Consider the following 129,851-nt stretch of genomic DNA (forward strand, 5'->3'; position numbering starts at 1 on the left):
AGTGGCTTTTCTCGTCGTCAGACTCGTTGAATCAGCTCGTGGGACAGACAGTGGCTTTTCTCATCGTCAGACTCGTTGAATCGGCTCGTGGGACAGACAGTGGCTTTTCTCGTCGTCAGACTCGTTGAATCGGCTCGTGGGACAGACAGTGGCTTTTCTCGTCGTCAGACTCGTTGAATCAGCTCGTGGGACAGACAGTGGCTTTTCTCGTCGTCAGACTCGTTGAATCAGCTCGTGGGACAGACAGTGGCTTTTCTCGTCGTCAGACTCGTTGAATCGGCTCGTAGGACAGACAGTGGCTTTTCTCGTCGTCAGACTCGTTGAGTCGGCTCGTGGGACAGACAGTGGCTTTTCTCGTCGTCAGACTCGTTCAATCAGCTCGTGGGACAGACAGTGGCTTTTCTCGTCGTCAGACTCGTTGAATCAGCTCGTGGGACAGACAGTGGCTTTAAAGGTGTGTTGAGCTTTTCTCCCCTGCACCCTGCACACGATCTCAGGGACCTGGACACAGCTGAGGGGACAGATGTCATGATTCTGCCCTCGTGTCCTTGATTTTCTAGTCTTGAGGCAGGATCATGACAGAATCATGTTTTGTGTGCAAGCACATGGTCTTGTGTTTTCAGCCATGTGCTTGTGTTGTCTCGTTACGTTACCCCGCCCCCTTGTTATCCTCGTCTCGTCATTATTGTCTAGTCAGTTTCACCTGTCCTTGTCTAGTCTGCTTCACCTGTCTTTGTCATTAGTGTTCCCCTATTTCATACCCTTGTGTTTGCTGTCCTGTGCCGGTTCATTGTGTCACACTTTGTGAGAGTCTACCTGTGAGTACCTTGTCTTTGAAGAATGTCTTGATCTTGTGTTTGCTGTTTAATAGTCTAGTGTTTGTCAAGTGTTATCTAGTTTAGTTATCCCTCGTTTGTATTGCCTCTGTTTTGCCCCCTCGTGGGCTTTATTTTCCCCTGTTTTTCTGTTATAATAAACGTTGTGTAATTGTCTACCGTCTGCGTTTGGGTTCTTCTGCTATCACCATAACAGAATGAACCGGCCAAAACAGAACCCAGCGGACTGTATGTCTTTTCCTGCTATTCGAGAGTCGACTGACCAGGAATTGTGGTGGCAGTCGGCCATCGCCGGCAGCAAGTTAGGCAAGCTTCCTTTCCCTCCCCAGGGAGAGAGGTCCCTGAGGAGATATGCCCAGGCTGGGAAGCAAGGAGGCTTTTCTTACCTGAGATCCTCACCAACCGTTACCTCATCGCGGGTCTCAATGTTCCCCCTCCTCTGGCTGAACGGGAGAGGCTGGTCCACCGCCCGTTTCGGGACATGGTGGACTGTTTGTGTCAGGAGGAGCAGCAGGGCTCCTCCACGGGCTCTCCACCTTCTGCCTGCCTGCCAGCTATTCCCGAGGGTCGAATGATAGGCGTCGCGACACTTGGGGACCAGGCTGGCTCCCTCACTACTCCTGGCACTTCTTCTACCCCCTTCGTTCTTCGAGGGAAACGAGGGAGGCGAACCTCGTGGGACTCTCCTTCAGAGTCCTCAGCGTCGGAGTCAATCCTGCCAGAGATAACCCCTCCTTCGCACGACACAGTCGCCGCCGTGCTTCCCCAACCCGTCTCAGCTCCGGCGATGGTCTCTGCTTCTCGACCTAGGAGAAAGAGGAGGAAGAGGGGAGCCTCCCGTTCTTCAAGCGCCATCCCAGATCCCACTCCAGCGAGTGCAGTCACAGAGCCCGCTGCAGTCACAGAGCCCGCTGCAGTCACAGAGCCCGCTGCAGTCACAGAGCCCGCTGCAGTCACAGAGCCCGCTGCAGTCACAGAGCCCGCTGCAGTCACAGAGCCCGCCGCTGTGAAGGCGGTCCCAGCACCCGCTGCTGAGAGAACAGTACCTGAGCTAACTTCTGAGAGAGCTGTTTCCGAGCTCGCTGCTCCAGCTCCTGAGAGTACTGCACAGGAGAGCGCTTCCGAGTTTAATATGAGCACTACATCTGAGTCTGAGTCGATTACTTCTCACCCTGTCTCCTGTCCTGTGCTGTCTCCTTCCCTGTCCCAGTCAAGTTCCCCCAGCGCTTCTCCACGTGTCACCCTGTCTCAGTCTGGTTCCCCTATGGCTTCTCCTCGAGTGCCCCCACCCAAGTCCGCCCGGAATCCTCCTCCCAAGCCCTCATCCCGTGGACCTAAGACCCCCAGCACACCCATCCACCCTGGACCACCCCCCATGAACTCTGTGTTTCCTCCGCCACCTCTTCCTTGTTTGTTATTTTTAATGTTTCATCCGAACCCTGCTGTTGTGTTTTCGTGTTTGCCTCTACTGTTATTTGTCATGTTTTGTTGGTTTGTGTCGATGTCTCAGTCTGTCTTGTCCCGTGTTTGATGTCCCCTTGAGGAGCGTCTGGTAGCCGCTCCTTAAGGTGGGGGTTCTGTCATGATTCTGCCCTCGTGTCCTTGATTTTCTAGTCTTGAGGCAGGATCATGACAGAATCATGTTTTGTGTGCAAGCACATGGTCTTGTGTTTTCAGCCATGTGCTTGTGTTGTCTCGTTACCCCGCCCCCTTGTTATCCTCGTCTCGTCATTATTGTCTAGTCAGTTTCACCTGTCCTTGTCTAGTCTGCTTCACCTGTCTTTGTCATTAGTGTTCCCCTATTTCATCCCCTTGTGTTTGCTGTCCTGTGCCGGTTCATTGTGTCACACTTTGTGAGAGTCTACCTGTGAGTACCTTGTCTTTGAAGAATGTCTTGATCTTGTGTTTGCTGTTTAATAGTCTAGTGTTTGTCAAGTGTTATCTAGTTTAGTTATCCCTCGTTTGTATTGCCTCTGTTTTGCCCCCTCGTGGGCTTTATTTTCCCCTGTTTTTCTGTTATAATAAACGTTGTGTAATTGTCTACCGTCTGCGTTTGGGTTCTTCTGCTATCATCATAACAACAGATCAATTCGAAAGAATCTTCAAAGTTATGGGTCAATTTCATCCGTCAGAAACTCAGAGAAGACAGTTGTTTGATCTCACCACACTCGTGCATAAATCACTCTTGTAAATCTCCACACGTGTTTAATTCACTCTTTTAGACACTGCAAACTCACTCTATCTTCACAGCGATTAATCAACTCATTTCTCTTTTCTTCATAGGATGTATGAACCACAGAATATTAGACTCAGAAGATAAACATGGATTCAGCGATCTTCCCAGCCGCTATTGTTACTGTCAACAGGATAACACACTCTGCCCACAAACACAGGTTAGTCGTACACTGGTGATGGCAATCTTCACATGTGTTTTTCTCCAAAAGGTGAATCATAAAGGGGTGCACTTAACTTTTCCTCGGTGAATCACGTGAATCCTGCAGCGGGTTTCCACTCTTTTTACTGCCAGTCACTCTCCTTTTTCCTCTGTGAAGTTTTCTCCCTTACTTCGTTGCGTTGCTGTTCGTGGTTTCTTTAAAAGACTCACTTAATGAGCATGTCTTCAGGGGACTCAACATGGAACACCGATCAGGTCTTAAACCTCTGCTTCCTGCACTCGCCGCTGCTCACTGCCACTGCTACAATCCACTTGAGCACTCCTATGGAGCTTTCCTACTGCCAGAGCATTTCTTCTTCCTCTACTGTGCTTCAAGCCCCTCTCTTTATACTGCTTTCTTCCCGGGCACATGCTTCAATGAAGCGCTACTCACTGGCTTCAGCTGGCGCTTGTTATGATCGGCGGCCATGACAGGTAAAAACAGAGCCGGCCCGGTGTTACACCGGCATTTCTTCCCCCTGGAAACGAGTCAACCATTTTTTTGGTTCCCAGTTTGTTCACCCGGTGACATTAGTTTGCAGTCAGTTGTGAAGAATATTTAGTCCCACCCTCTGCCGAGACATACTGTATGTTATGAAGAGAACAGATGCTGTTTGGAGGGGTAGGTTAACGTTTTTTTGATTAAAGATTACGAGTGCACATGATTAAACAAATAAATAAATAATGAACGTGTTATAATGAACATCCATTGTTAAAATATATATTGGAAAAAATGATGCGCACAAATAAATAATTTTAAATAAACACTGCAACCTTCTTTAAATAAATCAAAAAATGCTTCATTATATTTCCAGTTCTGTTAAGTGGTGCTGAAATTGCACACCTAGGGCAGGTTTACACAGGGCATTTTTTGCATGAGATGCAGGGCAGTGGAATTGAAAAAAGCTAAAAGTTCAAGACTAGTTTAACTTATTTCTGAATTGTCACATTTTTAGAGTGCCATGTCATGCTCAAGATGCGAGACAAGAGCGCAAGGGCCAAAGACGTGCATCTAGCACATGCTGACATGACAAACAATATAAAAGCATCAGTGCAATGTAAATATGCATTCTGTGTATGAATTCTCTCTTTAAAAAAAAAAAAAGTATTTAAACAAAATGCTATTGTTACGTAACGTGGAAGTGGAAGTAGCCTGAAGACGAAGGAGGATGATTATAATAATGGTCTTTAATGACAAAACTCTTAACACATTAAATTTAACACACCATACACAAACAATAACCGACCAGGAGTGAGGGAGAACACAGGGTTTAAAAACACATAGAACAGATTGGGGAAACAAGGCACAGCTGGGGCAAATGGACTGATAATGACAGGTAAACAGGTGAATTAACTAAACAGTAACGAGGAGCGGTAAAATGGAAACAGGACTGAACCAAATACACAAAGAACGGGGGAAACACAGGACACACATTTAACAGCTATCTTCAGTTAGTATTTAATCATAGTAGGATATGTGAGAAACCTCATGTTATATTTATCGCCATCGTTATTTCATTTAAAAAAAGTGGATGACTATAAACTTCTTTGCAATTGCTGAATCTATACTATAAGTGCAAATAAGTTCACTGTAAATATGTAAACATAAACCCCTAAGTTTATGCCGGGCTTGCTGTGCACATTCATTATTTCAAACTCAAACCTAAACCATCTATGCATGAATCTGACCATTACAAGACATAAAAAAAAAAAAAGTTGGTCTCACATTAAGACCAAGAAATAATTAGTGAAGTGAGAATATGCTAAACAAAAGGTTGAAAAAATTTACTCAGACACTGGATCTAATACAATCCAGTCTCAATAGGCAACAACAAAGTGATCAGGGTGAGCCACCTTTGTATCAGCTGATGAGGGAGTCAATGCATTTGGCTCATACACAAAAGCTTTAATTGGCCGTACACCTCCCACACACTCCAAATGCCTAACAGCCTGCAGACAATATAGCTATTTATACTGAGAGCTTGGCATTGTCCACAGGTGCATCTGGTAGGGTTCAAAACCTCTGGTGGGACTCACTTTTTGAAAGGGGCACCAGCAATCCAGTCATTATTCACCTGGTGCATGCTGAGGTCCAACTTTAGCTAGCTTTTTACAAACACACTGAACTTTAGGAGGGCAGAATGTCTATTGAGAGCAACCATAGAGGAGTCACTGACTGTGCTATTAACACAACTTGCAACCTTCCATAATTTATGGGTTTGTACGCTACTACAATAGTAATGGAAAAAATAGCCTTGAGATGTTTTTCTTGTGTTTTTCTGCTGCACCTAACACTTGGCTTGTTGGTTTGTTCCACATCCTCCTCGAGCCAGATTCATAAGTGCACTTTTTGCACATGCTAACTCATTTACCTGATTTATTATGCGCTGTCCTGATTATTTCAGACTCTTCTTTTCCCTAAACTATGAGACCAAGATTACAGCAGGTTCATCAGAAATGTAGAAAGGCAAGTGTTATGCTTTGTTTATGTGGACGATTCCTTCTGTCTGTCAGGTTCCCTGTTCTGATCTACTGACTCTGTCACATTCTCCCTTGAAGGTGCTGGATTAGAGTTTACTGTGACCTTATCTCCACTAACTCTATCTGTGGGGATGCCTTCGACTTTTTCTAGTGAAACAGTGCCAACTAATCTAAAGAGGTAAGTGCTGTGCTGAATTTCCACCGTGCTGGGTGTAATACTCCCCAGAACAAGAGATAAAGATAAAGATAAAATATACTTTAATGTCCCCCAGAGGGGAAATTTGTCTTGGGCTACAATCACTGCGACACACACTTACAACAAACTGCATAAAACATACACTAAGTATAGACAATACAAACATGCAACATGCCTCATTACACTGCACCGTGAAAACGGCACAACAAGAGTGTAAATGTCCTGTTCCTATAGGCCTCCAAGTAGATGCAGTTGGGAACCCACCCAGCAGGGTCGAGCTCCAGCTCGCACCAGGGCTCTTCTCGGCCCAACAAGATAAGGGGGAAGGGTCAGCCCCTCGTTGGAGTAATTCCAAATAATGGTAGACGGGGCTTACGGCTGGATGGGCCAGACGAGGTAGGTAGGTCAGTACGGTCACTCCTCGGGTCAACTTCGAGTAGCAAGGGACAGAGACAGGTGAGATCCCACGTTGGAATAATTCCAGGTAATAGGGAGCTGAGGCTTACGGCTGGATGGACGCCCTTCCGCTACGTCAGGTAAGTAGGTCGGTATAGTTCCCTTCCAGAATAACTCTCAAGTGACCAGAGACAAGAACTTGCAGCTGGGTGGGTACACTCAAGCCAGATGAGGCGAGTAGGCCGGTATGGTTCCTCTTTAGACGAACTTCAAGTGACAGGACAGGGGCGTACAGCTGGATGGACACACTCAAGCCAGACGAGGTGAGTAGGCCGGTATGGTTCCTCTTTAGACGAACTTCAAGTGACAGGACAGGGGCGTACAGCTGGATGGACACACTCAAGCCAGACGAGGTGAGTAGGCCGGTATGGTTCCTCTTCAGACGAAGCTTCAAGCGACAGGACAGGGGCGTACAGCTGGATGGACACAGTCAAGCCAGACGAGGTGAGTAGGGCGGTATGGTTCCTCTTCAGACGAACTTCAAGTGACAGGATAGGGGCGTATAGCTGGATGGACACACTCAAGCCAGACGAGGTGAGTAGGCCGGTATGGTTCCTCTTCAGGCGAACTTCAAGATAACACGGGACAAAGACTTACGATTGAATGGACCCGCTCCGGTCAATGAAAGGTGGGTTTTACATTGATCCTCAGCGGACACACCCTCAAGCTGGGCTGGTCTTCTCCATTCCCCTTTGACTGGACAGCACCGTGAGGGTCAGAATTGTGAGCAACAGCAAGGTTATGTTCCACACTCAATAATTCTTCACTTCAACAAAACTTCCGTGACACACATCAACTTCAACACTGCACTCCGCACACTGGGTGAAATAAGGCCATCGCTCACACTCTAACCTGACTCCTCTGCCACAATCCGGAACGGGGTCTGGGTGTCAGATGGGTGAACTGGAGACCCAGGAGACACACAATTACGGTTTACTTTTCAGCACTTTGTCCAAGCACACTGGGACAGCGGTCTGGGATAGAGGTGATGCACACACATAAATACTGGGAGAAGAGAGCTAAAGATCATGAGCCAGTTATCCTCAAGACGGGATTTTACGCAGTATTTCTTTCTCCATTAACACATCTTCCATTCCCCATATCCATATAACAGCAGTACTAAAGGCTTGGATAAAGTCAATGAGTACTTATCTTTCTCAAGTGCAACGATGTTTTCCAGTTCACCCAATTCCTCTCCCTCCAGTTGGAACAACACTCCTCAATGATCTTCCTGGGAGGCGATGAATAAAAAGTCCAATAGCAAGCCCGTGAACAACAACTCCGACAGTATCGTCCTGTCTCTCCAGCTGAATTGAACTCCCTCTTCAGTCTCCGCGATCCCTTTTTATCAGCCGGATTCCTCATACGTGTCCCAATCATTGATCGCGGGGCTCTCGTGCACACCTGTTGTGTATTTCCTCGTCAATGGCCGCTCTTCCGATGACTCGCAAGCGGCCGGAACCAGCCTGGTGTTACACCGGGGCCATTCCGATGGGGAAACATTTGCCGCGAAATTTTAGTCCCGCTTGTTTCGGGTCACCCCGTGACATCTACTATATATAAACTACTGAGAACCCTGTCTAAGGCTGCATCGAAAGATAACTTCGCGTCTGCTGCCATGTTGGATTCATAGATATAAACAAACTGCTTCGGTGTGTCGCATAGACGTCGTCATCGTCTTGCTGCTCCCTCCCTGTTCTTTGATTGGGCCCCTCGCTGAGGTGAAAATCTGGTTCATGGTATACAGGCTGCGTAGGATATGTGGGGTAAGATGCCCCTTCAGTATGGAGCAGAAGTTTTAGGTGCCAAGGTTTTTTTTAAAAAATGCTGGATTTTGACATCAAAATTTCGAAAGCTTTTGGCTTGAAAGGGCTTAAAGATAGAGATCTACTGTAAATTAGAAAAATGTTGGGGATGACTGAAAGTTTATGTGGGGTGTAAATATACTCATCTAATTTGCATATTATGACGCCATAAGGGGGTGGCCCTCTTGAATTTAATAATATTCAGGAAATAGTAGATATTGAACTGATGTTTGAACTTATTTGCATGTTTTATTTTTTTTATCCTCATTCCAAATGATGAGAAAAGAGAAAACCAACCATAACAGGAGAAAGTACTAAATTATTACTATACTAGCCTATATAGGCCTAGTAGTAAAATGCATGTGAACAGTAGCCTACTTTTTGATCAGTTCATCAGTAATATTCAGGAAATAGTAGATATTGAATTGACGTTGGAATTTATTTACATGCTTTTTTTATTTTATTTTTATCTTCATTCCAAATGATCGGAAAAGAGGAAACCAACAATAAAATAGGAGAAAGTTACGGTGACCGAGAGAGCTCAACGCGCTGCAACTGAAGAAAACGCATGCAAATAGAAGAAAACACATGCAAATAGAAAACAACGCGTGCAAATAGAAAAAAACACATGCAAATAAAATAAAACGCATGCAAATAGAAAAAAACGCATGCAAATAGAAAAAAACGCGTGCAAATTAAAAAAACACCTGCAAATTAAGAAAACATCTTCATCAGTTTCACAACACACGTGTGCTCCAAATACTCACAACACCACCAAATACATAAACGCGCTGCAAATAACACAGAGCACAACGGAAATGTTTCCAGGGGAACCAAATAAGTGACGAACCCGGCTGGGATGTGCTGGCATCGGCTGGCATAGATATCCATAAATCTATGCGTGCTGGTGCTTACAGCTTAAAATTATACTTTATTTATTTGTTTATTTATTTATTTGTTTGTGTAAAACATACAGAGATTACATTTTTTATGACATACAACTTGTATACAATGTACAAAATGTATTAACAATATGTTCAATGTCATCAGAATACAAATGAGAAAAGAACAATGAGCTGGAAACTAAAATAAATAAATAAAAAAGATAAAGAAGAAAAACATGAAGGAAAGATATTTATCTATACATCAGTTACACTGTACAAATTGTTTCATGTTATTACATTTTCATAAAGAAAAGTTTCGTAAGAAATGTTAGGTAATGTAGGGTCCAAAATTTTAAAGTTGAGACACAGATATATAACGCATATTTTAAAAGCTTTTTTTTGTAAACTAAAAATAAAAATGTATTTTCATCCGTTATGTTAACAGCATCATATTTCTGTCGTAAGACCAGCTGATGGACACCGTGCTGCGTTGTCATGGGAACATCCCACGTTGTCTTTAGTTGCTCCCTTCATCAAGTGCGTTCCACACGGCTGCCTAACAGCCCACTAGAGCCTTTGCTCACTTCAAAAGGGCTCTGCAATCTGCCCTTCGAAGGGAGTATGGCATAGGGAAGCTCACGAGCAATAAGCACGTCTCAGCCGGGTTCGTCACTTATTTGGTTCCCCTGGAAACATTTCCGTTGTGGTCTGTGTTATTTGCAGCGTGTTTTCTGTATTTGGTTGTGTTGTGAACTTTTGCAGCGCGTTTCCTTATTTGGAGCACACGTGTGTTGTGAAACTGATGAAGATGTTTTTTTTAATTTGCTGGTGTTTTTTTCTATTTGCACGCGTGTTTTTCTATTTGCATGTGTTTTTTTCTATTTGCATGCGTTTTTTTCTATTTGCACGCGTTTTTCTCTATTTGCATGTGTTTGCTTCAGTTGCAGCGCGTTGAGCCGTCTCGGCCACCGTAGAAAGTACTAAATTATTACTATATTAAAATACTTTAGTAGTAAAACACATGTGAACAGTAGCCTAATTTTTGATCAGTTCATCAGTAATATTCAGGAAAAGACCCCGTCCACCCCTGCCACCCCCATCCCCGTTGGGCAAATGGTCAAAATTATCTGTTTGTGCTTCGTGAACACTCTCGCCTTGCGCGGCGGCACCATTGCACGTCAAAGATGTACCGGGAGAAGCGCGCGCGGCAAAGTTGTAGCCTACCGGGAGAGGCGCGAGCGGCACCATTGCACGGCAAAGATGTACCGGGAGAAGCGCGATCATTAGACGGCCGATCGTCATTTACAAAGGCAGATATTCCACTTCAGAGTCAGAATTGGCGAATAACATTTGCAACACATCCTCACGGTACAACTTTTTAATAGCCATTTGACGATTTTCTCTCACAAATCTCACAATTTACTCAGACGCTCTGAACTGAACTGCTTCCGCATCAATGACACGATCGCTCACTTGCTCTGCTGTTTCCTTGGAATAGGAACATGACGTCATTTTGATCTTGAATCGAAGTATTACATGTCTGCCATCTAGTAGTAGGGAATACAAATTAAGATATTACACCATATTAGGATCTACAGCCTGTTTTATTAAGTATGACGTCTTGTCGCAATTTTGCGACTTTGGCGCTTAAAGGGTTAATACATTATATAATTCATGTAGTTATGATTAGATTCAAATTGACATTATTTACTAAACTTCAAATTTACATTGTTATTATGTATGGAAACATTTAAACATTTAACATTTAATTAACTTAAGATGCTAATTGTAAATGCTAACTAAATGCATCTCGTTATAATTATGTTACAAATCAGCACACTGTTCTTAAGGGGAGCATCTTCCCCATTATCAACTTCCACAAATATTCCCATAGCAAATTCAAAAGATATCTGCAGTTTCTGTTGCGTGGCACGGGCGTTTGCAAAGAAAGTTGAAACTAGATCTAAATGCAGCAGTTTTCAAAAATGTATTTGATCAAAACTCAGGGTCCTCAATTTGATGTTTCCCCATTCAAAAAGATTGGAGCTGCACTTGCATGCCAGAGAGACGTTTCAAAGATGGCCGCCAAGTGACATGACTAAAGGGACTTTGACTAAACATGTGAAAAATCACCCAAACACACAATGAACAGATAACACGTCCATGTGCACGAAGCTCAAACAAGCCTCCTTATTTCAAGATCAAGATGATCTATTTACATAGAGAACTTAATTTTCCATTTTGCCAGGATATTCTAATTGAAAATAAAACTTCTGAAATGGGCCAAACCCCACCTGCATGCTCTCATAGCAGCCGCATATTTTACAGTTGAGTAGAGAGGAGAGAAATTATTCTCTTTTTTCCTCCCTCAAAAGGAGAGTAAACTGCTGCGCTTCCATAATAATGAGATCAATTACACTTCTCCATCGTGTTTTGTGCCTCCATTCCCAATCGATTTTTTTTCAGAGTCCTCTTTGAAGTTTTTGCCGCTCTGTTTCCAAAGCCATTTTGCTATTTGTCCTTGACTTCATGGAGGTATGTACCTGATAAAAACATACCCAGGGGGATGGAACATGCATGGTTAAGAAAAAAAAAATCTGCAATCCTTTGAAGGCGCAGTGAGTAAAACGTTTTGGAGGCAACCCAAAATAAAAATTAAACTTCTCTTCTCCATCTTGCTATAATGTAGGAACTAGGAATGACAATGCCTTAAAAGATCAAAACCCCTGGGTTGCCCTTTGAATATCAGTCAGTTTCAATGTATTGCAGCAACTTCACTCTAATGCCCTAGTTCCAAAGTGAAAGATCACATTAAAACTTTCAATTTCTTCAAAGTGTAATCCCCTCCAACCTTTTTAGTGCAGGTATTTCTTTATTTCACTCATTTTAACTTTATTAAGGTGGCACTATAGCGAAACTATCAAACCAAGCAGCTTTTTGTTAGTAAATGCAGCGAACCAGTCAACTCGAACCCGTCACGAAATTTGCATAGGGAGATCTTGTGGATTTCTCTTGAAATGATTGAATTTCACCTGCAAAAAAAAAAAAAAAATCACAGAACAAAAAATGTGACCTCACCTTTATTGAAATTTTTTACATAGGTTTCCGGAATATTCAATTCTAGACTGGTAAATCACGCAATCCATTTCGCTGTAGCCATGAGTTGAGACCGTTCTTCTGCGCTACTTTTATGTCTCGTATCACACTGCGGACTCACCCCCAAACGTTTTACTCAAACACAACAGGTGCTATCTTGCATCTCAGTTACCAAATGACATTCAGTTTTAAAATGACTGCGTATTTTTACAGCGTTCGTATTGTTGAAGCCGATTGTTTTGAACATTGGACTGTTTTTTCTTAGGGGCAGCTTTATGATAATATACAGGTGAAATGATACATTAATTTTAAAACTAAAATCTATATTTTATGTCCACATATTTATTTATTTGGTGAGTAGAAAATTTACACATGCCTCCCTTTTGCAAGATTTGTGAGCATTGTCTCCACTGCTCTTCCTTATATGTCACCAAAATATCATCAACTTCCCCATGCATGCCCCCATGACATCTCCGGCAGACAGCAATATGTCAACTTCCTTCATCACTCTCGTGTCATCAATCATCCCGCTGAAGCAATCAAGCCAAGCCAGGGAAAACTGTTTTCGGAGGGATTGTGGTAACTCTGAAAAACCAACATGTCATGCACAGAACTAAGAACTGAATATATAAAAAAAAATCAGTATACTCTAAGCTAAATGCTGACTGCAATTGTGACTGCACAGTTGTTACAATGTTCTCAGACATTATATTTAAATCTTGCTTTTAATGTTGCTGTAGTATTTTGACAGGCAGTCAGTTTTAAAACACCCTGATAAACGAGTAAAACACATTTGAATTTTTGTAGGACTGATATAGTGCAATCCTATTGGACTGGGGTTGGACAGACCAGTCAAAGAGCTGTGTCACAGTGGGTTGACATTATTTTCTCATCCTCTTCGTCTCCTCCTCGCCTGTCAGCCTCCCCACTGTGGTAGACAAGCAGGAGAATAATCCCTCTGACTCAACCTACCCTGACATTCACAAAGCACCTGCGTCTGGATACAGACAAACAGCAGGATGCTTGTGCCTCCATATCAAAGCATTTAAGATGAGCTGAGTTTCACGCATAGCTTAAGCTCACTCTATATTGGCCCTCCTGTGGCGCCAACATGATTCATTACAACCGTGCATTAAAACAGTTTTTGGACAAACAAACTGCTTTCTCACTCCCTGCTGTGGAGTGAGCCTAATTTTAAGAAAATAATAAAGAGGGTAATAGACTGTGATTTGTCTTTTTTAACCAATTGTACAATTTAAGCTGTTTAAAATCTCTTGATTTGTTGTGATCAGTAAATGCCACTTTAGACCATGGTTGTAAAACATCTTGTGGTGTTTGTGGCTGGTCATGATAGAACTGATGAAATGCTTATTTAACAGCATAGCTATGGCAAATCAATAAACAAGGCATCACGGTTAAAATAGCAAAGGGAACTATTCATTAACTTTTTTAAGGGGGTCACTTGGAGAATTAAATTGAAATTCCTATTTAAATTGGGAGCTACAGATACATACAAATAGCACAATTAAATTATACAAAACAATGTGTCCACAAGATTCTAAGTGTTTCAAGCCTTAAAGCTACTTTGACTAAACTCTATTTTACAAAGAATTTTACCCTGACTCACCTGTCATATGGTCGCTTTATTGAGAGCTTGAAATGAAGCAAAAGCTTAATACATTCTGGAATTCATTACACCTCAATTAAGGATGGAACACCTCATTTGACTAAAGCTTTAATTTAATAACCTTCATCTAGATCTTATTAGGCATGCCTGTTTGACCTAAAAACTGCCTTTGGTCACTTATATACCTATGAATAGAGCTATAACCTACTTACAATAATGTAAAAAGGTTCTGATTTAAGCATATTGTGTCATTTGTAAAAAAAAAAAAAAGATGTGTTAAATGCAAGTGACTAATGTTGTGTGGCCTTAACTGTCTGAATAGCATGTGATCAATTTGTGAATAATCTTATTGAGGACATTGACATTATGTGTTGCAAGGAAATACTATACCATCTGGATACAGGCTATTTAAAGCCAAAGTCAGAGAGAGAAGCATACATAGTGTAAAAAAACAACAACAACAACAACAACAACAACACTCAAGATGGTAGTCCAGTATGTCTAGTGCAAGCTTAATGACAACAGACTGTAAAGTAAACTGTCTTTACCTCTTTAACTGTCTGCCTTATGCTGGGCAATCTTGTCAAACCTAGCAACAGTAACCAAGTGGGAGGGGCTTAACAAAGGGTCATTAATTACATCACTACAAACTGCTGAACATTAGTCAAAGGTTATATGCCATTAGTGCTGCACGATAAGCCGTGAAGCACTGATCAATACTGTAATGAATTATTGTGACAGCTAAATGTACTAATGTCTAATAATTCACTATAATAGACTTAACTTAATTCTGTATAGACTAAACATCTTTTCATTTCTACAGTTTACTTTCTTTATTCTGTCAGTGTCATTCCTCATTCAAGATTTAACGGTACCAACTGTCTGCGTACCAATTTTTTTTTTTTTTCATTCTTGATTATGTGGCATATCTTTGACTACAGAGGTTCTGGTTGACTTCAGAGATTCCAGTCACACAAGAGTGGCAGGTATGCTCCAGGAACAGAGCTACCAAAGATCTGTGCCAGTGGCAGGATCTGAACTGTGCCCAGGTGACATGCTACAGAACCTGAAGGGACGGGTAAGTGATAATAAATTACTATCTCTTATCATGTATACAATATGCCAGAAAGCCATGATAGGCATAGCTTAAAATGTTTAAATTTACAGGGTATTTGCCATATAAAAATGAGTGGCGGTTTCAGTGGCGTAAGTTTGTTTTAAAAAGTGGGTGGGACAGGTGTGTGTGTGTGGTGGGATAATCCAATTTTTTCTCCAAATTGATTGGTTCTACATACAGTATAACTCTTTATTACTGGGTAGAAGCACATTTGGATACCTCGATCATGAGGTTAGATATACATAAATTTAGACACCTGTCTAGTTTTGTTTCTCCCTTTTGTTATTTTCAGACACACACATTCATTTTGGTTCAATTGTTAGGGGCAGACATTAAGTATTCAAAAGCAAGAAATCTTAAAATGAAAAGTTAAAATTCCCTCCACATTTCGTTGATTGATTTGTTTGTGTTTTCAAGCCCTGTGTTTTTTCCAGTTCTTGGTTTGTTCTCACACGTGGATACCAGTTGTTCTGTTCCTCTTTATCTAGTCCAAGTATTCTGAGCATTTTGTTTCTTTGAGTTTTCTTTTAACGAAATCAACTGCTGCATTCAGATCCAGTTATTTTCCTTAATTTTTGCAACCGAGTGTGACAGTGTATGTCTATTTTATCATTTTTTGTATCAATTTAATGGTTCCTTACTGAAAAAGAACAATGATTTTCTTATTAAAAAATTACTGACCCCAAACTTTTGTACCGTAGCGTATATGACATTTCAAATAAAACAATCCAAAGGGGCAAACATGAAATAATAAAATGTGAATGCTAACAATGAAAGGGAAACCAGAATGTGATAACTCGATTGGACAGCAAAGGTTGATGACAATAGACTATATTACATGTCCTCACAGTATGTCATAGTAAACTCATTGGATTAGTGCCTCTACAGAGGAATGTCCTGGTGTGAGTAGTCTTCCAGTGTCAGAGCAAGCGTCAGATCTCTAAACCTGCTCTCAGCTATGCCCGAAGGCACCACTTTCCCATTCAGCCAACCCCACACCTAGCCTGACAAATGATTACTAGTGTGGACAGACTATACTAAATCCCTCTCATGTGGCAGGTCTCGCTGCCTTGAAAGAAATCAACAAGAGTATGGAGACCAGTGGTCATGGTTTCAGTCATGAAAATGTTTATAGCAAGGCTTGAGTGGATGGTCAGGATTTTACAGGATTTGGATTTTATTTTTAGCACGTCAAGAATCTGGACTGCTTCCATTAGCATGGCACAGTCGTGCAATTAACCTGCTTGTTAAAGCAACACCAAGTAACTTTTCCTCTGTGGTCGCCCTACAGGTTGGAAGCGGAATTGTCCATTACCGCTGTCGTAAATAATTTAGCCTACCGCAGCGCACGCACCTCAGAATGAGTGACCTCAGAATGACCAAAAAATATTACTTTATTATCTAAAAAACCGAAGCGGCTTAAAACGAAACTTTTTACAGCACAAACGGAGCACAAACGATTGAGCATATTTTGGATGAATTTACTGCATGTGGGGGGGCTGAGTGACGTCATCGACCTAACCTTCAATGATTAATATTTTAAAACCTGACGCAGCACAAAATAAACTTTTTACAGCACAAACCAGCACAAACGTAACACAAACGATTGCGTCTATTTTGGGTGAATTTGGAGCATGTGGGGGGCTGGTGACATCATCGTCTATAATTCAATGTCTGATATTTTAAAACCTAACGCAGCACAAACGGAAATTTTACCGGCACAAACCAGAACAAACGAAGCACAAACGAACGAGACTATTTTGGGTGAATTTGGATCATGTGACCTCAGAATGACCTAAAAATATTATTTTAATATCTAAAAAACCGAAACAGCATAAACCAGCACAAACGGAGCACAAACGATTGAGCATATTTTGACGACGTTTTGCGTTGAGTAACTCTCCCAGCATCTGACCATTCAGCTCTCAATAAACATATCTGTCATTTTGCAATTGAATCTTCTGATTATTTCCTAACAGACAAAGGTCAACCGCGGGAAATGTAACAAAAGAATACCGCAATATTCAGTGCGTGTATGGCCGAAATAGGTAAATATGTTCATTTGTTTTTTTGCCTTATATGTAATTTATATTAAAAACATTTTAAATGAAAATACAGACACTTTTAGGAACCAGCAGGATTTTATTTATTTTTTCAACAAAGTTATTGCAGATATAAAATTCAAAACGGTCAAAATGACCGTCGTGACCGTACTAGTGTTAATGAACAACTGAAACGATTTTGGAAACATTTTTTTAACGTAAAAAATCTTACTTGGTGTTGCTTTAAAGGGCATATTGCAGGTTAGAGGACCCAACGAGTCAATGTATAGAAAAATAATGTAGGAACTAGATTTTCTTTAAAATATACTTATAAATACGCTACAGAAGCTTCTGGAGTCGTTTTTGTGAGAATTTTACCTCTGTGTCTGAAAATGGGCGTGGCGGGTGTGACGTAACGGGCGGGAGAGCGGTCGATTCAAACAACAGGAAAACAATGGATCGTAATGACATTTCGGACGCTGAGGAAGTACTTACTCGTATGACAGACCACAGCCATACAATTATGAGCCTGCTATGCTGCCAAGAGAGCGGGGACAGGCCAGGACTAATGTCAGACAGAACGGTCAGAGACACCATGAGTTGTGGTGTGAGAACCAGTGGAGAACAGGACAGGTGTCTTGGTGAGAGACGTGCTTATAGATGTATACGTTCGCTAACGATATAGATAGATTTATACTATTAAATGTATAAAAACTATACTTGAGTATATTTCTATTGTACTAAAAACATACCCAAGTACATTTTTAATACATATTTTTCACCTGGGTTATAACATAAACAGAAAATTAAAGATTTGAATATTTAAACAACCTGGGTAATTTTGTTTTTCAATTACAAGTTGCCTCTATTTAGGGCATGACTACCTATATCACACTATTTCATGCCATTGGTACTAGACGATCAATATTTTTTGCTTCGGCATCCCATGTTGAACTCCATCATATCGCCGGGATGATAATCCTCCGATCTGAAGTGAACGCTACACACGACCGCGTTTCTCGAAGCAGATGCGGAAGAGAAATCCCGTCTCTTCACCTGCACAAACTGCACCAGGCACGAAAGATATACAGCACCGTCCCTTTTCTTGTTATAGAAACCTGTGGACTCGATGTCCTGACAGGCCGGAGTTTTTGCAACCTCCACAAACAGTAATTTACCATGACGATGATAAATTAAAATACCGCTCTCACTGAACACCAACCTACTCTGCACTGAGCCGAGGCTGAGGCTCCCTAGCGTGACGTAAAATGACGCGATTTTGAAAAAAAAAGCCGTTTTTACGAGCAGTCCAAGAAACGCTCACTTTATCTACTAAATTAGTGCCCTTATGTCGTTTTAAAACATTTTAAATCATTAATTAATATATTAATTTAGATTTTTTTTAACCTGCAATATGCTCTTTAAGTCTGGATCCAATTATCGCCTGAACAATCTGCCTAATCACACTTATGTCATATTCTGCAATTTTCACTCACAAGGTTTAAAAGGGGAAACAGAAAACACTATTTGGGCAAAAATGTTTCACAGCATGCAGTTTTTGATGTAAAGTGTTCTGCCCAAATGTTCCACGGATGGCGCTAATTGTTTTCATAATTTCCATAGTCTGGTAAGAGCGCCTAGAGTTGTAGCTGTTTGCTCTCTTGATCATCTAAAATCTGAATTAGTCTCATTCAGCCATCTGCCATTTGCAACATCACAAGTTTGTGTGTATGCCTCGGGGATGTCTAGACTTAAATGGTGCGTTTTGTCAGATATGAGCTGCATGATATGTGCGGGTCTTTTCCTGTTTTGTTACTGTAAATACTTACATACGTAAACACTATGTAAATGTAAAACAGTCTACTAATACTCTAATAAGAGTTTAGTCAACAGAATGTCTAAAGGGGACCATCAAAATCAAGTGTATCCCATAATTATTTCATTTAAAATCTGTGACTCCTATAAACAATTATTAAGAGGCATTTATTGTGTACTTTTTTAGGGAACATAATATCCTACTAAATAAAAAACCCCGGATTGACCTTGGCGAGAAGTTACCATGATGCATCTCTCCTAACTAGATTGGCCCCTAGTGCTCCTGTGACCAACTAGCCTATATAGACTTACTTGGAGATGCTCATGTTAGCAGTTCACTGTAGTTCAATTTCACTGAACAGTATCCACTTAATCATATTCTGATCCCATTCAGTCTGAGCTTAAGGGCCAAAGTTTTAGAAAACAGTTTTATCTGGCCCAACATAGTGTAACAGGCTCAGGCCTATTTTCTTTCATATTTTCTTTCACTGAGGGTAATGCTACTACACACCACTAGCCGTACTAGGATGCTCTAGTGATGGTATATGCCCAGGTGGCTGGTAGAGCAAGTCAGATTTGTTGGCCAGAGGAAGCATGGCCTACCTGCTGCGTTACCACAAAGCCTGATTGGGAAACTTTGGTTTTAAGCTCAATCAATGCAAGGAGTGTTTTATTTTCCTTCATTTATTCTATGCCTTTTCTGGTTGTGTTTTTATGTTGGTTTGTAATCATTGCACAAGCCTTTTCTGTATTGTATGAGATTGCTTGCTAACTGGCTTCACTGATAATGCTATGTCTACTATTTAAGAAGGACTCTTTATTTCCTCTAGCATTTATACCGCTTTCATTCATTGATTTAAGATAAAAAAAAGAGGACTTCCATTCATGAACAATTTCATTGCTTCACCTTGTGGATCTCTTGAAAACAGTAACAAAAGGATTATAAAGATGTAACTTTTTCTGTTGGATTACCTGAATGTTTGATTTGTTTAGATTGTAATTATTCTATGTTCAAGATCACCATCTCCATCTTCACCGGACTATCTTTCTTGTCATTGAACGATATCAGATAAGGCCTTCACATTAATTTTAACTCATGCACTGTTGTTTATATTGCTCCATATTAGACTTCTTTCGTATAATTAGGTTTCAAGGACTGTACATCTGAGTCTGTCTACATCTGTACTTTTTATTTCTTTCTCATATGCTCATTGTTGGTTTTGTTTTCACTATCCATTGCAGTTTTAACATTATTTTGTATAAAATTGCAAAAGCCAATTTTTTATGGTCTTTCTGTTTCATTTGATTCATACCTGGTTTAATTTGTCTATGCAAATATAAGTTGGCGTGTCCCTTCCTAAATACTAAAGTACTCTTTATATTCTGCATAGAAAATCTGATACACATTATTCCAGAAATCTTGATATCTCTCACAATGGGTTGACCAAGAGGAATCTTTGGTCAGTTCTGTAAGTAAATGTAAAAACCAGGAAAGCCTTATAAGTACATTTGTAGCTCCACAAAGTCTCTGCCCTTTTGTTGAAATGGTTTCTAGAGAGAGCTGATTGTTCTTAGCGGAAAAGCGGTAGATAAACAAGTCTCGCACTAGAGCACAATATATGTCTCGGAAAGGGCATCTAGGTCCCGGGAAGTAATTACCCTCAATCTGTGCACAAAAAGTCTGTGTGTCATCTATGGGCCAGTAATGAAATGGGCAATTATGTAGTTCATTATTTTTAATGCAAGCTGCCATGTTGAACAGGGGCGTGGAGAATCCACCAGCGTTGGCTCCTGCGCCATAAAAGTAGTCATCAAAGGCAGCGTGGGAAATTGCTGCACACTAGCAAGCTCTGTGTCGTACAGCTCATCACAGTTTGATTCCCCAAGCAATTTATGCAGAAGGGATCAAATACATTTGACATTGCGGGACTCATTCAAGGTCTATTTTTGTTGCAATAGTACATCTGAGGAAGACAAACAAAGAGGGCAAAAAAGGATTATGACAAAAGAAGCACTTTTAAAAAATATATCTAATACTTGCAGGGTTTCGCATACATAGTTATGAATGTGAAAACATTTTGAAATGTAAACTATTAATTCAAGATACTTTGGCCTGTTGTCATTTTGATATGGAAATTTTCCCTTACGTTCTATCTTAAATTATGATATTCACTACCGTTAAAAAGTTTGGGGATGTACTTTTAAAAAAAATTTTTTTTAAGATGCCTCCTCTCACCAAGGTTGCATCTATTTGATCAAAATACAGTAAAAAGAGGAATATTGTGAAGTATTATTACAATTTAAATGAACTATTTTCAATTTAATACACTTAAACTATAATTTATTCCTGTGATATTAAAGCTGCATTTTCAGCATTTCTCTAGTCTCCAGTTCAAAAGAATGACATTTATTTGGAATTGAAATATGTTGGAACAATATCTTGTATTGTCAATTCTGATCAATTTAATGTATCCTTACTGAATAAATGTATTTCTTTAAAAAATCGTACTGACCCAAACCTTTGAGGGGTAGTGTATTACTGCTAAACTGAACTCCAAGTATCTAAGTTTTGTTAGAGTATTTTCAGTACTGTCAACAAAATTGGGACGGATACACACACAATTTAATTTTGCAACAGCACACCAAACGGAAGTCATTAGCTGATTGGCTAATCAGATGTCTGGATGAAAACGAGAACAAAGACAAACTACAAGACAATAATCAATCACGTAAGAATCACGACTGATTACTCCAACGTTTCATTATACTTTGGCCCTTTAGGATAATTTACCAACTGAATCAAAAATGATTCCAACCTTCGGGATGTTTAAATAGTGGTTATCCGGAAAACAGGTCTAAGCATTTCCGCTTTTCACTTCCGTACACATCTGCAGCAGTAGGTGATCTCTGAGGTAACTGTTCATTTTCGCTTATTATAATAAAATTCTTATTTCTGATCAAACTTTAGTGTATTTGTTTGAATTAAAATGTCACGAATGTTGAAATATCAGAAACAGGAACATCCGAACCGCAGTTTTTGTTGTGTGCCGATGTGCTCTGCCAGAACAGCAGTCTACATTAGACCTACATTAGACCACATTAGAGCTACAGTCAGATGGATTACCTAACACAATTGAAGGTTGACAAGCATAAACACTAGGGGTGTAACGATACACGTATTCGTATTGAACCGTTCGGTACGAGGCTTTCGGTTCGGTTTTCGGTACGCATTTTTGAACCGAACGGTTCGTTGGACCATTTTTCCTGCCGACCAAAATTTCGTTATTTCAAATGAAGGCGCGTCATGCGTGGCAAGCGCGCTCATAATGTGCGTGACCACAACATTGCCCAACATCAAATGGCAAATGTAATGTAAGCAGAACGAAACCACTCGTTATTGTGTGGTTGAAGGACCGTTTATCAGTGTGGACCAATGCAGCGCGAGCCGATCTTCATCATCAGCACTGTTACTACACAGCCAAATCCAGTAAAGAAAGCATTTGAATTCGCCACTGAAGTAATAACATCGCTGCAAGATCTAGTGAGAAACATTCGCATTTCTCCGTTATTAACGGATCAAACAGCGCTGACGTGGAAACCAGGAAGAAACATTGTGCCATGAATGAACTATCCAGTGTCCACAGATCAGCACATTCACCATGGGTTTACTGTAGTAACACTACTAACTGTAACCATGGAAGTTTGGCAGGAATAGTCGGCTATAATGCTTTCAAGTAACATCACGTCGGTTTTATTTTGACATTATGAATACAATTGCTGCCCTCAAAAGTTAATCTGAACTAAAATAAACCTTTGTTTATAACTACTACAATATTACATTTAATTTTGTCCAAGGAGCTGTTTTGTTTTATAAGCTCCTAAGAAAAGTCAAGTATAGCTCCATCATTGCTCAAAGTTAAAAAATATCATACTTTATGATGTTAGTTTTAATAAAAATATAATTAAAAAGATTAAATCAAGGAAATTTCTCTGGCATTTCTTTCTTTTTGCTGTATCGGAAACGTACCGAATCGTACCGAACCGAACCGTGACACAAGTGTATCGTATCGAACCGAACCGTGAATTTTGTGAACCGTTACACCCCTAATAAACACACAGGACATCGTAGAAATTATACTGTTGGTACTATAACCTCATCGCTAAAATGCAGTCTTCATTTGATTGTTTTAATCGTCTGCGAGCAAAAAATAAAAGGCTAAACTACTGATAGCATACAAGTCTAAACTAACTACAGATAGTTAGCTAACGCTATATCGGGTGCCATTAGCAAATGCTATACTGCATACCTTCATAATTATGAATAAATGAGGAGGTGTAAAACTTAAATCCCTTGTCTAACAGAGTTCTCGGGGCTCTGGACGTCCGTTTGGTAATACGGTGTACATCGGAAATTGATATTAGGGGTAGCTCCTGTAAACACCGGCTATAGAAGGTCGCCATTACTACGCTGTGTTTACCTCAGTAGCTGTAACCTGTTTTGTAGAACCCGGAGGAATGTTGCACATAACCCCTATAGCTTTGAGAGTGACAATGTGCAGACTATGTTTGGTGGATCTGTTGGGTTGTCGGTTGTCTTAGGTTCCAACTGAGTTCACTGAGCATGATCCCAACAGAGATCTGTTAAAGCAGCATGTTACAGTAAAACTCATTAGCGCAAACAGGCAAACCTAACTTCAGTTCTGTCATGTCATACATACAATGCATTTTATTAACAATTAGAACCATACGTTTTTTCTATATCTTTTTTAATTCTTTGGAATTCATTTCAATGACTCACAGTTCAGAAATTAGTTCGTCTGATACGTCCAAACATTAAGTGTGCGACTGTGGAACAGAACGGGGCCACTCGCCTCAGCCATTGATGAGTTCCTCTAACACTAATTGGACTGTATAATTAGAACAGTGCAGGCAAAACGAAAAAGCTGAGGGATATTAAAGGAGAAAACTGTCAACAAAATCTGTTGATTAGGATTTTTTTTCTCTCTGAGGCACAGATATGAAATTGAATTGAAAGACTATATGAATAGCCCGGAAACAGATGAGGTCAGGTCCATTAGGATGACTGTCTTTTCAGTGCCATTGTGTTTTCTTTATTCAAGGAATAAAAGATGAAAACAAAAAACGAGGACATGGAATTAAACCCTGTTGATGTGAAAATAGCATTATAAGCAGTAAGAGTATTACAAATCTGTTCACACTATCTAAGAACTGTGTTATTCTGTTCTGACAATCACATGATGACAATAACAAAAAAATCAGACTACAAAAATGATGACGATTCATGCGCAGGCAGGAAAGAACTTAAAAAATATCATCAACAATATCTTAGATTAATTTAATGCATTTGATTATTTATTGTTAAATTTATGAATACCTGAATACATCATGTGTAATCCAGTGTCATTTGTAAGTCAAGGTTTACAGGCTTGCAATGTTTAAAGCTGCAGTCCGCAGTTTTTCCTCTTTGTCGCCATCTCTGTTCGAAATCTGCAATTGCAGTTATTCGCGGAATTATCAGCTTTACGTGAGTTGTACTTCGACACGACACAGCGTGGATGAACACAATGTTTGAGGAGAGTGTGAGGTGTGGATACTGTCATTCAGAATCACATATTATTATTTTTGGAAGTATGACCAACATAATAATTTTCACCGGAAAATGTCATCTGAACAAGTAACATCCACTTTTGTTGTGGTTCTGACATCGCAGTAAATCACGCTGATTAAATTTAACAATCGCTTATCATATCACGCAAAAACGTGCAAATTTTACTTTGTTCTCAAATTAACAACGTCAGTATTGCGTGACTACATGTAATGTCCTTCCGATATGTATCCTTGTTCTCTTACGAGAGTATCTCTCGTACTGCGTAATAGCTTACGCTAGGGGAAAAACTCTTTTCCGCGAGATATTGAAGCCAAAAATTATCCTTAATTTTTTATTAATGTAAAACGCTTTGCAGCAGCAAGCAGACATAGGCGAAACAGCTCGCGCGCCTATTGGTTGCTCTGCAGCAAATGCAGCAGCCTATCGAGAGAGACTCTGCGTGACGTAATGACCAATGGGGGCAATTCGCGCCCATATCGTCACGTCCCGCCAGAAGGGGCGTGGTCTCACCCTATAAATATGCTCGTTAGGCTGATACAAGCTGATTTTTACCTCTTCAGCGAAGCACACGCATCGCTGGATCCGGAGTGAGAAGCCGCGCCGTCGAAGCAAGCCTTTCAGCGGGACGAGCTCTGGAGTCGCTGGCCTCGCTGCCTTCAACTGCCGTACCTGCTGCGCTTTCCGGCGTTCTATATCCTTTCATACTCTGTGTGTATTTACTCTGTTGAGAGTGTTTGCTCGCTTACTTGACGCGACTCACACTTCTCTCACAAAAAGAGCTGCGTCTTTTTAAAGATGCCTTCCTGTGGCTCGTGCCGCGCCCCGCTCAGCGATGGAGACCGGCACGTCATCTGTGTTTCCTGCCTGGGTGAGGATCACGCGGCTCTCGCGCTCGCTGACGGCGGATGCCCTCATTGCGAGCTTTTGCCCATGGTGACTCTGAGGACTCGCCTGGCATCATTCTCCGAGCCTTCACCGCAGCCCGCCGTGGTGCCGCGCCGCAAGAAGCGCCGCGCCCAGCGCGCTCCCGAGCTTTCTCCAGCCCGCCAAAGCTCGCCGGTTCGCCCGCCAGCTTCGCCGGCTTCGCTCGAGACGCTCACTGACGGACAACGGCCGCCGCCTGCCGCCGCGTCCATCCACGAGTTTGACGAACCCACCGAGGCGTGTTCTCTTCTGGCATCCGATAGCGAGGATTGGGCGAGCTCCGTGGACCTCCCCTCCGCTAGCGTTTCCCGCCAGACCACTGGTAAGAGAGCCGGCATTGAGACTGAGCTGATGCGTCTGCTCTCTCAGGCCGTGGAAAGCATCGGCCTCGATTGGGAAGCGCCCGCGTAACCGCCGCGCAACAGGCGAGCTCTGTGGACCTCCGCCTTCTGTCCGCGAGTCGTCAAGGAAACGGGCCAGCATCAAGACCGCGAGCCCTAAAACCGCGGCTAGCTTTCTTTACAAGAAATCTACCCCGCCCCCCATGGGCGTGCGTCACCGGCAAATGAGAAAAGAGTGTGTTTTAGTCCCCGCCGAGGCCGGACTAATCTCCATTTCTTAAACATTTCTCGGCTCCTAGTTTGGAAATCCTTCCGCCACGGCGCGATAGTTCCGCTCAAAAGGTTTCAGAAAATGCTGGGGCTGATGGCCTCAGCGGCCTCTGTACTCCAGTTGGGCTTGCTGCGCATGCGCCCACTGCAGATGTGGCTGAAAGCGCGGGTTCCACCCAGGGCATGGACAGCGGGTCTGTTTCGCCTCAGGGTCGACCTTCAGTGTGTTTCAGCTCTGGAACCTTGGAAAATAACCGACTGGTATCAGTCAGGTGTGAGTCTGGGGACCGCTTCGAGTGTGAAGGTGGTGTCTACGGACGCCTCCACCTCGGGGTGGGGAGCGCTGCTCGAGGGCAGACCGCTAGCTGGCCTGTGGTCAGAACGGGAAAAGCTCCTTCACATAAACTGCTTGGAGATGATAGCAGTCGACAAAGCGCTACGGCGTTTTTGTCCCCAGGTAACAGGCCACCATGTCTTGGTCCGGTCGGACAACATGTCAGTGGTGGCATACATAAATCGCCAGGGCGGCGTCAGGTCACGAAACCTTCACAGGCTGACGGAACGCCTCCTGGTCTGGGCTCAGCACAACCTGCTCTCACTGAGAGCAGCGCACGTGCCTGGTCACCTGAATGTGGGACCAGACAGACTGTCCAGGAACAATGTTCCAGCAGGGAAATGGTCGCTGCACCCGCAGACGGTCCAGCTGCTGTGGAAAACGTTCGGCAGTCCCACGAAAACGTTCATTGCCCGGAGTTTTTCTCGAAAAGCAAGGACGCGCTGGCTCATGTTTGGCCCCGCTGCCCCCTATATGCTTTTCCTCCTGTCTCGCTCCTGCCTCAGGTGTTGGAACGAATCAGGGAGAACGGATGCCCAGTGCTGCTCGTAGCTCCGCTCTGGACAAACCAGACGTGGTTCCCTACCCTGATGCAGCTGACCAGCACTGCCCCATGGCCTGTACCATTGAGGAGAGACCTCCTCTCTCAGGCGGAGGGCTCGATTTGGCACCCTCGCCCGGAGTTGTGGTCCCTGCACGCATGGGCCATCAACGGGTACCCGCTAGCCTCCCAGAAGGAGTGTTAAACACGATCGCGCAGGCTAGAGCTCCGTCTACCAGGCGGCTCTACTCCTCGAAATGGTCTGTTTTCTCTGCATGGTGTCAAGCCCAGAGCTTTTCACCTGTGGAATGCGGGGTTTCGGAAGTGCTTTCCTTCCTTCAAGAGCTACTGGATAAGGGCAGGACCCCATCCACGCTCAAAGTATATGTGGCGGCCATAGCAACGTTTGCAAAACCGGTGTCTGGCCAGTCGCTGGGGAAAAACGACTTAGTCGTGCGTTTCCTTAGGGGAGCTCGGAGGCTGAACCCTCCCAGGCCCCCTTCAGTCCCGACGTGGGACCTTTCCACGGTCCTGGAGGCCATGAAAGGCGCCCCGTTTGAGCCAATCCAGCTGGTGGACATGAAACACCTGTCGTTCAAAACAGTGTTTCTCATGGCTCTCGCTTCAGTGAAGCGCATAGGGGACTTACAGGCGCTTTCAGTAAGCGCGTCGTGTATGGAGTTTGGGCCTAATGACTCGAAGGTCATTCTCAAACCAAAGCACGGGTATGTCCCGAAATCCCTCAATACACCGCTCAGGGCCCAGGTAATTTCCCTGTCCGCCCTTCCGGTTCTCAGTGAGGAGGAGGATGCGAGTCTCCTTTGCCCCGTCAGGGCATTGAGAGCTTATGTGTCACGCTCGTCTGTTTTCAGACAGACGGAGCAGCTTTTTGTTTTGTTTGGCGGGCGTTCCAAGGGACTCGCCGCCTCAAAACAGAGCCTATCCAGATGGATAGTGGATGCCATTGCGCTCGCTTACAGGGCCTACAGTGCCCCTTGGGTGTCAGGGCGCACTCCACGAGAGGCGTGGCCTCTTCGTGGGCATGGTCGAGCGGGGTTTCCCTGCAAGATATCTGTACGGCCGCGGGCTGGGCCTCGCCGTCTACATTTATAAAATACTATAACCTGGAGGTACCCGCCTTACAAGCTAAGCTTTTGGCGGTCTAAAATTCAGTGCTATCTGCCCCGCTGTGCGGCCCAGATGCTGAGTTTACTGCAGCCCCATGAGTGTTGACACACGTATGGCCACCCAGATCAGGCTGAAAGCTTTCACCCTGGCTGCGCGTTTTATTGTCATATAATAGCCCCGCTGGGTGCTTTTTTATAGGGAATGACGCTTCCAGCCTCTCTTCCTCCACTCTATGTGGGTTTATGGTGATTATGCACTACATGAGCCCTGGGCTTCGGCCCCCGGGACTTTGGTGTTGGATCCCTGTACGCACGGCGTGTTGCATTGTGTTCCCCTAGCGTAAGCTATTACGCAGTACGAGAGATACTCTCGTAAGAGAACGTACTCGGTTACTAACGTAACCTCGGTTCTCTCTAGAGAGGGAACGAGTACTGCGTATCTTGCCGTGCTTGGAATACGCTCTGGTTCGCTTCAGTGATAAAAACCAGCTTGTATCAGCCTAACGAGCATATTTATAGGGTGAGACCACGCCCCTTCTGGCGGGACGTGACGATATGGGCGCGAATTGCCCCCATTGGTCATTACGTCACGCAGAGTCTCTCTCGATAGGCTGCTGCATTTGCTGCAGAGCAACCAATAGGCGCGCGAGCTGTTTCGCCTATGTCTGCTTGCTGCTGCAAAGCGTTTTACATTAATAAAAAATTAAGGATAATTTTTGGCGTCAATATCTTGCGGAAAAGAGTTTTTCCCCTAGCGTAAGCTATTACGCAGTACTCGTTCCCTCTCTAGAGAGAACCGAGGTTACGTTAGTAACCGAGTACGTTTTTGCATGGGTCCGGTTGCACTCTCTTTTTTTCTGTAGCCACTCCGAAGTCCGAAAGAAGTCTTTCGCATTTTACAGCGGGTGAATCTGTTGTCACTGGTGATTGTCGTTTGAACCTTTCTGGATCCGCCTTCAAATTAATAAGTTTAATTATATCAAGTGCTGTGAGAAAAGGCTATAAATCTCCACCTCCAACATCCTAACACTTCATAGCCTAGCCGAGACTTTATGTGTACAGATGTGATGTAATGACGCAAAGACATGCTCGAATCTCCCGCGGAAATCCACCAGTACCACTAGAATTAAAAACATTATTACAAGCTTACCGCTTTGAATCAGATAGTTTTGAACACTGGCTGGTTATGTATTTTCTCAAATGTGTTTTGGATAATTTTTAACCCAAAAAAAGCTACGGACTGCAGCTTTAAGTTGAGTTCTTTTAAAGTTGTCAGATCCTAATAATAAATAATAATGTTATATAATTTTATAACTCAGTCAGCTCTAATGAAAAACATTAATACAGAAATGTCTTGCTATATGGCTATAGTGGTTGAATTGTTCAATTCAACGTGAATTGCCATTTTGCTTTCATAATGTGATGTTTTTTTCTGGCACAGGATGCAGGATATTCAACCAGAAAAATGTAATTTGAAGCTTATCCATGAATAACTGATTGGATTAAAATGATGATAATAACAACAATAATAATAATAATAAAAAAACTATTGATTGTGAATTTGGGGTCCATGACATGCAAAGGTTTTAAATAAAATGTATTTAATTTCTTTAAAGAAACATTCCAAAACATCCAAGTTAACAACAGCAATCATAACGTATCTTTTGCTAAAAGCTATTAATATTTTATGCAAACCTAGATACAGCCAGAATTACTATATTCTATTGTCACTGATCCAAGTTTCATTATGGGACTTCGGGCATCTTTTGCTCAATATGCGATTCATTAAAAAATTTGCACGCTAGATCCATCAGACAACCAGGTAAAAACTAGTCTGTGAAGAGTCACCAGATCTAGTCTAAATCACATGTAATTGTCACAAAGTCAAGTCTCTCAAATCATCAAAATTGTTATAGTCCAATTATTAAAGGGTTAGTTCACCCAAAAATGAAAATTATGTCATTAATGACTTACCCTCATGTCGTTCCAAGCCCGTAAGACCTCCGTTCATCTTCGGAACACAGTTTAAGATATTTTAGATTTAGTCCGAGAGTTTTCTGTCCCTCCATTGAAAATGTATACACGGTATACTCTCCTTGTCCAGAAAGGAAATAATGACATCATCAAAGTAGTCCATGTGACACCAGTGGGTTAGTTAGAATGTTTTGAAGCATCGAAAATACATTTTGGTCCAAAAATAACAAAAACTACGACTTTATTCAGCATTGTATTCTCTTCCAGTTCCGTTGTCAATTCGTGTTCAGTGACGCTGCTGACGTGTTCTCTGGTGCGCCCGAGCTTCGTTTACAGTCTCTGAGGGAGACTCACGCTGTAAACAAAACAATCTTCGCAAACATGTCTAAGGATTTCGACACAGAGGAAGACTTGCATTTTTTTGCCCAGCCATATTTATTTGAACCCGAATACACGGACACACCAGATACACGTCAGCAGCGTCTTATGTCATCAGCGTCACTGCGGACTCGTGAACGCGGATTGACAACAGAACCGGAAGAGAATACAATGCTGAAGTCGTAGTTTTTGTTATTTTTGGACCAAAATGTATTTTCGATGCTTCAAAACATTCTAACTAACCCACTGGTGTCACATGGACTACTTTGATGTCTTTATTTCCTTTCTGGACAAGGACGTATACCGTACATACATTTTCAATGGAGGGACAGAAAGCTCTCGGACTAAATCTAAAATATCTTAAACTGTGTTCCGAAGATGAACGGAGGTCTTACGGGCTTGGAACGACATGAGGATAAGTCATTAATGACATAATTTTCATTTTTGGGTGAACTGACCCTTTAAGTCCCCAATCTGTTTTTTTATATTTTTTTATATTATCATACAATTTGAGTAGACTGGTCTTAGACAATACCTGAATGATTTCCTTTCATCCTTTGAACAATTGGTGAATTGCTACACGCCATTTCGCTTTGAATTCAAATACAATTAAGAAAAAAAAAAAAAATCAAAAAATCAAAAGAAGAATTAAAAGTGATATGGCAATCTATGTGTAGTGTACTTCATCCAGTGTCAATCACCCAAATGGAACAGGTCAGTTACTATAAACCCAGACTCATTTCACCCCACTTCAATTTGTGTTAAAACATTTGATCTGCTTTTGGTCGCATGATAATGATGTATTCGGCTCACAATAATCAGGGTCAGAGTGTTGATGAGCTGCCAGATTGTGTAGGAAAAGTCCATATCTGTGATGAGGCTAATCAACAGTCTAGACCATCATTCCCATTTATGGCATCAGAACAACACCAGGGTAATTTATATCTTAATTTTCATTTTAGGGTAAACTAAAGACCAATTACAATGTTCAATGACACTCAAATGTATTCAATTAAAATGTATATTCTACACAGTAAACTCTTAATGAGTTGTTGTCCTCATTAAATGTAACTTGACATGGCATATTTTGAAATTATCCCTTAAATATAAAAAAAAAAATCAACTACTTAAGAATTTAAAGCTTAACTCAAAACAATCAAGTATAAAACCGAGCCTAGGGGAATACCCATAATTATGCATACTTGGTCAAAGCATAAAAGATTATGCATAGGAGATTATACATGTAGTTGTTTAATTATGTTGATGTTGTTTCGTTACAGTTGATAGTCATGTTTTGTGACAATTCGCCGTTAGGATGATTAGTTTTCCTCTGGTGAACTTGGGTCCTGTTGAATTCAAGCCTTTTCTCCCTATACAGTAGAACAAGAATATATACAGTATATATATATATATATATATATATATATATATATATATATATATATATATATATAATATATTTCAATAACATAATACAAATATTGTTAGTTTACACATGTATGTGTGTGTGTACATATACTGACACATGTATACACTAACAATATTTCTATTATATTTTATATTTCATTCATCACATGAATAACAAGAATAAAAAAAAATCTTATTCTAAATATAAAATTCTAAATATATAAAATAGTTTAGTTTAGTTGTATCTTGTTCACTTAACCCTCCTATTACCTTTGGGATCGATTTGACCCCATTCAGTGTTTAACGTCTCCAAATACATAATTAACAAAGAAACTGAATAAACATAAAACTAACATGATGACATGTTTTCAAATGTTCTGTACACATTTTGTAGCATCGGTGTTCTTTGGGGTCAATTTGACCCCAGGCTCATTTAGCTGTATAAAACATATAAGAAATATAATTTTTTTTGTTGTTCACACAGTGGTGATTGGACACAAATCACACATTTGTTTTGGATATTGAGGTCATTATAACTTGAGATTTTATGATCTTAAAAAAACTTCCCTCTGCTTTAGGGCCCAAACCTAACATTACTATATAGGCCTACCTGAAGTATTGCGAGAACCACTGATATAGTTCACACGATATAGTGGAGGGGGGAATGATTATTCTCACAAGAAATTAGATATTTCCAGTGCCAATTAGATATTTCCAGTGCCAATTAGATATTTCCAGTGCCAATTAGATATTTCCAGGGAAGGGAAAACATAATTCTTGCAAGAACTTTTGATATTTTGTGCCGTGGGGGAGGGGAAAACATAATATAGGGGAGGAACAAATCTATGAAAGCTTCCACAGAAGCCTTATAAACCATTTCTCTTTGTGCTCTGTGAGCTCTCTTTTTTATGCTCTCTCTCAATTGAGAATGAACTCTAAGCAAAGGTTTTCAGTCAATTCGATTTTGTCATTGTTCTTTGAATGTGACAGTGACAGAGGAGAATGTGTCTGAGATAGACGATAGTGTCGAGGAGCACCCTTATGAGGCATCCTCCTCAGATGAGCATGAGACTCCTAGTGTTGACCCTCATGTTGTCTAGCAGATAAATTAACTTGATGATGGAACGTTATTGTGGTCCCACTTCCCACTTGAATGACAGGGTACAGCTGTGGCCAAATTTGAAAAAAATTGCTGCAACAGTTGTTACGATGTTGATTCACATTTCTCTAGATTATTGTGCAGAGTGATCAGAGGCATTTTACATATTTACAAAAAGCTTTATCACAAAACCCCAAATTTCACTGTTTTTGTCCCTGGCACCAAATGACCAGCTAACATCATTTTACCAATCATATCATCAGCACATGATTGCTATAAAATGAAGGAAGAAGTGCTTCCAATCATTGTGTTCTTGTGTTAGCAATGGTTTCCTCCAAAGAAAGATGTGCAGCCATCATCTTTGCATCAAAATGGCCTCACATGTAAGGAAATGGCTGCAAAGAATATTGCACCAGGAATAACCATTTACCAGATCATTAAGATCTGGTAAATGTAAATGTATCCAGTATATATCCCAGAGCTTCAAGAATTAGGTTAGGCTGCAGTAAATAAGGCTTTTGGACGTCTCAGAGTGTCCAGCAAGTGCCAGGACCTTCTCCTCCTGAGGAATCAGCTAGGGAATCATGTCACCACTAGTGCAGAACTGCTCAATATTGGCAGCAGGTGGTGTGATGCCACAGCGAGGCCCAGACTTTTGGACAACGACCTGGTGTCAAGAAGGGCAGCAAAGAAGCCACTTCTCTCCAATTAAAACATCAAAGATTGACTGAACTTCTGCAGGAAGTACAAGAATTGGACAGCAGAAGACTTGTGCAAAGTTATTGTATGTAATGAAGCATCCTTCTTACTGTTTGGAACATCTGGAAAATCGATTGTCCAGAGAAGAGAAGGTGAATGCTACCATGAGTCCTGTGTCGTGCCAACAGTGAGGCATCCTGAGACTATCAATGGGAGTGTCAAATTGACCCCAAACCTATCATTGATAACAGAAATTGTATAATATAATAATATAAAGCTATTAAAACACCAAAAATATATATAATTTTCTAATTTTATGTCAATCGGTGATATTTTATAGTGATTTGCTAATTTGTCCATAGTCGTGCAATAGGTACTCTGGATGTATAAGAGGCGGGGGTGGGGTTGAGGGGTTGGTGGTGTTTTATTTAAAGGGCTATTTAAGTAGTAAACAAAGAAACATAAAGTACCTGACTTAAACATTTGAGAGAGAAAAAAAAAATCCTATTCTGGGGGTTTAAATTGCTGGGGTCAAATTGACAACAAAAAATGTTGGTAGATTTGAGGTTAACAGGAGAGTCAAATGGTTAATTTCACTAATAGAGACTATTAAAATACCACATTAGGTAAACTTGATTATATGAGTCTTGATAGACTTAATTAATTTGGGGGAATTAGTTACCTGAAATAATTGGTGTACATTAAACCCATTAGGTCAACAGTGTATAAAAATATAGTCTTGAGGAATCAAGACTGTTTGTACAATTAGCAATCCAGTACATGTTAGCCCGTCAAAAACAAGGTTATCTTATCATTTTAACCAACTAAAAATCAGTGATTTTGCTGTCAGCAGGTATGTTTCCGGAATTGGCTTACTAATTAGCTAATGCTGCTGTCAGAGGAAATGATCCCACGTTTGAAACTCCCTCAGTATTCACAAAGTCGTCATCCTAAACAATCCAACACTACTACTGACAGCCAAGCGCATTTAGATCAATAAAAGCGGCCGTTGTGTTGCCGCTTGTGAAGTCATCATCATCATCATCACGCTGGCTATTAAAGCAGTCTGTAGGCTCTTTATCTGCATGTTGTGAGGCTCGTGGGAATTGATCAGGACTGGATTGCAACACCGACTTTTCACAGTTGATTTATAAGTCCTAGGAAAGTAATAAAAGGTGCCCACTCAAGCATTTGAATCCAATTATCTTTCACAGAATGCCGTTGTTATCCAATTAAAACTCTCTCTGCTCATGAGAATTATAATACGTTATTTTCTTGCTTTTGACAGAGGTGATTTATACTAAATGTTGCACACTATGTTCAATGTCGATCTAGGTATAGAAAGGCACATCATATGGGTGAAAAATGAAAACTTAAACACTAGGCTGTGAAAACAGAAATCAAATTTCTATTTTGAGAGGGAAAATGATCAGCATAGTATGAAAGATGTCATCACAAATCAGCCGGGATATTGAATCGGATGCTTTTGTTGCTGGAAAAGGAGGAATATACAATAGAGGCATGTTTTACTTATCTGGAATCATGAATTTTATTAAGCAATAGAAAATATACACCAGGGAAAATAGCTTCCTTTATGAGTTCTCTTTTTTTTTTTTTTTTTTTTTTTTTAAAAATCAACTTACTTCCACTTTTAGAGGCCAGTGAAAAACAACAGTCAAATAATCCAACAGAAAAACTGGATGACAAAAAAACTTCAGTCTTCACTGCAGTCCCCTTTGACCCGACATCTGGGAAACAACACACAACTTCTGGTTTACGGAACATGCGCAGCCATTAGGGGGAGTGCTGCTGGCCTTTCTCTTGAAAGACTCTGCTAAGTATTTGTACCTCAGGGCCCCAGTTGTCTAGCTTACTGAGGTCCAGCTCCGACTGAAGCTCTGGCAGGTCCAGAGAGCTGATGGAACCAGATGGGGAGCCGCGGCCCTCGTAAGCGTACGTCTGAAGAGAATCGTACGGCGGACCTCTGGTGTCCTGGTCTGCCTTGACCACCTTGAGCTTAATCACCTCATGGATGTCCTCATCCGGTAAGGTCAACGACGGACTGAGAGCCTCCGTACCCATTGCCCTCCACACCTCCGACTGCAGGTCCTTCCTTATTCTCATCTCCTCGGCTGCCTCTGGGTTCCTCAGTGCCGCTATGTCAAAGGCCTCTGTGTCTTCCTCGCCTCCCCCCTCGTCGTCATACGTGACTACGTTCTCTCTGATATCCTCCGACGAGATGATCAGGGGCTCCTTTTTGCTTTTCTTGCTGCGCAGAGTGACAAACAGAACCACGATGGCTACAAGAGAGGAGACACAAGCTCAGTTTGCTCGTCCATGTAAATGGTGATGTGAATTAGCTTTACAACTATTGTGAGTTAGAGACATATCAAATGGGAGTGCAGTCATTTGCCTGCAGACATTTTCATTCGGGGAAAAGCTTTGTCTAGGTAAATAATAACCTTATCATTTATGTACTGATGTGAAATCAATGATATTTAGTTAAAAATAGCCACGAGCCTCTTCTTTTGAACAGATTAGCCCTGTTCTAAAACCTAGATAGCAGCAACAATAATAATATAATTATTGTTAAAGTCCCCCTGTGGTGAAAATCAAGTTTTTAATATTGTTTTTATGTCTATGTGGTGTTTTGTGGACACCAGTGCAGAGTATTTTCTCCTTAAAACTGCAGTGAAAAAGAAAAGTCTCAAAAACGCGGTTTGAAATTGCTGGTGTTTCTGACATCACAAACTACCTTGTAACCAATCACATCAACGTGCCGGCGGGCTTTAGCATATTATTTACACCGAATTAGCAGGGGAGTCTCGAGAGATGCCAGGTTATCCCAGTATATTTTTTTGTTGATAAGAAAAATCGGGTAGATTCAGCAATATACGGTGAATGATTTATGAAGTTTATTACGATGTCATGATGAACTATATGCCTTTCTCCACTGACGTTCTGAGTTGTTTAAAGTGTTTATGATGATTGTTAGAAGGCAGACAGAGATGGCGAACAGGAACATAGTTTGTGTAGCAATAGGAACACATTATTAGCTGTTTGATAACATATTCAAGCAAAAGGCTAATCAAATTAATTACCATTATGCAGAGGTGGGAGTAAGTCACTAAATGCAAGTCTCAAGTCAAGTCCAAGTCTTAACATTGCAAGTTAAAGTCAAGTCAAGTCATTCTGTTGTAAGGGTCAAGTCAAGTCATTCTGTTGTAAGGGTCAAGTCAAGTCACGTCACGTCAAGTCGCAACTTAGTCATCAAGTCATACCAAGTCGCACACAGGCTAGTTTTACACATTTTTTAACACTGGGACTTTTATTACTTATTTAGACACAGAGGGCTGATGGGTTACAAAAATAAATAAATTAACTTGTGCGTAATAAATAAAATATCATTAAGAAGCACTTTAAATGCTCTAAAATAAAAATAAATTAAATGAACACATGTAAACAAGAATTAATAAAACTTTTCCCATCTTGTAAAAACTTAAAAGATATTGCATTCTAAATAGTATGCCAAAGTTTGTAAGTTCTTACTCTAAATATCCAGGTGATTTGATCCAATAATACAAAATATTATATGGAAATTTTAAAGGTTCTCTAAGCGATCCTGGGTGACGTCACCTCTTGTTGACGTTCGAACTATTGTCAAACAAAACGGAGGCTAGCTAGAGCCTCCCTCCTCCTCATCCGCACACTAACCCCCCAAACCACACCCCCAAACCCTTCTTGTCGGTCATTGGCTGGAACAGTTTGTTATGTTTCGGGGAGCGGGTCGCCGCAGTTTGTTTTTGTTGCTGTTTGTGGAGCCTGGGCTGTCTACAGAGATCGCGTTTCTTTACAGTGTGTTCAGGGGACAGGCAGCCAGCGGATAGTGAGGAGATGTTTGCTGTATGTGACAAAAAATGTTTTGGCCTAAAAAACGCGTGACATCGCTTAGAGCACCTTTAAGAAAACAAATCTAATCATTTAAATGATTTAAACCCGTATTTTTAATACGTGGGTCGCTATAACTGACGTTCTCAACTACTTTCTATATTACTTTCTCCCGCCAGCAACATTTGTTTTGTCCCGCTACCGCCCGCAAAATATATACTTTTTTTCTGTAGCCTACCTCCAAATACTTTCAAGTTAGCCTACGTGTCGCCACCATACACATCAGCTTAAATGCTCCTGATAAATTATTTGTTATTAAAGCATTAACACACAAACCACTGTTACAGTATAACATAAAGCAAGCAGGCTACTGCGTGCATGGTCTGGCATGACTGCGCGCAAAGTGCGCTCCCTTAATAATTCCTAAAAAGCTGACATCAGTTCATCGCGATCTCACACATCTCTGTTATTATCAATGAAGCTTTCATAATATATACACTTTGTTTGTTATAATTAGAGGATTTGCCCACATACAAAATTCAGCACTGAACAAAAAGTCAGCTTTGAGCGGTGAGAGCAGTCTATCGAAAATGCTTCTGATTGGCCATTATTGCGTTCAAGAAATCAACACATATGTCTGTGATTGGCTACATCGCTCAACGCTGCAAACATGTTATAAATATAAACTCTGGCCTGTAAATCGTTTCTATTTTGTTTGTTGTTCTTATTGCTTTTCTGCAACAGATGAATAAAAATGTATTAGTTTTTATGTTTTATTCATAGATTTCTAGTTTGCGGGAGTCCCGCGAATCGTTTTATTCTCCCGCAACCCGCACACACAGAGTGAGTGCATTACCGCCCGTGCTCCCTCATTCTTAAATATATATTAAAAAATCACAATAATTGAAAACATTTTTCCCACAAGTCATTTTCAAGTAAATAGGCACAAGTCCGAGTCAAGTCTAAAGTAACAGGGAGCAAGTCTAAAGTCAAGTCGGGTCTTTTCAGAGATCTAGTCAAGTAAGTCTCAAGTCCAGAAAATTGCGACTCGAGTCAAGTCATATGACTCGAGTCTCCCACCTCTGCCATTATGTGTCCGACGTTCTAAAGAGCTACACCATTGAGCCGAGTGAATCTGTGAGGGGAGGCGGGGCTATTTAGCATATTTATGGATCCGCGTATACTAAATGAATCAAGGTGTAAAGTTGCATGAATTTTATTTTAAGGCATAATATTTTATTTATTTTTTTAGGAATAAAAAAAAAATTATGTCATTTTGGTGATCAAAGATGAGTTTTAAGGGATACAATTATTGACTACAGGGGGACTTTAATATAACCATAGAATCAATACTAAATAACACTGCTCATAAGTGACTGATTTGGAATGATTACATCAATGTTCCACAAGAAATAAACCTCATGTGAAGGGCAAGGGAGACTCTGCAGTAGCATGTTGCTAACAACAAAATATTTGAATATATTTACCCCCGGTTTCACAGACAAGGCTTAAGCCTAGTCCAATACTAAAATTAATGTTTGAGGTAATTCAACTAAAATCATCTTGCACTGACATATCTTAAAATGTCACTGTCATGGTTTTATCTCAAGATGCACACCAGTAATGTTTTTTTTTTCTTTTTCTAAGAAATGTTTATAAAAGATACTGAAATGTACTAATTGAACTAATGCCTAATCCTGGCTTAATCTAAGCCCTGCCTGTGAAACCAGGCCTTAGACTAGTTTACCTAATATGTGTATGCTATGTCATTCTATGTTCATCAGATGAAACATAACTATATTACAGACATTTCTCTCAACTGGATGAATGTTTTCACTGAGTTCCATGAAGGATACACACGATAACTCAATCCTGTTGAAAACACCCAGCCAGCCTAAGCTGTTTTTTTCTAACCAGCTTGCATAATATGTTATCTTCAGAAAGGTAGGTAGGCAGCTCACTAGACTTTGGAATGGAGCTATTGTGTTATGATGTTTTGAGTATTATGCACTGCTCAGACAAAATCATCTGCATTGTGTTTTGCCATTAATGGTAATGAGCATCTAAATTCAGGAAGACAAAAAGACTGTTTTGACCAATATTTGAATGTCTGTTCAGGTATATGCATGTTACGATTGTTGTTCCTGGTTTCAGCCTACATAGTTGTGCAGTATTCATGAGTAGTGTCTATATTTGGCCTTGTCAGTAGACCAGAGTGAGAGAGGGGGGTTTCAAACTTCCTGCAAGGTGAAACTTCTCATCTACAACCAGTGAATTTCAAGCAGTGTTTCTTAGGATGTCAGATAAAAGAAATAAGCAGAGGAGAACATCTTCAATATACTGTACATCCTCCCACAATTCCTTGGATCTTTCTAACAAATGATCTGCAACAATGTAAAGTTCATATTTGCTTGGTTATCCTGCAGTATAAATCAATCCATCCATCCATCCATCCATCCATCCGTCCATCCATCCATCCGTCCATCCATCCATCCATACATACATACATACATACATACATACATACATACACACACACATACATACACACACACATACATACACACACACATACACACACACATACATACATACACACATACATACATCCATACATAAAGAAAGAAACAATGTCATGCTGATAATTTAATTCTTAAATAAATAAATAAATTTACTAGTGGATTCAAAACTTTGGACCCCATTCTATGCTTCTGCTCTTTCCCTGATGGCAAATTAATTGAGGAAAGAAACAAGCTCTTCTCTTGGCCACTTGAGTTTTCAGTCTTACCCAAGAGGATGATCACGCATAGCAGGATGGCAATGAGGGCTCCAGTGCTGAGACCGGCTGAGGATAGGAAGGCTTGAGCCCTGCACACTGGCGTTCTGGCGCCGCGTTGGCACGGACACACCCTGAGCGTAAGCGTGCTGGTGCTGCTGAGGAGGGGCTCTCCTCCATCCCACACAACCACGGGCAGCTGGTACAGCTCCTGTTCTGCCTGGCTGAAGCCCTGCCTGCGCGCCAACACGCTCGCGCTGCTATCTGTCAGAGAGAGCAGAGGTTTATTCTCGCTGGCTGCATGCATGACGACGCCGTGCAACAGAAGCCAACAAAACAATTCGCTCCCCATCCTCGGCAGTTGCTTCCGAGAATGGGTAACAACTTTTCAAATATTGCATTCTGTTACTTCATTTTCAAGCTGTCTGATGTGATTTTGGATTATTTACTGTTGAAATGACAACAGATAGACAACAATGTTTAATAAACAGTATTGCCAAATGATCATGGGACCCCATCATTTTCTAGTTGGCCTATCCACCTGATTTTGCCATGAGAAAGTAAGCTGTTTTCTGTGAATGTGTGAGACTTCAGAGTCATTAGCCGCTATATAACTAGAATATCAAAGTATAGTAAACTTTACAACTTGTTGTGCTACAAATCAGTGCGTTTATAATTATGACAATACATTCAAATACTATGTAAGAAATACCATTTTGCATATCAAACAGCATGACAAGCTGTTTTGTACAGCTAAAATTTACTGGAAGTGGATTACACCGGAAGCCGGACACATTCAATTTACAAATGGCCGTGCCTGCTCCTATGTTAAAAATAAGGTGGATACACAAATAAAATAAAGTGTTTAATCAAGATTATTTTAAACATGTGTATTGCACTGTACATAATTTGTGGTGTCAATTTAATCAAATCATCAAAAGTGACAGTAAAAGGTTCTTCTGAACTTTCTATTAATCAAAGAATCATGAAATAATATCATGATTTCCACAAAAATATTAAGCAGCACAACTGTTTTCAACATAATAATATAGAAATGTTTCTTGAGCTCCAAATCCGCATATTGAAATTAATTCTGACGGATCATGTGGCACTACTGAAAGTTCAGCTTCGCCATCACAGGAACAAATTATTTTAAAATATATTAAAATAAAAAAGTAATTTAAAATTGTAATACAATTTGACAATATTACAGTTTTACTCTATGTTGATCAAATATATGCAGCAATGGGGATCATAAGAGACTTTCATAAAATATTTTAAAATATTACCGACCCCAAACTTTTGAACAGAAGCAGTCGGATCATCCAATCAGAATTTAGAGTCAAAACTACATGTATGTGTTTTCTAAATGCATTTTAAGCTGGGTACACCAGAAAATAATGCAGTAAATAATCATATACATGTAGTTTTATGTTTTCTGATTCACATTGGTCCATGTTTACTTGTGTATGATTTAAAAAAACAAAAAAACAAGAAAACAACTGTTTGCTTTTCTGCTGTACCTCCCCAACTTGAGTATTGAAGCGCTGGTGTACTGACAGACTCCCTACGGTGCCCCAACTTTTCTCATTTTTTGAGAGGCTTGTGCAAGGTTTTTCACCTTCTCTCTAGCTGTCGCTATCTTTCTTTCTTACATACGCATGCACCCACAGACAGGCAGGTCCTAAGCACCTCAGTGTATGCATGGTCATGCAGCTTCTTCACATTGTAATTGTGGTTTGAGCTAGTGTCTTCTGACTCTGCAGCCTGGGAGGGTTTGAGGGGGATTGGGATGCATGAAGAACCCTGTCTCCCTCTGAATATTAGCTACCGGGAGAGCAAGAGCGTGGGTTTGGGTTTAACATTGGTAGGGACATTTTAATGTCAATCATGCTATACAAATGCACAATGTTTAGAGAAATTGCCTGTTTCAGCTTATCAGGTGTATAGGAGTATTTACTGTATAAAAGTATTTAGCCACAAACTTTTGAATACTTATAAAATCCAATATCCAATACTGAATAAAAATATCAAAACAATGTACTAGATTTTGATCCACGCCTGGTATTTAAACTACCAACAATACAATTATTATTATTATTTTTTTTTTTTTTTTTAAATGATCAAACCTCAAGAATTATTATTAGGCTGTACTGGGAACCAATAAATGACCAACATTGGAATTCTATGGCCTGGTTTCACAGACAAGGCTTAGATAAGCAAGGATAAGGCCTTAGTTTAATTGGGACATTAAAAGAGATAGTTTACCCAAAAATGAAAATTCTGTCATTATTTACTCACCCTCATGTCGTTCCAAACCCGTAAGACTTTCGTTCATCTTCGGAACACAAATTAAGATATTTTTGATGAAATCTAAGAGCTTTCTGTCACTCCATTGACAGCAACGCAACTACCACTTTGACACATAAAACTAATCTATATGAATTTAGTGGTTTAGTCCAAATTTTCTGAAGAGACACGGTCACTTTATACATTGAACAGATTTAATTTAGGCTTTTATATTCACATATAAACTTTCATCAATTCACACATCAGTTGTGGAAAGAGGAAGCTCAAGCATGTTCGCTTGACGTGTGAGAACCAATGAGGTTCATTCTCGTGTGTTACGCAGCACATTTGAGATTCAGCAAGAACCAATGAGGTTCATTCTTGTGTGTTATGCAGCACATTTGAGATTCAGCAAGAACCAATGAGGTTTATTCTCGTGCATCAAGCAGGTTCGGTTGAGCTTCTGTTTATGTTTGCTGATCAATGTTTATATTTGAATAAAAGCCTAAATTCAATCTGTTCATCATACAAAGCAATTGAGTCCCTTTAGAAAATTTGGACTAAACCACTCAATTCATATGGATTAGTTTTTCGATCTCTTTATGAACTTTTTGAAGCGTCAAAGTGGTAGTTGCATAGCTTTTAATGGAGAGTACAGAAAGCTCTCAGATTTCATCAAAAAGATCTTCATTTGTGTTCTGAAGTTGAACAAAAGTCTTATGGTTTTGGAACGACATGAGGACAAGTAAATAATGACAGAATTTTTATTTTTGGGTGAACTATCCCTTTAAGTAGCTTGTATAAACATGCCTTGCCAATGCGTGTGCATCTTGAGACAAAACAATGGCACTGACATATTTTAAGATATGTCAGTGATAGTTGCTTTCAGTTTAAACAGCTCAAACATGTATTTTTGTCTAGTACTAGGTTTAAGTCTTGTCTATGACACCGGGGGCTAAAGAAAACACTAAACTAAAATCAATCAATTGAATTATGAATGTACATTATAATGTACAGTACAAAAATGGATATTTGTTTTGAGATAAAGATATTTAAGTGTTATTAAATTATTAGTGCTTTTAGAGCTTGAAGGTAATATAAATATAAGAATAGAGAAATGTGATTGCACAATAAACTAAAATAAAAATAAATAAATAAAAAACACGTAATTAACTGATTCAGTACTGAACTATCATGCATGCAGAACCAGCAACTATTGTGCGTGCATTAGATACTACAGGAAGGAAGATTTTCAAACTCAAGGTTATTGTTAACACCACCAAAATTAGCATCTCTGAAATATTTATGCATTCATCGGCCTTTCATGTAGTGACCCCTAGGTTTATCGCGTTTGTGTTTGATTTCATGCTGTAGGGGTTTTATGAAATGGCCTGCAGGTAGACTCCATTTAATCTGTCCAAACACTATTAAAAATGAACATGAAATGACAGAGGGTGGAACGATCATTAACGCATCTTTACAAACAACATAGAAAACGTGGTCTGTAATTATACATGGATGGGAAATTCACAGTTATGCTTTGATTTATGTAGCAGTGAATTGTAAACACTTTCCCTGTGAAAATACATGAGAGCGATTCATGCATGTACTGCAGATAATTAATCATCACTGTGAGATGTGTAGTGTAAAAAATATTCAAAAATTAAATAAATAAATAAGAAATAGCAACAACAACAACAACAACAACATATACTGCCAATACTGCAGTTCTGGCATGAGTCCTGATCGCTCTAGCTGTTATAACTTAATGTGAGTGTTTAAATGGCGGAGATAAATGGCCTGAGAGAGAACTGCAGTAAATTGGCCCAGGAGGGATCCTCTCGATGTAATGTGTCCCATCCCAAATGACACAAACACAAACACTCTTGCCAAAGCTGTGGCATGCTGTCAAACTTGATGTAGGCTATCTTTGCAGATTCCCTCACCCATTCTACTGAAGCAGTGGAGAGCTTCATTACAAATGCTTCCTAGATTCAGAATATGAACTATTTCGAAAAACATAACAGGCAAAATGATTTTTATCCAGTTGAACTCGCTGCCATTTCCCAGGGGGAAAATAAGTGCACCTCTGGAGGGAATTTCCATCATATTTTTTTTTCCGCCTCACCCTGGCAAGCGCGTCATGTGGACGCTGACATAATGACTGCGGTGCCAGGAGAGAAACATCTACGTGATCAAAGATGACAGTCTTACACACCCACTCAATCACAGGAAGCTCAACAGAGTGCTCCTCAAGAGTGTTCAGAGGAGTGCTCCAACCCCCAATGTGTAAAATGGTCCGTAATGGTACATCCGCAGGGATATTATTTAAGGATGGTGTGGCCTGGGGGGAGGGGAGGGGAGGGGGCTTGGCTAGGATACAGATTCAAATAAAGCTCTGAAGCACTGGATCCTCTGAGTCTGAACTCTGGGCTTTTAGCATCTGCCTCTTATCTCCCTGATTGCCCTGTTAAACCCCGACCGGTCCACCTGCAGCCCCGATTCATTGAAGCAGCAGTCCGGCATTAGAAGGAAATCATTACAGCCCGGCCGTCTCCACCAGGGAGCCTTGAGCTAACATAAACACAGACCTGGTTTCCAGGGAAACGGCAACGTTGGCCTTGCAACGATATTAAAAAAAGAGCAAGAAGATGAGGGGAAAGCAAAAAATGAGGGTGATCTATGTGACAACATGTGGTACTAAATATGTTTGTGGAGAGGCACTGAGGGTTTGCCCTGAGCAAACATCAGGAAATCAGTTGGAAAACATTAGAAAGATTCCATTACAGAGATGCCATCGGAGAGGCTCTTTAGATCAGTCGGATATTATTTGATTTTCATAAGAGCACAACTTAAGTACTGAATATGGAATTTGTTTTTGTAACCAACTCCTAAAATACAAGCTTGCCTCATCAAACTATTTCTAACTAGATGTTATACCAAGCCAAAACAAATCCTATGGGAGCGGATTAGTTATTGTTTGTATTTTACCTTCATTGTCCTTCAGAGTGAAGTTTGGATTCTCTGGAAGGTCTTCCGGTAGAGCAAAGGTGAACCGTCCATTGGCGAAGTTGTCCTTGTCTGTGGCCCTGATGGTCTGAATGACCTACAAAGAGAAAGAAACCGAACAGAACAAGAGAAAACAAGCTCAAGCTTAGTTCTGTCTACTCCAAAATTAAAGTTGAATGATAAGTGGCACTAAAAATATCTAAAAGAGATGCTTTTGGTTCTCTGAGAGGCGGGTTGTGTCACTCTTTATAACCCAGAAATGTAATTGGACCACCTGGGCTTCTTCTTCCTCTCCAATTTTGAAAGTCATTAACTTCAGACTGCTGACCCGAAGCCCCTTGGCCAGTTGGGTGTTTGGATTACAGTCATTGAACAGATAGCTGGTTTGAAGCATTGCTCAGCCTCATGATGTTTTGTCAGCTTGTTAACCTAATTGGCTCCTGCTAGCACATCAGCTGCAAGTGAGAATTTCCTCATGCAGTGTCTGGACCAATTATTGAAGCCTTTCACCTGTCTGTGCTGCATGACCCATGTTAGACCAGGGGTTTCTCTCTCTAGGGCACTTTTACATCAGAGCATCTGGTGTGGATTCGAGTCGGTTTTATGTAAGAGTTTGGACAGTTTGTTTGGTGTTTCTGTTGTTCGGTTTATGTTTGTAATTGGTATGAAATCAATCTGTTCTAATATCAGAATTGAACAGATATTATTTAAATACAATTATACACCTGTGCAAGCTACTGTTTAAATATTCCCGGCCAATATTATCGGTCGATATTAGGCATTTTCCAAAGTATCGGTATCGACATTTATAATGGCCGATAAATTAATATTTAAAAAACTAAAATAAAAACGGACAAAACACCCAACGCCATGTTATGAGTGTTGGCGTTGCATAGTTTGTCCACCAGAGGAAACTCTACAACGTCCCTGTTGGCAATACCAGCTGTTCAAGCCAGAGTCAGGCAGAGCGAACATCCACAACTGAGATCATCTGTGAAGTGTGTTCATGGTAAGTTGGCAACTGTCACGAGACATAAATTGCTTGAATAAACAATTAAAAGAACATCCCCATCAGTTCTCTTAACTCAAATAAGCATGACAAAATTCGTGACTGCCATGTCCAGTTTTGCTGCTGTTACATGTAAGCCGAGAGTGAAACGGAATTAGCTAGTAATTACGTTACGTTGTTACAGTATAGTTGACTGACTGTCGGTTTAACTCGGACAATGTGACTGAAGATGTTTTTCTTTAATAGCGCGACAGTTATAGCAATGAGAAGTATCATCTTTCCTCGGCCCATTATTTTGAAAAAGTATGTTTTACAATAATTTGCAGTATGATGTTATTATCCATTGCTAAATTATGGATTATGGCCGAAGTATTTTTTTGCACACAGTGACGCGACCAATCAGTCACTCCTTTAATGCTGCGTTCACACCAGACGCGAATAGCGCGTCAAATTCACGCCTACCGCGTATAGTTATATATACGAATCCATTCGCGCGTCAAGAGCGATAGACTGGCTGCCTGCACATTCACTGTCCTCGCGGCTGCTGCAACTTGAGGGGGCTGCTGCAGGACGACTCAACTTCCACGGACAGTTTTTAATGTTTTATCAAGATTTTGCTTTAGTATAATTTTCGGGACAATTAAGGCCGGTTTCGGGATTCGGGACAACAGCTTAGATTTCGGGACTGTCCCGAATTTTTCGGGACTTCTGGTCACCCTACTAGGCCTATCAGTGGAAGACCGCTAACATTAATGAGCTTGGAAATCACAACAAACTTATTCTGCCTAAATAAAGTAATGATTACTGTATTTATAACTAGCATATCTGTAGTTCCAGTCCCTGCATTGTAAAACATAAGTTACTAGGCACGCGAGGAGTGAACATTTAGACATAACTATGAAAAAGTATCAAACATGGCCTGTGCATAATAGTTAGCTTTTCTTTTACATGTGTGTGAAATCCAAGTGACGCAAGTGTGCGTTGCTGACTTCGTTCAGCCGCATCATTAACGAATCATATAATGGATTTAGTGCATCACTAAGTAGTAGATTTTAGAAGACAGGCAGCAAATGATGATCGAAAATTGTTTGTTGTAGCTTGATGGATAGAATTAAAAGAGTGGAGGTAAAGGGATAAACAAGTTGACATTGTAATTATAAGGTAGCTTATAAGGCAATAGGGACAAACTATTACACACACAAACACACAAAAAAAACATTAGGAGTGACCTTTGTCTTGTTTAATAATAATACAAATGATGATGATAATAATATCATATCATCATCATTGTTTTTTTTATTATTACTGTCAATATTAATAATAATAGTAATAGTAGTAGTAGTAGTAATAGTTGTGGCTGTAGCAGCAATCATTTTGGATGTCTCAACTGGCTTGTTTACTTTATATTTTGACAGATGGCAAGTGGTGGACGAAGTCAAGTATGAGAGTATTTCACAAAAGGCCCACCAGGTACAGTCACATGCAACATCTGTACAGCCTCTGTGAGCCAGCGATCTGGCAGCCTCAAATTTAAAAATACATCCAACTTTTGGGCACACCTACGAGAAGGCGCAAAAAGATGCACAGCTTCAAGTTCCAACCAAATCACTGCAGCCAACCCTAAAACAAGTGCTAGAGAAAACAACAAAATTGACTATAAATGATCCAAGAACTGAAGAAATGGACAAACTCCTGATGGAGATGATAGCCACTGACATTCACAGCCGCCTTTTGTCGTTGTTGAGGGTACAGGTTTTAAAAGGGTTATGGCCAAGGCAGAGCCCAGATACCCATTGAAAAAAAGAAATATTTCTGTACAAAGAGAGATGGATGATATTTATAAAGGAGTCGTAAGTAAAATAAAGAAACTGTCAGTTGAAAATGCAGGAAATAGCATTTCTTTTAGCACTGACTGTTGGTCAGGTTCAAATGAAGCACTCATGAGCTTGACTGCTCATTTCATTGATAATAATTGGATAAAGGTCCAACTTGTCTTGAATGTTAAATCCTTGTCACAGTCCCACACAGGACAGTACATTGGAGAGACATTTCTGTCCCTGCTTAAGGAATGGGAAATTGATGAGGAGCGGGTCATACTTGTGCTCAGGGACAGTGGGGCAAATATGGTGAAAGGTATGCGCCTTGTTGAGATGCCAGACCTTAGCTGCAGTGCTCACATTCTGCACCTGGTTATAAATGATGGCCTTAGTTCCCAGAGAGTGGGGGTGGACATTCTGGCAAAGCTCAAGAAAATTGCTACACACTTCAACCACTCTGTTACGGCAATGCAACACCTGTCTAAAAATCAGGAGGAGCTAGGTGTCCCACAGCATTCTATCATACAGGCAGTACAGACGAGGTGGAACTCTACATTACACATATTGGTGAGGATGATCGAACAAAAAAGAGCCATCACTGCATATGCTAGCGAACATGGACAATTCTCATGTCTGTCAGCAGAGGAATGGTCCATTGCATCGAACCTGGCAGAGACCATTGGACCACTGGAGGAGGGGGCACTGGAATTCAGTAGAGCAGACTCATCCACATCCTGCATTTCACCATGCACAGCAGTGTTACGCCGTTTACTTGAGTCAGAGGGACCAAACACCAGGGGTATTCAAACCATGAGAAAAACCATGCTGGATAGCTTGCAAAAAAGGTTTGCAAAAGTTAAAGACTCTAAAGAGGTGGTGCTTGCCTGTGTCCTTGACCCACGATACAAAGACCGTCCTTTGGTACCAGAAATTCTGACAAAAGTGAAAACCTGGCTGAAAGAGGTTATGGAGACCAGTCCACCAGATTCTGCCATTGAAACTCCATCTGAGGAGAGCGATCCCAAAAGGCCGAGAACAGAGGACCAAGTATCCAGTCTCTTAGACACACTTTACGACACTGTGCTCCTTCCATCCACCAGTGAGGCAGTGGAACCAGAGGGGATCATCGAAGAGCTAGAACGGTACTTCAGAGAGCCTGTCATTGACAGAAAGAGTGGAAATCCATATGATTGGTGGTAATACAACACCAACCGTTTCACCAGACTGTCAGCTTTGGCCTCTCCTGTCCACCCTCCTCTGTGTCGAGCGAAAGAGTATTCAGCACCATAGGGAATATTTATGAGGATAGGTGAAGCTCTTTGAAAGGAGAGAATGCAGAGAAACTTTGCTTCTTGTACAACCTGCCTCTGCTGGATTGAGGACTGACTGATTCAGTAAATTACCTCATATACTGTATATAGTTTATATTTAGCTGTTGTTGTTATTTATCAGAACTTATAGAACTTAACAGAATATATATATTTTTTCCAGTCTTGTTTAAAGTTATATTTATGAAGCTTACCAAGCCTATTAATACTGGTAATTTTTTGTTGTTGTTGTTATTGTGTTTTTGTTCAAAGGACTTTAAGTTTCATATCTTAAGTTTGTATTTTTATACATTTTATTTATCAGAACTTTCATATATTTTGATGTTCCTCTGTTCTGTTGTGACAATAAAACAAGTTTATTTTTAAACTGCATTATCATATTATTTTAGTGAGTCAGGAGTCATAAATAACTACAAATAACTAATGTTAGGGAAATCTGTTTATGTTTTGTTTCGCGTTTCTGGATTTAATATATATATACAGGGCCTGAATTTCGTTTTGGAAAATGGGGGGGAAATCCCCCCTTAGATGATTCTCATGGGGGGGATTTTTTTTGTTTGAGGGGGAGAAAGGGGGGAGAAAGGGGGGGGGGGGGGGGGGGGGTTTCCAAACAAAATTATTACATTTATCTTGCCTAAATGTCTGCGCTCATTGCATTTTTACAATGGGGTAATATTGTTGTTAAGAATTTACACATCACAAGGAAGCTTGATTTATATTGTTTAATTAAATTGAAAAAAGTAGCACAAATAAATACAATAGAATAAATATACAAATAAAGACAAGTTTTTGAATAGGTCTAACACTAGTGAGATACTGAATAAAGTAATCAAATGGAAAATAACACTGGGTAGTATTTTAGTCCTGAATAAATTAAATACATAGGCTATTAATCCTGATTCCTTTAACTTAAAGCCATCTTTTGTTGTTTTGACAACAAAATTAATGACAGACACATATGGCTGCCGTCACTTTAAGAGCTAGAGCACGGATCCTGTGTTCATTATACTGGCATGCGTTTTATGCTTATTAAAGACAAAACCGACTATATTTAGAGTATAGCCTACTCACAAAGACCGAAATTGACAATTTTGCGTGTTAAAGCAATATAATCCGCGAAAAATAGTTACTGGCCAGCTGTTTTTGAGGCGGATTTTCTATGAATGTGCGCATAGAAAATAATCTCAGAGAGCGCGCGAGCACTGATTAGTTTAAAATCGCTTGAATGTTTAAACTGGTAAGACTTAAAAAGACTTCAGTCACGATGCACTGCTGGCCCGATTTGTGCAAGTGAATATTCCGTCATGTCCCGACCTTACAGTCTATGGTCCCGACTCCAAAACGCGAGTGTGTATGATCGCCGCAGCGCTTGATGCCTGCCTTGCACGACAACACATTATGAGAAGAGATAGAAGACGCGGCACAGCTGAACACTCACGCTGTTTGTGAAATTGCGCCTGGAAGATAGTTGTTAAAAATTTGTATTAACTGTGTGGATTACGATTGCGGGAATTTCCCGCATTATAAATGGGAGACCTGCGGGAATGATTAGAATTATGCGCAATACCCGCGCCGAAATTCGAGCCCTGATATATATATCGGCTGATATATCGGATTTTTAAATCACCAAATATTTGTATCGGCCTTAAAAATCCTTTATCGGCCGGGCTCTATAAAATAGTAAAAGTAATTTAAATTGTAATAATATTTCATAATATTACTGTTTCACTGTATCAAATAATCAAATAAATGCAGCCTGTGTGAGCATAAGAAACTTCCCTCAAACACATTTTGACAAAAATTGGTAACACTTTAGTTTAGGGTCCAATTCTCACTATTAACTAGTTGCTTATTACCATGCATATTACTAGGATATTGGCTGTTTATTAGTACTCATAAAGCACATATTAATGCCTTAATCTGCATGACCATATTCTACATCCCTTAATCCCACCCCATACCTAAACTTAACAACTACCTAACTAACTATTAATAAGCAGCAATTAGGAGATTATTGAGGCAAAAGTCGTAGTTAATAGTTAGATTCTGATTCTGAGATAATAGTGAGAATTGTACCATAATCTAAAGTGTGACCAACAATTCTACTGACCACAAACTTAAATCTGTAAATTCAACACACTCTAGCTGTAAAGTCATGGCATATAATGCAAAACATACGGATTGCTTTGTTTTAATCACATTCTTACTGATTCTTTCAATTAGTGAAATAAATGATGCTGTTACATGCAGTAGGGAGTAGAATAAAACTTGGGTTCGGACCAAGCAAGAGTATGAAAACCACCAGTGTCACTGCATTAGAGCTTTCTTCCCAAATTACAGTGCATGGTTTCATGCAGCATACTGTTGTGGATCAGTGCAGTGCAAATCAAAAGGAAAGAGCTTCCTGTGAGTTGATGCCAGTACAAGAATGTGGTTCTGCCTTATCTCTGTGGAAACACTTAATCAAGGGCCACAGCATGACAGCAATCCCTGATTATCTAACAAAGTTACAATCACGGATTTCAGTAATTGGGAGGAGGATTTTATTTAGATGTTAGATGGACCGATTTGAGCCAAGCAGACATAGGGCCCTATCTTGCACTCGGCGCAAATGACTTTGTACACTGACACATGTATCATTCCTATTTTGCACCCGCGCAAAGCGGGCTTTTCCCTCCACAGACACACGTCGGTTAACTAAGAAATACACTTGCGCTCCTCGGGGCGGTTCAACGCAAAGAGGAGGCGTGTTCCGGCGCAAACTTTCCCTCATGCTATTTTGCTGTTCTATATAACAAATGCGCCACTGACCAGAAAAAACTAGTCTAAAGTCAGTGGCGCGTTGCGCGTTGTTCATTATGCTATTTTAAGGGCGCATGCTTGGCCATAATCAATGTAGCGTGTGCACAACGCGCATACACTTTGATTCTCTCATCTAAGCAGCAGTTTTCATTTTTGCAAATCATACATTATTACGTACGTACGTACGTACGATAGATAGATAGATAGATAGATAGATAGATAGATAGATAGATAGATAGGCAATTTATTATAAAAGCATACATGTAGCTTACACATTTACCCAAATTATCATACGCCTGTTTAACAGAAGTTAATTTGGGTGGGTTTCTCCATCCCCAATGTCACTTCTCTGTGTTTTACGGCCCTTACGAGAACGTTGCTCTCCTCGGCTGTGAACCGCTCCTGGCGCGCGCCTGGCAAATCCGCCATTATAATAGGAATCCGCTTACAAGCGCGCCTGCTCTTAAAGGGAATGTGAGATGACGCTCTGATTGGTTTATTTCACGTTACGCCCAAACCACACCTATGAATAATGAAGCTACTTCAGACCAACCCCTTTTAGATTTGCGCCAGGCGCAAGAGGCATTTATCCCGCCGGGAAAATAGCAACAGCGCCGGGATCCGCCCACAAAGTTACTTGCGCTTTGACACTTGCGTTTCAGATCGTTAAAATAGGGCCCCAAAAGTCATAATAAATGAGAGCCAATTTCTACTTTTATGAATGGACCTCTGCCTTATAAAAGACAGCAAATGGGTTACTGGGCTTGAATGAAACAGAATATGTATATAAAAGCTCCATGGTGCTTTAAAAGCAGCCTTTAATTAAGCAAGGCTCCAAAATAAAAACACAACTGTATATAAATCAAACACTTTCTTTCAGGCAGAATAATTGACCATTCCTTTAGACTTCGATTAAACCGCTCTATTCATATAGATTCATTTTTATGACCTTTTTGGATCTTCGAAGTTTTGGTTACCTGGACAATCAATGGAGGGACATAAACCTCTCAGTTTCATGAAAAATATATGTTTAGGGCTTTGGAACGTGATGGTGAGTAAATGATGACCGAATTTTCATCATTTACCCTTCAAATACCCTTTATGGTTTAGCAGGCACAAATGTCTGGAGAGGACCTTTGGTATTTAATCACCCAAAAAAAAAAAAAAGAAGTATTGTCACCCACTGTGTGTGAATTGTGTGTGTTCAACCGCTTAAATCGTAATCTCATTCAAGGGTAAAGCTATAACGGCTATGCCGTTGCACATGGGCCTAGATTTCAACGTGCAATGATTAACATTTCCTGTGAGCCATTCTTAGTGCGCTTGATGCTGACTCCTGTCTGCCGGTGAATACATTGGTACACGCTGAATTATTTATAGGTTTAAGAGCCTCCAAAGTCTGTCGAGCCACAGATAAATCCATCCTTTATTGGTGTCAGACATATCATAAAGGAAGCATATGTGTTTCTCATTTATGCATGTGTCCATTGCATTTGTGTACATGTGAGTGTGTGGGTTTATACATATGTGAGAACTGAATGGCAGAATTAAAGCATGAAAAAATATGGTTTGAGAAAATAATAGGGCAGGAGAAAAGGATGGGAGAAAAGGATAGGAGAAAAGTGCAGATAGGAAAAACGGTTTCAAGGGTTAAGATGCGAGCTGACAGGTCGAAAAAGAGTGATAGGGACACACTGAGAAAAGGAATGAGAGGCAATAACTAACCTGGCCTGCTTTGGAGCCTTCACACACAACCAGAGCGCTGTCTGTGGCAATATAGGGGGCATTGTCATTGACATCCAAGACCTGGATTGTGACTGGTACATAGCTCACCAGATTTGGATTGTCTGAAAAAAAAAAAAAGACAAATATTCAATCATGGATATTTTCTGTCAGGACAGTTAAAAAATAACCGGCACAACAACGATGAATGATTGATGTATGAGGGATTTCACATGATTGAAGTCATGCCATATCAGGACACACTGGCATGAAGCTAAATTGACTCAGCAATATTTGCTGATGAATACCCCGTTTTATTTACAAAATAGAGATAGTGTAACCCTTTTTGGGGGTTTCTTTAACTGTGAGAACCTACTAGTTTATTTGTCCAACAGCAATGTCCAACAGTATATACATATATCACAGTTGTTGTCATTTTTGTTCTGTACATTTTCACCACAATGTAATTTCCAGCACATCTAAAATGCTCTGTATTGCGTTTAATAACATTCTTTCAAGGAAATTACATTTTGAACATTTATTGAACAAAATGACTGACTCCTTTTTCTTGCCACAGCTAATTTCCCATTTGTATTTAAAATATGATAAATTAAATATTTTGACATTTTTGGCATAATTTGAAAAAATTACTGCACACATAATTTTTTCTGTAACACTTTACAATATGGTTCATTTACTAACATTAACAAACAATGAGCAATACATTTGTTACATTATTTATTTATCTTTGCTGATGTTAGTTAATACAAATACAACTGTTCATTGTTGATTAATGTTGGCTCAGCTTCATTTAATAATATTAACAGATTATTAACTTTGGATATTAAATGTTCAAATTAAGCTTTACACTTTAAGTATTTTTCATAGTTTGTTGATGTTAACTATTAGTGAAAGTAAAGTGTTAGGATGGAAATTACACCATAACACCATGATCATTTTCACACGACACAATACATTTTGAGAGAATCATTAAAGTTTAACGTGTAATTGCTTCCTGTCAAGCCTCTACTGTCCTTCACACTAAAGGCAAAAATGTGAAAAATAAATACTGAAAAGCCTGAAGTTGAAAAATATATATTTTCATGATATAACATTATAGTTATTACATTTACCATGTTGAAGACCTTACAGTGAAAAATAAATAATTCATGCTTCTCTCATGGGATTCACTGAAGCATGGCGAGAATTTAAAATTGGTGTGTGAAATGTTAGACCCATTTTGGAGTCATGTGCGAGGAATGTCATTCAGTATGATGGAACTGAGATTAACTACAGTGACTTAACATTATCAGTTCACTATCAGCAATAACAGAGGGAAGTTTCAGCCCATTAGCTGAAAACCATTGTGAAGAAAAGTGTAGAGGGAAGATAATTGCTTAGATAAGCATCTGTAAAAAAAGAAGAAGAAACAAATAGGAAAAAGAGAAGAAAATTGATTGACCCTGTCCACCTTCAAGCCACACCAGCATGCTAGCAGCAGCCTCAGCATCAATCCCACAATGCAACACTCCTTCAAGGAGACATTTGTTTTGGTCAGTATCGATGATTCAGACTTTAGGACCTATGATTCCCTCTTGGACAAGGTGTTCCCTCTCCAAACTTCAAGAAGAATGCTTGATTTAAAATGAAGTCATCATTGGTAAAATGGTTCCCTGTGTTTTCCTCAGAAACCAAGATAAAAACAAAAATCAATGAATACAGACAGGGTTCTGGCCCGAGAGCAGTACATACCAATCTCTGAAGCCATCACTGTGATGTTGTGCCAGGCTACCTCCTCTCGGTCTAGACTCCTGGTGGTTGTGATCAGTCCACTGTCAACATCAATGCTGAAAAGTGCATCACCTTCTGCATTTTGGTCAATGGAATACCTAAAATTGCAATACAGAAAAGTTAAACTCAAAGATATTGTTCAAGTTATGATGATATGTATTTCAGAGGCATTTCTGAAGAGTATGCTTTAGTAGTCATTTTAATGCTGAAAGTTTGAGCTTGAAAAAAAATAACTCTGTTAACCAATGATTATCAAAAAGCAGATTCTAATAAGCCTCATGATTATAAATGCATTTCCTGTCACATACGATTTACACATAATTTATGGTTAGACAGGACTTCAAGATGCTTTGTCACACTGATGATTAGTAAATGATTGTTATGCATTTAGCTAGCTGCAGAAGAAAACCCTCAGATCGCTGTACAGTGACCGGGAGGGGACATTATTGATATTTACCGATAATAACAAACTTCATTTGAATGTTGTCTAGGCAACATCGCGCGAGATATAATAGGCAATATGTTTATAACCATTTCTTAATTCCGCGCTTTTTCTTAATTAAAAATAAATATTATTAAGGGTCAATCTATTTCTGATAATTCCCGGACCAGAAGATAATTTTTCCGAGGTAACGTCATCCTTATGTCGTGGCGAAGCGATGTAAAGTTGACTTATCACGTTCCCATGAGTAAATATGAAGTTCCCACAAATTAAAATATTTCGTGGCCACGACAAAATTAAGTGAACCGAACATGCCCCCTCCTGTTCACAGTAATAAACCTTCAAGGCTTTTTGAAGGCTTGTTCCCCCCCTTTTTTTACAAAACTTTAAGATGAAACTTGAAGGCTTGAATGTTTATATACCACAGAGATCTGAGGGTTTTCTTCTGTAGCTAGCTAAATATATTCATAAAAACTATTTACTAATCATCAACTGTTCAGGTTAATACATGTTTACTATGGTTGATAATATATACTATATTATAATATAATAAGTTGTAATCTACAGTTATTAGAAATATGACAGGAAGAGCTTGCCACTACAGTTTTCTATGGGAGAATATTCTACCGGAATCTCACATAACACAGAGATTTTAACGCAATTGCATGCTTTTCTCTTTTTAAAAAAAATCATTTTGAATGTACGTCCTTAAATTCAAATTGCAATTCTGCATCCTATTTACTACCTCCATTTGAATTCAGTAATTGAATTAGAATTTAAAAGGCGTTCTCAATTTAATACCGAATGGTGGACAATATTACTGCTTGTACACTACTGCCAGAGGCAGGCAATGACATTTGCTCTGATAGCCATTTAAAATATACCTCAAGGCCGTATATAGCAGCATTATTCTCTCAGAAAACTCACCTGACTTTGCTTCTAGTGCTGTCCGGGTCTTGAGCAGTTACCATGCCAACCTCTGTCCGAGCCGGAGCGTTTTCATACACGTCCATGATATAGTAGTCCATAGTAAACACTGGAGCCTCATCAACATCCCCGATGATGAGCTTGAGCGTGGTGGTGTCTTTGAAAGGGCCCAGGTAAGAAAAACGAGGATCCAGATGGGTGTTGACACCTTCAATGTTCAAAGAGTACGCCTTCTTCTTCTCGTAGTCCAGAGGCTAGAAAGGACATCAGTAATAAGATCAAGGGAGAAGCAGAAATGACATTTTGGCCAGCATGGGAAAAGACAGGGCATGGCTGAATGAGCAGACATGAATTTACATGAAGCATCGGTTCTGTGTGAACATCTAGATCAGACCTTTCTGAGGGAGATGATTCCTTCTCTCTTGTCACTGTCTGTAGAGATGGAAAACATGGCAGCTCCTTCTTCATTGGTAATTCTGTATGTCATCTCAGCATTGACGCCAAGGTCTTCATCGTTCGCTTTGATTTTACCAACTGCTTTCCCTACCTCAGCAGATTCTGGCACATAAAGCTGATAGTTCTCTGAAGTGGAGAATAAACACAAACAGAACAGATGTGATTTTATTAAACATTTGAAAGCTTTTGATGCAAATATTAAAAAGTGTTGCTTGCGCTCAGCTAATTTGTAGGGTTTATATGGGATAAACCTGAGCAAGCTCAATAAAAGTAGTTTTTTCACAAAATAAAGCTGAAACGAATGCAGCCATTTGGGATAAATTCAAAGTACATTCACAGGGATTTAGGGATTAGATGGTCTCTGTTGAAGGGGCGTGCCAAAAAATCCTGACTTTATTTCAATGGTGAAAGAGACTGAGTGAAGCAGAGACTCATACTTTGAGGGAATCGTGGTGGATTGTCATTGACATCTGTCAGTGAGATGTTGACTGTGGTAGATCCGGACAGACCACCAACAGAGCCGGCCATGTCTTTGGCTTGGATGATGATGGAGTACATCTCTCTAGTTTCTCTGTCCATGTTCGGCAAAGCCGTCCTTATGACACCTGTGACCCAGAGGGTAGAAAGCATAAATTTAGCTCCCGCTGACCTAAATACCCCATATCCCACTTTTGGACGTTCAAAATTGTATTCCCATTTTCTGCAAATTAAGGTGTTAAAGTACAAATATTAAATGTAAAACGGCCTATATTTTGGGGTTGCATTATTCACATTATTTATATTATTGATCTGCCTTGCAGTGACACCATCATATGAGAACTGAACTGAGCTGGACGATGACATCACTGTTTTCTCCAGAGCGGCTATATACATAAATTAACTCAATTAATAACTTTTTTACAACAAAACTGAACCATCAGTGAACTTATTTAAGCTAGACTATGACGCTATTTTCTTCTAGATCTGCTTTATGGCAGAAACAAACTTTGTTGCATTATTTTCCTGTTATCAATGTAAAGCTGCTTTGAAACAATCTGTATTGTAAAAAGCGCTATTTAAATAAAGGTGACTTGACTTGACAGTAATTATGAATCTGTATATAGGCCTAGTAGTTCTTATTATTCCTCTAGGAGGTATATAAAAAAATAAGTTACTGATTAGCTAATAGTGAACTACCAAATTCAACTCGTTACTGTGTTGTTATTCATTAATGATGGAACAGTATTCTAAAGTGTTACCTATTATTTTATATTAGACTTACACTGCTATTAAAAGGTTTAGGGTCATTAAGGTTTTTTGTTTGTTTGTTTGTTTGTTTTTAGAAAGTAATTAACACTTTTATTTGTCAAGGATGCATTAATTTAATCAAAAGACAAAGACATTTAAAATGTTACAAAAAGGTCTATTTCAAATAAATGCTTTTCTTTTGAACAGTATCTACATGGTATCTACAACATATTAAGCAGCACAACAATAAAAGCAAAATACAAGTCATCCACACAACTTGTTCACTATATTTTAAGCCCTTTTAAGCCATATTATATCTCTGTGTGAGGATTAGGCTGATAAGAATTCATTATTCACAGAACATCTTGCTTGATACCCATGGCCACCTTTCACTTTCATTATATGGAAAAGAGCTGCTTGAACATTCAGCCTAAACATCTCCTTTTGTTTTCCACAGAAGAAAGGAAGTGAAATGGATTTCGAAAGACCGGTGAGTAAATTCATTTTGGGGTGAACTATCCCTTTAAATCAAACTTCTAATCACTTGATGGCATTTCCAGCAATAAGAGTCCTGTTCACTGGAAGAGTACGTGTTCAGAATATCACGTGTACATTGCAGATATTTGACCCCTATAGTTATTGAGGTGGTGAGCTCACAACAAGTGGTTATCCTCTGATTTGCCCCAGCTCTGACCTGGTCCAGGTTCTTTTCGAGCTTGACAACACACCAGCAGACGAGTGCTGACCCCTTACCTCTATGCACTGTTCTTATGTGGTGTAAGCCCTTAGTATAAACCCTACTGTCCAGATGTGCGCACACACACATGTGCAAAAAGCACGCTGGTGATCATCTCCTGCATACTCCACAACTCTAAAGCAAAGTCTGCCATCTGCTCCAAGTGTTCCCTCGGGAGATAGAGGATAAGACAGGGATGAAGGGAAGGCTGCAAAGCAGAACAGCTTGGGTTTGCCATGTGAACTTGCATTTGAGCCCCTTTACGCCATGAGATCCCATGGTGATATTTACTGGGAAATGAGCACCAACTGACAAGACACACTCAGGCACCAGTGCACCAACACAGAAAACAAAGGGTGTCGTTAAAAACAAATGGAAATCGATAGCATCATTTTAAAAAGCACAAGCTCTGTCAATTATACATAGCACTAGGTCCATTTTATTTACTCGTTAATGAATATAGCAGTATAGAATACTTCTTGACAGTTTAATCAAATAACTGTATTGAATGCCTTGAAATAGTCACACTCAAGGTTACCCATACTTTAAATGTAAGACACATGCCATTCTTTTCTATTGATGTTTTACACTTATGTAACCTGATGATGTACTGATATATATATTTCACATGGCAAAAAGCTAAGAATACCTAATGTGTACACACACACACACACACGCATTCACACACAAATATATTTACAGTATTATTAAATCTGATTCTGCATATTTGTTTTGATTTCAGCTTTACAACAGTTAATTACGGTTTGCAGATGACATTTAAATAAACTAAAATAAAAATAAAATTCTCTGTGACTTCTTTTATAATTGCCATGTGTTTACTTGCACATAGCAATAAAGACGCTAGGGTGCTTTTTGCCCAACAGTCGTGGACATGCAACATTTATGAGAACTGGTTAGAGAAAGTGGTCTCTTAATTGTCTCCAAGGGCTCTGGTGGAGCATTAACCGCTCGCACAGCAGACACTTACATCTCACAGGCAGGGGCTGTGTTCGAAATCGCCCCCTATACTCTCATTCACTATTCCCTACATTACTCCACTAATATACTTGAATGGAAATAAGTGAGTGAATTCGGACACTGAGTACGCTGAAAGGGCTGAGCTTTTGCATAGTTTGTGCTTGCTGTTTAATAATCATTTGAAACTGGCAGCTCCAATAGTAATGAAGAGATTTCTTGAATTATGTCATGGAAACAAGCATATATAAACTTTTTTTTTTAAACTATTTAATAATCAAGTAAAAAGGAATTTATACCTGAATGATATTACGCTGTAGCCACATTGGACCAGCGGTTTGTAAAATGGATGGATGATTCAGGTGCGGGCGTTATCTTCTGGCAAGATGCGGGAATACATTAGGTGTGACCCTTACAGTGCATTATGAGTATTCTCTAGCCATTAAGCGTACATTAGTTGCACACTTGTTATTGCAGTGCATTATGAGATTGAATGAGTGCAGTCGATAACGTCCACAATGATTTTGGACACCACTACAAATTTATGGGTATGGGGGGCGATTTCGGTTACAGCCAGGCTTATCGTACACCAGTCATGTCATTCTGTACTCGCATTCTCAAGTTCAAGCCGGCGGTCCAAAACAGTGAATCTAATCACAATACAGGCAAAAGTTCACTTGAAGAACGAACAGTCAATTGAAGTGGCGTCAATGAGTTTGAATTAAGGTATTTGGAAAATAAACTGCCTGAACGGAAAGAGAAAGTGTGATCTATATTATTTCTCTAGGAAGCATATTTATTCAAGTCACAAAAACAAACATGCCTACAGAAAAATGCACAGTACACAATCATAGGGTGAAGTAAAAATGTACATATATTTGTCCTAAGTCGTTGTATTTTAATGGAAAACTATTTGAGTGATGCTGTGGTGCGGTTTTAAAGACACAGCGTTTCTCTCAGAGTGCAACCCTTGTTGTTTACTCGTTGTTTTAGGCTCCTTTTAGTGGAAGGGGTTTGATAGCAATGTCATGCAAAGTGATAGAACATAATCCAAATTGGCTAGTGTGTTGGTATGCATTACCCACCACAGTGGATTTTCACCTACATTTGGCTAGTTGGTGGGTGTTAATTTCAAACCCTAATCGTAATCATTATTATTAAAACTTGTAATAATTGCTTTAATGAGATCATTGTTTCTCCATTATGATAATAACTAACTGCATGATTTGTATTTTCTTAGAACTGTCCATTTTTTACATATGGACATCACTTTGACACAGTCACCTCTGATAATGGATCACTCTAAATTGTAATGTAGAAACATGATTTTTTTCTGTAAAGCTGCTTTGAAATGATATGTATTGTGAGAAGCGCGATACAAATAAGTGTGAATTGAATTGAATTGAATACCACATACCTGAAAAAAATACTGTATAATATATGGACAGCATTTACACATATTTGTGTCTGAATGTCCGAATACATGCACACACAACACAACACAACACATTCATAAGCCAAAATGTTATCAAGGAGCTAACATATAAGGAGGACCTGTGAGGCAATGGCAAGTTGGGAATTTATATTTTATATTATGTGTGAAAGTGTGAGACGGACAGTTTATATATTCGAACATGCAGTTCCCTTTTTAAATGGACACAACCAGTGGGAGTGAGAAAAAATATGCAAACAGATACCTCAATCCGCCAGAACAAATAAACACACGCCAGTGTTCAGCCCCAGAGAATGTCATAGAGATTGCACCAAGCCCATTGAGAGCAGACACCACCTGCCAGGACAGAGGATTTCAGCAGACAACACAACGGAAAAAGCAAAATGTTCATGTTAAATAGGCTCTTAGTATTCAGCTAGTAGCCACAAAGCAGAGACAGAAAGTAAATAACGCAAACAGGACCAGACACTGATGCAGAACTAGGTAAGCCCAGCTCTATGTACTCCGGAGTTTGATTTCCTATATGGAACAACAGATAGTCAGCACTTCCTATACACAAGTTTATGAGCCGTTTCCGCTCTACATCCTAAACTCCTCCCGTCGATGCAACCCACTTCCGTTCTGGCGGTCTGGGTTTGTTTTGCTAGCTAGCTTCGACAAAGCGCTGATATCGCAGTGACATAACAATTACAACATGAAGAAAGGTGGTTCGGGAACGATGTGTGTGATAGTTGGTTGTAAACACTCGAGAAAGCACCTGAACGAGTGGTTAGATAGAGAGTTCTACGACCGCAAACCAGCTACGAAGAGGTCCATGCGCTCCATTGTTTACACACAAACACACTCACACAGTATCGCGCCCGCGCCTCTCTCTCACACACAGTTCGATCGCCTAATTATTATCATCATGGCTCACACACACACACACACACACACACACACACTTTGCACTCTAGCTAAGAAGCCTATGATATAGTTCGGATCGTCAGGAGGACATTCACTGACAGCGCGTTCTCTTTTGTCTAGTCGCGCATGAGTGGTTAAAGCATTTGCGTGAATAAGAGAATGGTCATAACCCTAGCAAAAGGATGACAGAAAGAACAGATGTTGCGTTTGCATTAAATATTTTAACACGTTAAAGCTGGACAAAAATGAATCGGGAAAATATTTTTCTCACGGCCGCACGCCGGAGATCCGGCACGGTGGCGAAAAGTGATTGCATTATTTATTGCAATAAGTAGAGGCTTCAATCGTTTTGTTGTAAGTAGAATAGGCTACTGCATTTTAAGGGGTTAGTTTCGACATTTAAAGGTATTTTAACCGGTAAAATGGTTGGTTGGTACACAGCAGGTAAAACAATGCAGAGTCATAAGGATAATTGCAAAAGAGATCATGTCTTTATTTATAGCTCAGCAGTAAGTCATGTTATAGGTTACAGTCCGTTTTCCAAATACAAACACGTATTCCATCCGCAACAACATGCTTCTTTTATTTCCTATAATCATGTAAATGTCTTCCCTGATTAAGCTATAAACTGCAAACACTTATTTAGCCACAATTGTTGTTATTATGTTAAAAGAAACATTAAAGTAACACACAGATACATTTGCTATTACCACGGACATAAACTGATAGTTATTTGCACGTTATGTCTGTTTTATCTAGCTGTGTATGACATGACACAACCGACTTTGTTGCTGTGCAGATATTGATATGCCTCGACGGCTTTCAGATTGTCCAATTGCTTTTCCATCTATTGCCATGGATTGCACGAAGTAGGAGCAAATCTCGCTGTACGTTATGCTGGGCCACGTCGTCATGTTAGTGTTCTGCACTGAATTCGGGTGGGGGATAGTAACGCCATCTCCAGTCGTGGAACCGTCGCTGTGTACACCGGCAGACGCTGTGTGCAAACCTCTTCCGGCGGAAATGAAGTGCATTTAAGTAGAGTTATGGCGGCGCCCATGATTTGGCGCGTAAACTTGTGTATAGTGAAAGTGTGAAACATCACGCAGGTTAAGCATCACTCGCCAGCAAACGGGGCAATCTAACTACTACACAAAGGTAATTCTCAGCTAAGAGATTAGACACAGTGATGCAAGTTATTTTACTTTATATAGAAATGAATGGGTGGAAACAGTAGCTTCTACAGTTGGAAGAAAAACAAATAAAGAATACTCTACTATATCAAAATTTGTAATAAAAGATTTTTATTAAGATTTTATTAAGATTTTTGTAATAAAATATTCAAAAACCACTTGCACAGTGTGATATATTTCATGCAGTTGTGTACTTACATGATCCCAAAAGTTCCCAAGGATTTGTAAATCCAGAGAAATTAGAGTTTTAAATAATGATTTGTCCTTTGTCATTATCGTATATTAATGACGTAATATCCGAGATATCCTCTGGTTCTGCTAGTAGAAACCATAGATATAATACATAGATGCCTCATTAGCGGCAATTTCAATGGGCAGCTATGTAAGCCGCTAATGACGGATACAATGATACAATATCTCGCACGCCGCTGTTGTGTCGTTCAGTCTTTATGGTTCACTATTATTGATCGGCGAGTACAGAAATTCCAAAAAAACGTAAACGCTAATCAACTGAGGCAAGCAGGCTTTGGGTAGCCTGGCATGCCAGACCTACATCAGGATGTTAGGTCTGGGAACTCACCATTGACAGGGCTTAATACGAGGGGCGGGATAAACGGTTGTCTTTCAAATTCCCTCTGCACGCAATAGGATAGCGCTACAACCAACCAGAGCAACGAAGAAGGTGACGTAGTCAGAGCGATCTCACATCACAGTACATTACACTGAGATCCGATCACAATGCGTCCTCGACTACCTCCGAACCGGGACACGCTGATCGGATAACATTCCGATCAGATGTGCGTTTACACTTGTTTTTTCAATGTGTATGTGGACAACATCCAGATACAGGTCACATGTTAATGCCAAGTGTAAACGCAGCCTTTGTTATTGTTTTGAAAATGCGACCTATTGCGTCGAATTTTTTTTACAGGTTGTACCTTTAAAAAGAAAGAAAACACTGTATAACCAACAATGCACCTAGTAATCTGGTAAGTCTTTACACATAAGAATCATATTTTCTCAATGTAACGCAACTGTAATTTTACATACAGAACACAGTGAATATAGAAGCCAAATGGATATAGTGCAGCAAAAAAAGTGTGAAATCAAGGATGACAGAGATAAAGAATCAGAGCTCATGTGCATCTGTGTGAAAAATAAAAGTTGTATTCAAATTATGAATGGGTTAAAATGCAGAAAGTGAGCAAAGTTATATACAGACACTGACATTTTTAAATATATACCAAACCAAAATACTTATATTATTTTTAGAGCATAGAAAGAGCAACCCTGCAGCCTGCAAACCTGTTGTGACTCTGGTTGGTGGAATTTTTCGTATGTCTAGTTTTTCACAACAAATTCAATGGGTGAACACGATTATTCTTGAAATAAGTTGAAATAATGCCAACAGATGGCTTCAACAAAAGCACATACCATCGATTAACAACCTCTGAACTCTCAGTAGGTCTGTCTTTAAACATTTCAAAGTTATTGTTAAAAAAATAAATCCAAATGGACAAAATTAATGTAGTTTTTACTTCTGGAACCCGACTGTTGAACTCTATTGAGTGGATTTGGACTAAATTGAGCGTCAGCGTCAGTTCTGGCAGGCCAGGTAGTCAAGCAGCTGCTTATGCTATTTGCTATCAACACTGTCCCGTCAGCTGATCTGCTCCAGCTGAGCCGCATTAGCTGGTTAACTCCCCTCGCTGTTCAATGGCCAAAGCTCAAACAAGGCGCCCTATTTAAAGCTCATTCACCCTGCTCATACATGCTTGCTGTTCGCTCTGCTGGCTCGCTGCTCGCTCTGCTGGCTCGCTGCTCGCTTCTGCTGCAAATATTGACACAGGACTCGACGTGATTCATTCTCCATTCATCTCTGAAAATCTTCACGAAGCTAAGTTCCTTTTTTCATTGCTAAAAGCTATCAGTGTGTTGGCAACATGCTTCTTGTTAATGCTGTCAGTGTGTTGGCAACATGCTTCTTGTTAATGCTATCCGTGTGTGGCATTTGGGCTTATCTAACTAGTCGTTTTCATAAAAATGCTTATGCGATCATATTGGCTACGTGCGTTATCTGTTGTCATTGGCAACTGATCGCGTTGCTCACGCTAGCTTTGAACACTATGCAGCGCAGATTCAAACAGCTTGCTGTGATAGGAATTCACTTCTGCGGACTGCCTCCGGACCGTATACAGCTACGCATTGTGCAACAACTACGGCGGCGACACTCGCTCCGGTTTAACCCTTTAAGCTATGGGGCGGTGGTTTCTGCTGCTTACAAACGATACCTCCGTCCCGATGTTCGGGATATTCTTGACGACCAGAAGCATGAGCTCAAGTCTCTGATTTGTTTCGTTAATAAAACGGCTTGCTGCTCGCTCTGCTGGCTCGCTGCTCGCTTCTGCTGCAAATATTGTCACAGGACTCGACGTGATTCATTCTCCATTCATCTCTGAAATCTTCACGAAGCTAAGTTCCTTTTTTCATTGCTAAAAGCTATCAGTGTGTTGGCAACATGCTTCTTGTTAATGCTATCAGTGTGTTGGCAACATGCTTCTTGTTAATGCTATCCGTGTGTGGCATTTGGGCTTATCTAACTAGTCGCTTTCATAAAAATGCTTATGCGATCATATTGGCTACGTGCGTTATCTGTTGTCATTGGCAACTGATCACGTTGCTCACGCTAGCTTTGAACACTATGCAGCGCAGATTCAAACAGCTTGCTGTGATAGGAATCAACTTCTGCGGACTGCCTCCGGACCGTATACAGCTCATTCTTACGCATTGTGCAACAACTACGGCGGCGACACTCGCTCCGGTTTAACCCTTTAAGCTATGGGGCGGTGGTTTCTGCTGCTTACGAACGATACCTCCGTCCCGATGTTCGGGATATTCTTGACGCCCAGAAAGCCATGAGCTCAAGTCTCTGATTTGTTTCGTTAATAAAACACATTTGATCATTATTTTGCTCGCGCTCTGCTCAGTTAACGCCCCTGAATGCCCTATCAGCTGTTAATTTATTCATCTAGCTCGTTCTCAGAGGTGGATTAATCATCTATCCTTAGAGCTTACACTGTAGACTGTCAAACAGTAAATACAGATAATCTAGGTAACAGCATGTTTTAGCTATTGCGGTCTTGATTAGTCATTTCAGTAATTAATTAATATTTTTACTATTATAAATCGCTAAATTAGGGCGGCTCAGTCGACACCGTTCGAGACACTCAATTTTGTTTTGGGGGGAATAGCTCATGTGGTCAAATAAATCATCCTCTGTATCACAGAGGATTGCCAGGTGTGGTTTTGTTTGGGGGGATATTCTAGCTCTCACAGTCTAAAACTGTGTGAGCGTTCCCTAATGCTGCTGCTGCTGTCCTCTGACTCTCTGCTATTTCATGGTGCTCATGAAAGGTCAGAGGACTCCCTGAACAGAGCCATACCGCCAAATTTCAATTCAGGAACATCAACCTGTTTGCAATCTATTCAAATAATTCTTAATTATTTTGTCTGTGTGTTCTTGACTTTATGGACCTGACAGAAATTGAGCGTCAGCGTCAGTTCTGGCAGGCCAGGTAGTCAAGCAGCTGCTTATGCTATTTGCTATCAACACTGTCCCGTCAGCTGATCTGCTCCAGCTGAGCCGCATTAGCTGGTTAACTCCCCTCGCTGTTCAATGGCCAAAGCTCAAACAAGGCGCCCTATTTAAAGCTCATTCACCCTGCTCATACATGCTTGCTGTTCGCTCTGCTGGCTCGCTGCTCGCTCTGCTGGCTCGCTGCTCGCTTCTGCTGCCCGCCACCTCCCCAGCTCCTCCTTATGCATAACGTGGCATTTGCTATGTCATGTTGCTGCTCTGTTCACAGGGGGATATTCTAGCTCTCACAGTCTAAAACTGTGTGAGCGTTCCCTAATGCTGCTGCTGCTGTCCTCTGACTCTCTGCTATTTCATGGTGCTCATGAAAGGTCAGAGGACTCCCTGAACAGAGCCATACCGCCAAATTTCAATTCAGGAACATCAACCTGTTTGCAATCTATTCAAATAATTCTTAATTATTTTGTCTGTGTGTTCTTGACTTTATGGACCTGACAGAACTTAAATGCCTCTGATTGGCCATTGCATTCAACACGCTCAACAAACACGTCTGTGATTGGCTACAAGGCTCAACGCTGAAAAAAACATTTGATACTTTTAACAGAGCGCTCACAGAAATTTGCATGGGAGCATTTAAACTTGCAAAAAGGCTGGCATCGTTAAGTTTTTAAAATGTAAGTATCAACCTGGTACTGAAATACCGGCCCTTTTGACAACACTGGCATTTCAAAATAAAAATGCTAAAAAAGCCAAATATTGTTTGATACATTGGCCATGGCGATATATCGGTTGACCACTTGTTGGAAGTAACTAACTAGCAACACTACTGTCACAGTCATCTAGACTCATTCACCTTTAGTTTAGTTTTCATCGACTTTCAGTTTGTTTTCATTCATCACATGTGTTCCTTTCTTTGATTTTCCCGCCACTCATCATTCATCCACTCACCACTGGACATTCATTCATCACAGCTGGTCATCATTTAGTTTGTACCACCATGTACTGTATTTAGTTTCTCTCTATTTCTGTCGGTCGATGTTTGCGTGTTGTGCTCGTAATGTGTATAAAAGACACCTGTCCACAGAATCTGTATCTTACATTCCAACCTCTCCACCACAATGGGCAAGACCAAAGAGCGGTCAAAGGACATCAGGGACAAGATTAGAGACCTGCACAAGACTGGAATGGGCTACAAGACCATCAGCAAGAAGCTTGGTGAGGAGACAGCTGTTGGTGTCATTATTCGGAAATGGAAGAAATACAAAATAACCATCAATCGCCCTCGGTCTGGAGCTCCATGCAAGATCTCGCCTGATGGGATAAGGATGATAATGAGAAAGGTGAGGGATCAGCCCAGAACTACATGGGAAGAGCTTGTTAATGATCTCAAGGCAGTAGGGACCACAGTCACCAAGCAAACAATTGGGAACAGACTACGCTGCAATGGACTGAAATCCTGCAGCACCCGCAAGGTCCCCATGCTCAAGAAGGCACATACACTCCTGGACAAAATCTTAAGACCGGGGGAAACATTACCAGTATTCGCATTTCGCGCAGGTGGATCGTTAACGGGTTGTAAGTACTGCTTCAAAATGCCAAAAGAAGAAACAGGAGCAAGAGACAAAAAATATAGAGTAGGCAATTTATTGAAAACTGCATTTAAACCAAAACAGGCTGTTCATCAGCTGATCAAAAGTTTAAGACCATAGCCTTAAAAAGGTCAAATCTGCACAAAAATATGGCTTTCATGTCATTGTCCTTCAGGCAGTCACACTGTCATGATCTCCTGATGGCAAACGTAAAAAGGCTTTCTCTCTTTGAACGTGGCAGGATTGTTGACCTGCACAAGCAAGGCCTCTCGCAACGCGCCATTGCTGCCGAGGTTGGACTCAGTAAGACAGTCATTTTACATTTCTTAAAAGATCCTGAGAGTTATGGGACAAAGAAGTCAAGTGCTAGACCCCAAAAAATGTCATCTGCACTGAGCCTTGTTCACGGTTGTCCGTGAAGACACAGGTCGATCCTCAACCCAAATTAACGCCCTTACTGATGCTGACTGCAGCCCAATAACCATAAGACGTCATCTGTGAGAGAAGAACAAAAAATGTCTTCAAAGGCCACATCTCCTCACACGCCACAAACTTGCCCATATGGAATTTGCAAGGGAGCACCAAACATGGGACATTGAAAGGTGGAAGAAAGTTTTATTTTCTGATGAGAAAAAAATTTAACCTGGACAGTCCTGATGGCTTCCAACGTTACTGGCAACGTTACGATCCCACCGTAGATGTTTTCTACACGGCACAGTGGAGGAGGCTCCATCATGATCTGGGGTGCTTTATCCTTCAATGGGAAAATGGAGCTTCAGGTTGTGTAGGGGCGTCAAACGGCGGCTGGCTCTGGACATGCTGCAGTGGGCATCCCTCTTGACTGAGGGCCCTCATCTGTGCAGTAATGACTGGGTCTTTCAACAGGACAACGCTGCAGTTCACAACGCCTGCCTGACGAAGGACTTCTTCCAGGAGAATAACGTCCCTCTTTTGGACCATCCTGCGTGTTCCCCTGATCTAAATCCCATTGAGAACCTTTGGAGATGGATGGCAAGGGAAGTTTACTAAAACGGACGACAGTTCCAGACCGTGGATGCCCTTCGTGAAGCCATCTTCACCACATGGAGCAACGTTCCTGGAAACAGTCCCATCAAGCATGCTGAAACGAGTGTTTGAGTGATCACCAAGAACGGTGGGGCTACTCACTACTGAGTCCTTTTTGACACTTTTAGTTCTGTTGTAGGATTTTTTTGGGCTATGGTCTTAAACTTTTGATCAGCTGATGAACAGCCTGTTTGAGATTAAATACAGTTTTCAATAAATTGCCTTCTCTCTATTTTTTGTCTCTTGCTCCTGTTTCTTCTTTTGGCATTTTGAAGCAGTACTTACAACCCGGTAACGATCCACCAGCGTGAAATGCAAATACTGGTAATGTTTTCCCTGGTCTTAAGATTTCGTTCAGGAGTGTATAGAAGCCCGTCTGAAGTTTGCCAATGAACATCTAATGATTCAGAGAAGGCTTGGGAGGAAGTACTGTGGTCAGATGAGACCAAAATTGAGCTCTTTGGCATCAACTCAACTCGTCGTGTTTGGAGGAAGAGAAATGCTGACTATGACCCCAAGAACACCATCCCTACAGTCAAGCACGGAGGAGGAAACATTATGCTCTGGGGCTGTTTCTCTGCTAAGGGTACAGGACGACTTCACCGTAATGGACGGGGCCACGTACTCTAAAATCTTGGACGAGAACCTCCTTCCCTCAGCCAGAACACTGAAGATGGGTTATGGATGGGTCTTCCAGTATGATAATCACCCAAAACATACTGCCAAGGCAACAAAGGAGTGGCTCAAGTAGCACATTAAGGTCTTGGGGTGGCCTAGCCAGTCTCCAGACCTTGATCCTATATAATATCTGTGGAGGGAGCTGAAATTTTGAGTTGCAAAGCGACAGCCAAGAAACCTTAAGGATTTAGAGAGGATCTGTAAAGAGAAATGGACCAAAATCCCTCCTGAGATGTGTGCAAACCTGGTGACCAACTACAATAAATTTGTTTGCACACAAGGGTTTCTCCACCAAGTACTAAATAACGTTTTTCTTGGGGATCAAATACTTATTTCACTCACTGAAATGCAAATGAATTTATAACCAATATATAATGTGTGTTTTTTTCTGGATTTTTTGGTTGATATTCTGTCTCTATCCGTTAAAATAAACCTACCATAAAAAATATTGACCCTTCATTTCTTTGTAAGTGGGCAAACTTACAAAATCAGCAGGGGATCAAATAATTATTCTCCCCACTGTATATATACAGTGGGGAAAATAATTTATATTTATACAGTTTTTTAGCTTTTATGTTTAATACTTGCCACCCTTATAGATCTACGAATAAACTCAAAACGTGATACGTTTTATGGTGGTGATGCTCAGAGCAGAAAGAGGTGAGCCTCTAGACCTGGAGTATTGGATTATTTGAGCGCAATTCAAACACACACTGCTCTCAGTGCTAAGGGTACAGGCACGTCCTGCCAAAACAAAGAATGCAACGCTGATATGCAAGAGTGCAACGTTAAACCAACACCTTATGATACTTTTTTTTTTGATGTGAACATTATCATATGGCCTCTTAATCCCATCAAAACCTTCATAATAGCCACAAACAGGGGATTAGAGATGAGAAAAGAGTTGAAAGAGTGACCGCGGCAGGATTCCATCCAATATCATAGTTCTAGAGCCAAAGACACCACTAAAAAAACAAACCGCCGTCAGAGATCCTGCTTCAGTGGAGGACGGCAACAATCCCATGGGTCCCAGTGGGAGGGAGACTGAATGAGCAATTACACATAGTAAATAAATGCATAGTGGAGTACCCATGAAGCAATTCTGTGTAAATTGGCATAGTTCTGTGGCGGATATCTGAGGGATAGAAGTATGTATTGGTGCTAAGCTGAGTCCCTTGGGTCAGCAGCTCATCATGCTGTTGCTGACAAGGCGGTGCTGAAGAACTACGCACACAATAACAGCTGGAACAGATGCTACTCACCATTTTACCTTGTACACTGCTAATATAGACGTACAAGCATTTGCACCACTACCCTGGCACACTCGAACGCATAAGCCAAGCAAATTTATCCTGCATCAAATAGGCTCTATCATGGGATAAACACTCAGAAGGTTGGCGCTTTCAATCTGGGACAAACACCCTCCAGGCACATTCAACTTGACATAAACACCACCACTGCGGAAATTTAACCAAATGGCTACTAAGCACAGAATGAAAAAAGGAGGGAGCAAGGGAAACATTAAATTAGGATATACACTGTAGGCGAGTGGTACATCATAACAAGTAGGCCACGGTTCAGGCGTTTTTTGCTGCCACACAACATTGTAGTCTGGGTCGCACGGTGCCGCACTCTCTATGTTTCTATCATGTGTTGATAATATTCTGAAAATGATTTGTTTATCCACCCGGGCTTTGCAAGAGTAATTGAGTGTACCATGTAAGTTTTAGAAGAAAACCATCCATATTCATCACCCTCAATGTAGGTTTATTGATTTATTTCTAAGAGACAACCGAGAGTAATATTTCCCACATTTCACGCTATTGAACATTATTTAACAGAATTTCAATGTGTGTGCCTGAGTCCGAGTGTCGTTCGGAAGAGCACACAAATCCAAATATAAAAATCCAAGTCCAAATCCAAGAGTGAGGTTTTTCACTCACTCTTGGGGGATTTTTGCTGTTTTTACATCAAAGGTTGAAACAATATGTATGACAGCCCCTCAACAATATGATAACCCATCAATTATTATCCACATAGGGTAGCGCAATAAATTGGGAGTTCCTTTGTGAGCCTGAAAGCAGTTTTACAGATAAACTGTATCTGTGTTTCCTACAGCCTATTATGATGGAATGACTCATCCGCTGGTGACTTTGCACAAGCTCGCAGGAACAATCAGAAAATGTTCAAGTGGAGCCTTCTACAATCGAAGGCATCTCAAAGCGTCCATAAAACAGGTTATTCTGAGAAAGTGAGGTCTTTGCGTACCAGTTTTGGGGTCAACGGTAAAGAAAGGCTGCCCTTGGAGAATGCTGTAGACGATCTTGGCACTGTTTCCATAGGTGGGATCATCTGCGTCTGTGGCAGTGATCTGGAACACTGATGTTCCTGTGTGGACATAAAAAACATGTCCAAGTTAAACTGCTAAAATAATTCACATGCTCAGATTTGCATTCATTCTCATTAATGCATGCCACAAGCATGCACCAACAGAGGCAGATGCGGTACTCATATGCCGCTTGCTAATTCAAGTGACTCATATCATGCCTTTTTGATCTGTACCAGGTTGAATTCACCTGTCATGAGCCTCTCTCCTCCAAGCCTTGAATGAAAATGTGATTTTAAGCTCAACAATTTGCTTTATTGTGCACTAATACATTGTTGTAAACTAATATTATATATTATGCAGATTATCTACATTTTTAAATGTTTATATTAAATGTTTTAAACATTCTGAGAAACATTAAAAAAATAGTGAGAAAATATATATATATATTTCTTGAGCACCAAATCAGCATATTAAAATGATTTCTGACTGATGCTGAAAAATCAGCTTTGTCATCATAGGAATAAATTACATTTACACACACACACACACAGACACACACACACACACACACACACACACACACACACACACACACACACACACACACACACACACACACACATACTGGTACGGGTGGTTTATAAAGACTTTTTCCCCTAAAAAGTTCCATCCTGGTTTATGGGGACCCACCTTTCCCTTTGTCATAGAGATTAATAAGAAATATTAAACTGCTCCTTATGGCATGGGGTAAAAATCTGACTGCTCAGAATTTAATTCTAATGAAACAGTCTGGTAATATGAAGACCTGACAAACTAAAGCACTGTAAGGACAGGGCAGGAGTGGGCGTTTCCTGATTTAATTATGATTTATGAGGACTACCCTGGTTTATCTGGACATCACTCACATACATACACACACACACACACACCTGACCCTTAATTATGAGGACAACCCCGGTTTATCTGGACATCTCACACATACACACACACACCTAACCCTTAATTATGAGGACTAACCTGGTATAACCTGGACTAACTTTACCCATGAGAGTGCCGCATCACTTAAGTTTGTTTCAATACCAGCATATAGAAAAACAAAACAAGAAATTATCAGCAATTGTTCAACCTGGCTTAAACTTTAAGAGAGATTTCAGAAAACTAACCTGAGTTTGTAATGTGAGATTTAGCAGGTGTGAAGTGAGTGAAGAGCAAAGAGAGAAGAGGGAAAGTGAAATACGGAAATATTTTAGCTTTAAAAATTAAGAAATTAAAAAACCAAAAGGAGAGTTTACTATTTAACCATCACTGACAAATGCATTCACCCACAAGTATTTTTCATAATTGAACCTTGAATGTCAGTCTTAATTTATTAATTAGATTTTAAGAAGTTTTGTCTAAAGATAGTTTTGAATAAAGCTAAATATTTCCAGTTGATTGGGTTTGGGTTTTGTTAATGTGAAAAGAGAAGATTGTTCAAGACTTGCTATTAGTATCTAAATGAACATTGCTGACCATTTGGGTTTAACTGGACATCAGTAACCATATGAATCATGCATACACACACACAAACACCTGACTAACCCTTGATTATGAGGACATTTTGGGTTTAACTGGACCTCACCTCACACACACTCTCAAACACCTAACTAACCCTTGATTATGAGGACATTTTGGGTTTAACTGGACCTCACCTCACACACTCTCAAACACCTAACTAACCCTTGATTATGAGGACATTTTGGGTTTAACTGGACCTCACCTCACACACTCTCAAACACCTAACTAACCCTTGATTATGAGGACATTTTGGGTTTAACTGGACCTCACTCACACACACACTCTCAAACACACACAAACACCTAACTAACCCTTGATTATGAGGACATTTTGGGTTTAACTGGACCTCACCTCACACACTCTCAAACACCTAACTAACCCTTGATTATGAGGACATTTTGGGTTTAACTGGACCTCACCTCACACACACTCTCAAACACCTAACTAACCCTTGATTATGAGGACATTTTGGGTTTAACTGGACCTCACTCACACACACACTCTCAAACACACACAAACACCTAACTAACCCTTGATTATGAGGACATTTTGGGTTTAACTGGACCTCACAAACACACACAAACACCTAACTAACCCTTGATTATGAGGACATTTTGGGTTTAACTGGACCACTCACACACACACACAAACACCTTACTAACCCTTGATTATGAGGACATTTTGGGTTTAACTGGACCTCACTCACACACACACTCTCAAACACACACAAACACCTAACTAACCCTTGATTATGAGGACATTTTGGGTTTAACTGGACCTCACTCACACACACACTCTCAAACACACACAAACACCTAACTAACCCTTGATTATGAGGACATTTTGGGTTTAACTGGACCTCACAAACACACACAAACACCTAACTAACCCTTGATTATGAGGACATTTTGGGTTTAACTGGACCTCTCAAACACACACAAACACCTGACTAACCCTTGATTATGAGGACAAACTGGGTTTAAATGGACATCACTATTAACTCCACACATAGCAGGAGTACCTGTATTAGAGTTAACCATACTAAACCAAATCAACTATTCTACATTAAAGAGTGAATTCACAAATGATTGTGCATCTTTTTGCTGCCACTAAACCTGTAAAAGTAATACGCACACCTAAGGAAATAGTGCTACAATGTGCTTTTGCTATATCAACCAACATATACACATGTGGTGCAAAATGAACCTGGTTGGAGAAAATTCAGTGATCAAAGATCAGCAAGTTTTACACTTCATAGAAGACTAGTTAAAGGGCAATTAGATGAAGAAATGCAACTAGACAGCCAATAAAAACTAACAAAATTAAACTGAAAGGGCAATTTTTATTTTGCAAATGGTAAAAAAAGGCTCAACAACTGAGATCTAATAAGGCCATTATTAGAGATGCACCGATTGATCGGCTTGGGACCGGAATTGGACGATTTTCACGTGATCGGCCATGACCGGCGATCGGCCGGTCAGTCTGACATATGCCGATTTTATACCGGTCAAACGCACTCGGGCGCCGCATGATTAACATCAGCATCACACGTGCACACGGAACGCACATGTAGAAAACCTCGTGAATTACGGCCGTTTCACACCGCAAGCGTGTGAGGCGTGTATTTTTTTCAGCGTGCATGTTAATCAGTGAATGCATCACACCGGGAGCGGGAGCAGAGCGTCAAGCAGGAGCGTCGCGTGAGCAGCAGTGAAGCGGTTTCGGCACAGAGTCTATTTTTGCTGCGCTGCTCACACTCAATTAAAGTGAAAGCACACTTTTTTTGATGGGCAAAATAAATATGATTTCACACAAAAAGTGGCCAAAATGCACAGAATTTGCATGTCTAGTGTGTTTTAACAAGAACTGGAGTAGGCTATGTCAGAAAAGAAAATGAAGAAGACTCAAACATATATATAGAAAATTCACCCATTTAAACTTGTTTTTATTATTCAGTTTGGGTAGAAGTATATGGTGTTTTATAAAAATAAAAAAATAGAAAATAAATATTTGTGTGTGCTGTAAAGTGGTTAGAAAAAATGAAATCGGAATCGGCTAAAATCGGTATCGGCAGGTCAAACTCGGAATCGGCCTAGAAAATTGTAATCTGTGCATCTCTAACCATTATGGGACTAAAGTGCATGAGGGAGTGTGCCTCAAAATGACCTCAGCAACACACTGGAAATAAAACCAAATTAAATTGCCTTCCAGTAAATGCATGTATTTGTACATTTCTTTCAAAACAGTGTTTTAATAAAAGTAAATAAAAGGATGTCTTGAACACTCTTCTGGCCCAACAACACTTTAGAGAACAAAACCCACAGACATTAAAGGTTGTATCAGCGATTTCAGGCCCAAACATAAATGATCACATTCATCTAATCTTTCCTAACGATCCGCTAGCTGGCCGCCCCATAAGTATGCCGTCCAAAAAACGCTTCTCTGTAGGCAGCCTAGGCTCTGAGATCTGCACACAAAAACAATGGGTTTCACCAACCACTCAAAACCAAAATAAACAGTGTTCCAACCAATCACCGCAAAATCTCAAACCACAACACCCCCACCTTTTGTGTGCAGATCTCAGAGCCTAGGCTGCCTACAGAGACACGGTTTTTGGACGGCATGCTTATGGAGCGGGCAGCTAGCGGAAAATTAGATGAATGTGATCATTTATATTTGGGCCTTTTTTGGGCCTGAAATCGCTGATACAACCTTTAATGGAAGGCGACACTGATCTCTCGAAGAACTCTAAGAAGATTTCTTTTTCAACATCAAACCTCGGTTCCTCACGAAATCCCTTATATTTCGGGCCGTTCTTTCTCTCAGAACAGGGTCCTCTGCAGTCTTGCACTGCTCACACTCTGCCTTTGTTGCAAGGTGTCCCTTTGAAATATGGACTCTGAAATGTTTCATGACAGCATTCACTTCATTTGGGCTCCATGGCCTTTTCGCAATTCTCCTCAATTTGGTCCCTGTAAAACAAACAAACAAACAAACATATACATACACATATGTATACCTATACACCTATATGTATATACATGGAATAACTTTAATATACCCAAATGTTTAAATACCTCTGGAGTTCTCAGTTTCATCCTGATTCATTTGGCTTTTTCCTGAGGGGTAAAAAGCAACAATTAAAATGTATTCCAGCCCTACAATCCAAACAGTTTCGGACCATGTGAAATATCAGCAGATAAGCACACAGGGAAAACTAGTCTCTGGTCCTGTGTAACATGAAAAGGACCACTTTACACTGAATTACTGTGGAAGATAAAAAATAAAATCAACATGTATCCTTTTTCTCAAATAAATATCTAAAATATATGCGCACACACATACCTGTGGAGCTGTCAGCCTCACCCAGGCCCATTTTTGTTTTTTCTAAGGGAAAAAAAGCAACACACTATTCATCTTCTCTACACGGCAAACAGGTATATAATAATAATAATTATTATTATTATGTAAATATGAGGGCTCTGAACCAGTTCAAAGAATGGAAACAAAAACTGGGGAAAAACCAGAAACGATTACTTGAAATGACCATTAACTGGTTAATAATGGTGTTTTTTTATTCTTTTTTCTGTTTAAAGGGTAATTCCACCGGTTGAGACATGAATATGTATTGAAAGTGGGTCATATATGTAGTAGAATAGTAGCATACATTTCTAATTTGGGTCCTTCTTGGCCGATAAAAGGCAGAAAATGACTTTTTAGTGCTTGTGGATTGTAGACAACAATCCCCATAGTGCATTGCAATGCTCAGCTCCGCAGGCCACTCCCACTACCTACCGCCTGGAAATCATTTCACACAATTTCTAGTGAAGAGTTACTTTGCGAACTAATTATTTGCTTTATCATGCTCGTTAGCTGAGATAGCTTATACCTGCATGCATGAAGTTGTCTGGACTTGTGTTCTTCCACAGTCATTTTTACCGTCCGTTTTTCACTGTCTTGTTCATCCATAACGAGCGAATGTTTACACACTTTATTAGTGCAAATATCAAAACCGTAGGGTGAGCTTAACACACACACTGCGTTCCACTTTTATTTATTTATTTCTCACACAGCGGCGCGCGCGCCCATAGTCCACTAGGTTTCGATTAACGATCCACAGCACAGCAAGGAAAGCTACGACTTAGTTTCACCGTGAAAGTTTCCTCCTTCCGTCTTTTATCTCGATATCGTACAGTAGAAATTGGCACCGCTGAAATGAAAAAGTTTCTGCCGGTGAAATCAAACGCACGGCACTGATCTGTGATAGGTCTGTTAGCGCATTAGGTCCAACCCCCTATGGGCGGGTTTGAAAGGGTGGGAACTAGAGCTTGTAGTCTTTACAGAAATCCCCCCCTCTTACACTTCCTCCTACAATGACGTAAAATTACGATTTTAGGAGGAAGTGAAAAAGGTAAATAGCGGATTTCTCTCGTCTCAGGGGAAAATGTGTTGCACGACCATTCAATAGTATGACTGGGTTTCTAACAATGATGCAGATACTGACATTTGCATGTAAGGCCAAGCCATTTTTTTGGACAAACAGACATATAAAACATGTAAGGAGGAGGCTGATACATGTAGATCTTGTCTATAAAGTCAAATAAATCAAATACACATTACATAATAAACATCAACATACCATTTCCTTTCCAGTCAAAGCTGAATCTCCTTTCTTTGCAACCATCTTTGATGTGGTCATCTGAAATCAGACAGAGCAATTGTATGCTGTTGTCATAAAATGGTTTCATTCTGATGCATAACATTTAACAAATTAGTATGAACGCGGATGTTATTTATGCTTTCCCTCCTAAAATGACCCTTAAAATGCAGATATTAGACAAGAAAATCTCCCTAAACGCAAACCCCTCCCCGCTAGCTGAGGACAGGATGAATTTTACCAACTAAAAAAGGCCTGTTCAAACTAAAAACTATATATCTATTAAATTATAGGCCTAAAAAATCCTCTCAGTATTAAGGAATAGCAGAGTCTACACCACAGCTTACACGATAACAACACAGAGAAACAAAAACAAAAAAATCACTTTCATAACTATTTTACCAGCTGAGAAACGCTAGAAACATTGGCAGTAGGGGTGTAACGATACCCTCATGTCACGATTCGATACATAACACGATACGATATTATAGAGATACTCCAAGACGTGGTAAAAGGGTAACTTTTTTTTAACTGTTGATTAAAATGCCTAATTAAACTCTGTAAACTTGATTGTTTCCCCTCACACAGAAATTTTTATTTTGGGTGTACTGTCCACAATACACATTGTCACTATCCACAATATATATTGTTGCATTTTTGTATTGCGATACATTGCTTAATTGACAGCCAATCGGAATCAATTCTGCTATAACATGCTTCAGTATATAAGCGGCAGTCAAAGATGCGATCACAATAAACAGAGCGTTGCCGTCTGCTGGTTGGACCCTAACACAGTTATGGTTGGTGTGAATGGGCCTTAACAGTTTACGTCTCTGTGACTGAAAGTCACAAAGCATATCCAGATTGAAAAGTGTGCATATTGGGTCTACAGCTTACCCCCAATAAAGAAGCAGCCGACACATACCCAAAGCAACATCTTTTCCTCAAACCCTAACCCTGACATGATGGTCCTCGTAGTGGAGAACTGTCCTTATATTTCAGGTCAGTGTCATGCCCATCCCCCAACGCACGAGTTATGAAAATGAATGAACCGATTCCATTTTACACAAAGGAACAAATATTATCCAACAGATTGACTTAATTTATAACAATCTGTATAATAATTCCAATCGTAATTTCAAAAGCAGTTATGTTAAAAAAAATAGAAAAAAAAACTTCATGGGGTTCCATATAGGCTACAGAAAGAGTTTTTAAAAACATGGTTGTGTAACAAGGTGCGATTTGCTGGTGGGGGATTTCCCCCCTCCACAGTAATCAATGCTATAGCCTAATTCACCAATAGACCATATCAAATATATTATATATTTTTAAAAATATGCAACACGCACGTTTAAACAACAAACGATACAATCTGAACTGGCGCTTCTGCTCCTGTATTGAGAGATAATGCAGCGCGTTTCAGCTACGATCCTGGTTCCAGTGGCCTTAATACATTCACGGCTTTTCAGAATGTCACAAAGCGTTTTGAGATGTTTTTGAACGAAATATTGATGTTTATAATTAAGTGTTTTGGCACACCGAGTGGCGCTACGCATTGTTCTAAAATTGGGTTTTATTCTGGCATGTTGAACTAGAGTTCGACAAACGCGGCGGCGCTTTCACTTGAATTAATTTTTTTCTCATTACAGCTAAAAGAACTTAGAAGGCTAGCCTACTCCGTAATTTTTGGTCATACAGATAAGATATCATCTTTTTTTAAACTGTAAAAGGTCTACAATATGCTAACGATAAAACGTTTTCTCGCTCATGTGAACGAACACACTGGAGAAACAAACGTTTGGTCATTTCACAAAGAGTAAAATCATGGCCGAGTGGAAGAACTTACGGTTCGATCATTTAGATGACACGGGTTCAAATCCCGAACAAACTTGGTACTTTTGTAAATTTTATATTAGCCTATTAATGCATTTTATATCCGATTATTAATGCAGAGAGATTTGTCTATTCTAAAACTCTGTTACACCATATAGTTTTTGCTTATATTTATAAAATAAAATTGCCAAGCATTTCCATTTTACACAGGAACAAATAGTATCCAACAGAATGACTTTACATCTGTATAATAATACCAATCGTAATTTATAAATAGCTATAGCCTATATACATTTTTGGGATTCCCTATAGGCTATAGGCTACTTCACCAATATACCATATACAATATATAAAATAGAGATATGCAACAGGCACGTTTAAACGACAAACAATAAAATCAAAACCAGCGTTTCAGTTGTTCATTAGTTCCAGTGGCCTTAATGTAGGCCCTATGCACGGCTTTTCAAAAGGTCACAAAGCGTTGAGATTATTTTGAATGAAATATTGAAGTTTATAATTAAGTGTTTTGGCACACCACGCCGAGTGGCGCTATTGTTCTAAAGTCGGGTTTTATTCTGGCATGTTGAATTAGAGTTTGACAAACACGGCGGCGCGTTCATTTGGATTTATTTTTCTCATAACAGCTAAAATAGCTTAATAGGCTACTCCGTATTTTTTGCCTACATCGTTCAAAACTGTAAACTTCTATTCATATTAGGCTAACAACATTTTAGCTGTCGTCTCGTCTCTGTCTCCGGGAACTGCGCGTCACAAAAATGAACCGAAAACCACTTGCCTCAGCTCAGTCACGATAAGAAATCGGCTATGTCTAAAGCCTTTAAATGTCTAAATATTTAATAAATGTTATCTGATTATGTAATCCATCTGAAACTGAGAGGTACAGATGATCTACTCAAACATGTTTAGCTATGATGTGAGCGCTTCCCAACGAGGAAAGGACAAGGGGGAAAATCTCGCTCTAATTAAATGTAGGCTAAATCGCCCTGAATTAAAATGTAAAAGCAGATCAAATAATTTTTGTCGAAATGTTGCTATATTGTTTCATTTAAGTTCATAATTATTCTATAAATGTTATTTAGTTTAACAGCAGCACAACGGAGCACTGTGGTTCGAGGTTTATTTGAATAAAAAAGAACAACTTATTGAAATTGAATGAATTATTGAAATGAAATATTTAGTAATAAAGTTTCATGACAGAAATATCACTACATGTAGCTTACATTATTTAATTCCTTCATTATCAACACTTTAATAGTCTAATGCTAGAATAGCGGTTTAAGTGTGAATTGCGACTTCTTTTTGTTGTAAGTCAGTCTCAGAGAGCCTGTGGGGGGGTTGGAGGGACAGTGGCTTTATCGGCACAATAGGTGTTAATGTTCCTCTTTTATATGGAGATGTCGGATAGCCAGCCCAATGAGCAGGCAAAGGCTAAATTCTTATAAATCTCTCGGTGTGTCCAAATGTAGGCCCTATATCTTATTAAATTATAAATATTGTAGTTTATTTTTTGTATTTAAAGTTTTCACACAAAATTTCAATTTAAGTGTTCAATCCAGTTGTTTCAACTGGTTTTGTAGAGTTTTAGAGTTTTAGAATGAGCACTGTGTATGATTGTCAACAATCTGGCATTATCTAAACATTAACTGTTGACTAAACACATTCATGCCACAGCAGATACAGAGCTCTTTAATTTGCGATCAACCTCGTTTTATTGTAAGGTGAATTCAACAAGGCATGCTTTGTCTTTGAAGCAACAAAGGCTAAATAATTTGTTACAGTTTTTTTTTTTGGAGGGAGGGAGGGAGGGAGACAAAATAAACTTGCTAAAAAGAGATCCAGCACGAGAGACAGACAAAGAAAAACGCATGTTCTTAATTTATGTGGCTTTGGACTATTTTCGTTTTGTACTGTTTTAATTGTTTAATTTAGCTGAAATTTCTTTGGCAATACAAATTTAAAATGTTGCAAGAATAAGATTCTGTGTTTCTTACATTCTTCAAAATTTGCGATGGGTTTCAAACTTAATTAATTGTAGTGTTCTTTTACATTTTCATTTGTTTTTATATTGAAAGTAATACTATTTAGTTAGTCTGTCAAGTCAACAAAATCAGTCTTTTCTGATTTGTTCAATGTATGGATCTGTTTTGAAAAATTTCTCCCGTTGCTATGGCCAGGTATCACTCACTGTCAGTCAACTCAATTTCGTGAATGATTCACAAAACAATAATTTAGCAGATTAAAGACGAGCTTCATTATTTTCATTTTCTGACACGATCAGCTTTCTTTTTTTATTTATTTTCATTTCCCTCATCAGTTTTGTCGTGCAGCGGACATGGAATGTAGCAAATTTACGTTAATGTGGCATTGATAATTAAACAAAACGCTTGACATTAAATAAATAAACAGTTAATGAACTCGCTAATAAACAGTTACCTATTTAAGCATCAAGAACGGTAAAACACAAATGAAGTCGGCCAACAGCATGTTGGCTACATTGAGATTCGATCTCGGATCGCTTGAAGCTCCGTGAGGCTCATGTTGCGTTAACCACTGAGCTACCGTCTGAACGCTATTAAATTACGTCTTATGCTCTTCCAGACCCTCATTGATAGCCTAATATATTTCTGTTGCAATGTTTTATGTTGTAATGTTTTCACTATTTATTCAATTTAATTTCAGTATTGTGATTATGAATTGGTTTAACTACAATGTTTCACTTGAATTCATCTGTTACCAGCTTTCAATCGCTCTGAATGAGTCGCGGCGCGGCGGTAGATTACGCAATAGAGAGAATAAACTGACACCTTTCAAAGTCTGTGATTGTAGCGCCTCTTAGCGGTAAAAGGCAGCAAATACACATCCAAATTTTACCGCCACGGGAGCGGTAAAAGTATTATTCGTGTTGAGTACCAACTGTACCCAAAGCAACATCTTTTCCACAAACCCTAACCCTGACATGATGGTCCTCGTAGTGGAGAACTGTCCTTATATTTCAGGTCAGTGTCATGCCCATCCCCCAACGCACGAGTTATGAAAATGAATGAACCGAGCAATGTACATTTTACTCAAATTTGAGACGTCACAACAGCGTCTTTAAGACGACAGTCCACGTCAACCAGTCTAGCATGATGCCCAACCATCCGACACTTAACATTGCCTGTGTCAAAGAGAAGAAAACAATGAAGGAACATGCGCTCACTTACTTTCTGTTTCACTGATGAGGAAGGATTCACACTGCATTCAGTCACAGCCACTGATGTCTCGTCACACAATTCCTGTAATTATGAGAAAGACAGGTACAACACTGAGGCAAGGATGCTTGCCAATTGGTCACAGCAACTAATTCTACTATCAACCAAAGACTAAATATCTAGTGTCCCTTTCATGGCTCCGTCATGCACAAAGCAGACGTGCAGAATTTTTTTAAATAATCTGCATCATATAAAAAACTAACATTCATGAAATACAGAACATGGTTGACTTTCAGTGATAAAGTCTTTAAGAGACTCACCCTTAAACGCGAAGGCCAAGAGGAATCCCCATAGTTGTATGTGACCTCCTCATCTGGAAAGATATGTCTTATACTAAACAGACACAGGTGTGGCCTTCCGTCAACAATGATTGTCTTGACTTTGCAATTTGGATTTTTGTCATCATCATTCCTCCACCGTCCTCTTTTGTTGCATCTATGCTGTGATAAAAATAGTGCAGTAAGAAACTTAAAACATAGACACACACTGAAACATACGGTTCTAACTGAACATTTGGGTTAGGCTAACCTTGGCCTATTTAACCTATATTCAAATACACATTGTGAAAGTTAACTTGACTTCCTAAGAATTTAATAGGTCAGATGATCCACTTAAGGTAAAAAAAATACCCCAGTTGAACAATAACCATGTTATTGATTATCACTAACTAATAAGTTCCTAATGTTATGAGAACCCTAGCAAATCTGCTATTGTAATAGTGCGGCACGATTAATCTTATCGCAATCGTAATCGCGATGTCAAGCCTGTGCGATTATATGGCGCAAAATGCTGCGATTTTATGTAAAATAAACAATGGGCTGTTAACGCAATTAACGCAGCATCTGTTATTTTTTGTCATCCTTTGGCTAGTGTTACATGATAATGCTCTCATGCGATTGCTTAAAACCATTCATGCGAGACAAGTCAAAAGAGAGCGCGCTGAATGTCCGACTGTGACTCACAGAAAGACATGTGCCAGAATACAGTTCTCTTTCGCGCTTGAACGAACAACAACACACACAATTATGCCAAAATGTCGTTTGTCGAGTATCTTCATAACATAAGAGCAGTCTTATGATGGACGTATAGAGTTGTGAGAGGATGAGGCGCATGTGAGATCCGTGTCTCTGTCAGCAGCGGCTGCTCTTAAAGGGCCAGCAGCCAAAGCTTTCTGTCAGTAAAGTTAATCACAGAACAAAGGGGACAGAGAAAATTACTCACTGCTCTTGACTAAAGAACTTATGTAGCTTTAATAAGGATTAGTCTATTTATTATTTATGCAGCGCAGAGTCGCAGACTGTTTGATAACTTTATTAAATTTCTGCATACCTGTTAGACAGGAAGGGCACAGGTAAATATGACATGTCATTTATAATGGGTTTATGTGAGGATTATTTGAAGTTCACTTAAATTAAAAGCTGTTATATTTTTTGACGTCTAATAAATGTTTTAAAAAAAAATTATAGCTTTCAATTGTAATGATGGAATCACTGTAATGTTGGATGGCTCTAATTAATGTTTTAAATGGGGGTGGATTAATTTTTATCCAGACATCAATGGCTTAGATGTTATCAATCATTTAGTTGTTGTTGCTAGTTTGAGTTGAGAAATACACATTTCAGAATTATCACTAATCTGTGTGTGCATTTTGCTTTAGAACCAAGCAAGTTGACTCATGAAACCATTTGTTTATTATATCGCAATCGCATATTCCAATTGCAATATTGACCTCAATAATCACAATGACATTTTCCCCAAATCGTGCAGCCCTATATTGTAATAATAATAGTAATAATAATAAATCATAATCATAACTGTTTTTATTAGAATGACATGCAACTAGTTTGCTCTGAATATGAACCAAAAATAAATAAACCAAAAAAGAAACAGCCAGCTTACCAATAACGTGTTCCATTCCATGTAAAGTCAAACAAGTAGTTGCCTTGAACATCTTTAACATGTTTACTTTGAGAGAGAATCCCACGGTATTCAACAACAAAGGTGGATGGTTCAATGTGCTCAAGTGCAAACACACCTCTCCCTGAAAGGGCAAAATAATATATAATAATACAAATAAAACATGAATCCAAGTGCACCTATATGTTACACAGCTAACCAACCTATCCTTTTAAAGAGTTAAATCCTGTAAAACTGTGTAATGTAATATGAGGTGCAGGAAATAAAAAAAATAATCAAGCATTGGTTTTCACTGTGATATAGCCTACTAGTTGAATTTGGTTACACTATTCTCTGTATACATAGTTTTATGTATTTATTTTAAAATAATAATTATAAAAAAATTGTTTAAAGTTTTTTTTTTCATCTCTTAACCTTTATGAAAATGAGCGGCTTACCCAAGGGTAAAATGTGTGAATGTGAAAGATCATGTCCAGACTGCCAGCAATAGGCCTACTTTTCATTCTTACAAGTGCATGCCTACTTTATGATTTGATTTGCCTGCAGTCTGAACATAGTCAAATTGCCTTGTGGTGCACAATTTACCTTTGAATGTGTTGATTTGTCGTCCCTCAATGAAGGCTTTGTCTTTGCCCGACAATATGTGTTCTTTTGCATCATGCTCAGGTTTTATTCTCTTCTTTCTTAAAATGTTGACTGAAAACATTCCAGACAACATAATTAGTATGTATTTATAAATATATAAATATATATATATATATATAGATAGATAGATAGATAGATAGATAGATAGATAGATAGATAGATAGATAGATAGATAGATATGCTTTATATGCAGTACATTATTGTCAGACTGTAGTCTATATCAATAAATACAACATTTTACACAGAAATAGTTGATCAGTGAGGTTTTGAGGCTTGTTACTTTTGATAAGAAACAGTCTCCGATTTCAAATTCAGTCCATTTTAATACCATTTTATCACTCTTTAATGTGGCGCCTCAGATCAAATGAAGCTAAACTCGTTACTTAGAAAAATTAACTATAGAGAGAAAGTTTTAGAAAATGTTACATGTATTACACCTGATTTACATTAAAATAATAAATGTAAAATCGAATTGGAAATAGAATCGAAAGCACGTGAATTAAAATTGAATGGAATCATAAAATGTCTGCTAATATCCAGCCCTAAAATAAATCAACCAGATAATTTTGGCAAGTCATTCTAATGACAGTAACGTTACATTAATGAAAGTATACTTTTACATTAGTCTCGTTTCTGTTTATTTAATATATTTCTGTATCTTACTGTATTAAACTGTAAATTCATCCACTCAACTTTACCAGTCATCACGATGACAACATAGATTTGATTTATTTCAAAATGTAAATTAATTCTCTCAAGCATCCATGGAGATGTATCTTTCATCAACTAATACTAATACTAGTATCCAACTGCTTATGGACTTATATTAGCCACGTTTAGTGGCCACGTTTAAAGGAATGTAACTAACGTTATTAAAAACTGTCTGACTCATGACACTTAACTCCATAAAGGTAGAATATATAAATAAACGCACTTACCTTCCTCGTGATAAAGTGAAAATCTCCCACTATAGCTCGTCAACTTCGCTCGAATTCTGCTAATTAATCTTTCATGATGATGATTAATCTTCTGATTAATCACACCGTCACACCACACGTCTGCGATAGAAGATCAGAGGCGCAGGCGCGCTGACTTTGACGGATGTGAAATACAGCCAATCACTGACGAGGATTCCAGCAGCCAATCACTGACGAGGATTCCAGCGTTCCACCAATGAATCGTGCTTGGGCGTGGTATGGGTGTATGAAATGTGTATGATACTGCAGTAGCGTCGAATTTCACATAGAGGGAGATTATACACTCTGAGCATACTCTGGCACACACTGAAAAACGGGTACAACGGATTTATAAGGACATATTGAGAAAAAGCGGGAGGTGGTTAGGCGCAGCCTGATAAGCCTTTCTACACTGCTCGACTTATGAGGACAGTAGTGCTGTCCTCGTAGTTACGGTATGTCCTCATAGAGTCGGTATGTATCCATGGTTTTTGTCCTCATAATCCGGTCGCACCAACGCACACACACACACACACACACACACACACACACACACACACACACACACACACACATATTTATATATATATATATATACACTCACCTAAAGGATTATTAGGAACACCTGTTCAATTTCTCATTAATGGAATTATCTAATCAACCAATCACATGGCAGTTGCTTCAATGCATTTAGGGGTGTGGTCCTGGTCAAGACAATCTCCTGAACTCCAAACTGAATGTCAGAATGGGAAAGAAAGGTGATTTAAGCCATTTTGAGCATGGCATGGTTGTTGGTGCCAGACGGGCCGGTCTGAGTATTTCACAATCTGCTCAGTTACTGGGATTTTTTACTGGAACCATTTCTAGGGTTTACAAAGAATGGTGTGAAAAGGGAAAAACATCCAGTATGCGGCAGTCTTGTGGGCGAAAATACCTTGTTGATGCTTGAGGTCAGAGGAGAATGGGCCGACTGATTCAAGCTAGAAGAGCAACTTTGACTGAAATAACCACTCGTTACAACCGAGGTATGCAGCAAAGCATTTGTGAAGCCACAACACGCACAACCTTGAGGCGGATGGGCAACAACAGCAGAAGACCCCACCGGGTACCACTCATCTCCACTACAAATAGGAAAAAGAGGCTACAATTGGCAAGAGCTCACCAAAATTGGACAGTTGAAGACTGGAAAAATGTTGCCTGGTCTGAGGAGTCTCGATTTCTGTTGAGACATTCAGATGGTAGAGTCAGAATTTGGCGTAAACAGAATGAGAACATGGATCCATCATGCCTTGTTACCACTGGCTGGCTGGTGGTGGTGGTGGTCTAATGGTGTGGGGGATGTTTTCTTGGCACACTTTAGGCCCCCTAGTGCCAATTGGGCATCGTTTAAATGCCACGGCCTACCTGAGCATTGTTTCTGACCATGTCCAACCTTTTATGGCCACCATGTACCCATCCTCTGATGGCTACTTCCAGCAGGATAATGCACCATGTCACAAAGCTCGAATCATTTCAAATTGGTTTCTTGAACATGACAATGAGTTCACTGTACTAAAATGGCCCCCACAGTCACCAGATCTCAACCCAATAGAGCATCTTTGGGATGTGGTGGAACAGCAGCTTCGTGCCCTGGATGTGCATCCCACAAATCTCCATCAACTGCAAGATGATATCCTATCAATATGGGCCAACATTTCTAAAGAATGCTTTCAGCACCTTGTTGAATCAATGCCACGTAGAATTAAGGCAGTTCTGAAGGCGAAAGGGGGTCAAACACAGTATTAGTATGGTGTTCCTAATAATCCTTTAGGTGAGTGTATATATATATATATGTTTTTTTTTAATCGTAATAATATTTCACATACTACTTTTTTACTGTATATTTGATCTAATAAATGCAACTTTGGTGAGCATAAGAAACATATTTAGGAAACATCCCCCAAACATCTGAACGGTATAGGCCTATAATATACATTTATATCATTTATATTTATTTCATGTTAAGGCATATTTTCTGTGTTTTGAATTGTCGCCCACATCCAGTTTTGTCCGAATACTGTACAGATCATTTTGTCATTGCAACAGATACATATAATAGCCTTCTGTTTATTTAATATCTGTAAAGACTCAATGCATTTCATTAAAAACATGAGAGCAAAAAAAAAAAGTGGTGGCGGAGAGCGACTCAAGGCCAAAAGTGAGAAATAAACCTTGCCCTTATCCTATAGCTATGCCCGGGGGGGGGGGGGGGGGGGGACATTGTGCCGAAAGGTTGTGAGGAATGATAATTTCACAGCTCTTTGGCTTGAGTCCAGCCAATTGATTCGGATAGGAAGGAAGAACTCTACGGACAATTAGCACTTTCCTGACAGTCCATTTACTGCAGAGTTGATGTGCGCTGCCATTGATGCAAATTGCATGCTCTGCATGTGGATTACTCATGTATTAGGGTGGATAGCACAGATCTATAAAACATTGACGTTTCAAATTGAGATACGGGGGTAAAATACGTAAACACAGCTGGTTTTTGTTTATCAAATGCTGCTTTAGATTGGAAGCACTTCAAAACATTTGCACCCCATGTGTGAGTGAACATACTTTTGAGGCTTTTTGTGAGATAAAAAAGGTTTGATTTTGACATTACTCATGAAATCCCTTTTTCTACAACAGACAATATGCAGTATCCTCTTGAGAGGCTTTCTATAAGAAACAATAGCTTTAATAAATCCCACTATAAATCCACCGCAACCAACCAGCAACATATGATTCGTCCGGGTTCAGGCCAGAAAGGCTCCGATCTGCAGTTGGACTCTGTGGTCTGAAACTGATGAGGCAGCTAATAATACCTATGCTCTACTGACAAAATGTTCTTGTGTTCCCCGGGCATAGCCTCAGACAACCAGAGCCAGGAGGTCCTGACTGTTGGCTCACCGATGTCTGCCATCTCAGGCACGGAGGCTGAAAAGAGGCCATCTGGGAATTTGGGGGCGTTGTCGTTCACATCCTGGACCTTGATGATGAATTCCGACTCGGGTTCCACGGCTCTGTTGGTGAAGCGGTCGATGGCCCGAGCATGGAGCACGTAATGGTTCTTCTTTTCTCTGTCCAGGCTTTTCTTTGCATGAATATCTCCCGTTAACTCATTGATTATGAATATGGAACCGGCACCTTCTCCAGAGAGTAAATACTGGACGGAGCCATCACCTTCGTCTGAGTTTGAGTGTAACTGAAAGTAACAAAGAAAAGATGGTTTTATTTTCTGTAACACTGCTATTTTGCCTTAAACCAAATGTAAATGTTCTGTGGTGTTAAAACCACATAATTACTTATTCTGACACATCGTGGTATGTTGAAATGCAGATCATTTGTGCAGTTTAGAAAGAGAAACAGTGGGATATCTATCTATCTATCTATCTATCTATCTATCTATCTATCTATCTATCTATCTATCTATCTATCTATCTATCTATCTATCTATCTATCTATCTATCTATCTATCTATCTATCTAATTCACTGGTGTCTAATTCACAAATATACTTATCAAACTTTATTGACTGTATTGACAAACTATGCTTATTTAAAAAAAGTTATATTAAATATTTTAATTTCAATTAATTTGAATTCTACTTCCTAGCATTTAAATGTGAACTGTAATTCTACATCATCTCTGCCAGCTCAATTCAAATTCAGGAACTTAACTCGAATTTAAAATGCACTCTCAATTCTGAATGGCGCACAAGGATTTGAATCAGGATTTTTTCAAAGTTTTCAAAGAATTCAAAGTTTTAGAATCTTGAAAAATAAGAAACATTTGAGATTCTGTATTATTTCTACAGTCCCACTAGTGACATTGATCATGTGACTCTCTGTACAGACAGTCATATGTTATTTCTTCCACTAAAGAACAGAATTCAAAGGATACTCGAACCGCTGAAGTTGGCAGAGGTGGACAAAGTACTTCCTTACTTTAGTGAAAGTACAGATACTACTGGTCAAATATTCCTCCGTTACAATTAAAAGTTGTAAAGACAGATTTTTACTTCAGCAAAAGTACAGAAGTGCTCGTTTCTAAAAGTACTTAAGTATCAAAAGTAAAAAGTAAATGTCAATGCATTGTTTTATTATTGTTGTATGTAATACAGTACCCAATGCCTCTGAATATATCATTAGTACCTTGTTTAAAGTCTCTTTGAAAAGTTTTTTGGCTTTTAGTATGAATATGTTAGCCTTACTGTTATCTATAAGCTAGTGTGCTCCAAAACAATGACAAAATTTGCATTTAGAAGACCAAACCCAACGTTGAAAATGAAAATCAGATTGAATGAAAATCATGTTGACGTCAGAAACCAACATCAGTTGGATTCTGACATCAACCCGACTTTCATTTCCAACCAAAATCCAACGTCTGTCCGACATAGGATGTTGACGTCAACCCGACGTCGGGTTCTGACGTCAATCTGTCGGGTTCCAGAATGCAACCCCTCCAACCAAAATCATCCCCTGACTGACGTTAACTACTCAAGGAGCTTGACAGAAATGTAGTGAAATAAAAAGTACGATATTTGTCTTTCAAATGTAGTGAAGTTAAAGTAAAAAGTTTCCAGAAAAAAATTATTAAGTAAAATAAAGTAAAGTACAGATACTCAAAAAGTGTACTTAAGTCCTCAAGTAAATATACTTTGTTACTGTCCACCTCTGGAAGTTGGTCAAACCTGATGATCATGTTCACCAGCATGATTTAGCCTGTGTTAATTTCTCAATTGAACCTTTTATTCAAATTATGATGATAAAACAGTTTCCAATAAAAATGATAAAAATTGCTAAATAGCAACATTTTCCTTAGTGGTCTCAGACTTTTGGTCCCCATTAGAAATACAGCAACTTCATAGAATAGTTTTAAATGTCAGTCTTTGCACTTTTAAATCATCTAACTTTAAGAAAACAGGAAATTACCAATAAATAAATGTTTGAAGTCATAAGACAAAGACATTAAAACACTCCTGTCATAACCTTTACATATGTGGGATAAATGACATGTCATACAGTTCAAGCGTTTACTTCATTTTTTCCGTGACAAATCTATCACGATAATGACTGTGGCACGTCCCAGCTCGTCACAGAATGCTCTTGATTTGAAATTAGCATGCTCTTTAAATAGAACTCACATTAGGAAATGAGCACAAGGATACCCCATGTGTTCTGAGGAGATACTTTTCAGAGGAAATGGTTTCCTAAGAAGTGTAAGGTTTTTTTTTTTTTTTTTTTTTTTTTTTTATTCAGGGGTAAAAAGGCATGGTAGAGACTCAGCTACCCTGAAATTATGAGGCTAAAGCCTGTGGCTCCGAACCAGAACAAAATTGAGTTTCATGTGAAATACACATGCATCACAGGGGTGAAAGGATACCTCCTAATAAACATGGGTTAATCCCACCATATTCATATTTGTTATGCAATAAGATATTCTGTAACAGAATATTGCTTTTACTGCCTGAAGGTAAGAATTTTCTGTGATAGCGAATATAAATATCCAAACAAGTATTTAGAATTTCCATAAGGAAATATGCAGTCTACAACTATTATGCTGATCGTTCAAAGACACAATTTAGCTTATTTATTTATTTACACAGCAAAGTTACAGCCCGTAGTCTGTTGACTTTTTTATATGTCTGACTACTTATTTTATCTTGATGTGTCAACCACAAATGCTGGTATAATACTATAACATTATCTCACCTGCAAAAGCATGTGGTGCAACCAATATGCATAAAAACTGACAGGAAATAGCATCACAAAGATATCTCTTGCACCTTTTTTATGAAAGGTTAGTTAAGGTTGTGAAAATGTCCCCAAAAACTGGACACTCTTGTATGTAATTGACCCATATGTTTGCAGAGATGAAACGTTACGTCAGTGACTGACGAAATGGGACCAAACGAGCCAATGGCAAAACAATGCCATGGGTCTACGGACACAGAGTTGCATAGCGCAACTCTGCCCCACCTCATGGGTATAAACGGAGCTGCGCGTGCAATCTCGCATTATGTTACCTGCTGAGGAGCCGAGACTGAACGCCCGGCTGTTCCAGCGGTACAGCGGTTGTGGCAGGTGGACGTAACGTCTCCCTTCCCTTCTTCAGGGAACGTGGGTTACATACGTAACTGAGACGTTCCCTTTCAGTCAGTCACTTCGAGTTACGTCAGTGACTGACAAAATGGGGTCCCTATTTAATCATGCCACAGTGGCTGTCTTCTAGTGCCCTGCGCAAGTCGGTACCTGTCTTGAGACTAGCACTGGTGAAGGGCTAGGCTTAACGCAGGAATACCAAGGTACACTGGGAAGCATATCCCCATGGAAATATGCCACACAATGCCTGCCCGTAGGGAGGTCTTACAGAATAGACATATGACCCGCGAACGGGATGCATATGGAATGCACTGAGGTATCCAGCCCGGAGGGTGGAAGTTTCAACCCTAGGGGTGGCAAAGTGGACTTGCCAAGGGAAAGGTACATGCTCAAAGAGATGGAAATACACGCGGAAATACACATGTGGGGGTTGCCCAACGGGGGAACCATGCACACGGAGGCACCTAGCCTGACACAAGGGCTGCCGCAGGCATACACTTAGGTGTCGACATCAACAGTGCTGGAGGAGCCCAGGGCTACACAGAGAGCTCACCTGAGTAAATAACGCACGTATCCAGTCCGTGGAGTGGAATTGTGAAGCAAGCAATGACACCGTGCAGGTCCTACTTACTGGCTACTGGAAGCGAGTACACAGGAGGACACTGGCTCCACTTGGAGATTGTAGAATCTTGCGATTATGTTAGGTGTCGCCCAGCCTGCAGCTCTACAGATGTTAGCGAGGCGCCATGCACTAGAGCCCAGGATGAAGCCACACTCCTGGTGGAGTGTGCCTTCACCCCTAGGGGGCATGGCAGGCCTTGAACCTGGTATGCCAAAACAATAACGTCCACTATCCAGTGAGACAATCTCTGCTTGGAGAGAGCCTTTCCCTTCTTCTGCCCTCTATAACAGACAAAGAGCTGGTCTGAGGTCCTGAAACACTGTGTTCTGCCTACGTAAGTGCGAAGGGCATGTAATGGACAGAGAAGTGCCAAGGCCAGGTATAAATAGTACTACTGCGAGGTCCCAAGAGGGCATGAGTAGGGGGCGAGGAGGATTTAACCTCCTCGCCTCTCCAAGGAACCTGACGACCAGGTTATGCTGTCCTAGCGTTTTTGACTCCACAAGGTCGTGGTGTGCCGAGATCGCAACCACATAAACCTTAAGGGTGGAAGGAGACAGCCTTCATTCCAACCCTTCTTGGACAGGGTTTATGCAGGAATCATAGAGATAAATTTACTACCTTTTACTACCTTTTTTACTACCTCCAGAATATTTTTTACTACCAACACGACATCAAGCAGCAGCCCTTTTTTGGGGGGTGTGGGAGGGGTATGCAAAGCACCACTTACTACTTACTATAAGGTATAAGTGTGACACTGTCACACACATCATACATATTAGGTACACTAATGTTTAATTGTGATCATTAAAAAAAAAAAAACATAATTGACAATGACAATATTAGTGTCGAGTTGAGTTTCAGTTGTCCTTATCTTAACCCTAGCCCTCGAGTTATCCTAACCATAACGTTAGCCCTTAGCCCTAATAAGGTGAAGAAAAACCTTGGCACTTTTTAAAAACAAATGACACTTAACAACAATAAACATTAAAAAAAAAATATATAATAAAGTGTGTCACATCACACACACTTACCCACAAACACACATTCTCACACACGCAGACTTAAGCAGTGAAATTACTATCCCAAAACAGCAATTTATTTCATCACATCTCTAAATGTGCTTCAAATATTGCACTGGTTTGCTGCTGAGATGGTGCGACGACAGCTAACCTTAAGTTGGCATGATTTGCCGTGATCTGTGTAGTGCTGCTAGCATCGCAAAACAACAAAATAGGGAGCTGCTCCCCCCTCACCCTCACCCGTTAAATATTTTCAATTAGGGATGCACCGATACCACTTTTTGCAGAACGAGAACGAGACCGATACCAATACTTTCATTTGTGGTACTCGCCGATATCGATACCGTAACCGATCCCTGAATTTTCACTGCATTTGTAATTTTTAAATGTATTAGTAGATAAACCAAAAGAATATAAATCATATTAGTTGGCTTAATTTGTTCATCAAATATATATTTCCTTTAGATATTTTCATGCTTAATTAATCCTTCTAAAAAGCATGCTTCTGTTTATGTCACTGTTCATTCTATTACTCTATCATATTTTATCTTGCATTTAATAGCACAGCACATATTTAGAGCTGCTCCAGCAGGGCTCAGCGCTGAGATTGGGTCAGTGGTACAAATGTTTAGACACCAGTGAAATACCAGTTATTTAATCCAATTTTGATACTACAACAAAATCTACCAGCCCAATAAAAGTAAGCAGTCAGTAACAAAATAAGAAAAAATAATCGAATTACAAATAGGACAAATAAATACAATAGAACAAAGAAAAGCTACAAATGAAATAAACAGTGTTTTTAGAGTTTTTCGGGTAGATTGGTACATACATTTGAATACAGTAATCAAATGTCAAAAAATTGCATATTCATTATTGTATAAATTAAATATAGATGGATATTTTTGTAAAGTTGAAAAGGGTAGACCATTTAGTCAAGAGCAGTGAGTAATTTATTTGTCCTTTGTTTGATTAACATTAAAACACAGTAGCAGGTATATTAAAGTGCTTCCCCTTTAAGACCGAACGCACATTTGAACATGGCTACGTTCACATGAGATATAACCAACTTTGTTTACTAGGATACTCGCCAAGACGGGCGTTTTTACATAATTTTGTGACGTGAAAGACAATTTTCAGTATTCGAGCGCTGAGGCGATGGTTTGCGGCGCGCGCTTTGGATGTTTGCGTTCATGGAACTTCTTGACCTGCACACGTCCAGTAATAATGTAGGGAACCATTTGTTATACATAAATCAGGTAACAGGTCATGTTTTACTTTACTTACATATACGATTTAGTTTTCATTCAAATAACACGTGCTGAGTGAACGATCAGGAGCATTCAACAGAAGTGTGCGCGTGCGCTCTCTCTCTCTCGTCAGTTAACGTAAATAATAAGCTAGATGACTCGTTTTAATCTTCTTTGCCATTGACATCCGACTGAACTACAAACTTTCCACTGATGTCTGTTTGAAGGGATGTGCTCGAGCTCGACCAGCTCGCGCGTCTGTGCCGCTGCGCGCTCAATCCACTGCTCGCGCACCACAGCTAATGTTACTATATTGCGTTTAATATTCCACTAATAAGACACATTTACGTCATAGACAGCCTTATTTTTTGATGGAAACTCATATTGAGGTGGTGATGAAAAATTTACTACCAAGTCAAATTGCATTTATTACCTTTTACTACCTTTAAAGGGCCTTAATTTTGGTAGATTCTTTTTACTACCTTTTACTACCGCGCGGAAACCCTGTTGGAGGAAGGAGAGCACAGACCCGATCGGGCATTTTCTGGGATCTTCTCAGTGAGAAGAACACCAGGTGATGAAGAGGTTCCACTTCAGAGCGTAGGCATGTCTCGTGGACAAGGCTCTAGCTGAAGTGATGGTAGCCACCACCTGTGATGGTAGGGTACTCAAACCTTCCGCGTCCCGTCCAGAACCCACACATGCAGGTTCCACAGATCGAGACGTGGGTGCCAGAGGGTGCCCCATCTCTGAGAAATGAGGTCCTTCCTCATAGGGATTGGCCAGGGAGGGGCTGTCACGAGGAGCACTAGTTCGGAGAACCAAGCCCGGCTGGGCCAATGAGGCGCAACCAAAAGGACCTGTTCCTCGTCCTCCCTGATCTTGCACAAGATCTGTGCGAGAAGGCTCACTGGGGGAAACGCATATTTGCAGAGGCCCCCCGTCACCTTCGTCGCCCTTAGAGCGTGGTAGTTGGCGGCACACAGCTCTTGCATGAGCCCTGGATCAGCCCTGCCCTCGTGCATGTCTCTGAGCACCGGTGGCTGATATACTTGCAGGATGGCCATAGCATGCAAAGAGGAGGCTTTGGCTACGAGAGTGGACGAAAACCTACATGCCTTGGAGCGGTGCTTTGAGTCGCTGCGCCTGGTGGAGGCGCTCTGGGGACACAATTGCACAATTCCACAGAACGCTCCACCTTGGGGACCCCATTGTACCCTTTGGCTGCGGCCTCATCGAGGGCAGAGAAGGCGGAAGAGGTCGCTGAGCGGTCGCGAGAAGTCAAAGAGACTTCCACAATCTCATGACCTCTTCATGCACTTCCGGGAAGAAAGAAATTGGGGCAGGTGCAGACGGGCGTCAGCACACGCCGCCCACAAAAACCAATCATCAAGCCTTGAGTGCTCGGGACATGGCGGAGTGTTCCACTCAAGCCCTATGCTCGCGGCTGCCCGGGAAAGCATGGCAGTCAGTTCCGGATCAGACTTGGGCAATGCTGGCACCCCCGAAGGAGGCAGCACAGCTGAGTCTTCATCCCCAGATGACTCAAGCCCACCTTGTGATGCGGAAATAGACATGACGTCATCCGCTGGGGCACCGAATGAAATGCTGGGCCTGCCACAAGACTGGGCAGCGACCTCATCCGGCAACCTCACGAGTTGCAATGTGCTAGAGGGGGGTGTGGCCCGAGGAAGATTTGTCAGGTTGTTCCACACCGTCACCCTCAAATCACTCTGGCCACTAGCCAAAGTATCCCTTCTCGCGGAGGCAATAGATTGGGGTGTGGCTGAGGGGACTCTACTCTATGGAGGTCATCGAGTCTCGATCACAACATTGCACTGGTCATGTTCCCGCAATGGGAACATCCCGCATCCACAAATGCTGCCAGAGCGTGATTTAAGCCCAAACACGCCAGGCAGCGTTCGTGCCCATTAGCGGAATCAATCCGTCTACCACACCCAGAAATACATGGGCGAGACATCTTTAACCCTCTGGGGTCGGCGGTATCGCCGGCGATACCAGCTCACTTTTTTTCTTATAAGTGCAAAAGAGACTCAAAATACTCTGCTGATTTTGATCTTACATATAATGTGTTATACATCATTCGATCATGTTAATCCTGTTATACTCCTGTTATACTCACAATAAAAACAAAGTGTTGTGCTTTTTGTCAAATAAAGAAAAATAAACATGATGCGCGTTTTACCTTCTCTCTATCAGTGAAGTATATTCTGAAACACGTCTGAAAAATGAACTGCAACTCAGTAAATACTTGTCACAGAGACACGAGAGATTTCTCTTTATGAAGCTGAAATTCTCTTCTTTTAAATGAAGTAATTTATATAAAAAACAACTATTCTCAGACTCAGTTTATGTAATCTGTATGAAAAAAGAAAGATGTCAGTCTTTTTCCTTTCACTTAATTAGAGCGTATGACGTGATAATGTGACCTCGCCCACTGAGAGCGTGCGCTTTTCAAACGCAAATGTTGAGACAAGCCATGAAAATGCCCACATCAGCTGGATAAAACATCCAATTTTAATAAGAATATTGTACTTTACCTCGTCTTGCTGCGCTGTGAGGAATAATACTATCATAATAATCCTGGAAAAGTTACCTCAGAAGTGCTGATAGTTTAATTTCGAGGAGCACGGATTCAGCTGATGTAGTAAGTAATTTATTCTTAAGTGCTTTGTTCTAATCGCGTTATTGAATAGTGTCTGTAAACTGCACGCGTGCGCACTGTGCCGTTCATTCACTCTCGCTCCTACATTATTTTACATGAACACATCCAAACTATATTTCTATAGCCTACTGAGATCTGTTCTAATCGCGATAAAGAATAGTATCTGTAAAACCAAAAAGACTTAAAAAAAGAATTGGGTGTCTGTGTGTGAATGAACGAACGCACAGATGCGCACTGTTACAGACGAAATATAAAAGACAATATTTTGTTGACTAGCTTTGGATAGATTATAACGTTTTTACTATAAAATAGACATCAAATAAGCTTTTGTTAGACAGTTTCTGCTCATATGTTACATATTTAGTGTGTTTTGTCAAAAATAAATGAATCAACTGTTATAGTGTTTGTTCCAATGCAAGCTATATCAGAATAATGAATCCTTAACTTTGAAATATGTATGATAAAATGTATTGGCCTACTTTAAAAAAATAATACTTTATATGGAAAAATAATTTTCTTTTCAAGATGTTTCCAACTCTAACTTTGAACCAATTCTATAGAATGGCCCATATAACCTATTTGACCAGGATTTGTTTCCAGGTATGACTAAAAATGTGCTTTTGACTTTCATTTATATTTAGATTATATATATATATATATATATAGTCCTTGCATTCTTTCTTGTGTGATACACCTGAATGAAAGGCTCATTATTATCCGGGTCTTTGTCTTCTCAGGTGAGAACCACCTAATTATACATGAGGGGGTTGGGCCGTTTACGCCCATATTGCCTTTCCAAACAAAAAATTTTTTTTTCACAATTTAAAACAATCTATTGTTTTATGTGAATGAGTAGGCAGGATGATTTTCAGATCATTTTGAAGCAAAAACTCTAGGCGACAACATCCATTAGTAAAAAGTCTTGTGGACAGATATTTAGTATGTGTTTTGTGGCCTTATTTCAGAAACTTTAATTTTTAGTTTTTTCAATAACCATGCATAAACAATATTATCTCAAAAATACAAACATGTACATACATGTTGCTCACTTATTATGGTAGCCCTGTTTGTGCTAAATAGAGTGTAATTTCACCTGTGCCATATTAATATGTTTATAAGCAACTGAAAAAAGCACAAATGTCAGGGCATGTCAAAACATCTCAAGGACCCCAAAAACACCTTACACCCCAGAGGGTTAAAAAGATGCACCACGTGCAGCTCTTTTAGAGAGGAAAAAAAACCTCAACAGCAGTGCTGAAGCGCCCAGGGAGAAAACACACACTGTTGGCAGATCACTGCACAGACCAGCAGCAGGAATGAGATGTCGCTGGAACACGCCGTAATACGCAGTAACACGCCGTAATACGCAGTAACACCAACACCGCTGAACAGTTGCTCGTCTCGTCTTTCGAACTCGTAGACAGCTTTGCAGTGGAGAGAAGTGAAGTAACACTCGGCTCCGAAGCAGAAACATAATGCAAGATTGCACGCGCAGCTCCTTATATACCCACGAGGTGGGGCGGAGTTGCGCTATGCAAATTCCCCAGACCCATGGCACTGTTTTGCCATTGGCTCGTTTTGTAGAACTCAAAGGTGATAGGCTTCTAAGTGAAACCCCCATTTCTTCAGTCACTAACATAACTCGTAGTGACTGACTGAAAGGGAACATAAACGATCACTTCTGTACATGTCAGCTTTCAGTGAAAATCAATATATGAAACCATCTGTGGCACTCATTTAATTAGTATCACATATGCTATGCTCATGTAATTAAAGTAACACAAACCGGAACAAAATGCATGCAAAACAGCAGAAAGCTTCAGATGTACAGGTAGCTGGATGAGACCACCTGAAACGGAGACACACAGCTATTTTCAGGCCACTTATCCAACAATAAATGTTGCCATTTCAGTTGCTATTAATTATCACTAATGTGGCCTCAAAAAAGGCAATGTGTCTGATCCAAAAAATAAAAATCTAAGCAGCAGGAATTGGCTGAGCATGGCCCTTGGTGTGGAGAAAGAAAAAAAATTTACTTGGCATGTTGCTGGGTTGCTATTCAAGCAGCTTTCTTTTCCCACCATGTTCCCATAATTCTTGGCAGCCTGTGTAATCCCACCGCAGTGAGCAATTAGTCAGAATGACGTTCACCTTCCAAACCTTTTCCCCCTGGCTAAGAGGGACATTCACCTTCTTAGATATCTATGGCAGGCGGGCCTGAAACCAGACTATTTCTGGGGCTATTGCTTTATCTACAAAACTTTTTGTATATGCCTGGTTACAGCTGCAATGCAGCAGGACACATACAGAATTAAACAGAGCTCTTATGCACACAGCTATATCCGAGACCCAAACCAACGCCATTGTTTGAGGATGCGTTTGTCCACCTCTTTCATCCAGCTATGTATCCTAATGTTCACCTGCTGCACCCAGCATTATGAAAGATTGAAGAATCCTCCTACATTGTACTTGAAAATGAGTGACCCTTGTTTTGAACTTGCCTTGTATTTATGGAAGCACCATTCACTCCTCCGAATGCATTAGGTTCCCGAAGAGATGGATAGAGTATTTGAATAATGTGTTCTATTATTACACAATTCCTTAAACAGAGGATGAAATAGATGTTTTTTTTTTTTTTTTTAGAAAATGTCCTAATGCTGTTCATTTTTCCTTTTATTTTTCAAAAAAAAAAAAAAAAAAAAATGCACATATACACCAAGATGATCTTCAACATTAAATTTACTCTATTTACTGACTGGTCCTGGTCTTATTGTACATGATCGGTGCATGTTACTCCTAAAAAAAATAATCTGAAACAAATTGTTTTTTTCTGCTGATGTCACTTAGGCCAAGTAGGCTATTGGTGAGTCAGGTTTACCACTAGCCAAATTACTGTTAAGCCATTACTTTAGCATTTATCAAAAAATATCTAAATGCATAACCTGTGTCACTTAGAAATATGTTGCATCACCAAAGTAAAGTGGGTAGGGCTACATTGTCTAATCAATAAAAATGTAAATAAATAAATAAAATATTTACTGACATTTATTATTACTATTATTATAGTAGTAGTAGTAGTAGTAGTAGTAGTAAATTATTTTTTGAAAATGAAAATAAAAATAATATATATATATAGATTCAATTATCATAAACGATTAAGTTTAGAACTTCTTTAGTAAGAAGAATATATCAAATTGGATATGAAAATTGACATTGTGTTCTAAATAAATAATAATTAAAAAACTGACTAGCATTCAGACGACTTTAAGAGTCAACATCCTGTGTCCAAAAAGTCAACAGGAGAGGAGGGGAGGCAGATGAGTGGGAGATAGAATGCATTGACTCGTCCTGCAGAAAGTGTTACGGTGTACCCCTTCACAACATTACCACACAAATAAAAGGCTTTGATACCTGCCAGACAGATATAGACTCAAATCTGAAAGCAGCCAGCCTAGAAAATACAAATGCATCAAATGTGATTAATAGGATTATGAATCAAAGCAAACACTTGAGCACAATGAAAACTCATTAACCATTTGAAACAAACTGGGTGTGTTGCACATTTTGCATGCTAAGCAGACTGATCCGGCTCGGAATACATTCTGCCATTAACTTATAACGGTGACCACTGAGTATTTGCACACCCTCTCAAACATACACATACACACACTCTAGTCTATGCTTCATTCAGGGCTCTAAGACATTTTATTGTGGTGCTAAAGTGATGCATTTAGATGCATTAGAGCACCTATTATGGATCAGAAGCCTTTTTAATGTATCTATGTTAGGAGGTGACATCTTGCAGCACGGACATTTAAGTGCTTTAAAGGGACAGAGACCCTCATGGCATTCCAAGCCTCTTCTTTCTTCTGCGGAACACAAAAGGTATTGTGGTAAACAATTTCAGTTCCAATTAACTTTCATTGTATGGACAAAAAATACAATGGAAGTCAACGAGAACTGAACCTGTTTGTCACAAACATTTTTCAAAATATCTTTTATATTCCACAGAAGAAAGAAAGTCATACAGATTTCGAACGACTTGAGAGTGAGTAAATTATAACAGAGTTTTCATTATGGGTGAACTATCCCTTTAAGAATACGTCTTGTGCACATATAAATGAGACTTTGAAGAAACAACCTATGTTGTCAAAACAAGCACCTCATTAGATGTGGCTTGGTTTCGACCGACCTCATTCCGGCAGCTGTTTTAATATTCATAACAATGTCTAAATTAAGAATGCACTGAAAAAATATATCTGAAAAACATTTCTCTCTGCAGAATGCAGACATGACCGTGATGCAGGGTTTGCGGTTACTGCTGCCGCAGACCTGAAAGCACAGGTTGCCTTGTGCAGGGGCTTGATAAACTGCCCACGCTACAAGAAGGAAAGGACTGATTAAATCAGGGCTCAGCCTTCACCGCTAACCGCAAATTAAAGCCGGCGTGCTGATGGAAAGGTCAATTTTACACTGCACCAAGAGCCCTTCACGTCAGAATAAGGAAGTGTGCATGGGCGGCACTGAGTTTGGTAATTTGCCATTAGTGAGAAGGAGGTGAGCGGTTTATTGTAATCCTCCATTTTAAAAGCTGCAGTGACAGATATTCATCAGCCAGACCGACTCCAATAGGACGACAGTGGACTGATCTCTATTGGTCTTCCTCTACTCTAAAGTCTATTTTACTGTAGACCCTCTAGTTATCACACATTCACACTAATGTGTGCTACCAGTCTGCTGGTAGGGAGATTAACATTGAAAGAGACCATCGAGAGCGCCAGCAGCTTGCTAGCTCTCTATTACAAATTTCAAAGCTTAAGCTGTTTGTGTGCGTTTGCATCTCTTTCTTGCTGTCTGGGTGTGTGTATGTGTGTGTGCTCTTCTACATGAAAAGGGAGCATATTTACCACAGCAATAATCTATACAAAGAACAAATTGTATCTGCTAGGCTAAAATATACTGAACAATTATTTTCTATTTTACTTTTTTTTTTTTCAAACTAAAAAGCGCTCAAGTGCATGCTGGCAACATTTTCCCGTTATTCATTTGATATAAAAGAGAAGCGTGAAATAAATCAAAAAGCAGCTGAATTAAACCCTGTGAGAGTGTTGTGTCTCTCGCTCAGCCAGAAACTTCATTTCCTATTGTGTAGATTGCGTAACCAATGGATACCACTGATGTATAACTTCTATGAGAAGAATCATACAATAAGTATAATGCTACTTGACAAACACACACACACATATATATGAAGGATCATGTGACACTGAAGACTAGAGTAATGGCTGATGAAAGTTCAGCTTTGGATCAAATAAATAAATAATATTTTAAAGTAGATTAAAATAGAAAGCCATTCTTTTAAAATGCAGTAATATTTCACAATATTACTGTTTTTTCTGTATGTTTTCTGTATGTTTGATCAAATAAATGCAGGCTTGATGAGCATAAGAGACTTCTTTCAAAAACTTTAAAAATAGTAATGTTTCCAAACTTTTGACCGGTACTATGTGTATGTGTGTGTGTATATTAAACCCTGTATATTTGTACACAGAAGCTCTGACTTAGAATACAATTTTGTGTTATATTACACAGCAACTTGTCTTTAGATAATCATATTTCAAATGTTACAAAAATAGCTTTCTTCCACCTCAGTAGTGGTTCTCAACGGGGGCGTTCAGAGAACAACGGGGGGCGTTAGACGCAAGAGTCTTGAAAGGGGGGCGTTCAGGTGTTAATGGGGGGCGTTCACGAGTAACGGAAATGTGTGTTCATTTACTGTGATTCATTTTAAGCATTTAGTAATTTATTTGTAATAAACACTTTAAGTGGGCTATTAAAAAAGTGTTAGGACCATATATGTTAAATTATGTTGTAAAACATATGCGTAGATTGTGATGTCATATTGTGTGTGCGCGCACGTCTATGGTGCGCGTGAAAGAAAACGTCAGCAGCGCTCAAATAAAAAAAAGAAAATCATTCGTCCGCGGCCGTTCTAGCCTACTCCTGACCGCAAGTCCACCGTCAGTATACTAGCAGGTTTTTTGTGTTCATTTCTATTGCATTACGATTGAAAGCAGTATCAATAATGTCAAAAATATAATGTGCAGTCAAGTTCGGGTGTGAATGCTGTTTAAATGAGTGTTCTCACCGACACGCTTGTTGTGATTCTTCTTCCAGTTTAATGTACATGTAGCCTAAGCTATGTATCGTTACTTTTGCAACGACTATATTATTTTTCCAGTTATAGACCAGCGCTCTGACTAGAATCCAGCGCTGGCTAGAATCTGCATTCACGCGCTCAAACATGTGTTTCGCGCTGACAACAATCCAGCGCTGGCTAGAGTCACGCAGCGGAGGAATGGAAAGTTGACATGCCATTAAAAAGTATTGACTTAAGTATTGAAACACTTCTATTTTTTCAAATATTTTCAATAAATCATGTTCCCATTTACTCCGGCGACGAATTTCAAAATTAAACTAAATTCTATTTATAAGGTAAAACTTTAAATTTTTTAGGCATTAACTAATTCCAATGCCTAATGCCAAAATGTTTTCTTTGTTCACCAAGTAATTTACTGGTCAGGCATTATTGTTAACTCAATTTGAAAATGACAATTTGATGGATAATTTTTATATTATATTAATATTTAAATATATTCTGCAATCACATTTTGGTAATGTAGGCTATTCATTCCGCCATCACATCTGAGAGCGAAACGCTGCTTGGGTAACGTTAGTTTCAAGATATAAAAACAATTAATAATACAATAATAATTGAATTGTTCGTGTGTTTATTCTTGTTAGAAGATTTTTCTTTTTACTGATTATGAAAACAAATTAATCACGACAAACCAAATTAATTGTAATTGTATTAATTATACCTGATACCAAGGTATTTTAGGCCTACAATTTTAACATAATTTTTCATGAAAAATCATGATTGTATATTTATTTTTAAGTAAGGTTAATGTAAGCAGCTTCTTGCAATACTCTCCTAAATGCTAATAAAACCTACGTGCAAAAATTACCGCTTTAATGACTGTCCTTTATTTTTCAGTGCATTTGTTTTATAATATATGGCTATTTATGTCATGGGATTAATATAATATAACTATTATTATGTAGTAGTGTAATGTAGACAAACACAACTAAAAGAGGTTTGAATTTTTCTTTGTTTAATTTGCACACTGAATATGGGTTGGAGCTTTTAATTTTGAACTCTCAAAGTGCACCAGATTGATGCATTTAACATTAAAATGCACACATTTTTCTTACGGGGGGCTTGCCCCCCGAACCCCCCTAGAAGGCCCGAGGTTCACCCACCACAGATTTACCAAAAATCCTGAGAAACACTGCTATTGCTATTCAATGCAGTTTATAGCTTGTTTTTTTGGATTAATCGCTGTGGAGTATAGTTCGATTGTATTAATAAATTACAATTTTGTACTTATTTCATCTGTTACTCGTTCCTGCTCGCTCATTAGTTTGGGGGTGGGGGGCGGTCGGGGACCTGGATATTGGATAGGGGGCGCTGGCCCAAAAAAGGTTGAGAACCACTGCTGTAATGCATGGACTACTAGGTGGTTGTCCTGTATCCTCAATAAACAAACTACAATTAGTCCAAAATGCAGTAGCTGGAGTTCTTACCAGGTCAAGAAAATATGATAATTTTAACCCCAATTTTGTCATCTCTTCACTGGTTACCTATTACGTTCTGTATCGATTGCAAATTATTACCTAAGCCCCTAAATGTTTTGGCTCCTTTGTATTTAACTGATCTTCTATCACCCTACATTCCATCATGCTCTTTAAGGTCACAAAACTCTGGACTTTTGGTATTACATCCCTAAATAACTAGAGAGTATGTCAGCTCCAGTTTGGATCCAGCCTCTTACAAAGATTTCAGATAACCCAACACCTGAAGAGATGACGCCAACCCTTGCGAGGGCTTCAGAAGACTCAACATGCACCACAGCCAAATTTTCTATATTTTGTAATCATTATGATCACAACTTGTAATAATTGCTTTAATGAGATCATTGTTTCTGTCTAAATTAATACATGGTATTAGCTAACTGCATGATTTGAATTATCTTAGAACTGTACATTTTTGACAAATGAACATTCCTTTGACACAGTAGATAACACTAACACAAAACAGATAACACTAAATTGCAATGTAGAAACATGCATTTCTCTGTAAAGCTGCTTTGAAACTATTTGTATTGTGAAAAGAGCTCTACACATTAATGTGAATTGAATTAAATATATAATATATAATTTTTATTTTTCATTTGGCTGATGCTATTTTGCAAAGCACAATACAGTGTTTTGCTCAAGGGTTAAGTGTTGAAAGACTGATTCCAGTACTTAATTAACTATAATTCACCCTATTTTGGAGTCCTCCTGATTGAAAATTTGGTTTGGACTCTTAGAGGTTATTTTCATCAACTATATAATGATATGCCATTTTAGTCAGAAAAAAGTTGACTCCAATTAATAAATGCAATATGATGGAAACATACTGATTAAATTTATAAGACATTTTTGTACAAAAGACAAAAACTGTGTAAAATTAATAAATACAAACATTTAACACGGTTCACATAATTTCCCTGGAAAAGGATCCCCATCCCCCACACACACTCCCCCCCCCCCCCAAAAAAAAAGAAAAAGAAAAGAAAAATCCAACAAACATTGACATAGTAAAAACATTATGCAATAAATCATTAGGGAACCTTAAAAATCATACATTATTCATTTGCTTTTTGTAATTTACCATAATTTCTTTTTTTATGAAATAACGATGGCCAAACAGTAACAAAATCACTAGTTTTCAGAGCTGTGCGGGTGTCGAATTGTATTTCAGCCAACACATTTCAGAATAATTTCTGTCTAATCAAATATCATGTGTATGTTCCATTTCTAACCCACAAAATATGATCCCACTGTAATTTCTCATCTGTGTTTATAAAGTGACATAGTTTATGTTCCCATAACTAGATATTTGAGGACAGGCAGGGTTTTAGGTTTTAGTAGAACAGGTCTGTCTGGGCCCCCAAAACGTCTTTTTGTCTGACCACTGAAGTGGAGAGAAGAAAAGATGGTGGTCTGAAGGGACCAGACAGGAGAAGGTGTGAAAAAAAGAGAGGAGTGTAGGAGGCTACTGAGAGCCTCAACCCATTTCTGTCAATGCAGTTTAAGAAAGCCTGAGAGAAAATATTCAGCTCACTCAAATATCTTACAGACAGGTCACACCACAGCAGCATAAAAATTAAGTGGCACCCATGTGAGCAGAACAAGGGCCCTGTTTGGCTTCATATTTCGCAGTTCAATACAAGTAAGAATGTTCTCACACTTTGCTTACAGAAAGGTGCTAAGCATGTCTGTTCTGCTGCAACAAGAGCTCAATTGAATCGACTCCACTGATGTTTAAAAACTAAGTTTAAAAATACTATTTGCAGTCTGACTAGTGCAGTCCAATTCTAGTCAAATCTCTCCTATGCCTAATCTCTCTTATGAGTCAGTTCTTCTCAGTGAATACATCACAGCCAGTGTGGTCAGACTTTCAAAAGATTCAGTCTTATGAGTGTTTCTATTTAGTGAATCAAAATCATATAACACGAATGTAGTCCAATTGCAAAACAAATTACTCTAATGAATCAGTTCTTGTCAGTGAATCAAAACCATACAGCACGACTGGTAGACCAATTACAGAACAAATGACTATTTTATAAGCCAGCTCTTCTCTGTGAATCAAAATCAGTGTAATCCAATTACAAAACCAATTACTATAATGAATCGGTTCTTGTCAGTGAATCAAAACCATATAGCACAACCAGTAATCCAATTACAGAAAGTGAATCCTACGAGTCATTCTTTCTATAGTTCTTTTCAGTGAATGAAAAGTGGGACCAGTGTAGTCAAATCCTGAGCTGACTGTTATCCTTAACTAATCTAGAGTACTGTTTGTTCAAATAGCAACTTTTTTCAATTGTTTTTTTTTCTTATAAGTACTAAAAAAAATGTTAATGGGACCATTATAGAAATGGGATTGTTTCACATCCCTAGCACACATACACATGTCTGTATTTTCACTCAAGTGTGCAGATCTGAAGCAACCTGTCCATTGGTGCTTAAAGGAACATGGCACACACACATTTGGCTCAGTTCCTAAGGGATGTTAACCTGACTCCGCCAGATGGATTTGCTCCGCATATCCATCTGGAAACCTTCCGTTGAAGTAGTTTTGGTAAGGGGCGAAAATACTGGTTAGCTGATTGGCCTATGTTGGTGATAGACGGGCCAAATCAACCAATCAGATCAACGAAGCATATGACGTACTAACAGAGCGTATCTTTTCCTCTGAGAAAAGCCTCCAGAGCAGTGTTTTGCTCTTCTTTCAGTGAAGAAATACTCTGTAATTCCGATAAAACTTGCTCGATAGCCACGCTGATGCTAGTTTCATCCGCTGAAGCCGACATGTTCTTTAGACTGAACTGACGCGCTTCTCGTTGCGTCACACCTCAACCCGCCTCAAAGCCAACGCTGATTGGACGTTCGTTTGGTGAACTGCTCCCAAAATTTATTTAACGGAAAGTATCCAGACTGATCTGCGAGTGAAACCTTGAAAGCTCGCGAGATCAGGATGGTCTCACGAGGCTAAAGGGATGTAGGTGTAGACAATTGATGGCTCCTCAGCCATTTCTTCATAAACTCTGCTATCTTCACTTAACCTCCACCTTGCTGAGTCAATGTCAAAAGCTGTCAGTGTCACCCTGTATTATTTCAAACCATGAAAGTGGTTTCATCTGAAACGACAGTTTAGGCCAGTATTCACAGAACCGAATGGGCAAAATAATTGATTGTACCGCTGCTGACGTTTATAAGCCGCAGAGGGATCTCTGGATTTTTCCGGAGTCACAGAATAAAAGGTGCTTCAAATGATTATCATAAGAACATGTTAGCTGTCTCCAACTTTGCGTAAGAAGACAATGGAATAAATAGAGACTAAAAAAAAGGCCTCTAGATCCTCTCGTTTCTCTGTAGTCGACAGTCAAAATAATTATGTTCTTATTAGGAGGGTGGATGTCAGTCACAGGTCAGTCTTTAATTTGCAAGCCAAATCCATTTTCTGACAAAAACATGCTGTTGGAGAAACATGGATTTTGTTTCTGATTAGGCACCTGCACTATTTACTCGCTTCTAAGAAAATATGATTACAGGAATACATTGGCATTGCACATTTCAATTATAGTCCAAAAACATGACGTACAGCCAATGTCTCTCAGTTAAGACACTGCTTTTTTAAGGAACTGTTTTCTCAACAAACCATACAAGGTTTATTTCAGATAATCACCTGCACAGTGTAAAGGTAGGGTAGGCAATTTCGAGGCTTCCCATACGGAAATGTAATATATGTATATATATATATATGAAATATCAATATGAATTAATATGCTCATATAAAGTATGTGAAACCTATCTGAAAAAGGAACAAATCCATATATTGACAAACATATCCCATATAAATATGATTATGTATGTATAATAAATGTAATATATATATGTTTGTTTGTGTGTGTGTGTGTGTGTATAATACATATTTTGACCATGTCCATATTAAATCATTTAATATTCAGACCACTTCTATTATTGATTGCTATCAAGATGTTTCAGCCAGTATGAAAAAAAGTGTTTATAAAAAAAATGTGCCTACCAAACCTTTAAGCACGTTTCCCACACCTGCACACAGATCGAAACAATGAAAGGACTCTTACCTTCCCCACGTACTGGTCTTCCGGCCCTATGTGCTCTTCCAAAACGAAGAATTGATTCCAGATCCAGCCTCGTTTGGGACGATGGTGCGAGTCCTTGTCGCCGTCGGGCAGTTTGGTCTGGTTGTGGGTGAACGTGGGGCTGGGTAGAGAAGGGGTCCCATAGCTCCTCTGGAGCACACATAGGCACAGCAGCAGAGGGGACAGACAGGCAGGACTGCTGGCTGCTCTCATGTTAAAGAGTCGCAACGTTTGAACTCCCGCTCTCGCTCACCCAGACAGAGGTCTCTCTCACGGTGGGCGGCTCTAGACGCCGATCGGACCAGTTCGCAGGACGGCCATGGTTTAAAATCCTGTTGTAGCAGAGACCCAGCGGGCAGCACTCACATCGTGGGCCAAGAGCAAGACGTGTTGATTCGTTGGGGAGTCGCCGTCAACTGGAGACTCACTGGAGGCAATGGCAGATTTCCACAAAACATCTGTGTGAAGGAAAGAGGACAAACTGTACTTTGATGGAGGGAGAAATGAAACACAGCCAGCGATTACATTTTAATTCCACAAAAATTTCAGATTAACTGTTGCCTGTGAAGACCTAAGATATTAAATTTGGCCTAAAAGCACATATTGCGATCTTGCTGCCTTTCAATGAAACATCTAATACATTTTTGATGGAACAGCTGTTCCCGTATAACAGCAGAGATCATGACTGCTGGTGCACGGGACGTGTAATGAAAGCTCCAGCGTGGCGAGTTTATTCAAACGGCTGAACGGCATTTCGAGGATCAATGGTTTGCAATGCATGTCCATGGATACCTAAAAAAAAAAAAAAAGATAGCTCTCATCTCTTCTGCCTCCCTGACAATTCGGATTCAACACTTGTTGAAGAGAAACTGTGCTCTTCATTCCTTGACGACGGCATGAGGGTTATTGACATAAGTGAGTGAAAGTGCTTTAGGGTTAGACTTTTTCGAAACGAATGGAAATTGCGATGTCGCTAAGATGCTAAAAAAAGCAAAGAACAAATAAACAAATGACAATAGAAACGCTGCAAGGGGGGGGGGGGGGGGGTGGGGGGTATTTCCTGTCAACTTAGCTACATCTGAACATTTCATTTCCAAGCCGTGTTTAAAATAGTCACAGTAATGCTGAAGCCTTGTCCCAGGGGTCTAACATATGACCGGAATAAATATTTCATGGTGCAACACAAACTGACAGTGAGATATCTGAGAAACTCCCATTTGTTTGTGAGGAAACATGTCAGCATGACATGTGAATATAACTTGAATCTCTCAAAAAAACTTTTTTTTGCAGACATTTTACAGAAATTGTATTTGATATTGCCCAGATTCAGCATTTTAGGATGTGTATTTATTATGTGAATTAATTTTCCCACATAGGGCAATAATTCAGTAGACAAGTGGTCAGAATTGATGAATGAATCTAAGACACTGCGATATGAGTCTGAATGAATTTCATTAAAAGTGCTTGTTGTTATAGCTATTATCTCAATGAAAGACTCACTGATATATAAAATGATGAACATGCTGAGAGAATCGTTGAGAGACCACCAACACTGGCAGAACTAACAGAAATAATTATTATTCTCTAGAAGTTTTAGTCATAACAGCTTGACTAAGAGAATAAAAAAAAACAGTTTGGTTATGTTAGGTTTAACAGCCCATTAGCATGTTCTTCAAGACTAGAGTTTGAGAAATTACAGGTCAACACATCAGTTTCTTTCAAAAGCAACTGCTATAAACCATACTGTTGGGGTAACTGTATATTTAATTAGCAAATGAATAAGAAGAAAAGGCTCATTGTAAAGTTTTTTAGTGTCCTAAATTCACTAACCGGACCACTCAGTAGGAGAATAAGTGCCACCATTCTGTCACTGGTAATATTTTTCATGCACTGTGAGTAAAAAAAATAAATCACAAGGTTTTATAGAATCCTCTTTTTAAGTTCAAAAGATAACTTTATATTCTCTGTTTCCTTAGAAAAGCATCAGTGTAATGGTGCTTTTGAACCCCGAAACCTCTGTACTACTCAGAAGAGCAAACATCAGTTATTGTTAAGAACAGGCTTTTACCGCCTAAACTTGAATAATGTTTATTTTGTAGCATACAGAGTCATTCAGGTACAAGGCCGCATTCTTATAACAGTTGAATAAACAAGGAGTTAATACGGAGTAAGTTTAGACACACTATTGCCAATTACTTCATCCATTTTTGCTCTGCAAATGAAAATAGATCCCAACGAACAGCGCCAAACAATCAATTGTTGCGAGTGTCCGAGCAACACAGCAGTGATGTTTCATTCCTAAAAGAATCGATTAAATGGATTACTGTTTTTGAAAAAAAACAGTTAACAGTCCGTTAGCGAATGATTTAGTGATGCTCTCATAAAGACAGGGGCTGTGTCCGAAATGTTAGGTACTTATTTCTAGCCATCCGGGTACTTTTTTGCCTACTCTTTGATGAGTACTGTGAATTCAGACATTGTACTCGTCACATACTGATTTTCACCTACTATATAGGGAAGTAGCCTATGCGATTTTGGATGCAGTACAAGGCACTTGTTAGTTTATAAATGAATCAGTGTTTTTGAACAAATCAATTGAGTGAATGATTTAAAGACTAACTTATTTAATTCCTGAATGAATCAGTGTTTTTGAACAAATCGGTTAGAGAATGTTTCAATGACTCACTCATAAAGACAGGGGCTGCGTCCAAAATCACATACTCTAGATACTTATTTTGAATAAGTAATTTCATGGCCGCCAAACAATTTCTATATAGTATGAAAGTGTGTAGTATGAATAAAATCTGGAGCTGTCATTTATCGTGTGACCTACCAGCGTCAGTTGTGTCACGTCACCGCCATTCACAAATCCTCTCGCATGGCCTCATGGGATAGTACAGTGTCCGTCGTATGCACACTTCAGAATCTCGCCGGAAGAAGTAGGTCATCTGGGTACTTTTGCCAACTCTTTTATGAGTACTGTGAATTCAGACATACTTCTTTTGTCACATACTTGGGGCCCTATGAAATCTGTTGAATTTTTTTTCTCAAATTCCATTGTTTCCTTTTTTTTCTGGATTCCGTTTTTTTTGTTTTTTTTTTTACTTATAGTGACCCTCAGAGCGGCTCTGAAGATGAAGTTTATGCATTCATGTCCTCATATAGAGGCGGCTGAAAACACAGCGAGCGTCACGCGTGCTTCTGTGTGTGTGTGTGTGTGTGTGTGTGTGTGTGTGTGTGATGAAACCGCACATCTGCACCATTCATTCAAACAGACCCAAAGAACATGCAGGATTCATATTTAAATAGTCTTTTTGCTGTTTAATATTCAGACACTCTATATCGCAATTTGATTTAAGTGTACTGACTTGCTTTTTATTTATCCATCAAAATTGACAAATTCGGTAAAATTCCACATTATACTGTACAGTAATTCAGTTTTTATGACTGGATTCCGCGATTCTGGCTGCGTTTTCTGCATTGCGGAAATCATAGGGCCCTACATACTGTTTTTCCACCTAGGATGCAGCCAGACACTTGTTTGCTTATGAATGAATCAATGTTTTTGAATAAATCCATTGGGTGGATGATTCAAAGTCAGTGAGACAAGTGAGTAAAACACAGTGACGTATCACCACCTACTGGTGTAATGATGTAACTTCAAAAAGAATAATTCGAAAATCCCCACCAACAGACTATTAGTCAAATTCGAGGACTAGAATCATTAAAGATTCTAAACAATGTTCAGAGATGACAGAGAGGTTCTCAGGAAGATTAGTTTAGTAGATAATAGATGTCTGTACTGTATATACACAAACAAACTCATATGAAGAACAGTCTCCGACTTGCATTTTGAACTATAAATGATTGTGATGTAGCCTGCCTTCGTCATACTCATATTCTAGTCAGAATGTGAGTCTGATACTGCTCCATAGGGCTTTGATTATGAGGCGTGTCTTAACCGAACCAGGAAAAAAAAAACTCTACACTCAATTGGATAGACCTACAACCAATGAGAGCAACGCAGTAAGTTAACTACTTTGCATAGCACAGTTGTCAACTACAGAACTCAAATGCACACACGCTGGAAGAAGTAAAATAACGAGTGTTGCTTCTTTTACTTGGTCCTCCATGAGTGCGACCAAAGGAGAAACCACAACGACCACAGAGTTTTCATTGCGTCCCATCTTCTTAGTGACCATCGGAGCCAGCTGATAAATTAAACTTTTGCCGAATCCCGTAGGAAGGACGGCAAACACATCTTTCCGATCGACAAATGCCTTGATCGCAGTTCTCTGTTCGTCTATTAAAATGAATGCGCTGTCGATTTCTTTTACAACAGACGCAATAGCGGAATCTATACATCTCAGTTCTCCAGCGGCAGTCATCTCTGAGGGAAACCAGTTAAGCGCTCTTTGATAACGTGATGATTACATCCCTGCAGATCATCTGTCCATCATCGTATAAAGCCCGCCCAGGCAATTTGATTGCCCCGAAATTTTTTTGACTGATCATAATTACTCCTCAATGGAGCGAGTCCAGACCGAACTTCCTGACCAAAAAATGCTTGATGCAACTCTGGACACCAGTCTGATAATAATTACCAGACAATTGGCCTCAGGCCACTGGACAGAGTGTTTGTCATATAGGAATGGATCGTATTTTGAGATTTTTTCACAAGGAATCTCAGAATTTTTGACACATTGTAACTCAATTAATGGGGGCATGAGTGGATAAATGTTGGATTGGACACTACTGTCTCAAAACGGAACATAAAAAAACAGTCCCAGTTTCATCAATGTATGCTAATTACACACAAATTAAATTCTAATTATGTAAATTAGTTTATCTATTTTGCATTCCATATTAAAAAAAAGTTTCCATGTGATCCAGATGTGCTTTTAAAAAACAAACATCTTTTAAAAGGAAATATGGCGATTGCTTTTTACTGGCTAAACATGAAAGAAAACGAGCAAAAAAAACTTTCATCGCAAAGAATAAAAGCATAAGCCCGAGTCTAGTTTTGAAGGGAAATGAATATGCTAGCTTCTCATTCAGAATAATGTCCATCTGCTCAATCAGAAGCGCAATTTATTTACTGAGTCTTGCTGAAGATTTTTCAAGAGGAGGAGGGAGGGCAAAGCCTTTACTCGCTCTTTCAAGCTTATTGTGTTGCCTTGAAAAGAAATTGCTTTTTGAGTGCATTTTGACTAATACTGGGTGACAGCTCCCTTTCCTTTCATGATGTTCCAGTGGTTTATGTTAAAACAGATGGTTGTAAAAGTTCTCAGGTGCTTAACCCACATCCTTCCAATTTGTCATGCAAGCTGCATCTATCTGTAATATTGATGTCTAGACCAAGACATAGACCAATGTGACCATTTTATATAATGATCAATTTCAATTTAAGCCTTATTAAAAAGTGTTTTTTCATTTGTATTTTTGGACTCATGCAGTAGTGTGAATTTGATTAAAAGAATCAATTCATTAGTTAAGTGAATTAAGCTGAGATTCATAGGAACAACTGTCAAAACACAAAGGTTAAATAATGAACTTTCTTAGCAAGAAAAAAATGTGTTACACATGTGAACAAAACACTGCTCCAGCAACACCTAAAAGCACAGTAGGCCAGGAGGCACCGATAACACGCATGCCCTTGTTCTGCACTTCAAAAGCAAAGGGGTCTCGAGTGATTCACGCAGGTTTCTTGAGGTCTTCAAAACAAATTTGTAATACTGATTAGAATCCAGTACAGCTAATTAGGATTCTAATTGGAATGGAGTGAGGCTCGGATGGAACAGTGGCTGAGAGGCGTCTTCTCACAATGACATTTTTCCATGTTTGTTCCTGTCGGCTCTCTACCCCACTCATTGCTTGAATTAATCTATTTATACATGCAAATTAAAAGAAACGTCACTGATGGAATTTGAATCTAGCAGTCATTCTGTATTGTGAGATAGTGCTAAACGAATATTTTCCGGGTTCAGTGCAAGTTAAGCTCAACTGACAGCACTTACTACAAAAATTAGTTTAGACTTGCCCCTCCTTTTCTTTAAAAGAAGAAAAAATCTGGGTCACAATAAGGCGTTTACAGTGGAAGTGAATGGGGCCAATAGGCAAATATTAAAACCCCCTTTATTTCAATAGTATAGCCAATATACTACATATTATTTTAGTGTGATGTTCACATACTAACCTTTGGTGTGTAAAGTTATATCCAATTTTACAACTACGTTGGTTGCACTGACAACATAACACCTAAAACCCTAAAATTACCATAAAAATCATGAGAAAAATTTTGCAGCTTAATAATACACAAGCTTAAGCGTGTTTATAAAAGTTTCACGTGTCTCATTCTGCTTTTAAACTGGTCCCATTCACCTCCGTTGTAAGTGCCTCACAGTAAGAGTTTTTTTTTTTTTTTGTAAAATCAAAATTATGCTAATTGAGCTTAACTTGTACTAAACCCAGAGTATTCCTTCCATGTTGAAGTCGGCTCATGCATCATAGAGAACCTTCGAGACATGAAGCAGTAAAATTTCCCCAGTGTAGTTGATTTAGCCCACTTTATTCAATTTAATATTTTTTCTCTCTACTTCTTATGTCTTATTCACTTCTCAGCAATAAATTGCAGTTCTTTATATAGAACTGAAGTGGTTTCGTAACCTGAAAGCTCTCCCTGCCGTCTGCACTAAATCCAGAGGCATGAGGAAAAGGTGATGATGAGACTGATTGCCAGCTACAGGATTAGTAATATCGGGGGAGGGACTCCAGGGATCCATTGATGTGTATTTGTCACCTTGGCATGTCCACTGCATGGAGGCATTGGTTGAAGCATGCCACTTCCCCCTTGCATCAGGCTGGTCTAATCACATAGTCATTGTCTGACAACCCTCAATGTCTGATTGTTAGGCACCCACAATTTACTCTGAATGCTTTTCTAAGAACAATAAAGAATGCACTTCTGTATACAGCACACTCATTAAAAAAATATAACAATTAAGCAATGTGGAGTTTTGAAGTCCACTGCAACCATTTCTTTATCATCATAGCTGTGATTAGCAGTAAATAAAAAAATAAAAAAATTAAAAGAATACATTAAATATATGTAGAAAGAAAGCTTGCCGTCCATTTTCACGAAGCAATCAAGAAGCACTAGAGAATCAGACACAAGGACTTCCAACAGCTTCACTTGCTGTGCTTTGTTCACTGGAAAGTGAGACAGAGCTCTGAAGAATTACATGCAGCCACGATAAAGTACTGGAGTAATGAAAGAGGCACAGATCAATTGACAGACACTGCTTTCCTTCCCTCGTCCCGCTGCTCCGTTTCGTCTATGACCACGTGTACACTAGAACAACTCCCAGACTTTCTCTGAATGCCTCCTCACCAGAAGCCAGGCAAACAGAGGCAGCCAGCTTCAATCAGCAGATGAGTAAAGAAAAGCACACAGAGTGCCTCTTACCTTCTCAGTCTTTCCTTAAAAGATGACAAGGCTTTGGAATATGGAGGAGCGCTCCTGATGTTCCACCACATTTTTTAAATCACACAGAGAGTATGTGTGCAGCAACACAATCCAGTCCAGAACAGATCCGCTAGAGCTCCCAAATCTGCCAGCCTGCTGCAGCTCAGGAGGCGCGCTCTGATTGGCCGGTTACACGCGCTGTCATATCCACACACACACACACACACACACACGGGGAAACTCAGCTCTGCTTTTTTTCCCCTCTCACATTTCCTATCCGTTCGCTCGCTCTCTCCCTTACTCTTGCTTTACATATCTGACTCTACCTCCCTCACTTTATCTTCTAGTCTCTCTCTCTCTCCCCCTCCATTCGCAGCAAGGAGAGGCACACATGTTCTCAGTGGTGAGCAGTGCAGGCATTGTTTGGTTTAAGGCAATAATGTGGCTCCAGAAGGAAACCTAATTAATAATATAGGGAGCGTGGGGAAAGCAAGAGGGATGTGAAGCGTGTGTATGCTGAGCCCCTCAAGACCGAAGGCCATTTTTTTTTCCAGGAGGAAGCTCTGTCAGCTCATAACATAACAGAGGGCATCAGGAACAGGGCAGTAGCTCTGTGGAAAGGTAAAATAAAATGTGATAAAACAAAGGCCTTGAGGGAGAAGGAGCTTTATGTACCGCAACTCCGAGTCATCAAACTCTCAGCTTGCTCTCGGAGGCTATCCATCATTTACCTCCAGGTTCCCCCCTTTCCTTTCAGGCTCTACACCAGCACAGGTTGATGATTTATCTTTTCGACTCCATTTATTTATTTACATTCTCTCCACCCTTTTTTCATCTCTGCTGGTGTCCTTGCAGGTGGGCTTGAGGATGGCTTATGTGTAAAATGAAGATGCAGAAAGATATCAAATGCTGTCAATATATGTATATTTTGATTGCAATTTTAAAGTATACTTAATTGTGCATAGATATAAAATAATATAATGTTAGAAGGGGTTTTCTTTTTCTTTTTTTTAAACTATCATATCACTAATTAATCATGGCATATCTAAAGCTAACATAATTATAAAACAATTAAAGACCAGGTGTCCCAAGTTTATGCTATGATAAACACAGATTTGACAGATTTTTTTTTTTTTTTTTTTTTTTTTTTTTTTTAAGGCTTGTTGCTTAGGAAACAAATCTGTTGAGCTAGTGACTTGTGTAAGTGTTATGGGGTTAAAATGAAACAACAACAAAAAACATCACATCAGCTGACTAACTATTAGACATACTGATGGTGTTTGTGAAGATATGCATAAGACAGCAAAATAGGAGTTTGGATATTGAAAAGACCAGATCATTGCTCAGCAAATTGTGGGGAAAAAACAGATTATTCACTTGGATGAATCTTATGTCAAACCTTAAGGTGGAGTTTAAGCATGAGTGGGTGTCAAAAGTGGAGATAAATGACCACATTCACTCACACATTTGAAATGTTTTCCATTTTTTACCTCTCTTTTTTTTTTCCTCCATAGATTTATTTATTTTTGCAATATTGTAAGTAAACCATAATGTGAATGAAGAGTATATGTCTTTTTTTAAAGACTGACAACACATTTCCATTAAGTTCCATTACCTTTTGAGTCATCTTTAAATGGTGCTCATAATGAGAAATCAGAATAAATGTTTTTAATAAAAATTCATACAAAAACGTCTTTTAAAACTAATTAAATAAAATTCATAAGTTTTAAACAATGAAGTTTTGGTAAATTGCAAAGAACCCACAGTTTCTGTGGCCTTGAATTAAACTAATTTAATACTTAATTTTATCATATTTAAATAAATGTAATTTAAACCATTTGTGTAGCAAATTATTTTGCAGTGAATATGTTTGGGTGTATCAGACAATGAAAACAAAGACTGATATATTCAATCTGACATCATTTTAAACTAAATGCATTCTTGAACCAGAAATAAATTAATCTAAACTCACAAAAAATTAACTTAAACTCAAAATCAACTCTGATGACTAGTGAAAAAGTGAAGTTAAAGAACTGAATCTTCACAACTGAACATCTGTTGACTTTGAGAGCAAAGATGCCTGCAAGAGGATTATGATCTTTACACAACAGCATTTGAATTCACTGTTCAAATGGCACCAAATGCAGGATACATTCCAGTGCGAGAAAGCCTCTGATTTTACGCTTACTTACATAATATTATATAAACATCTCAATCCAATATCTGAAATGCCTTCTCTCCATTCAAGGCTCCATTGAGATGCATGTTTAATTGGGTTTAGGTGGAGGATTTGTTCCGAGGCCCGTCCTCACACGCTTTCATATGTCACTTTCATAAGCCTAGAGCAGCAAAACAAAAGACCACATTGCACACTGTCCTGCTATTCTTAAGGTATTTAAGATTGTCCCAATGTCCATATATATATATATATATATATATATATATATATATATATATATAGAGAGAGAGAGAGAGAGAGAGAGAGAGAGAGAGAGAGAGAGACTTTTCAATGAATATGACAAACTACTCACTGCTAACAAATGTATATATTTTGTCATGAAGGTTCGGGTGGATCCTCATTTTCAAGACTGATGGACTGCCTCTTTTTCCATTATTCTTGAGGAAACTATCTATATTCCCCAGACTGGGTTTATTCATTCAACATGAAATTATACTTAATGAAAAAGACCATCAAGATTTCAATTACTTCCTTTGTTCCTTTTTATCTTTTCAAACATCCAGACACACAACAGGATGTATTATATTAGGGTAACCAACTATGAGTAATAACTGTGTCAGTGTGATAATGACAGTAAAAGTAAATGCATTATGGGTCAGTCAAGTGACCGTATAGGAGCTGCTTTTGAAATGAACTCTCAACTTTTGAAATGAACTATCAAGTTTGCAACTCTTTAATAATAACAAATGCAAATAGAAAAAGCATAAATATGCAAACTTATGGCAACACTAGTCACATTATGTTACATATAAAAAATCAATTTAACAGGTATCAGGTTAACGACCCGTGCTCTCAAGACAGAAGTGAACCATTAGCTTAAGCATTAGAATAAGCACTTAGTCAGTTCATTCATACTTAATGCATGAATAGCGTACTTGATGGTTTTATTTATTGGTAGACTCATGGTCAAGATAAAAATAATACAAAGAAAGAAAGAAAGATTAATGAATATACATGTAACGTGGTGCGGTTGAAGCAGAGATGAAGCAGGATCCAAATGCAGCACACGCTTTATTTAACAGACTACAAACTATACAGACTGGACTCAGGACTCAGGACTCAGGACTCAGGACTCAGGACTCAGGACTCAGGACTCAGGACTCAGGACTCAGGACTCAGGACTCAGGACTCAGGACTCAGGACTCAGGACTCAGGACTCAGGACTCAGGACTCAGGACTCAGGACTCCCGTTAACAGTCAAACATTTAAACAAGAACTCACCAAGACAAGGCTGAAACACAGGGCTTAAATAATAAGGGACAAACGAGCTAGACACGTTAACAAGGGGGCGTGGGAAATCAGAAACACCTGGGATAACTAATGCTTTCTGTACACCTAAAGACTTTGAAAAGATTTAGAAAATACTTTATAAGATTATCAGCTCACATCTAAAGACTTGGGTTCACAGTTTTTAGTCCCAGACTAAAGATTTTACAAACACTGAATCTTGTAGTGACACTATTTACAGGACTACAACTAGATTATTTTAGCTTTTTATTCCCACCAAATTCCTCCCAGCATGCTCAGCAGTGATTTAACAAAAATGGAGAAGCAGCTACAGTTAGATACTGTATCACATTATGTTGTATGATCCAACATATTTCTGAAGGTAGGCCTACAGTGGTGGTGGTATATAAGATAAGATAGACCTTACATTCCCACAATGGGGAAATTCTCAGTGTTGCAGCAGCACAGTGGATAGTAAAAAAAAAAATATATATAATAATAATGTAAACAACAACAAATAAACAGTGCAGTGATGGCTGCTCAGTGCAGTGATGGTGTTCTGCAGGGGGTGGGAGTCACTGTCCAAATTATGTGATTATCATCATTAAATAATAATAAAAATAATAATAAATTATCATTATTATTAAATTATATAAAGGCAACCATACAGTCATGTGAAAAAAATAGGACACCATGAAAGCCTGTCTATTTTTCAACATACGGACATGTAATAACAATTTTAACAATACTGAAGGACCCTAGCCTAGAAATCTAGACGCACCCTAGACGCAGCAAAAATAATTTTGCAGCAAAGTGTGCATCTTGATGTAGGTCTGGCTTGCCAGGCTAGAAGGACCCAGTGATTTTACTAAACTATTTAAAAATAAGGAAGGCCTTTTTAAGACTCTCTGTGAAATGTCATTTTAAAAGAATGCAATTTTTGAGGAGGAATAAATTAGGACACCCCCCATATATTTCCCCCACACTGCTTATGAGTGTGGAAAAGGATTTAAAAAGATATCAAAGGACTTTGACATCAGCCATTCCACCATTTTACCTCACTGAATTAATTTCAACAAAGGGGGGTATCACTAGTTATTAGGGGTCCTAATTTTTTCTTCCATTAAAATAGGCATTTTTATGCATATTTTTTGTTTGATGAGTAAAAAAATATTCATTGATATTGTTTAATTACAATAAATCACTTTCTTTTCCAGGAATGAGAAAACATCAAATTAGACATTTCTTAATAAAGAGTTGACTAATGGGATGACAAGCTCGACAGGGCGCTCCTCTTTATCCACGGTCCATTTTCGCCTACTTGGCGCTCGTTGTGTTTCCACGTCCGTCGACATGTTTCTTTGTTGTGACTGATGGCTTCCTGTTTCCGTTTTTCTGAGAACGATTTTATTGGTTGTTGATTGTTTTACGTCACTATGACTACGCTAGGACTTGCGATAATATCAAACATGTTTGATATGAAAGACTAGAGAAAGACTGGCATAAATCGGGTCGCCGACTGCAGATTATCACCTCACATTTAACAATCGAGACGACGGGAGCGCGCCGAGACTCCAGTAAGATTCCTAAAAACGGCCGGTCTTTAGTCTGGGACTGTGAAAATCCTTTGGTGTACGCCCGGCATAATAGACAAGACAGGGAACCATAGAACATGAAACAAACCCACATCGTGACAATACAGTAGAGCGTTAAACTTGTCTTTTATTTTTAAATACGAATGTGTGGCTATTATCTATTACTTATCTATCACGTTAATTATGTAAACCGTTTTAAGCCATTTTCAAGCCTTCTATCGACACATTTCTGCACTGACTGCATTCTGCAAACGGACATCACTTCCATTTAGTACAGCTAGGAGCCTCATTTTTGCAACAGTCAGATTCTTGAGTCAATTTCAATCAAGGCCTCGTGGCTCTAATTAATATATTCTTTCATATTACAGAGGTAGTGTGAGACTGCAACCAACAGCCCCATAAATCACTTGACATCTGTCCCTGAGGTTAGGCATTTCAGTGTATAATCTGAGCTATCTCCCACAGACTTAAGGACTCTCTAATTGTAGTGGATACATCTATGTGCAAGAAAACTCAAAAACTCATCTGATGGGTTTATAAAGCATCAAATTCTAAAATTTTTCTAAAATAATTTGTTAAATATAGTACATCCAATTACAGGACTTGTTTTATTTCAGAAATGTCTAATATAGTGTTTTGTGACAAATGACATCATAGCTGACATTGTCAGCAGTCCTTGGCCTGTGAAGATAAATACATTTGGCTGCATGATCAGAGTATGTTTTAGGCTTAATATAAAGGGATCTGACATCCCAATACTTTCAGAGCGAAGTTAAACTAGACCCTCCAGCCATAGCAATGACTTAAAATGAGCAGATTTGACAGGGGCCCATTATCCGATCTCTTAATCTGGCATCTGTGTTACACAGTGTCAGAGAGCATTTATCCCTGAAGCAAATCAAAAATGTAAAAACTAAACTTGTTTTCATGCAGTACAAAATCAGTGGCAGGACTTTTCTTATAATTACCAACTTGTACAATTACCAATTACAGTTCTGCTTTAAGAAATATGTAAATCTTTGAAAGATAATTAATAATAATGAATTATACCACAGTTACTTCCAGTCCTTGAATTTGTATGGCTGAACAGAATTGCAACAGTGTTGACAGACTAACAGACTGGGACTTTCTTATTGTTTGTTTCACTCTGCTTTTCTTTTTTTTGTGTTCCTCACAGAATGTCAGTTCTTGCATTAGTGGTGGAAATTTTGGTAACACTTTACAATAATGTCCAATTAGTTAATGTATTCATGTTTTACAATAATGCATAAACATAATTCATGCATTAACTATTAACAAACAATGAGAAATACATTTTAGTATTTATTAATCTTCGTTAATCTCGGGTCCATTAAATATATATTTAGGTTGTGAAATGTGACTGTGCTTTTGCAACCCGATCTCACAGCAATTCGTAAGAATTTTACGAGGTGGCTAATTTATACGAATTCATACAACCTCACTTACATATTTTACGAGTTGCCCAATTCGTATGAATTTGTACGAATGACCTATCCTTGACCCCGCCCCTAAACCTAACCGTCACTGGGGTTTAGACAAATCGTAGGAATTTGTACGAGTGAGGTAATACAAATTCACGAATCAGTCACATTTTACTCACTCGCACGAATTAGTCGAGAGATAGCGTTGGTTTTTGAGATACTTAATTGATTCATTCAACTGATTCTTAAAAATAAGCAACAAAATAAGTGAGTGATTCATTAAATAATTCATCATCATATTTGTTTAAAACACTGATTCATTCAGGAATGAAACAAGTGAATCATTGAATCATCTGTCCAACCCATTCTTTCAAAAACACTGATTCATTCAGCAACCATACATTTTCTGTATGATGGAGTCATTCAACCGATTAATTCAAAACACTGATTTAATCAGGAAAGAAACACCACAACGGTTCTGCTTTGGATGTGTTTGAAACTATTTTCATTGGCGGAGCAAAAATTGGCAAATAACTGGCAATATTGTGTCTAAAATGTAAGTTACTCAATATTAACTTTTTGTTTATTGATTTGTTGGCATGGTATTCCGTGCTTAGCACAGATGTTGCTTGTACAGTAGCTTGTGTAATAGCTATTTCTTAATTGTAAATATACTCTCGTTTGACAATTCTATACATGATACCTATTCTTATCCTCACTAAATGTGATAAAGTCCACACAGTGTGAAAAGCAACAGCAATACAGTGCACGGGGTCAAAGTGTTGACACAGACACAGAATTCATCACAGCGGGTAATGGTCCGTTAGACAGTGGGCTAGTCAAAGGCCACTATAGCTTATTGACATTCATGGGGCCACACGGTGCTACGACATACTGGCAGGCTTCTATACTGCTGTGACAAAACACAGACTCTGCTGAGACAATCACAACAGTGTGTGTTATACCTCAGTGAAATGGAGAAATGCCTAGCAGTGATAAACATGATAGCCTCTCATTTCCTGTGATGCCCATCTTGTGAGCACATCAGTGTGTGTATATATGAGCAGGAAAAAGACACGATTTTTATCATGGCATGTTCACAAACAAATAAACATTTTTATCCTGCTTTCATTTCAGCCACGGTGTATATGCCCTGGCAGATTATCTGCTACCTTGTAATACCTCACTTTGTTGCTTGGATTCTTCCTCACCACATTTACTGTCATTTTGGCTCGACTCCAATAAATGAACACTGTTCCATAGCCAGAAGATAATAATAAGAGTCTGTCTGCAGTTAAAGGGGGTAAAATTCAGTTTCTTTTGCCTCTTTGAGAGAAACTGAATAGCATCATTAAGGATTTATTGTATAGCATATGGAGACAAATCATGGACATTTCAGGAGGATATAAGTATAAGCTATAAATTAGTAGCTGGCAAAAGTAATGTGTTTGTTGTTAGAAGGAGTGTTACAACCTCTTATGGTCTAGTGTCAGAAGAAGTAACATTGAGGTTACGTCAGGGTTGTGTGAAGACTCAGTAATGCAGAAGTTAAGGGCTTTAATTAATTATAAAAATAAAAATAAACTACCCGAGGTGGAAAACTAGACTAAGCAGCAAGCCTTGAAACAGAGGGAACATTCAATGGGTAACGATCTGGGTTACTTGACTGTAACCCTGTTCCCTGAAAAAGCAGAATGAGATGCTGCGCTGCTTAGCGCATTGGGAACGTCTTTAATCGTGACCAGCTGTGAATATAGTGTGTAACACGTCAATAGAATTGACCCGGAGGTAATATAGCCTCAGTCGGTGACGTCATCGACGCGCACCCGCAACACGAGGCTATAAATAGATGAGCCACAAGTGCATCGTCAGGATATGTTGTCTGAAGAGCAGGCCCGGGATATCTCCAGTACGGCAATGCAGTGCAGCATCTCGTTCCGCTTTTTCAGGGAACAGGGTTAATACCCACGCCGCCGTGCTCGAAAGTGTCTGGACCCCTTACGGTTGTGCAGGTGTGCTCACAAGAAGGCAAGAAGGCCCTAGACATTAGCTTGTGATGTCGACTCAAGGACATGGAGGAGAGTGGCATGAACATCCTGCCGCATCACAAACAAATTGCAAGGGGGCACCCCTTGCCAGAGCAGTAGAGGAGGTGACCCCCCTGGTGGAGTGAGCCCTTAGACCCATTGACGGAACTTGACCGTGTGCCTCATAGGCAAAAGCAATAGCATCCCTGACCCAATGTGCAATGGTCTGCTTGGTGCCCATCAGGGGCCAAACATGAAGTTTCCACAGGTCGGGCCTGGAATGGAATATTGTGCCCTCCGCCTCAGACAGAAGGTCCCTCCTCTCCGGAATCGCCCATGGCGAGCCGTTGAGGAGAGATATTATCTTCTAGAACCATACTCTGTTCGGCCAACGCAGCGCTATCTGTAAGAGGCAAGATCCTTGGTTGGCGAACTCTGGCTAGAACTCCGGGGAGCAAAGAAACTGGAGGAAACGCATACAGGCACATTTTGGGCCATGTGTGTGCCATCGCTTCCAGACCCACCTACCAGAAGTAGAGGGGACATTGCGCTGTTTGATGGGAGGCGAAGAGGTCCACCTTCGCTTCGTAAAATCTGGTCCAGATCTGTTTGACTACCTCTGGGTGGAATTTCCATAATTTCTGTCTGGACAGTTCTGTCCTTTTCTTGCCGTTGAGTCTCAACCCTAGAGAAACTAGATGAGCTAACAGGATGTCTCTGTGTTGAAGCGCCATCTCTTGCGGTTGTGCTAGTATTAACCAATCGTCGATGTAATTCAAAATATGAATGCCCTGGAGTCGTAATGGAGCCAGTGCTGCATCCATGTATTTTGTGTATGTGCGGGGTGACAAGGCTAGATCAATTGGAAGAACCCGAAATCTGTGATTCTGTGGCTCGACGAAGCTCAGAGAACGCTTCCTCATCGATCGTACTGCCCGCACTCAAATCCTTCAACAGGTCAGCCTGGTATGCCTGTAACACTGCCATAGTGTGCAGCGCAGCACCAGCCTGACCTGCAGCTTGGAAAGCTTTACCCACAAGAGCCGAAGTTGTTCTACACGGCTTTGTGGGGAGGATAGGTCTCTTTATTTAAGATGCCGACCCAGGCGAGAGATAGCTCGCGAGTGTCTCTTCAACCTGCGGCATCTCCACGTACCCCCGCAACTTTGCACCCACGATAGTCGAAAAAGTCGACGTCGAGGGCACAAAGACACGGAAAGTATATGGTTTACTCCATGACTTAGACAGCTCGTCATGGAGGTCCTCGAAGAAGGGGAGAGACTGTACTCGGGAGCGCGAGTACTCGAACCCCGATACCGGACCGAAACCGAACTAGACATGAGTGCCGGAATCCGAACATGAAACAAGGCATGCAGACAAGAGAGGGTGCACGGCTCGGATGGGTCTGGAGTCCTGGCAGAAGGCCAGGGTGGAGCCAGAGGGACAGACCATGGAGCCTCTGGCCAATCAGGAACCCCAGCAAATGTGGCCACGGTGGGAACGGAAGGACGAACCAGGCAGGCTTCCGGTGGATCTGGAGTCCAGGCTGAGGGCCAGGGTGGTGCAGGAGGGAGAGACCAGGCAGGTTTCAAGGAATCTAGGGTCCTTGCAGAGGGCCAAGGCGGTGCCGGAAGCTTGGGCGGAGCCGGCAGGGCTAGACACGTGGGAATGGCCTCCGTGGACCACCAGAGATGGAAGCCTTCCGTCTCCTTCTCCTTCTCCTTCTCCTTCTCCTTCTCCTTCTCCTTCTCCTTCTCCGCTTACGTCGGCAAGCGATGGCATGGAGATTGCCGCTTCTGGGGGAACTGCATGAGAAACAAAACATGGAGCGTGAGTGCTTGAACCCTGACACCGGACCGATACCGGACTATACATGAGTGCCGGAATCCGAACACCACGCTCCGAACATGAAACAAGGCATGCAGACAAGAGACCGCACACTCACACAAAGACAAGACAATACAGGAGTGTCAGGGCTCTGTCACAAAACCAAGAAATAAACT

The 129,851-nt window shown here is 39.7% G+C and overlaps 1 protein-coding gene across 1 annotated transcript; it reads right to left on the minus strand.

Moving 5' to 3' along the window:
- Positions 1-35,173: 35,173 nt before the first annotated feature.
- On the minus strand, positions 35,174-119,487 carry LOC130078384 (cadherin-18-like). The gene is made up of 12 exons (XM_056243871.1): positions 119,319-119,487; positions 111,836-112,311; positions 91,283-91,577; positions 73,454-73,573; positions 58,206-58,373; positions 57,707-57,894; positions 57,313-57,566; positions 55,905-56,041; positions 54,156-54,277; positions 45,457-45,571; positions 40,189-40,440; positions 35,174-35,812 (listed from the first exon to the last, which is right to left on the minus strand). Exons 2-12 carry the CDS (start codon positions 112,064-112,066, stop codon positions 35,307-35,309), a joined length of 2,388 nt encoding a protein of 795 aa, XP_056099846.1. The 5' UTR covers positions 112,067-112,311; positions 119,319-119,487; the 3' UTR covers positions 35,174-35,306.
- Between the last annotated feature and the right edge of the window lie 10,364 nt (positions 119,488-129,851).

Source organism: Rhinichthys klamathensis, unplaced genomic scaffold (assembly GCF_029890125.1).
Source record: "Rhinichthys klamathensis goyatoka isolate OS25496 unplaced genomic scaffold, OSU_Roscu_1.1 h1tg000858l_1, whole genome shotgun sequence".
NCBI lineage: Eukaryota > Metazoa > Chordata > Actinopteri > Cypriniformes > Leuciscidae > Rhinichthys > Rhinichthys klamathensis.

Bases quoted from the DNA above. Each gene is read 5' to 3' on its own strand.
- LOC130078384 (XM_056243871.1), bottom strand. From the start codon at position 112,066: ATGAGAGCAGCCAGCAGTCCTGCCTGTCTGTCCCCTCTGCTGCTGTGC. The intron at 73,574-91,282 runs GTGAGCCAACAG...ATGTCCACACAG, and splicing joins GCCTGAGATGGCAGACATCG to GAACATCAGTGTTCCAGATC. The intron at 57,567-57,706 runs GTCTGATCTAGA...TGTCCTTTCTAG, and splicing joins GAATCATCTCCCTCAGAAAG to CCTCTGGACTACGAGAAGAA.